Source organism: Grus americana, chromosome 4 (assembly GCF_028858705.1).
Source record: "Grus americana isolate bGruAme1 chromosome 4, bGruAme1.mat, whole genome shotgun sequence".
Taxonomy (NCBI): Eukaryota; Metazoa; Chordata; class Aves; order Gruiformes; family Gruidae; genus Grus; species Grus americana.
Window position 1 is genome coordinate 71,675,833 of NC_072855.1, and position 144,179 is coordinate 71,820,011.

At 37.8% G+C, this 144,179-nt stretch overlaps 4 long non-coding RNA genes across 5 annotated transcripts; all 4 read right to left on the reverse strand.

The window, feature by feature from the left end:
• Nucleotides 1-61,876: 61,876 nt before the first annotated feature.
• On the reverse strand, nucleotides 61,877-81,436 carry LOC129205914 (uncharacterized). 2 transcript variants are annotated; one of them, XR_008576911.1, is made up of 10 exons: nucleotides 80,573-81,436; nucleotides 80,137-80,180; nucleotides 78,758-78,864; nucleotides 75,785-75,861; nucleotides 75,187-75,333; nucleotides 72,448-72,530; nucleotides 69,639-69,823; nucleotides 67,793-67,851; nucleotides 63,331-63,487; nucleotides 61,877-63,000 (listed from the first exon to the last, which is right to left on the reverse strand). It is a non-coding gene; the product is annotated as an uncharacterized LOC129205914 (long non-coding RNA). The 2 variants fall into 2 exon arrangements; XR_008576910.1 differs by having other exon boundaries at nucleotides 80,137-81,436.
• On the reverse strand, nucleotides 81,437-84,056 carry LOC129205916 (uncharacterized). Its single transcript, XR_008576913.1, has 3 exons — nucleotides 83,948-84,056; nucleotides 83,233-83,342; nucleotides 81,437-82,286 (listed from the first exon to the last, which is right to left on the reverse strand). It is a non-coding gene; the product is annotated as an uncharacterized LOC129205916 (long non-coding RNA).
• A 108-nt stretch (nucleotides 84,057-84,164) lies between these two features.
• On the reverse strand, nucleotides 84,165-119,935 carry LOC129205915 (uncharacterized). Its single transcript, XR_008576912.1, has 7 exons — nucleotides 119,762-119,935; nucleotides 116,192-116,237; nucleotides 113,787-113,896; nucleotides 110,584-110,678; nucleotides 109,026-109,193; nucleotides 89,744-89,828; nucleotides 84,165-84,199 (listed from the first exon to the last, which is right to left on the reverse strand). It is a non-coding gene; the product is annotated as an uncharacterized LOC129205915 (long non-coding RNA).
• Nucleotides 119,936-127,652: 7,717 nt separating this feature from the next.
• LOC129205917 (uncharacterized) lies at nucleotides 127,653-129,534 on the reverse strand. The gene is made up of 3 exons (XR_008576914.1): nucleotides 129,481-129,534; nucleotides 128,792-128,879; nucleotides 127,653-127,762 (listed from the first exon to the last, which is right to left on the reverse strand). It is a non-coding gene; the product is annotated as an uncharacterized LOC129205917 (long non-coding RNA).
• Nucleotides 129,535-144,179: the final 14,645 nt, after the last annotated feature.

Genomic DNA, 144,179 nt, shown 5'->3' on the forward strand with positions numbered 1-144,179 from the left:
CAAGACTGGTTGGGGCTGTCATTTCATCAAAATGCATGTGACATTTACCTTTCTTCATTGTGCTTTTTCATCTGATGCATATGGTCAAGTTGACACATCTCCCAGCACTTGACTAGTTTGGAGATCGGGGAAGGCAGACTGGTTTAAATTCTACGTACACTACTTATTTATTTTAAAGAAAGCTATTAGTGAGTGTGGGAAAGCAGAAGGTGAGGCTGTGGAATCTGGTAAGTCACAGCTGTAGGTTTAAAGTTGAAAAGAATTATTCGGCTCAGTTATATAGAAAGGCTGCTCTCAAAAGAGCAAAAAAGCTGCTAATTATACTGTTTGAAATGAGGAGAAATTAAATTTCTTAGTCCGCAAGGAATACTTCAGTCCTGAAAATGTGAATTTAGCTATTTATCCTATTCCTAGACTTTTCATACAATTCTAAAATACATGTACTATATTAGGGTCAAAGCAGTAGTATATGTTGGCTTTTTTGTTAGTATCCACATATCTTGAGTTCATAAATCAGAAGTTTCATATGTGAAGCTGCTTATGAGGTATTAAATGAAGTATTAGATAGTGCTGGAAGAGCAAAACTGTCAGTGACTACTTGCCAATAAAAAAGATACTGAACGATTATGAGATGTTCAGGCAATTATTCGACTATTTTAAGTCAGGTTACCAATAGTTCATTGCTGAAGCAAAAAATACACCTGGTTGTTCACCAACCACTCTGTTCAAATAAAGCTATTACTGTTACCAATCCTTTAAACTTCCTTCACAGAAATTGGAAATACCTTTGCATCACCTCATAAAGCGCATGGGGGAAAGCTGCAGTATCTGAGTTGCATCACGTTTGTCAGTTATGGCTATCCAATGAAATTAGCCATTTCTTTCCACCTTAGGAGCTAAGCGGTGTTTAAACTTAACAGTCTTAACATTTACAGAAATTTCATATTGAAATTGGAGCACCCAGAAGCAGAGCTTTACATAAATACAATCTGTAGTGCAAAAACTACTTTTATAAAACACTGCAGATCACTAGATAGCATGCCCCCCAAAAAAACTATCACTATAAAAAGAATACATTTAATAGAAACAGATTTTAGACTGTGCACAAGTCCCAACATTTGCCTGTTTGGTGTTTTACCCATGCACTAGGTCACATGCATTAATTGATACATTATTCTATTTGACCCAATGCTCTCATTTTTCCCCCAAAGCCTTGTCTGCCCTGTTTGTCCTTGCAGAAGGCCTAAGTTATCAGTGGCTGTGAAGTGCCAAAGGATCCTGGAGAAGGTAAGGGCAGAGACCTCAGGATGATGTGAGAGGAGGTAAAACACAACAAAGGGTTTCTGGGCCCTCACGACTGCAGGACCACGTAGAAACTGCCTAACCTCTCCTGACTGTCCATCTCCTTCACTGTGAGCTCCTGCTGCTAGGTTTTAATCTTCTCTAATTCAAATATTATGAGATCATTTGCCAGCAACAACTTCAAACCAAAAAAAATCTTACTTCCTCCTGTGAGATCTGGGGAATGGAAGTCAAGAAAATACTTTGAGGACTCAAATCTTCTACCTGCTCAGACAAAAGAGACAGAAGAGTGTGCTTCCCTGGTCTTCCCTAACCAACCAATTTTATATGAGGAAAACTGAAAGGGAAAGAGTATGAAGCTTCTAACATGAAAGCTCACAGTCTACAAGAGGAAGACATTTTTGGTGCTCCTTGAACAATACTGGAATTCAGATACAGAGGCCAGAGGAACACCATTAGGCTACTTCTGTTTCTTGGGAAATTACGCACTAACATCATCTGGGCAACATCATATCCTTCAAAATCCCCAAGCCACTTGAACATCAGCTCATATATTTGACTTCTTAACAGTGGAAGTATTCAAGTTTGGAAGCATGACTGCAGCACGAAGTAAGATTTAAGCACATATGTGAGTTCAGTCTATTGGACTTGTCAAAACCTGCTGTATAAGACAAAACCACTATTCTTCCTCTACTCAAGATTTTCATATCTGTTTGTGGTCATACTTACTTACAATACTTTAAATCCAATAGCAATCTATTTCTCCTGATGAAAGTAAAGCAAAATTATGCTCAACATATAAAACATATTCGATTTTCCTGCAAAAATTACACAAGTAGGTATCTTGTATACATAAGATATGTATCAGAGACTATATCTGTGTGTTGCACCACAATATAAAGGTATTTCAAATAATTTAAAAGGTAAGCTATTAAAACAACATGAAAATTTGGGCAAAACGAAGCAGTACATGAATATGAAAAACCAGTTAATGCTAATGTAAAAGATTCCCAAACATGTAGGAACAGACATGAGAGGCATCAGCCTGCTCCTGTTACTGATTCTATGAATTAATCATGAAGACATGATAAAAGCCTTTTAGCAACCAAGATGCCAGCTTGGAGAAAAGTGATTTTAGAAGATATTTACTTTTTCCTCCTGGTGTCACTACAGGGCTGAGTTAAGGTTGCGTGTCTCAAGTCTCTGCTTCTGTAATTTAAATCCGTTTCAAGACTTCTTTCTAAAACACACTGCAAACATAGAAAAAAGAATTGTATCCTTGCCTCTGAATTATTGATAAATACTGTCGCCTAAGTTCGCATTTTTGAAAGGTCTTTTTGTATTTATCTGTTGAGGAACAACAAATACACCTTCTCCTCTCCTTCCACCCCAAACTCCAATTTTTTCCACTTCATTTCTATTTATACTGGTCTGTCTTTACATGTAGGAAGAATAATTTACTCACTTGAAAGCTCATTAATTAAACCAATATATGTGTTTATTGCTCCTTTAAAGAATTCCATTGCCCTATGTATGCACAGAAGTCTTCTGTTTTCTATAGTACTTTTGACTGAAGAAATCTCCACTTACATTTTATCCTTGTGAGTTCTATTGGATATTTTACACTAGATAGTCAATGTACAAGCATAATATGTATCAACTGTAATTTTGAAAGCGGATAAGAGTTTGGGGTGAACCTTCAGTTCAAGATGTTCATAATGAAAAAACTTATAGTGCCACTTACTTGCTAGCATGCAGTTTTAAACATTTACAGTTACATTAAGCAACTAACTAATGAAACTTCAAAGCCTTCAGAAAGCAGATTTCTGTGTTACTGACTATATAAAAAATATGAGAAATACAGCAAATTAATAGTGATGGCTTGAATAATATTAGTTTTCTTAGTGTTTAGTTAGGCATACACTGTTTAAATTACCATTTCAGAGTTCTAATTAAAGACTACTAAGAATTAAAATACCTTTATTTTTCTCTAGAAAAGTTTAAGTCTTCATCCTACCATTAATATTCAAACTTTTATCATTCCCTCCTCAGAGAGGTGAATATTGCAGTGTGGAAATTCACTTTTCGTCAGAATAGATGGTCAACTGTTCCACTGCTGCAAACCTGAATTTCACAAGTCTCATCTACGACACAATTACATATTGAATTCATAAAATACAGATATTTCGCATAGATTTTCAATACCTAGAAACACAAAGTTAACTCAGTTATAGTATTTATTACAGAAGTTGATGTCTTTTTTTCTTTTTTAAGTACTGACATTCACTGCCAAATACAAAGGAAGTTCCATCCCTCTTTGAAGAGAGACATAAGGCCACACATTAGCCTCCTACTTGCACACAGGAGAGGTTGCTGTTACCTGAATGATAAAACTAATGGACTTGTACATAAACAGAATGCAAGAATAGGTGTGTTCCAAGGAAAAGCCAGGTGGAAAGGAGGCCTTTAACTATTATTCATCATTTATTCTATTACGTTGAACAATTCATTTATATATGCTTATACTGATAGTATTTAATTTTGAATTAACTGTACAATTAAAAATAGTTTATATTTTAATTAAGAATTACTTTTTTGTAACTGCAGTTTTAACTTTGGTTTTAGTTACCATTTTCTCCCAGAAATCTGTCTCCCTCCTCTAAGGGAAGTTTTCACCAGGGGCTGCATCCTAGAAAGTCGCCCTTTTCTCAGATAGGACTCACTGCTGGTTTAGCAAATATTTAACTTTTTTTTATCTTATCTGAGTTACAGAAAACTCAGACAAAGTGTAGAGGGGCAAAAAATTAAATTTTGGCGTGCTGATCCTATTTTCTGTAGCATGGATAAATAGCACATGCAGTAAGGTAGCAGTTCTGAGTATCAAGAAACTGAAGAGAGTTTACAATTTTCTATCCACGGGGTGTTTTGTGGTTTTCTGCCTCAAGCTTTGTAGTGTATAAACAACCAAACCAAACCAAACCAAACAAAACAACAAAACACCCACATCATAATTTCTTTTCATTTATTTTTGAAGTGTTTTTGTGGGGTTTTTTTCTTCTGATTAGTGCATAGAGGCGTAAGCATTGCTGCTCAATGAATTAATATGTCCAAGATTGTATGAATTAGGGAGTTACGTTAGTGAAATGTTTACCAATTTTAAAAACTGTTATTGCCTGAATGCCATATACTCCAATATGATACTCCACCACTTACATAAAAATCATTGGCAATTATATCATAGGTTATATTTATACGGAAAATACTTGTAAGTATGTACTTTCAACACATTAGCATTTTACATGATCAAAGAACAGCAAGAGTTTCAATTTTTAAGCCCAAGCGTCTTACCAATAACATTCTTTTTATCACTTCAGGAATTGATATTTGAAAGTGGTTTTAAAATGAAATTACTTCAGTAAGCGTAGTGTCATATCACTCAGCCAGAACCTCAGCCCTGGTATCACCCCAAAATGACTAGTTACCAACCATCATATCATGTCTCAAAAGACAGCCAGTAATGCTAGTCTTAATCCCGTTTATAGGGCTGTATTAGGCATGACTAGCAATGTCCATCTTACATATAATACAACTGTCAGAAATACACAGAAAGGTTTAACTCTCATATTGAACATTATCCAGGCCAATTAAAAACAACGTTTTGTGTCATACTGCCTTCACAAGACATTTTTGGCTTGCCCAGTTGTTAACCTACTTGGATAGGTGACCACTGCATCTACCAATGCCCAACGGATATTAATGCTTCTACTGCTAAAGTGCAAAGAACAGTTGAAAGTGATTTCTCATAGTATTAAAGACTAAGGCATTCTTAAAAGAGAACAGAGGAAGTAAATCTCCTTAAATGAAAGATATGCAAGGTATAAATTAAAAAGTGCGGATCCCCCAAACTGCAACTCCTTTCCATGAGGGAGACCTGATATCACAAGATTGCAAAAAAAAAAAAAAAAAGAAAAAAAAAATCAGATCATCAGTCTACAAAGCAACTTGTCAGCTATATGCATAGAAAGTGAGGAGAAAAAGTGGAGGTAATCTAAATATTTAGTAAATACAGTTTTGTTTTTCATTGTCTTCTATCTGTACCTGTATAAAGTTTTTTTCAGCTGTGTTTATTCTGCAATCTTGTAAAAGAAAAAAACAAAAACAACCCCCCAAAAAACCAAAAACCTTTTATTTTATGTTAACCAAGGCTGAGCTACAGCAAATACCTATCATAAGTATGTTCCTGACCTCAGTGACTCATGAAACCAAGTTCAGAACCGACTTCCAAAGAAACCAGAACCTTTATATACCGAGTATATAGAAAGAACAATAGAAAATACTGATAGCGGAGCTCTCCATCTGGCTGTAAGGGCTAGTTTGGTAAGTGAAACAAGCTCCAGTGACCAGAACTGCCACACTGCAACACTAGGGAGTCTCTGATTCCTGATCTGAATGAGTACTATATTTCTATACATATAAAAAAATCCTTGTGAGAATTTGAACTTTGGGGTGATAAAGTAAAGCACTGCTGTAAGACACATAATTTTGCCAAAACATCACTACTTGATCCTCATAAAAATCATTCTTACATTCTTTGGATCTTCTTTATGTGAACCTCTGAACAGCCCAGTGACTTAAACGTTTGACAAGACAGGTGTTTTGTTTGCCTCTTCAAATAATCTCAAGGTTTACAAGCTCTCATAGATCACACTGTCTTTGTGCCATTTGATATTAACAAAACATACAAGTTGCTCAGTACAAGCAGAAATTATAGCATCTAATGGGTACATCTGCCTTCCATTAAAAGAATAAAAAACCCAAATAGAACACTAAAGGTAAAATGGGTACAATGATTAATTCTGGAATCTTTCAAAAGATGGTAGCCTAGATATCTTTAATATTTTGACGCCAAAATGCAGTTGCCTGGGAACAGAGTCATCCTAAGTAATCTCATTTTATGAGTGCTATCATGTTATTCAAGCATAAGCATAAAAACAACTAGCTGCCATAAATCCAGACGAAACACAGCTGGTCAGTACAGTAAAATGGCTTGAAGAGACTTACGATTTCCTTTACTATATGCTGCCTTATAAACATTACCTTAAAATTCACATCCCCTTCTGAAAACTTTTTCCTGATCCACCATAATATTAATACTGCTATTATTCCACCTTAATATATTGTTCACCAACATGAGGCATTTCCACTTGTAACCTTTTCTTCATGAAGAATTACTATTACAAAGCAAGTTAGAGCTCATATCAAATATTTAAATTGGCAAGTTGGCTTAAGTTTTGCTTCTTTAGTAAAGAATTATTTTAAAACTCAAAGCTTATGTAACCAAAAACTAAGGTAAAAGAAGAGCTAAGAACAACCCTTCTGACTACTTCTTTTTTTTTTTTAAATAGTCTTTTTTTATTCCCAGAACTGTTCTTCATACTACCTATAGATCAAATTTGGAATAGCTGTAGTTAAGATTTACATTTCCAGATTATAAATTTATAAATCTCTACGAAATTTGGATCCTTTGTTTAATTCAAGATTTGAAGTTAGCGGTTGGGGAGTTCATGACATTTTCAGAGATAACCTGAAAGTGTTTGTCCAGTAACATCTCTAATACCGGCTCACTAAAGCTCTACCGTAAGAAAATATTTCTCTCTCAGTCTTGGCAGTGGTGGCATAAAAATGGATGATACAGTGTATTGGAAAGAACACTGAACTATTTTGCCTATAACCTTTCATTTGTCACCAGTAATATGTCATCTTCTAAGCAGAGGCAATGCCTAGCAGGCATTCTTCAAGTCAAGTCCCAATCCTCATACCAGTACGATACTCAAGAGTGGAAGGGCAGGAGGAAGAACAATCTCTCTGGCTTCCATGTCAGCCAAGAAATAAAAAAGTCAATGAATAAGCATCACCTTTACCGAATTGAACCTAACGACAAAATAGCCAGGCAATCCATTGTGGAAGTGCAATGTAACATACATACTTCACAGTATACACTTCCATATTTTCTGTGTAATACACACATGAGGAACATTCATATATCAGAAGCAGAAGAATATTCGCCTCTCATGTTACGCCTTTTCATACTTGTATCCCAGGAGAAGATGGCAACTGTAACAGTTAAAAAGGTGAAACTACTTTTAAAGCAATATTTGGATCTGCACTGAGTTTATCAATGACAGAAGCTAGAGAATATAGAACATAACAGCTCACATCTCTGATAAGGTATGCAGTTTATGTGGACAATAAATAAGTGTGAGTTTTTCTTTTCTTCTTTCAAAGTATCTGAGTACCGTTGAGGGGAAAAAAAAAAGCAAGCAGTCAAAAGACTTTAATTAGCTCTGAATTAGAAAAAGGCACAAATCAAGGTAGCGCTGTGAAACGTGTTTAGCAGACACGTGAAGCACATCCAGTATCATTGGCTCTGTTCTTGTCTATTGTACAAAATCACGAATTTGATACTCAGGACCACAATAATCTGAGATGAAAATATCTAGGGAGCTCTTAAGTATCTCACAGGTCTACTGTATCTCATGATACAGATTTCTTCCTCAGATACAATTTCTAGCACATAATATGGCGTGAAGCTATTATTTTAGATACATCGTTACACAACAGTGTACTCCAGATCCCACCGAAACAGATCAATAGGTCATTCAAGTGTAAATTACTGTAAACAGATGACGACAATACAATCACCCAAAAATATTCTTCAGATTTCCTGACAATGTTGTTTTTAAGACTGGCCGGGCATTAAACAAGCTGCTCTTGTATAAAGGTATAAATCCCTACAGTTCAGGAAAACTTGGCAGTTACAAGTGGCAATTATTTTGGCAGAAGAAGAAAAGAAAACCTGGAGGTGCAAGTGGTAAAAAATAGATATAATTCCCAGGGAAAAATAAAAGTTAACTGAGATATAGAAGACTTAAGCAGATACAATATTAAAAAACAGCATGCCATTTATCACTATTTTCCTGTGGTTATGTAAATTTAATCCGTAACACCCCAGTAAAAATATTTTTTTAAATGCACAACTTGCCAAAACAAATTAAAAATTCATTAATACTTGGAGGTTTTGCCAAAGAAATATTAATCAAACAGTTTTATGTTTGTGGCATGTGCGTGAGATATTTAGGCCAACAAGCTAGAGCACGACAGGGCAATAAACAGTATTTTAGCTAGTCACTTGTGTTGTACATCTCAGTTAAACCAGACATGGATAAAGAAATGCTGTTTTTGAGGAAAGGAAGAACATTTCTCCATGGTTTACGTACTCACTGGACAGGTACCTTCCTCCTGCACATCACTTCCACACTACCTCTTCATCTTAACTACACTGATAAGACTTTCCCAGCTCCATGTTGCTTTTTAAGTACCCTCTGAAGCTCTCTTTAAAATGTCAGAGGTTTCCTTTTCTCTCTCATTTCCTTCCTTTCTGCTTTTATCATAACTTTTAATCTTTATAGTATTTTAAGGGATTCTATTCTATGATATAATGTGATATGTGTGTTTTTGTGCTTGAACCTTTTGCCTCTTCTGTGGCTTCACTTGGTTATAACAGGGACAAGCCCCATTGAAAGGGAAGGCAGATAAGACACATTTTTGGTTTTGAATATACTGCTTTAGCCTTCATGATTTAAACAACTAATCAGACATTTTTGTTTTAAGCTCACACAAATGACATCAGATTTTGTTTCAAAGAACTGAATCACCTCCTCAAGCGCAACCAATCTGCTACCAGGAAAACCAGGTATTTATCTGCTGTGCTTTTGTGTATGCTCCATTTATCAATCACACATCTTCACATGGTTTCAGGTGTCAGCTTTGACTTAGCCTTTTAGCTGTAGACTTGCAAAATTTTTTCATCTATCAACTTCCAGCCAGTGAACTGAAATGATGCTACTTCTCCTCTGGATTTTCTGCAACCACTTTTAAAATAGAGCTGCAGGATTGATGCTTGCTACAGTTTTAAAGCCAGTTTCCTGAAACTTTTTTGGAATTGCATTCTGTGCTTATTTTCCTTAGTAAGCTATGATTTATTGGCCAATTTTAACCCAGTTTGAGAGAAGGATAGAGATATCAAAAAGACAAAGTTTCTACAAGCTCTGCGAAAAATCAGTAGGAGTCTGAAAGACTGATATAGGGAAAATACCCACGTTAAATATTCCCAACATGGAAAGGCAAAGTGGCATCACTAGTTAGCTGCATCTTCTGCATGGCCAACACGAATGCGTGCACTTGTTAACCAGGCAAAAGATGTACTCTCAAATAAGGGACACAAGGACAAGCTGAGCCTACTGGCTGAAAAGGGATAGTTGGGCAAGTGAGAGCATTACAGAATTAGAAACTTCAAAGACAATAAAGGAAGAGCTGGAATTACTGCAGTACAGGGATAAAGGAAAACAGGCTTTCATTTTTGCACTTCATGAAAAAACATGGTCTCTATCACCCAATGCAGTCTCATGTTGACTGAGATACTAGACTCACTGGTATTAAGTGGTAACTTCTGCAAACCTCTGCATTTTAAAGCTCCAGACCAGTAATTTAGGGGAGAGGCTACTTCTTACATCAACAGCATGCTAAGGCTACAAGAGCTTATAATATCAAGATCATTTCAAATACCTGCTGGGCTACTGAGGTGTGACCTCAGCTATCCTATGTATTCTAAGATAATTGTGCAGTGAAAGCAAAAATGGGTTCACTACAACTCTCAGGCCTCCACTAGAGGACTCAGATTTTCTGCCTACTGAAATTTAAATATGGATAAACAAGTTGAAACTAGAATGGGGGCGGGGGGAGTCTGAACAAGTTTCTCACTTTTTACTGGCATGTAATCCTATCGTTCTTTGCATTTTGGAATGCTCTCCACCTGAGAAAACCAAATTAAATTTAATAAAGCAGATTCCTCTACTGTCCTACATTACAGATAAAGAAACTCAAAGGAAGAGTTTTATGTCATTTTGCCAAAAGCACTACAGAAAACCTACGTATTCTTACATTAGAAAAGAATTTCCCAGTTACGGATGGAAATGGTGTTCTATGTTGGCAATATCTCCAAGGGTAAATGTTATTTTCAGTTGCAGAAGGTCTGAAATACTGCTTTAACTAAAGCGGTGGCAAAAATATTAATAATTAAGAAGTCTAGCTAGGAAGTTTTGTTTCCTAAAAGAACTTTCCTTTTGACTAAGAGCTAACAATCTGTGACTGTTTCCAACTCCCTGCTTCTGATCTAGGATAATAATACTAGGTGTGCCACTCTCATAGGGTCCACCGAAAGTCCTCTCTCCATATTATCATGTTATCTTCTGTTTGATTCCTTCTTCCAATTGCGACAGTTACTTAAGGAGTCCATCCCTCCCAGGAATGGATACCTGGCTTTGTTAACATCAAAATGACTGGGGTTTGTCACCTCCTTTTTTTCCTGAAACATAGGTGGGGTGCCTACACTCCCTTGGCAGGGAACAGGGGAGCAGAGAGAGTGTTCACTCCCTATGATCACAGTCCATAAAGCTTCTGTCCTAAATTGCACAAGTGTGACTTGGAGTCCCCAGGTTCTCTGACACTAACAAGAACCACGAAAGTACCAGGGCTCAGTTTTTACTAGAATATTTCCCCCATTCTGTCATCAAATCAGTAACAGAAGTAAAAAAATAATACTTGATACGCTCCACTTCTGTTTGCCTATTTATACTGTAGGAGCTACTCTAGGAATACACCATTGTGCATTTAATTTTAATACAGATACTATTTCCCCTTCTTGCTGATAAGAATGTTATAGTCTAATCACAGTAATTCATAACTTTTTCTCCCTAATAAGCCCATTAGAACTAATATTCTGTCAAGACAGAAATTAGAATGCTTTTGGTAGAACAGCTCAGGTTGTTTCTTCTCACCTTTGGAGGCTTTTAAACTGCTTAATAAGTTATTTCAAAGTTTTCCTTCTTATCAGCATTAGCCTGACTCATTCAGAATTTTAGACATTCCTTCCCCTCTTCCGTAAGTATGCCAGATGACTTCCATTTATGTAGAGTCCTATGGACCCTATGATCATTTTCAAATACTAGGTATTCAGAGAGTTTTTCAGATAACTCCACAGCTAGCCTACTATAAATTTCATCACATTATCCTGATTTAGATGTGTAGTTTATTTAAATATTCCAGACCTATTATTTTCATTGCCCTAATAGTTAATAGAAATTGCTTTGTGATCATGCTGGTGACCACGCGATCACCGATAATTTAAAAATTAGAAAGCAAAGGCATTAAACATTTCAGCCTCATTTATTTCACCCATTATTTCCTTATTCACTTGGTTAAGCACTGGAGCCATACTTTCCTTTAGCTTTCCCTGTTTTCAAATGTGATTTCAAAGTATTTCTAGAATCCTTAACTTCCTTAACTTGTCCAAACATTCTTACGTTATCATTTTATATCCATTCCTAACAATATCTTCTTCCATGTTCTTGTACAATTCTGTTTTGATTTTCAGGTCACTGAAAGGCCCTATTAAATACATTTGGTATCTTGCTCTCCTTTTCAACACCAAACAGACGATTATTGTGCCTTTAGAATGTTCCCTTTTGAAAACTGTCATCTGTCTAGCCTGTGTTCTTTTATACCCGGTGAGATGTTTTCCTCAGGGAATTCTTCATATACTAACTAATAGATACTAACTTCAACTAATAATACTAACTTCATAGATTTTTTTTTTAATGCAAATTTTTGTTGTTATAGAGATATGTGATCTTGGTTCTCACAATCACTTTCATCCTAACTACTAACCTGTTCAATTGCAACTAGTTCCTCAGATAAGTCTAAAATAGCTTCATCCTCAGTGCTATTCCTAAAAGCAGAACCACTCACATTCTTCATGGGCACTTTGCTTAACTCTGTGATACTGAAGTCCTTTATGTGTATTCATAGAGCTTGCAACAGCAACGAAGTTTACCCACGACCAAGCCACACCGCTGAACACATCACAAAATTCTTCATGTACCTTTATCAACGCCTGTTAGCTGCCCAAGCCCCTTTTTTAAAAAAGAGCTATTCAAATCAAAATACAAGATGTGAAATGAAAACAAAGACCAAAAGTATTTCCAATAATAAAGATGATTATTTCTCATGACGTAAAGTGAGAAAAGAAAACAGAAATTTCAGCACTGACATAAGATAGCATCTGTAGTTTTCTTAGTACAGTCTGTCCCTAAGCAGTCCTTTAGCAATATGGAACTATAACAAGGTCTAGGTGAACAAAAAAAAGGTGATAATTAAGTAATTAAGCACCATCTTGTTCTTCAGCCTGTGATCTGCCTGATGTATGCTGTAAGACTAACACATTACCTCCTATGACATACAGGATCTCACTACAACTTCCAACAGTGTTGACAGTGGAGCACTTGGGTAGCTCTGTATGCAGAAAGCTCGACTGGGACATAACCACAGAGCCAATGACCTGTACTTGATGTAAACCAAGAAACAGTGAACAACTTCTTTCATCCTTTCTTCATTATCTCCTTCAGGCAGTTCAAATAAGCCCATCATTTTCAATTTTTTCCCCCCACTAACAGTGGAAAAAACCCCACACTGTTTTCAACAAAAGCAGGACACTGACGCTTAAATTCTGAATTAAGAGTTTACTACTTTGATGACCTCATTCTCAAGTTTTCTTCATATAATCCACTCCTGAGAGAGTGTTCTGGGACTGACCGTGTAATTTACACCCAGGCAAAGTGTAAATGATAAAATGCTAGCACTGTTTCACACAAGGAGATAATTACAATCTAACACTGTTTTGCATCCACTTTGAATAGGTGTAAATAACTGAAGAAGATATGAGGTCATGGGAAACATAGTGAATAACTTTTTTTTTTTTCCGCGAGTCCTTAGTCCTTTTAGTATTAAGAGGTAAAATAGACTGTATATCATCATGCCAAAAAAATCACACATAACATCAAGATCTACTGTAAAAATGCTAAAGATTTTTTGTATAGTTATCATCACCTTTGTATATTTACCCATGGGGATTTTATTGATTTCATTAATAATGTTCTAAGAAGAATGAAGACAGTAATACCTCTCAATCAAACCCTTGTGTTCTCATTTTTTTGAATTTTTTACTTCATGACTCATTCCTTCTGTACCACAGAAAGGCATGAGTGTGCTGTCCATTTCTTTGCTTCAAGGCACAGAAAGTCACATAAGTTTATTGCTTTGAACAGAGCTAGTCAAGCTTTTGTTAGCTCTCTTCACCCTACTGCAGACACCCCTTGGTAAAGGACTTTGAAGATCATCTTCAAGATCTTCTGGCAGTCACAGGGAGGTGCTTTCAGGGAGTGCTGCAATCCACGCACTACTGCTTACTACCTCATACCAGCTGAGCAATTAATGAACTAAACCGGTTCATTGCATCAGTACAGTACCATTCGAGAGCAGCATCCTCCTAATCTGGACAAGGTCTTTGAGAATAACTCCCTGTAAAACAGAGGGTCATGCAGAGCTAGGCCTCAACAAATGGATTTGTCTACTGAAGCATTTTATTTGCATTTTAACCAAGCTAATTTACTCTTTTGGGAAGGATACATTTGCAAAGCCTATCCAGATAGCTCAGTTACCACCAGAAGGTACCATACTGTACAAAATCGCTATGCATTTGCGGGAGCTTTAGACTGCCAGGTCTACGCACCCCGTTTCCAGCATGGGCAGGAGTGAGGGTTCTGACACACCATTAGCTCCCAGGTGCAATCAAGATGCCGACCTGGACAATTAAATTAAATGCTGTCAGTTAAAAGAATATGATTACTCTTCTCAGCGTGCAGCAACAGGATGAAAATTAAGTACATCAAATACTAAGACAAGTAATGTGCTGTTCTACAACTGGAAATAAAAGGCTGTTAATCACTGCAGTTCAACCAAGTGGTTTCCACAAAGCCTAACCCAGCTCCACTGCCTCTAGGAGTCCCACCAGCAGAACAGCTGAGCAGGAGTATTAATTTCCAAGTTGAGTTAATAGGACAGCAACTGAGGAAAAAAGGCAGATTCAGAAGAATGAGACGGATTCACTGATACGATTTTGCTTTATGGAGGTGGGAGCTGGTCATGACAAAAATCAGAGAATAATCTAGTTTGGAAAGGACTTCTGGATGGCCCCTGGTTCAGCCTCCTGCTCAAAGCACCATCACTTCAAGCCAAGGAGGGGATATCAATCACAGGCCCATGCCATAACTTTTCTCCAGGTTCCAAGTGAAAATCTGGCACCACCTCTGAGAAAGCAGGTTAAGGAACTGTTCCCCTTTTCCCCATCTTGTATTGTCCAAATGTGTGGTGGCAGTTTCAGCTAGCATACTTGAGTAATACTTATCGCATCATCTAAACTAGTATCCAGAGATCTTTAATTATGTCTTTAATTAGGACTGGACACACACTACGTGATCCATAGTATGACTGGTCCAAGCAACTTTTTATAATGATATTTCTTGAGCAATTACTGTCTTTTGAGATTGATAACTTTAAAAACAATTACCGAAAAGTCTTAGAGAAAGCAGCTTTTTCTGCACACATTTTTCATATTAAGCTATTCATTAAAACAGCTGGGGCAGGCAGGGAGAAAGTATAAGCACAGGCAAGGGCAATTTAGCATATTGTTTTATTCAGTGTAAACACAAGAGGGTTGTTTTTTTTTTTTGAGGCATTTACTCAGCTGTTTATTCTGATCTTGTATTGAGAAAGCATGTGTAGGAAATGTTTTTTCAATCAAATTATCAAGAAAGATAATCCAAAGTGCTCTACATCCAATGTTGCAATTAATTCTCTTAAGCTTTAGCTTTATTCTTGTGAAAAACACTGTGAAATTCTGTGAACTATACCTCATCCTACTGTAGGTATTACTTTGTATATCACCACTGGAGCATAATAAAGCATTGATTCAGTTACGTGTAATGCTGAGAATGATATTAAGCACAGCTAATGCTTTCTTTGCATTTAAATAAATTGAATTGACCAAGATGCTGGTTTTCAGTAGGCACTACACCTACAAAAATCTGTTGTGATTACTAAGCTATGAAATAAAGAATGATACGACACGACAGACCAGCATTTGGAACATACTTTTTAAAACAGGCAGTAAAAGTCAAAATATGCCTAGAGCAAAATTTTGCCACAATGTTTATTAATTAGAAAAGCGAGATCTGATATATGATTTGGGTATACACACCATGTGTCTTTCAATATGTCACAGCAGACAGAACATTTTATGACCAGCCTGCCTTTCAGAAAGCAAAACTTTAATAAGATAATGCACATGCCACTGTGTATATTATTAGAGAATGATAAATGCATTTAATCAAACTGATCAACTTTTATGACACTGTAACACCATGAGATGTGCATGTAAATGGATACATATGTAGACATGTTCCTTCTAAAGAGGTCAATTTATGTTTTCAGATGCTGCACATATAGCTGAACACTAAACTCCTTTTCAAACATTAAATTTCATTTGGAACAAGTCGACCACTCTGGTTTAAATTGTTGACCTTAAATAGCTGATCATTAAAGTGTCAGCCATTTGTCAGAAAATACTAAAATGGATTTTGGATGGTTTCCAGAATCTCAAAGAATTATGTGTCAATGTAAAATGGATTATATATTTTTTTCAATGATGAGTCCAGCCTGTCAATTTCATTATTTCTCTTTTGCTGTGTACCCAAGACATGTATTATGCTTCGGAAACCTAAAGGTCAGCTTAAGGTGGTGCCAATTACACAGATAACTCAGTGCTGTACCTTCCCATTTGTTCTGTTATTTCTGCTGGCAATGTTAAAAATGAGTAACACTTACTGCTCTGTCCAGTATTGAGTTTCTGATTCACTCTGACAGGATACCATTAGCAGTTATTCAGACTTTGGCTGGATACTAAATTTCATTATATTATCTTTTAAGGTAATACTGAATAATACTGAACAATTTTGTGGGAGTATTGCATGCAACTCCATTTCCTCTGATGGGAATGGAAGTCAACAACGTGCAAAAAGCCTCAACAAGACAAAGCTCTTGTTCTGGAGTAAGACTGTTTAAACAGGAAAAATCAGTTTTAAAATAATAATTAACAGCTGCCTGTGTTATTTAAGCAACCAAGAGAATCTACGCTTACAAAGACATCTGTAAAGATTTTGTTGACTTTGCGGGGCAATGAGGGTTCCAGCTCTCTTGAACAGTGTATCCAACTGAAAACATTTGACAATCAGAAAAAAACTTTAATCATGTAATCAACAATGCAAAAGCATCCTACCAGACACAGTACTGTGTGTCATATGCATTGCATGTGCAAATTAATTGTTACGATAGCCTAAATATTGTATCACGTCATAAAGGAAATATTTCACATAGTAAAATTACAAAGGAAGAATCTTAATCTCTATGCTGTCAGAAGGCTTTCCAGTTAAATGAGAAAAAGGGTGGGGGACTTTGGAAAAAAAAAAAACCAAACCAAAACTATAAAAACATAGAATGGTCTGTTTAACTTTTGGCATCCTCCTAGGGTTAGGCTGTAACAGTAGCAATGCATTTAAATATGTTGGTAGGTATTTACATTCTAATGACTCGCAAAAGGCCCAATCTGCCTCTAAGTATTGACGTATTTGTGAAAAACTTAAAATTACTATCATTTAGAAGCAAGATTTAAGATCGAAAAACAGCCAGGCAAGTGCTTTAGGCACTGAGGTACACAGTATAAAAAGTTTTAGAAACCTTTCTCAATTCTAATCCTCTAACACCCAAAATAATTTTCTTGAAAGCTTGTTTAAAATTCTGAAAAAGAAGAAAAAAAAAATGTTTTTCTGTTACCTGAAATTGCTTTTGCTTACCAGTCGTAGATAAATATTCTGGTTTTACACAAATTAACACAAATTAGATTGTGGTCTGAAAGTCAGGAATATTCCATACACATTAAAAGACAATTTTTGAAGAGTAACTAAACCTGTTCATATAATCAATAAAAAATTCTATCATTCATAGGTGCAGTTCTGAATACATTATGCCAAAGCAATTGTTTTCCCTTTTGTTGTTGTTTTAAAGAAAGGAAACAAACATCTCTTCTTCAGAAATGGGTTTCATGAAAGAACTAGCACAATTCACAAATCTTTTTAGACTTCATGAAAAGCAACTGATGGTCTGTTTCCATATGCATTATTTTTGTAAAACACATTAAATTGGGGGCATATGTAATAATATATACATATGCATAAATGTTTCCATCCTCCCAAATATACAGACTGTTGACGCACCTCTTGACAACTATAACAAGACTCCAGCAAGGCACTATCAGGTTATTAGCTATTAAAGTTTGTAAGAATCGAAAACTCTAGGCTACTACCCACCTATTTTTCAGCTCTTTTAATTCTAATAAATCTACAAAGGCAGGTTTACAGCTAACTACTCCTTTAATCTCCCAACTTCTGTGCCAATAGCTACACACCAACATAATTTTGACATCAAAATGAGTAATTTCAAAGTATGGTTAAAAACAATCAAGTGTTGCTGAAGCTTCTTAACAAAAGCACTTCCATCAGGATGTTTATTTCACTACACAGGTTATCAGGAAGGATTTGTGAACAACAGTTGGCAAGACACTTCTGGAAGCAAGGGTTAACTTTAGAGCCTTGTGATTAGAGAAGATGTGTGAACCAGGTGCAGAAAGGTCAGTTAGAGGCCCAAAAGCTTGCAGTCATATTGATGAAATAAAAGCAATTTTCCAAGAAGTGCTTACTTATGCTGATGGCAGAAAGATTTGACAAGTGATGCGCCGTGAGAAAGCACATATTTCATAAGCACTGCATGTGTGCACCTGTACTGCCTGCACATGCGGAGTGCTTTTCAGTATATCTTTTTTTTTCCAGGACCTACAACTCAGCTTGTAAAAAGCGCACCAGATGCTATTAACTCAAAAGGAAGTATGCAACCACCACACGAGCTTTTATGTATTAAGTAATAACTGCATTACACAAAGCCACAGCAAAACATTAATTCACTGACACCACCTTCTCTGCATTGTTCCAATCAAATGCAGACTCATTCCGAACTTGCTATATATTATTATGAAATTGTAAAGGTAAGATGTGGCTTCCAGAAAGGCGACAGAAAAACAATGTTATTTAAAAGTGTGCAAGATCTTCATTGATTTTCATCAGTTTTGCATTGCTGGAAACAAGTTATTGAGACTGTAGGGGTACCTAATCATCAGGGAAAGAAATCTCAGTCATTTTTTAACAGCACAGTTCCCAGGATACTTGGAGAAGCAAATGGAGTCAGAATAAAACTGCAGGAAGTGGAGGGCAAGAAAAAAGTGGAATCAATTGAACTGTGCATTAAAAGCCATGGCTTAGAAACCCTGATGGAAGAGACAATATTACTGCCTCTGGTTTTGGGAAGATGAAGCCAAGCAGCACATCAAGAGAACCCTGTTAGAAGCAAACCAGGGTTCCTGAAGGAGACCAAGGCCAAAGCACAAACATAAGGCCCCCACGCAGATCACATCATCTAGATATGCTGACCTCTCAGGATCCAACAAGATCTGAAGAAGGTCCTTACTACTTGTAACAAAAGGCAAGCTTGTCTAGGTTTTTAATTCAGCAAAAAAAAGATTGTGCTAGAATCCCCATGGAAGCACAATAAAACTGTGTTTCTCCTAGCCCAACTTCTTTGGCTAGGAAAAAAGCAATGCAAATGTCTTTCTGAATTGAGAAAAAAATATTTTATTACATGGCATGAAGACTTCTTCCTCAAGACTATTTTAAGAAGTGGTTTAATTTCTAGCTTGCTATCAAATCAGAATAATGTTTTGAATATGAAAATATGAAATTACTGTAAGACAAGCACCAGTGACATCTGTACTCCCCTCAATCTTGAAAGCGTATTTCCTCAACACTTCTGTAAAAAAATGTGCACATATGTACTGATCTTTTTCTCCTAAACTATATTTATATTTGCTACTTCAAAGCCTTTTAAGTTGCACAAAAGGAGGGGAGGTGGAAGACCTTTCCTGAAGGGCCCCCCAACAGTCTACGCCATAAGAAAGATTATTTTAGTTACACTGATCAGATTAGAAATAGACATGGATTTCTCCAAAGATATTAATTTGACATGTAGAGCCTTGTCCAGAAAACAGGTAAGAGAGACTTCATACATTTAATCATTTCTCTGATCTTTTAATCTACATTCATGCCAACAGTCCCACTATAGAAAATGGGATCAGGGTGCTTAGGTGGGTAAAAAAAAAAATAATTAAAAAATGGTTTACTTGCTTGTATTAGGATTACTCACACAAGAAATGAATTCCATGATTATAATCATAGCTAGTAATGTTCCTTGCATGCCTGAGAATTTCTATGATCCAGTCTTGGACAACTGGATAAACTGGGGATTTCCATAATCTTGTCATAAGACTCTATGCATAAGAGATTAGAAGGTGGTTAAGCTTTGTTCAGTGAGAAGCTATAGTCCACTACTCCTGCCCCATCATTATTCTGGAGAACAAAAAAAAAAAAAAAAACAATCCAAAAAACCCCCAAAATCACAATACCATAAGACAGCTTTATCTCTTTCTCTTGTCAGATTGGCATTAAGATGGCTATCTTCATAATGCTGTGGAATAATTGTGGAATTAAAGATTAACTTTCTCTTTCCCTTTACAGAATCTTACTTTTCCATCAGAAGGATAGCAATAGTAGATCCAATTTTACATTTTAACTGTGCTATTAGCAATAAAAAAAGTTTTCCAAATTCCTAAATATTAAAGTAGGTTCCCTTTGTTCAGCTTTCTCATTGTATTTCCAGAAAGTTACTTGGCTTCTTTGTTTAGCAAACGTTTCTAAAAAATGTTTTCTCAAGTATTTTTGTTTCCCACATTAAAAAAAATGCACCCAAATGTAATGGAAATTGCAAACAGATCACCCTGCTAAAGCACCATCTCTATATATCAATGAAGGGAAAACTTTATGGTCTACATGGCAAATTGATTATATCGGGCCATTCAAACCTTTTGTGGCATATCAATACATCCTCACAGGAGTGGAAGTAGTCTCCAGCTAGCTTATGGCAACTAAGTGCCAAAAGGCACTGGATGAAATACAGTACAAGGCCTATCATCTTGGTTCTCAAGTCTACCTACTCCTGATAGCATCCAAAGTGATAATGGCTCATACTTCTCATGCAAGGAAGTGCAAGAATGGGCAAAGCAGGAAGAAATTCAATGGGTATTTCATACCCCCTGCTATCCTCAATCAAATGGGATGGTAGAAAGAGCTAATGAAAGAGAGCCTTAAACTATACGAGGCCCAGTGGGATACTCAACTTTCCAAAGTACTTCATCAATTGAATAATCAGCATGGGCCCACTGGGAGCCCTGGGAGCCAAGCATTCTTTGCTAAAATTGAGCTTAGCACTCCACTTACTGGGAAAAGAGAATAGCCAACAACATTACAGCCAGGACAGCCTGTGATGGTCAACCTTGCATCCATCGGTACTGTGCTGCTGACTCTAACTAAACCTCGTGGCCCGCTTGCCTGGGAAGCTACTGACAGCAGTAGTGGAAAACATAGAATTGGTGCACAGTGGATTTTTCCTTCTTTCTAACAGGGCAACCTGTCCAAACCCCCCCCCTCCCAAGATCAGTCTGTTTTTCCTCTTTGTCTTGCAGCCTCCTCTAAGATGAAAATCAGACATATTATGCTACAGCTGTTGAAGATTTCAACAATACCTACTTCTCTGTGAAAGCCCACCTGTCTCAACTTAATCATCAATCAAGAAATCAGCCACAACTGTGTCAATACAGATAAGCCACCCATCTTGTCATTAAGAGACAATAACATAAATGTGACTTGTGAAACCTGACCACCTGTTAAAAAGAGATATATATGTTATGATTATTCACAATAACTCTTATACACCATATAGAAAATGCTGTAACATAAGTCACTGTACGATACAGGACATAGTGAAGGGACACTATGATGTTGAAATATCGTGCACATGGAACACTCTAAGAGGACACAGCATAACACTAGGAACAGTATCTCTCAGAAATACTAAATCTATCACAATAACATCAGTGCCTATTTTGAAGACTTCCCCAGTTTTACTAAGAAGTCTTACTGAAGAAACCCTAGAGCGGCCATGGTCTCAAACTCATGTTAAATACACCAGGACCATGGGAACATTCTCTGGTAAGGGAAATCTAAATTTTTCCACCATGGTCATGCACAGAACTAAAGTATACTTAGAAAATTAGTGGAGCTGGTACAAAGACGAAGCTTACAGCAAAGTCTCCCTACTTCAGGGAACAGCAGGGGAAGAAATTAAAATAGGATGCCAGATGATTAATGAGTCTATCCATGAGAAGGCATATGAGATTTCCATGTACAACATTACATCAAACCCAACAGCAGAATGGGATACAAGACTTTGCGCTTATGAAAAAAAAAATTGCACTGTTGGTACAATTTTTACCTTAGTACAATCTGGTTTTGTAGTTTGCCCCTGGGCTTGCCATAGCATGGGACTATCATTTAAATTTAAAATAGACATTACTGAGCCTAGCACAATGACATCCACCACTCCTCACTTAAAAGCCACCCTGATTGTGAAGACTAAAACAACTCTATCCCCACCTATTTTTAAAATTGGGCCCGATATCATCAAATATACAGGCCAGCAACAACTGCTATTTAATCCAGCATGGTCCCTCGAATGCATGGAACTATCAGTGCAGGTTAATATTTCTGCAGTTAAACCTACCTGCTCACCACTCCTGAATAATCTTACACAGGATGGTTAGCCTGGTTGCACGAGTGAACCTTCACCACTCCAAAACGAGGAGACAGAGATGTGACTAGCATCTTGGGAACAGGATTAGGAGTATTAAACAGCACAGACACTGAAGTTTTAGCAAACAAAATAAGCTCAGCAACAAGTAATTTACACAAATTAGAATGCCCATTACAATCTTCTCTATCGGCACTGGAAACTAACCAATGGCTCTTATCTGATATATTACCCCAATGGGAAAGAATTAATGAGAAAGACCACCAACTAATTGTAAACGTACGAGGTGCAACCCAAATTAATGTCTCTCTTGTTCTTCGCTGTATTCAGGCTCAACTGTGGGTACAATATACTGTGGCAGAGATTGTAAGAGGTGAAGGGGGCACCTCACCCACTGAAATTCAAAAGATAATCTGGGATAATAAAACTAAATTTGAAAGAAAATTCCCATCCCGGTGGTGCCTAGTTAGTTTCAGTTATGGTCCCAACAGTAAAGTCACAGCTTTTGTTTTGACAATACACAATGCTTCAGTATACACCACATCCAAATCATTGTGCTGGGATTAAATCACCATGGAATGTACTCTATCTGTTAAAACATGGAGTATGGGCCCAACAGAATGGGAACAAACAGCAAACTGTTGATGTTAATGCATGTGGTATACGGGAACAACAGGAATTTATTTGTTAAAGTAATACTATTAAGGCCCAAGACATTTGTCTTGACACTGACCAAGATGTATGCCATTTTGAAATACATCCCAATGAAACCCCTGAAACTGTACTAGTGTATATTGGAAACGGATATGTTTGTGTGAGAACCCTTTGTGATTCTGTATTTATAGACGATATCTCTGTAGATATATACAATCTCTCAAATATCTGCATTTGTAATCTTACCAAAATTATAGGACGCAACTTTACTCAGCTCCTGTCATGATGCATCAACTACTACAATGTAACTCTACATTGTATCAAGATTTATTGCTAGAATAGAATCTCACATTGGTGAGAAAACTTACCTGACTCAATTGCTCAAATGAATTTGAAACAATGGACAAAACCCCCTGATTGCTGTCCATCACGATACAGAGGAGATACACCATGTCCTAGAAAGAGTGAAGAAAGATGGGGATCACCACCAGTGGGCAACTCTGTTTGGATGGTCTCCAACAGCAAATAGAACACTGAACCTGATGCTACACCCCATCATTAACATCAATATAGAAAAAAGAAAAAAACCAAGGTAGCCTTTTGTTGGCTTCATAAGCTTTAGCAACTTTTGGTGACATCTCAAATTTGGATTCCCTAGAGTTAGCACAACTCTTGGTATAAACTGGTAAGCTTTTAGATTATAACATAAATAGTAGCTCTACTAATTTTATTTTTTTTTGCCTGTATGCCTCCATAACCCATTAAGCCCAATAGCCACGCTTCTGTCTAAAACTCAGTTATTTTCTTTTGATAGTTTATTTACAAAAGTCCCAAAGAATAAAAGCACATTCTGTGCACCTGAGGAGATGAAAGAGGCAATTCTGAAGGACCCCTTAAACTGATTTTATATCAGCAACCCAAATTATTGTTAACATCTACTGTCTAATGCAAAAAAGTGGGCAAGATAAGGCCACTAAACACTAAAGCATCAGATAGACCCTCCAAATTATCTGTGCACATATGTATTTTTTCCTTACTAAAGCGTATTTTTGTAGCTTGCACATTTACTTATTTTGGAAGCTTTCAGAAAGATGATTTTCAAGCAGGTTAAATCTGAGCCAAATAAAAGCCAATACTTCCTTTCAATCACCGGTTCCACAGGAAAAACACTTCACCAGATACCACAAGAGTCAGTGAAACACTGACTTTGTAAGCATTTTATGGTTTTCCTTTTACATATAGGTACGACGGCCAACATCCCCAGTAGCTCTCATTTTACTTTAACAGAGCAGCTGAAAGTTTAGAAGCAGTAGATTTAATACTGGCATTGCTCCTCAAAACGAGAGCAGAGCCAGCCCGGCAGAAAGCCGAGCGGGGTTTCCCACCTCCACCGACCCGCCGGGAGCGCTCTGAGGGAGAGGAGAGGCAGCTCCACCCACACCACACTATCACAACCCCCCAAACAGATGTGGCCTCTAACGACATAAAACGGGTCCAAAGTGAGGAAAAAAAAAATCCCACCTTAAAAAACCCACCGCCTTTTCCCTGCACAAAGGGAAGATCCCGGCGTCGGGATGAGGTTCTGCCTGCACATCCAGAGACGGTGACCTTTCCGCCTCCTCCGACATGCTCTGAACCGCCGAGCCGTAACTTACTTCGCCCCTCACCGGCCCCGCCCGGCGTGCACGCGGCCCCTTCGCCCCTGGCGGCTCCGCTGAGGGGACGGAAGGGGAGCCGCAGGCGGCCGGGCAGGTACTCGCCACGCCTTTCCACGGCCACAGCCCAGCTGAGGAAAGCAGAACGACACGAAGCCCGTTTACCGTCTGATGGGAAAGGACAGTGCCGTTGCTAAAGTGACCGCCTCAGGTTTGTCGCTGCCGCCCTTCGCAAAGTTAAAGGGTGGGCCCCTGCCCCCCGCCCGTCCTCGGGCCTGCCCGGGACTGGGCCCGGCCCACCGGGAGAAGGCCCCGGCGTCGCTCGGCCCTCACCCTGATCCACACAGAGCAAAAGCAGTGCTCACCTGGGACTACACTAAGACAAAAAAGACTCCCCAGGAAACAGGTGCCATATACGTTTCCTTTGTGTTTGAATATGAGCTTTCAAATGGAAGGAAAACAGGATACCTAGTTTCTCATCACTGGAAAAACCATTCTCTTTTTTTCTTTCCAGTGGCTTGCATATTGAGTACAGTAGCTGCCTGATCCATGCTGAGGTTGCACAGCTGCTTAGGTCTGAGAAGCACTTAAATGCTGCATGAGTGTCTTTTCACCGGAAATGGGAAGAGAAGAAAAAAACAAAAGGTCTGTAACATCAACCATAGGGCAATGGTGCAAAAATTTTAGCCCTTAGATGCTGTTTTAGGTATTTTCTGTTCCTGTAAGAGATGTAGCTTCTGTGTGTTGTCTGACTTGACAGTTATGGGAATTTATTAATCGCAAGCCAAATAACCCATTTCATTTTCCCTTCTTTGGTTACCAAATCCACAGCCAGACAAGAGACAGCCATAAGTTTCTCTGGCCATGTTTAATGGCGATCAGTCTCCGCTGTTACTGTAGCTTGCCTGGTTGTAATGCTCAGCAGGGAGCATGTGTTCCTACATGCTTTCTGAAATATTAATACACAAAATTGTACTGAGGTTTCTGATAGCAGCAGATTGGCTTCTCTGTGGTTTTCTGATTAGAGGTGTATTGGTGATTCCGAGAAGCCAGTGGCGCCGAAATGGGTTAAACCTAATAAGGTTTTGAAAGCTGATAGCATAATTTAAGAGGGCTCAGAGTCACAAAGCTACAGACCTGGCTGACCCCAGCAAATTACAGTGTTTGTTAATGTTCTGTTATAGACATCTTCTAGTCAACCAAAAGCAGATATATTAAGTGAAAAATTGACTTGTGGTTCACAAAGATAGGCTAGCCTTTCTGCCTTGTTTTTGACAGTTGTTCGACTTAGATGTAAAGGAGGGGCATCATGGCTTCTGTTTTTACCAGGGCTCTTGGGAGTGCAACCTTCAAAAACATTAACTTCAGCTTCCAACTAAAGAAACATAATTGCCTTAAAAATCTTTATCATCATAATCTTACACAATAGGTGCCCCTTGGGAAATCTAAAAACAATTTAAGGAATGCAAGGCATAGGAAAAATCCTTTTACTTTGAGCATGATGATTATAATCATATAAGCTTTAGAATCAGTGCAACTGGAATGTAAAGAAAGAGTGATTAAAAAAAAGCACTAAAATTTATATTGTGCTTTCAGAATCGATGTTAATTAAATGAAGTGGTGGCCAACTCATGATGTTTTAAACTGAATCTTCTTACTAAATGTTTAATGACAATAAGTTGGCTTAGGAACATTTCTTGCAGTCTTTCTAGGAGGGTTTTACTGAAATACTGTTTCTAACCAGGACAAGCTGACAGCTTTAAGAATCCAGTAACTGAACAGGGAAAAGGGATTTTCATCGTTACTAAGTCTAAATTAATGCAAACAGTGAACAGAGGTAACAGTCTCATGACTCCTCTTATAATCTTGTTATGCTCTGAAGAAGGCATCTGAATTCCCATGCCTCCCCTATTCAGTAATGAAAATGTTTTCCTAGGCGTAGGCCAACACGAACGGGAACAGCAGTCGGCAGATTGTAAGACTGGGCAAAATAGGAATAAAGGTGCAAGATGTCAGTGGTGCAGTGGTGCAGGTTATGTGTTAGCTGACGTTCTTGAGACAGAAACTATAAGGCCTCTTCTACTCAAAGACTATAGCATCAGCTGCACCATTTATTCACTAAGACTGTTTACTGAACTTCAGTTTATAACAAAACAATAGTCTGAGTCCATGCAAAGCCAAATGCTCCATTTTGGAAGCTTTTCAGGCCCTATAGGACTGCCCTAGGAAGCTAATCCCACACAGCAAAGGCAGTACTGTCAGGGAGAAGAGCAGGTACTGGCCAAAGTCACTTGCGTTCTCCAAGCATGCTGCCTCTGCCTGCCCGCCCTCCCTACAGCTGCATGGACTGACTGGACGGTCCCAGTGTTAGAGAGAAACCAGCGTTCACAGGGAAGGGGGGGGCAGTGTTCGACACTGTCTAGGGGAATGTGGGGAGCCAGGGGCCACTAGGCACTGCTTGGACTGCTAATGAGGTTAAAATGTGCACTGTTGCTGTGCGACATGCTAATCTCTCAATATGTCTACCCTCAATATGTTGCTCCAGAGGCAATTGATTGAGATGTGAAATTCTCTTCATTAAATAACCTTCTGACATGTCCCTTTTAGGAAATGAGAATTTAAGTACAGTAAGCAATGTGAGTAGTCTGTGATGATCACAGACAGAATTTAAGTGTAAACTGGGATCAAAATCTGGTAGTTTCTGATTGTCAGTGCCATCTGTGCAGAAAGCCCACCTGCTTTAAGAAAATGAAAAATACTCTGTTAGGTCTGCATTCTACAAAAATAGCATACTTGGTGAAATTTTTACACCCATTCGCTTTAAAGTTTAAGCACTTGCCTGAGTTCACTGCATTCATCTTCTATGCCAGTGACTACAGCGTCACTGCTGTCAGTGGCTGCCTGAAGGCCCAGTTCCTTCAATGATCAAAATATTTTTTCTCTGACAGTGCTTCTGCGGACATCATAAAGGTGCCACAATTAGTCTCAGCAGGGAAGCTTTCAGCTTAGCTCTTAAAGTGGCCTCTCATTCTTTTTCCAAGGTAAATTTTAGGGGAGGGGCCTTTGGCCCATTGGGGGCAGTATAAACATTCTCATAGACACATCTGGGAAGTCAGTTCTTTTTAATTTTGTTACTACTCTGTATAAAAGTTAAAAAACAAACAACAGTTTCTAAATAAGCCATAATTTATCGTGTCAATATGTGGGAAGGGATCTGCCTCTGTTATCCGTGTCTAGAGAGCCCTCCAATTCCAAAAGCTAAGGTATAAGTTTTGAGAACATACTATTTTCAGAAAAAATAAAGGCATTCAAAACCACGGTATAAGTGAAAACTGAGCACTGGCAATTTGGCATTGCATAAAGATTTACAGAAAAAATAACCAATTACATGGAAAACCTTGGAATCAAACTACTGTTATTAAATCATCCTAATTTTCATATAATGATAAGTTTCAGTGGCAGGTCCACTTCTGAGAATGTAAAAACAGCAGGATAATGCCACAATAAAAGATGAGATACATGTGTAGACACACTATTCAATGACTGACTTGTCACACCTCCAGGTTGCAAATTGTTGACTGAGCGGTGAGAGTAAAAAAACTAATTGCCTTTGTCTTCATGAAGCCTTAACTCTGCAAAGTATTCTTCCTCCATTTTTTTAAATGTTTTTCTCTCTTCTCATACTAGTGATGGATAAAATTAAGACTGCCTTGTTGGTGATGGTAGCTCAGAATTTAGTGCCACTTTAAGACAACTCAATACATTTCAGTGACTATCAAATGAAATATAAAACCTTAAATCAAATTAAAGAGAAGTCATGTGGTTAAAGCTGTGAAAGCTTATTTTGTGTGAAATAAATTGAGGTTTATATATAAACCAGTTGTTTTTATCTATTCCTGCCTAAAAATATGCACTGTGTATGACTGTACATTTTTACTCCCAATTCATAACCACAAAGGACTCTCTACAGTTCGAGTACTGTGAGCTAGAATAACAACAGCTCCAGTGATGAAACCACCACCAAAAAATGGCTAGGCTGTTTCTCAAGAACTTTAACACAGTATCATAAGACAAGTCCTGTTCTGTTCCTCATAAGGCTTAGTATAGGATTACATCAGGATTTTTTTTTCTTTTTATCTTCATAAAAAATCACTGCCTAACAGGGAAATTATGAATCAATGGTACCTAGAAGGAGAATGTAATTGAATTAACACTTCAAGGAGAGGATAACCTGGTGGTGTAATTCTGACTTCCTGAATGCCACCTGTGTAATCTGCACAAATTAGATGGTGCTGCTTTCAGATGTAACTCCTTCTTGATGGTAAAGTTTTCACTTGAGAGACCTAAGTTCAATAACTTCATGTATTTTTATGTGAAGTAGATGTTATGTGAATAGGTAAGTTATCATTCAAACAAGTACTAGGTATCAAGACAACTCTTACTGGTTACACAGCCAAGCTAACACTGGTAATCTTTGCCTGACAAGTCTTGAATTCTTTTAAGTAAAATGGAATAACTACTGCAAAAATAGAGGCAGGATGCTTCCCTCTGCTATAGCTCAGCATAATTAGGACTCTCTGGACAGATGGGATGAACCAGATTGAGAGGTGTCAGGCAAAGAGAATGATGTGAATCCAGCTCTCTTATTTGGAGATGGTTTCAGCATTAAGATAATATATAAAAAGTACCTCCACTCGGTGATCAGTTAACAGAAGGATAGCTGTTGTAGTTATGGTCCGACAACCTGTGGTAAACTCAGGTTTTCAGATTACCTCATTTATTTCTGCTAAAAAATATAATATAATATGGCAAGGTCTGGCAGCAATGTTGAAGAGTTTCCAGCAAGCAGAATCTTGCAGCTACCTGCACACATCCCCACAATGGCTGAATATGTCGCTTTTAAAATAGCATTTTAAGGCACTTTCTCATAAGTTTTGAAGGTGCCTATCTGCCATGGAAAAAAAGGGAAAAATTAGAACTGAAGATTTCCTTAGGCATCTTTCTGAGAGAATAAGACATGTCTTCTTTGAGGTGAACAGATAATGTATTTCATTTTCATGGGAGAAAGAAGAAAAACAAAATAGATCTGTTGAGTGAAGTTTACTGTTTTCTTCACAAATATAAAGACAGGAATGAATATATTGACATTTCTTTGGTTTTCAAGAAGTGAAAAGTTTTCATAAAGATAGAAATTATTAGAAAATATTTAGCAAAGCCTTTTTTATCATTCCTTTCCTCTTCATGCTTCTATGGCTGAACTTTACAAAGAGCATGGCTGTTTCTTCTGCTGCAGTAGGAGCTCCTATTGACACACGATTAGTTTAGCCAAAGAAAAAAAGAAATGCAAATGCATATAGTTCAATAAAAAGCATAAAGACTTGCACATGCAGCAGATACTCCCTAAATGGGCTGCAAAGGAAAGTAGACTGTGAATCTTAATCTGTAAGTATAAGCAGCTTTAGAAGGGTTCACTAAAGGGTATGCTTGTATTGCAAGTGACAGTACAGATCAAAATAGTGGGATCTCTCCTGTTCCCAGAAAGAGCTGCTATGAACTGATTGGAATTTCACTTTGAGGTCCCCTCTGGTCTCAGTTGTCTTCCTTAATATGCACATTGTTCAATAACCACTGTGATTCTAGTGACAATATCCCATCAGTATTGCAAAATTCCCAGTGCAATCTCTGCATGAGGTCTGAAAATATGTGTGCATTCATTGACAGGGAAAAATATTTTAAAGCATACTAGATTTATATAGCACCCTTTAACCTGAAGGATTTCAATAAGTTTCAGAAACTACATGCCTTTAGCAGACTTAAAATGTAAATCAACACTGGGATGGTTTTCAACAGCTCAGGAGCTAGCCAACAGCTTGCTTGGTCGCAGACAGGGATGGCGGTAGCCATTTATTTAGATGAAATATTTTTTACAAAATTTTTACAATTTTTTTACTGCACCTTTACAAAAAGTGATGTAAAAGTTTTCCTATCCATACTAAAGAAACAAGTTTATTATTTCTTCCCGTAAGAACTCCAAGTTATTTTTATGGTATTCAATTAATTTACCTTGGAAGGATGAAAGTGACAGTCAGGTTTGTCTGAATGAGGATCCAGAGTTCCAGAAAGTCTGGAGATAAGATGTAGTGTTCAGTTGTATGGATGCAATTCTAGTGTATTAAATTAACTTCTCTCAATATTCATACTAATGTAAGAACAATGTCAGTATCATTCTTAAAATCTTATCAATCCCAGTTCTTTTAAGCTAGCTATTTAGTTCTCTGATGACTCTTGTTCCTGCTCTTTTTATTGTCAGCTACAAAGATGTCACCATCTTCAGTTCTGTGGAGCAGTACCAACATTGTAAATGATCTGGTTAAGGATGCAGTATCCTAACTCAAAAAGCAGCTGTACATAATAGAATTGTCCAGTATTGATCAACTTCTAAGTCAGCGTTGTATTACTGATATTTCTACTGCAAATATTAAGTGAATGCCGAACAGTAAGATCTGTGAGTTAAAAGGTCAGAAATTCAAAGTTAACACTAAATCAGCACTTTTAAATAGACATCAAGTTCTGAAAAAAAAAAAAAAGTAGTACGCTGGATCAAAAGGCTAAATTTAAGTATCCTTTAGATATTGCTATGAATTAAATTAATCATTAGAATTAAGGTCACATTTAACTGTTTTGCCACATTAGACTCAAATCTTTTGGTGTTTAAGTGTGTCTTTGCTTGTCCCTCAGTCAAAGCCGGAAAATAACCCCATTTCTTTATAAAGAGTGTTTTAAGCAATCTTTGTCCTAGCATTTAGGCACAATAATGCACAGCCTTAAAAGCATATAATTATACTACTTTTGTGGAATTACCTGGTTAGCAATGAATTTCACTTTTTTTTTTAAACCCTCACCATAGAATTGTATATTACAAGTGAAAAAAATGAAAACATTTAGAGGCATAAAAAAGATCACTCATCCTCTACTGATCTGCAAAATGTATGGTTTGAAGTACTCATTGTAGAATCCATCACTGCTCTTCTCCTTCACTGCAAACCAAAGCCAGCATTATAACCGGACATGGTTCAACGAATTACCTTTGATGTTGTTGTTCAAATTTGCTGAGTCCAGATTACCAAAATGGATATACTAAAATTTGTGTATAGGCTTGATCAGAAGCTAGCGAAACCACCTACCATGAAAAAAAGTCTGCAGAGAGCATGGATTTGCCCCAAATATTTAACTCGTAGAAACTGCAGATGATAAAGACAAATATTTCCTAGTAGTGGCAGATGGCAAAATAAGGGACAATGGCTACAAATTTGGGCTTGTACCGTTTAGGCTGGATATTAGGAAAACCTTCTTTACTAAGAGAGTGGTACTGCCCCTCTCAAAAAAGCTGTGGAGACCACATTGCCCCAAACAGTTGTGTGCTTCCTGTCCCTGGAGTTTTCCAAGACTGAGCTAGATGATGCTACAGCTGTCCCTTCCTACACCTCTATTCTTCTCTGAAATCTACATCGACTAAACATCCTAAGATTTCTGCTTTAGTGGACCACATCCTTCCTGTGATCCTAACACACATGGCTCAGCTTATCAAATGGCCAACCCTTTCTGATGGCCAGGATTGTAGAAGGAACTCGTTGCCAAGCAATTCCTCAGATGACTGGTTCCAGCAGAGGACAGAGAAGAGGAAAAGAAGCAGGTCAAGCTACTGCTGTGGTGAGTGGAGGTCTAAAAGGCATTCACTTCTCTGTGCCTCCTTGCTGAGAGTTATTTCACAGAGCTGAAGCCAAGCAACGAGCCAGCCTGCTTCCTCCTCTGGATGATGACAGGATGACATCGAGTAGCACTAAGAGGTCTAGCCACTTTCAAAATGGCACCTTACCGATTTCAGCAGGTGATCCAGTGCATCCTCTTGAGGAACATTTACATTCTACTTGTAGGTAACAGAAGTTTTCACAAATCTGAAGAGCAGCAAAATTAATTCTTGTTAAAGTTCAGATAAACAAAAGCGCAATTGACAGGCTGCTACTGATAGGTAATGGTGACTGCATGGTACGGTGGGCTCTTTGGTAATTAATACTCTATGTTTTCCTTTCACCGTGATACACTTTTAAAGCAAATGAATGTGAGTGGATGAATTTAGTATTTTCAATGGACTGTGTTGTTAGAGAGAAGTGAGAGTCACTGACGAGTGAGACTATGAAGTTATGGAGCAGTTGTATGCTAATACGTACAGCACAATGTAATTGCTAAATCACCAACTTCGTTGTGAGTGTCAGATTGAATAGGTAGAACAGGCATAGCAAGAACCACCTTAATCCTTAAACTTTCTCTCTGCAGTGTTGCCCAACACTAAGGCTCTGGGCCACCTTCTTGCAGAAGATGAATTCTAAAGTAAAGAAATTTCTTTTGTTGCCAAGAAAACTGAAAATAATATTGCCAAATCAGTAAGGCTGGATTAAGGAAATAAAAAAGAGTAGAATAGATTTGTTCACTAGTTACCAGGAAGAAAATAGTTTTTCTCACCCAGTTTATGTTAAGACACTAAAAGTCTGCGAAAACCTTCAGATGAAACACAGAAATCCTGGATACACAATTCTATAAATTTGCCCACACTATTGATTTTGTTGCCAGCTGTTCACATCTCTGCATTTTACGTCTCCCAGCTTCTGTCAATCCACAGAACTTTTTAAAAAGTGCTGGATTGCAAACTATTTGAATAGTGTTCTAGATTTAACCTCAGTAGTTTAGATAGATGAAAAGTCTGACTCTCACAGCCAAAACAAAGCAGGGGAATATTTTAGCCCGTTACAGAAAGCACTAAACCATTGTACTAAAATCAATACTAGAGGATACACTACTGAGTTTTTGGTTTTATATTTCTTCCCTCCCCCATTCCCTTGAGAGTACTATACTGAACAGTTTACTATCCTGCTGGAGTATAATACTGTAATACTAAGTAATATGTCAAAGCGATGTTTTCAAGCACAGTATTGCTGGGATTTTATATCAGACCACAGGTTTCGGAATAATCAATGTATATTTATAATGACTTAATTACAGTGATGAGGTATGTCTCTGCTGCCATGAGGAAAACTGAAAGGAAGAATATAGTTTCAATTATATATAGCATAACCCAGCTGAGTGCAGTTTTGCAAAGTTTGCTATTAGCAGAACCCATTTTACCTCAGTGAAAACAGCTTTTTCAATAAGAGACTCTGGAGACGTACAGTGCATTACAACAGGCTTAGGAACTGAATTTGTTGAAGGAATCATCTCACCTGAAGCAATGATCAAGGCTTTAACTAACTGTGGTTGAAACACTCACTTGGAGTATCAGAAAAACCTAGTTCAAATCTTTCTGATACGCTAGAACAACTTGAACCTCATGCTTTGCTTTTAAGTTATGGCAGACTAAAAAAAAAAAAGATAGCAAATTTCTAGTCTTAGACTGTAATATTGATATTCCTTCTGAAATTCTTTAGGGATGCTTTCTGAAGTTGAAAAACAAAGTCACACTTGAAAAATAGCCTTGTTTGTTTCTTTTCTTAATTTATTAACAACACACCACAGCAAGAGAGACAACAAAGTTAAATGAATTTCTGTGTTTACTCAGGTGATTGTAACTCTGAGGTCCGCAACTTTTATCTGTGACAACATGAAGTTTAGTAGCAAAGAAAGCGTTCAGAAAAGATGTTTTGTGTGGATGCAGTCATCTGTATCACTTAGCTGCCTTAACCTATTTATAAGTGAATGGAATGGATGAGGGGAAAAAAACAACAACGTGTATTGTAGTATTCTTGATGGTAGTCCTGTAAGAAAGGAGCTCCAAAGATTTCTTACTATTCCAACGTGTGACTTTTGGTTGCTATCCAGTTCTGTGTTAGTAAGTTTAGCTTGTACACAATACAAATTAGAAGTCTGTAGAAAGAATCCTTTAAGACAGAAAAGAAAAAAGAAAGGATCATGATGCTGTCCATGGCACCTGAGCAATTAGTCCACAGTTAGTCTGTGTAACGGGCAGTAGGTCTGGACAGCAAGCTGTCTGCTGCACAAGGCTGTCAACTATGCATCTCCTCCTAGATACCACTTCCCTTGTGCAGACAGAAGAAGAGCACTCAAGTAACACTGTAATCAAGTAACAGTGGCAAAACCACTTCCCTGCAATGTGGGTGTTTTGGGCTTGCGTGGCAAGGTCTTGGTAGTGGGGGGGGGGCTACAGGGGTGGCTTCTGAGAGAAGCTGCCAGAAGCTTCCCCCATGTCCGACAGAGCCAATGCCAGCCGGCTCCAAGATAGACCTGCCACTGGCCAAGGCTGAGCCCATCAGTGACAGTGGTAGCGCCTCAGGGATAACATATTTAAGAAGGGAAAAAAAACAGCAGGAGAAGTTGCAGCCAGAGAGAGGAGTGAGAATATGTGAGAGGAACAACTCTGCTGACACCAAGGTCAGTGAAGAAGGAGGGGGAGGAGGTGCTCCAGGCGCCAGAACAGAGATTCCCCTGCAGCCTATGGAGAAGACCATGGTGAGGCAGGCTGTCCCCCTGTAGCCCATGGAGGTTGATGGTAGGGCAGATATCCACCTGCAGCCCATAGAGGACCCCATTCTGGAGCAGGTGGAGGCACCTGAAGGAGGCCGTGACCCTGTAGAAAGCCCACGCTGGAGTGGGTTTGCTGGCAGGACTTGTGACCCTGAGGGGGACCCACGCTGGAGCAGTCTGATCCTGAAGGACTGCAGCCTGTGGAAGGGACCCACATTGGAGCAGTTTGTGAAGAACTGCAGCCTGTGGGAAGGACTCATGTTGGAGAAGTTGGTGGAGGACTGTCTCTCATGGGAGGGACCCCACATTGGAGCAGGGGAACAGTGTGGAGGGGTCCTTCCCCTGAGGAGGAAGGAGCAGCAGAGACAATGTGTGATGAACTGACCTGCAACCCCCATTCCCTGTCCCCCTGTGCCAGAGTAGGTAATCAGGAGTGAGGTTAAGCCCAGGAAGAAAGAAGGGGTGGAGGGGAAGGTGTTTTAACATTTAGTTTTTATTTCTCATTATCCTGCTCTGATTTGATTGGTTTCCTACTCTGATTAAATTAATTTCCCCAAGTCAAGTCTGTTTTGCCTATGACAGTAATTGGTGAGTGAACTCCCTGTCCTTGACCTAGGAGCCTTTTGTTACATCTTCTCTCCCCTGTCCAGCTGAGGAGGCGAGTGACAGAGCAGCTTTGGTGGGCACCTGGTCTCCAGCCAGGGTCAACGCACCACAGTGGGAGATACTGTTTCAAAGCAATCTACCTGACTGACGTGTAGGAGGGACTTGAACATCATTTTCCAATATCCCTAAGGAGTTCTCCGCAGTACAGTGGCTGTCCTAGAGGGGTTCTCTGTCATTTTTAAAATCAAGTTTAATTAATTTATTATAAAGCCAGACAAGGCTATGTTGACTATGGAGACTGACTTCCTATGTAATGTTCTTTAGGGAAGTTCCCTGATAGATAATTTCAGCAGAAGACAGTAAAGCAAAACTCATTCTGATGTAAATAATTCTATATTCATTGAGCAAGTGTGCAGGGAGGGCCACGCTAGAGAGCAGCCAGTAGGGCAGTTAGTTTGGTAGTCAAATACCACTGCCAAATTACCCATTTTTTAAGTCAATATTTTTCTTTTCTAAGAATACCAAGGTGGTTTTGTATTGTTCCTTTTGCCAGAAACAGCCAGTATAAATATCCTAGAAAACTACCCTACTCACATATCCCTTCACTTCTTTCTTCGAAAGGATAGACTCTTATATAGATCTACATTAACATAATGGTAAGAATTTCACTAAAACATGAACATCAATAAAATGTAGTAGTGAACTAAATGTGTAAAGCAAACATTTTACCTTGATGTGCAAATGTGACTGTCACATTAAAAAATGTGACTGTCAAAGATCTGAGAAAGAAGGAGGCCCAAAACTAGACTGTCTCTGGAATTGGTCTGTAAACATAATGATTTCCCTATTTTTTTATTTCATCTTTTTCTGCCACTTACATTACAGCCATCCTAGAGTTTGAAAGAGAACTGTGCATTTTATCCACCCTCTTGTTCTTGTTTCCAGCTTACCAGTCTTTCATTATTTCAATAATGCCACTCCTGCTAAAAAGAAGGACCCAAGTTCTCCCACTAAATCGAAGAAGAAATAAAACTGGTCTGTTACAGGGTGTGTTACATGACTTTTGCAAATGGTACCCAACCTGCTTTAAAACACATCTTGCCTCTTGCTTGTTCTGTTCCCTTTCCATTTATAAAACTGTTGGAAAAAAGTTTTTTATTCCCTATATTTTAGATTGATGGAAAGAGATTTCAACCACATTTTTAAGAAGCAGTCTGCTTTGACAAACTGAAATACTCCCAAAGTTAAAAAAACAAAAACAACAACCCCCCCCCCCCCGCAAAACCCCCAAAAGGCAAATGTATTAATTTAATGGGATTATAATTTAATAACTTACCACCTTTATGTAGTAACAATAACCTGAAGTTCTGTCTTTTTCGTCTTTAAACAGAGATGAACAAAACAGAGAATTAATAAACATTATGTAAGATTGTTTCCCCTTCTTCTTTCTGATTTTCCTACCTGAATATCACCTACCTGGAACTCTGATCAACCACTGTTTAAAGTATATGAAAATTTCATGCTTTAATATTTCTACTTACTGTGCACTGAAGTAATCAAACAACAGTCCTACTTGCTTTCAAATTTGCAGTAGCTTATTATCACTTCTCTGTTCAGGATGCTGAAGGTTCTTGAAAACGAGATGAATGTTTAGTCCAATAGCTGTAATGCTAGCCTGAAGCTTTGAAAACTCAGGTAATTCTCTACTTTGCTGGAGACTTGCTGTGTGGGGTTTTTATTTGGGAGAGTTAAAAAAAAAAAGACTAGCACTTGAATCTAAGCTGGTCTGATATTTGATACACTTAAAGCTTCAGAAATGTACTGGGAAAAATTGTATGGTAGGCATAATGTTATATACAGATTTGGAATGTGTGCCTTAAGATTAATTTTCTTTCCTCTAAGGATTTCTGTCATTTCTCTATTTAGGATACAGTATGTTCTTGAAAAGACGACAAATGTTTGGTCCAATAGTTACAGTGCTGGCCTGAAGCTTTGAAATCTCAGATAATTCCACGCTTTGCTGTAGACTCACTGTATAACCTTGGAGAAGTCATTTTGGCTGTCTATTGCAATTCTGCATCTGTAAAATGAAAATAATAGTAGTATTTCTCTATAAGTGGGGTGTTTTAAGGGGTGCAGTTTTCACAGGGATGAAAACTACATCAGTGTCTTCAGATGCTAGTACCTTTGGAATGATAGATCATTTTTAATTAGCAAAGACATTTTGGATATATACTGAAAAAGGAGGGTGACTTTATCATTGCTGAATTTGTCAGCCTTGAATGGAGGCAGCACAAGTCCAGCTAACATTGTCGCACCTGAAAAATGAAAGGAGCAATGTGATTCATGGAGGTCCCAGAATGATGCGTGCATATTGATATATAATGCAAATCAGTAAGGCAGTAAATACTGATGTCACACAAAGAGCATTGGAACAAACAAATGTAGCTTCAGTATTATGGAACCTTATCACAACCCTCTTTTCTCATGTTAATGCATTTTGCACGCAGCAGAAATTGTACTTCTGAGAAGAGCCACTTTTCTGTGTTCTCTAAAGATCATTCCTTTACTCAGTGTTGAATCATGCATATCCCTTCCTGAAATCATTTTAATCTTCCCTCTCAAGTTCAGCTGCACTGAAATGTGTTTTCTGTATGAATGCTGCTTTGGTGCAGCAATTACTCCATTTTGATTAGAGATGTGCTTATGAGATCTCCACAAACTAAAGTCCATTTTGAATAGAATTCGCTTTTGATACAGACCTGTCTTCTTCCTGTGAGACAAAAGGCTCCTGAGATTTCTGACACCTTTTACCACTGGTGAGCTAGATACAGAGAACGGCTTTTTTGATTCTAGATCTAACTGAAGAGGAAAAAGAGAAAAAAAAAATTCCAAAACTTTATCATCTACTAAAAAATAAAGGTCAGAGAGCAAAGATTTCTTCTGAGACTATTTCTCCTAATGAACATGATCAGGAATGATGAATATGAATTCTGTGCTGTGAGAAATACAACGTAAAGATAGTATACAAGTATTTAAGGACCCTGTTGCACAAAACGTCCTACAGTAAGTAAGGAAAAGAACTAGTTCAAGCAACATGCAGAAAATAGAGGGGAATCTCTCCTCCCTGCCAAAATTTTCCAGATGATCAAGTTCATTTTCCTGGCACTGCAGCAAGGTTCCTTTTGTGTATATAATCATCTAAACAGCATAGAACAACACGATTTGGTTCAGTCTTTCTTTCCTTCTCATTTTTTGGTCAGAAATGAGAAGTATGAGATTTAGAATATAAAAATCAAATGTGAGGGAATCCTGCTCCTCAGAAAAAGAGCCAAGAGGAGACAGGGAGTGAATAATAAGCAAGTTATAAAAGGATAATGTGAAGATTTTTACTGCTTATGTGCTTCTTTAGATGATCTCTATCTGTTGGAAAAAAAAAAAGAGGAAAGACAAATACTTCACATCAGGAAGGAATGATATAAACAAGAAACAGGTGTGCTATTTTGTTTTTACATATCCTTTAATTTCTCTCTTTTGCTGATACTGTCAGGTAGTGTCTAGCGAGCTGATAAATCTGAAAAAAGCTGATAAAACAAAAGAGATCACTGAATTAGAATTACACAAGTTAAGCATAATGTTATTTTTATGTTCTTGCAAAGAAAATGTGCTTCTACTGCCATGCTTGCTGTGATCAGTGACCTTTCTCTACTGTCCAATCATAAAGCATTTGATAGACAGGTTTCATTTGCAGGAATGTTCTCACAGAGGCAGAGCTGAGTATACTTGCTCATAAAGACTTGTTGAATGGTTCATACTGCAGATCTCTCTGTCATAATTTAAATTTTTCACAAAACAAATTTAAAAAAATGTTAGTGAATAAATGCTAAGTAGAAAATAAGCTTTTTTGTTTAGAATGAAAATAGTAAGATGAGTTATCTAAAAATTACTACAAAGCACATGGAGGGATAAACAAGTTTCCCACATGATTAACATTTCTCCCCACAAACAGTATCTCAAACAAAAATCAATTACAAACAAATGCATGTGAAAAATCAAAACCAATTCACAAATAATTTGCAAGCAGTCAAAAAGACTAAATTCATGGAATAAACGGATCACCAGTAATAGCCTATCTCTAATTTGGAATGACACCAGCTGTCAGCAATTCGCTGAGAATTTAGATTTTGGTGTGGAAACTCTTTTCACTTCATCCATCACAGTCTGACATGAGAGGGTTGGAAGATAAAGGGACAAAAAGTAAATAAATTCTGCTTGTTGCCCAAGGCAAGATTTAGTTTGTTACTCAGCTTGTTGCAGTATGCTTCACTTTTAATGAACTTTTTAATGAAATCCACTTATTTGATTGACTATTTTTTTATTCTGTGAAAGAACAAAAAACATGTTTGTATGCCTCTTGAGTTCAAGAAGTCCCAGTATGAACAAAATGTGAAGAATGAGACTGCCATGTTTGTTGAACTCTTGCAATACACTGTTAATTCAGAGGGTAAGGTGGCTCTCGACATGCTTCTCTCTGATCTCCATCAAGACTAAATGAAGGAACCATTAGTATTCTCTTGATTATCAATAAATGAACCCAAAGAAACCATTGTCCAAAGACTAAACAAAAAGAAAAAAGACCAGGATTGATTTAACTGCTATTGTGTGAAAGAGTCAACAGACAACACAGACTACAGGACAACACAGACCACATGCAGGAAAATGTGAAATTTCAAAAAAAACACGTGCTGTGACATGTAGCAAATAACAAAAAGAGTGCGAGGTTTCAGAGAAATCTCCACCTCCTCTAAATAACCCAATCAATCAACCCAACCTGATTGCTTAGGTAAGAGTAGATAAGAATTTTGGAGACGGTTTTCACAAGTAAACCTTGAAGTTGGGAAAGGAGGGAGTAACCAACCTTCGCAGAAATTGCTTCCATTTGGCCGTTTGTCCTGATGGTGGCACTCTTCACTCTTGGATCCACTCACTCACACCTGCCACATAAAGAACAATAAATAGGATTGATTTAACGTTCAGAAATAGGTAATTTAAAGAATAGCTTCCCCCATTTTTTACATGCTTGGCTCAAAAAACAGCTGTATAAATGTGCTATTTTAAAAAACAATGAATTTTAATAATGACAGAGCAAAATCATGTCATTCCAATCTGAAATGTTCTCTAGTCTAAAAGGACCTCTCTTCACTTTCTCTATATTTTTCTCCTCCCACTGCGAATGGCTTAGAGAACTATTTTTCCTACTCAGTGCTTTTATTTGATCTTTTCACTTGCCTTTTCATCAAGCTAAAATGTTTCTGCAATATTCATGAATTCAGCAGCAGCCCAGGAGTGGGTGTAGGGTGTTGTTTTGCTACTGTTTCTCCTGCTGGGCCCCCTGCTCCACTAGGGAGTATAATCACGTTTTAGAATTTAGCAGGCTTTAAGTGTCGGGGGGGAGTGTTTGTTGTTGGAGGGGGTTTTGTGTGGATTTTTTTTTTTTTTTTTGTGGGTGGAACATGCTGGTTGTGGTGGGATACTTTATACCTTCACCTGAAGAAAGAAATGTTCTTAACATGATAGGGTTTTACTGATTCTTGCATTGGTACATTAATACCTTTCCGTATTAGGTCAAAACTACATCTTATATATATGGATCTGTAAGTTAGTGTCAAAAATCTGTGAACAGTTTGAAGGATAGCCCCAAATTGCTGTCAGAAGATTGGAAACTGCATGTTTCTATGTACATGTTTCCATTTACATGGTGGAAATGGGTATGTTGAAATTTACATATATATTGGAATTTCTCAGAGAAATTAATCCCATTCTCAGACAGCAGTTCAGTTCATTCCTCTACAAACCCCTTGTGCAGATCAGCCAAACAATTTGTCTTGTCAAATGATGCAGATATTAAACAGGTACAACCAGCCCAACTATGACTAGACATGCATTTTAGCCTGAAATAAAACTGATAGGTTCTTCCCCTTCCCTTCTCTTCCCTCTTCTCTTCCTCTGTCATAACATTAAAAAAAGGGGGAAAGTAGAGTAGATTTTAGCCTAATTGACAGCAGTGAGCTAGTGAAAAGATGTTGCCTTTTTTTGATAGCAGTACTCACCAGCCTCACCTCATAGAGAATGGTTGTGCTAGCTGTAGACACAAGTAAGGAGAAAGCAAAACTTGGTCTCCAGCAGGCTTATAGTCTTAAAAGGTGCAATGGATGGATAGGTAAGAAATACAGATACAATGTTGAAGTAAATAAAGGGAAGAACTAATATAACTATTAATTATATGTTGTTGGGATTTTTTTCACTTAGAGAGAGGGTAATGGAGAGTTTAATTAGAAAAAAGAAATAAGAAAAGGCAGGCAATTACTGTTACAGCCCATCACTTCCCTCAACATGATTAACAGCTAGAATTTTGTAGGCCTTAGGGCAGAGTTGAGTCTTGAGGAAGTATTTGAAAGAGATACCATTTTTATAGATCACATCAGAAAAAAAATTCACACTTTTGAGACATATCCTGCACAGATAATACAGTCAAAGAAAAATGACAGTATTAGAGATATTTATCAGTTGGAACAGCATTACATCTGTGAATACTGTTGCCAGTAAATTTTGGTATCTGCAACCTTAGGGAATTTATGATAAAAACTGGTGAAAGGTAAAGGCAGCTGAATTTTAGCAAGTACAAGTAAAGATTATGTTGCAGCGTTTTCTAAGATGAACGACTAGCATGAGAACAAAGAAAGCCAATCAAGCAAGGTGATTTGAAAAAAAAATACTTTAATAGGATTAAAAATTACGGAGAAGTTAATTTTAAGTATACTAAAGGAGGAGAGAACATATAACTGTATCAGAAAGCAGCCACTGAAATGAGAAAGGTAAAATCCAGTTTGGAGAAAGGAAAGCATGAAGGACAAATTTAAGACAAGGTGGGGTAGATGTCACAGCTGAGAAGGTAAAAAGGAGAAAAGAGACTGAATTGCCATCTATGTTTTCTTTAGCATCAGAAAAGGTTCTTAAGTCTCAAGTTAGAGACAGAAAGAACTCATGAAGTCTGAACAGAAGCATGAAAACATGAGGTTTAAAGCTGAAGGAAGGCTATGAAACAGTGAAGTATGTTAATCACCGTTAAGCATTGTGTGCTCCCTGTGTGGTAGGACACTGCAGAATAGGTGAAAATCCAGCAAGGATTATTCAAAATCTGTGAAAGATAAGAGTGTGTTTGGTTAGCTTGTTTCATTTTTCCCTTCAATTTTATTTTTTTTTTTTTTACTTTTTTTTTTACTCTTTTTTTTTACTTTTTTTTTTTTACTTTTTTTTTTTTTACTTTTTTTTTTTTTGAGACTGAGGCAGATTATTCACTACCTGTCCTGATGTCATGAAGGTACTTTTGGGGAAGGCATTCACTGTACATCCTCTTAGAAGGGCTACGTGCTGTGTTATTGGAAATAAGTTACCTCTGCTTTCAGAGACACAAAATGAGCTGCTAGACTGATTTCTGATGATGCATGATGGGTCATACCTGGCTTCCTAATGGAAGGCAAGGTTCCTTCTTCCACTCACTGGTAGATGGCAAAAGGACAAAGGTAAACTATATCCCAGTTGTTGTAGGCTTGGTCTAATGTGTCAAATATATTTTTTAAAGTTTTCTTTGCAATGTTTTGCATTGCTTTACATGTGCTGAAGTAATGTGTGTTAATAACAGTATACATTGTTAATAGTTCTTCATCTAAATGTTATTTGAACAAATGATTATTTTAGCTGTCCTTGATGTCCCTAAGAAAAACAGTGACCTTCTTTAAAATAATTCCTATGCAGTATTCTAAATACAGTTTTAAATAGATGTACAGAGAACAGCCATTTCCTCATATCCAGAAACTAATAACACTGCTGCCATCCTCTGCTTTTCATTTATGTACACTCATCTTACACTCCTGCACATCTCTCCCTGCGTCTGTCTGGGCATGTTTTTGAAGAATAAAAGTGGAGAAGTCTGTAATCAGTATCGAATATTATTTAATTGCCTAGAAGCAGGCAACAATGGGTGTTTGTGGCCAGTTGCAGAAATGATGTAATTGTCTAGGAGGCTGATAACATGCAAGGCAGCTAGAGATTGCTTTCATATTCCCTTGATGGTATCCAGCTGTACTATTTGCAAAACTCCTATTGTGTTTGCATTTGTGGGTGTGTGTATGCACAGCTGGTTAGCGAAGAATGCAGACTGTTACGTGTATATAAAAAAAGAGTAATCTAATGTCACTTCAGAAGATGTTTCTTCATCTTGCTAAACAAGAATACAATTCACCAGCCTTGGCAGAGCTGTTTCAAGATATTCTGGAATGGCATAACAGAATTGTGAGTAAACATAACCAAGATCTGGAGTCCAGGAGCATATAAAATAGCACGCACAGTACCTGTCTCTGCTCTGCTCTATTGAATTTTCTGACTCCCTTATTTGCCTGAGAACTGTAATTGTACGTACAAACACACACACTCTGTTTATCTCAGACGCTGAAAGAGAACTTTTGATGTGCAATACTTTATCATAAGAAAATGATAAAGAATATCTCACTTTTGGCTGAAATATATCCTCATGAAAACTATCCAGCCTTAGTTCAACCTGATCTCTGCAAAAGATTACCAATGAGAGATTTCTAGTGTCAGTAGAATTTAAAGTGCACACGAAGATGCAATTTTTGTGGGAGAAATGTAAGGTTCATCTTTTTTTTATTATTATTTTTAGTCTGGGTTCAGTAGCAGATGGAAACAGTGATTGCTGATACATAGTTACTCACCTTTCCAGTAGATGGTAGTACAGATGTGCTTAAAAGAATACTACATTTGGGACTGAAACAAACAGTATGTAGACATTTTCAAATACTCAATAAAGAGGAATTTTTAGCTGTATCAGTTCTTAAAACTAAGTCATGTGAAACTTCTGTTGGGAAAAAAAGAACATTGGGATGTTTTTTATTCTAGCCACTGACCTCTAGCAAGCTACTGCAAGTTTTATTTCGATAGAAAATTTGGTTGAAATGCAAATACTCATAACTGAAAGACAGGGATCTCTATAAACCATTGACACTCCTATTTATGTAGTGTTATATAATCTGAGTAGTGGTGTACGATAGTCCCACTGAATGCAAAAATCTATGGCTTTTTTAGTCTGTATTATAAGCTGCATGTATTCATTTTTTTAACCAGGCTTGACTTAGCTATATTGGTAGACAGAGATAAAAATCCTTTGTGTGACCAGCTTTGCAGATTTTTCCCTCACAGATTTGTTATGCCTGTATGTGCTGATTTTATCAGCAATAACTAAACGTGCATATAATAACAAACACAGTTCATTAATATTCTAAATATAATAAAAAATATAAGCCATATAAGTTGGAGATATTTCTTAGAATAACAATTTAATTTGTAAGTTTTCTAAGTTTTTTATTTTTTTGCAGTATTATAACTCTTTAACAAAATATAACAGAAGAATGACTGAAGGAAAGGAAGAGGAATAGATTACAATTTATCCGATAACCAAAAATCAGAATTTATTTAAGCCATTTTAATTATGACATAAATGTAAAAAAACAGATATCAAAAAATTGCCAGTTATTTAGTGCATAAATTTCTAAATTTTTCCTGATGAGGAATATTAACATATGGTCTATTAATACCTATTAATAAACCATATCTATACATCAGTTCCTTGGAATGTTTTTTGCCATTATGGTTGCTACTAGTTCATTTCAGAGTTACATACATGTTACTAGATATGCTAAAACTTGCTTGGAATGAATCTTCATGAACTTTCTGAACACTGATTACCAGCTACAGCTGATGTTAGTCAATATTGCAGTCATATTACCTTTGAAGCCCTACAGCATTAACATAAAACCCTAATTAAGTATATATATCAATATAAGACTTGCAAGAGAGATTGGAAATAAAAACATTAATTATCTATTTTATTAGTGTTGTCTGATATATTGTAATGATTACCACTGAGGAGACTCCTATGCGGGATTTACACCTGAGGGAAAAGCTGGTGGTTCATTTTAAATGACACACTCAAAAAATCAAGCTTGGTAACAAGGCAGAAGGGGAGTAATTATGTGGAATACCATGGATGCTGCTCCAATAATCTGTTTCCAGCAAAAATAGTAGAGATATGGGAATAAGAGCAAGTACCTTCTGGATGATGTCAAAAGAGAAATTGTCTTGACAAATGAGGGAGATTTTAAATGGGAGTTTTCTCTGACCTACAATACAAGGAAAGGTTATGCTAATATGTTAAGGCACAGGCCTTTACTAATGGCTGAGCTGTAGACAAGGCAGTATAGCTCAAGACGAGAGTCAGGATTTTGTACTTCTTTCTCCCTCAGTGACTGAGAAACACTCATTATCCTGTCCTAGGTTATCCTATTATAAATGCTCTTAGCTTATTATAAACATTCTCTGATATAAATGTTGCAAACAGTGATTTTGGAGAAGAAAGTGTGAAGTTAGCATCTGGCACAAAGAGGACAAACTACTTCTGTTTTAAAATTAAGGACAGCAGTCATCTTGTTTGAGCCACATTCTGTTCTCATCAACAGTCATCTGTCAATCTATGCAACCAGCTATAAATCTTTCTATTTTTTTCCCCAAAATACATACTTTTCTGATTAAAGCCAAATTTGGCCCTGAATTATTCTACATGCACTTTTCCCCATGAACAGTGAACTGAAAAAAATATTAATCTTTTTAAAGCACCTTGAAGCCCATTTCTCTTTTCAACTAATGAACTATGCAAAGGAGCCTCAGTTGCCTCAGGGAAGCTTGTCAAACCCATCACAAGGAGCCTTCATAAAGCCTAAAGGACATGTATCATAATGTATAAAATTTGTCATAGTATATCATTATTACCTTTTGGGAGGCTTGTTACAACAATTATGGATGATTAAGCCATATTATAAAAAAAAAAAAAAAGCAGATCCATGACCAATAGAACTAAGGAAACTAAGTTTCCCACATTTTGGGATTTTTTTTGTTGTCTAGTTTAGTGTGACAGAAAATTAAATCTCCATTATTTTCCTGCCATAAAGGTGCTTATAAGAGGCCTCTCCAGGGAGGATTCTTTGGTGTCCAATATTGCGTTTATGCAGTGCTGTGTGCAGTTTCCCTCTGTAGGTTCTCTGTGGCTACAAAACTCAAACCCATGTTATTATTTCTGAGCCCTCTGCCTTCCACCAAATCTGGTTGCAATGAACCGTGCAGAAATTATCAAAAGTTATTGGGGGATGTGAGGCACACAGACACATTTGGAAAGGTACATAATTGCGGTCTGATGACAACTGTGGGGAACGAGGCTGAAAAAGGTACTGACATTCAACCTTCCCTATTTTGTTTACTGTCCTGAGAGCCTCCTCTCTCACTTATTTTCATTTCAGACTGAAAACCAGTGTGACCATGATTACATAAAGGAATGCATGCAACTCTCACCTGGCAGAAGGATGGGAAGGACAATTTGGCCTGAGGGACAAACCCAGACTCACCACATTTCCGCAATGTCAAATACAGGTGCGCCCTTTTCTCTGGTCTCCACAAATCTCATACAGTACGCAGTCCCAGTCTCAACAGGAACAGGTAGACAGGCCTTAGGCAGATTCTGCAAAGATGAGATTTGAAATCTTTGTCATGAGGAGGGACCACCACTCTGGTCCTTAACTGCTCAGCTAACGTGTAAAAAGCGTATTAGTGTTATATCCTGCAGCCAACCTTACTCAGTATGCTGACTGTTTTGAATCTCAAACAAAAATGCTTAACCGTCCCTCTGCACTGTAGGTTTCCTTTTGTGTTTTTTGTTATTGTTTTTTAATTGTATCTAAGCCTAAGATAAATTTGATGCCTGTCTACAGTGTGTTTTCGAGCACGAAGCAGCGATCTCTAAACCCATCGTGACCAAACCAATGGCAATAAAGCTCATCAGGTCAGCCACAATAAGCTGAGACAAAGTACTGCACTGATAGAGCTCTGATGCTTTCAAGACAAACCAGTAGCTATTGCGCAGGAATTCACCATGTGGAAGATAATTCATACTATTTTGCATAACCTTGCATTTCTAGGAGGATTTCATAAACTTACCTTGCTTGGCATCAAGATTGCCAACAATAGGTATCGCTCTCACTAGCAGAGGAAGGTACAAATACCACCATTTCCAGGGGAGACCTTTGCGTCAGCTTGCAGGTTCTTACATGATCTGGCTAAACTTCAGCTAACCATCCAAACTGAAACAGATTTCAACTTGCATTTTAAATATTACTTGGACTTTTTTTTTAAGAAAATAGAATTTCCTTAAAAATTCTGATCACCGTCAGTAACCTGATAGTGTACATAAATTCTATTATATAAACTTTCAGAGTGAAACTTTGAAGAAGACCAGGTTGTCTAGAAATTGTCAGTGTAAGTTAGTTCTACCTAATAGACACTGCAATTATCTTCTGATATAATTATAGGACACCTTTTTAACTCTGCCAGTTTTTTTGATCTTCAGGAATAACCACACTGGCTAGCAATCACTAATACAATGGAATAGCAAGTATACAAGCTATCACAAAGACAATATTTTTTAAAGTGTTTATGCAAAACAAATTGCTGCTCTGCTCCATTTTTTGTACCTTTTTGTAATGAAAACCACTGCCTTAAGTTATTTTCTTAAATCACATCCTTCATTATCCATGTTTTATGCCAAATTTCCTTTTTTGTGATAGCTATTTATCATAGCAAAAGCAAAACAGAAACATACTTCAGTGTGGGAGTTTTATTTTTATAGTAGGAGGCTTTAGTGGAGATGGGATTGATATATCAAAGCCTTATCCCAAGATAACAAATGTATTTAAATATTTACCTTCATTTTTGTCCTCTACAGTTAATACAATATTTCCCTAACATAAGCTGCTAAATGTATTTTCCCCTTTTTTTATTCTTATTAAAATTGTGATTTGAAGATATTTTCCTAAAGCTGTGAATAGTTATTAACATTTCTTTAAAGGCTTCAATATTTGAATGGCCAAATTCCAGCTTGAGTAATTACATTCTGCCTACTTAAATTCCCCACACAGTTTCAATTAGATAAGTTATTCTTCTACTCTTTATGTCCTAAAACTGTTCTGCAGCATTGCTGCCACTATTAAACAGCTGCTGAATTTTGCCCCAGAGGTGACTGAACTGATCCCCGTATACAAAACACAGTATATAAAACAAACTGAATTTTTGCTGGATGAAAGTTGGTAAATACAAGTTTTATGATGGCTAAGTATTACTTTTGAATGCCCATGCTTATGCTTATTTTAAGGGCAATGATAATGAAACCTTTCCCGCAGCATCCTATTAACAGGGCTCTAGAAAGAACAGGAAGATTCATCTTCCATACACGTTCAGAGCATTTCCAGGGACTATCATCTAGAAAACTGCCCTTAAATTGTAAGCGCATTGCCATATGGGTACAGGAGTGACCCCACCAGAGAGATAAAAGAACTGTAGGCTAGATTTTATAGATACTTAGGTACTTAAAGCCTCAGAAAGGAAGCCAATATCTATGTCAGGCATACTGTGGAGGATTCTTCCCCATATGCTTTTGGAAATCCTGCTAGAGCCTTTAAAAGGAAATAGAACCACAAATACCTTTAAAAGACTTTCCCCCATATACTATGACCTCAGCCTGTAACTATCCAGTTGCACGTAATTTTACTTTACCAAGCAAATCCATTTCTTTCCACTGTAGTTAAACCTCTCAGATTCTCTTCCTTGAAGAAATAGGTAGGAAAGAATCTGAAGCAGCAAAGGGCACTACCTGCATCATTTAAGAACAGTTTTAGTGTGGTCCCAGGCTGGCAGTGTGGAGTGCATTAAAGATTTTTTTTCATATCCAGACCTATGTTTCTGCTCTCTACAAGGGACCTGTTCAGATTACAGTGGGTACTGTAACTTCAAGGTAATCTGATGCTGCTGGGAGGTTGTGTGGGAAATCCCTGTGTAACTGCACATCAATAATTAAGCCAAATTCCAGAACAGGCTTTTGGATTTAGGCCTTTGTAAATGAAATCCTCTCTTCTTCCTTCGTAAAAGATTTCTGTAGATAAATCTTCAAATAGGCCTAGGACAGGTAGGCCCCAGGCTTATAAAAAGTATATATACACTGAAATTATTTCTGGGGTCAATTAAAAATGCATGTTTAAATATAGAACCTGTGAAAGTTGAAGGAATATTTAAACATTTATAAATTTGAATGCTGCTGTGGCTGAATGGGGCCTCTTCTTGTCTTCCTTCCTCATTTTTCCTGGAGTATGTGACATATACTTGGCGAGTATATACCTCAGAACAGGCATTTCTGTTTCTCTTTTTTTGCTAGTCTGTCTTGCAGAAGACAACCTGCTCTCCAGGAGAAAGATAAATACTTTTCTTGTCTGCAGTATTTGTTATTCTTGGGGTGGTATAAGGCTTTTCTCTTTTCTTGATGAACTGATGAGGTTTAGGGCGTCACCTAAAAGAGATTCTGCACTTTGAGATTTCTGCTTTTCTTTTTTTGCCTATTTCTTTTGAATTTGGTTTTTTTTTCCTAATCTTCAATCTTCATCCGCATACTTTTCATATCTGTGAATTCTCCTTCCATACAATCCAATCTTTTTCTATATATTCTGGTTTAGATAGTGAATCTCCTCTCTTGCTTATCCATCCCCATTCTGTGTCCATTTTGGTTCTTTCTCAGCCCCAGGCTTTTCCTTGACACAGCATTAGGGGGAAAATGCTGCCTAGCAATCTCCCTGATTATACTGAGCTGCACTTCAGGGTACAGACCTGAGCTTGAACATTACTTGCTGTCTTCTGCTTGTGCTGAAGAGCTGAGACAAATGAGTCCTCCACCCTGGGTAGCTGCTAAACTGTTCTTTGCAACACCATCTAAAAACACAGATGTTGAGAATGGTATTGCAGAAAATGTCTGGGCTAGAGAATTTTAGTGCAGCGTAAGAACTTGGAGCAAATCAAGCTAAGGACAGCGCAGTTTATGAATCAGCACAATATTCAACTTGTAGTGCAAATCCACACCAAAACTAGTAGTTTACTAGGACTATGTCAAGTATCAAAGATCAACATTTTAAATAAAACTCTAACCAAAAGCATACCAGGAGAAAACACATCTTAAAAATCAAGGCTGCCAGAATTTCTGTAGAGTCTCTATCTTCACTAGTAAAACTACTCATGGCTTCTCGGCATTTGCACTCACCAGAGGAAGAGCACAGTGTTAAATGTCCCGTGGTGCTGCTGCTGCTGCTGCAAAGACTGACAGCATCAGTCCCGTGTGCCTCATGTTCTGTGTTCCAAGAAAAGCTCTGCCATGGATGTGGGCTTTACTTAAAACAGCAGCTCTTTTCAACATTTATTAACTATTTTTTTTAATTTCAAAGAAAACATGCTCAAATTTTATAAATTTCCCTGACAAAAAGAGACCCAACACCTCAATTCTACAGTGCAGCCGCTGTTCTTAAAAAAAGAACATTTTCTTTGTCCATAAGGAAGAAAACACACTGAGTAAATATCAGTGCTAAAGAATGCTCATCATTTGCATTAACTGTCCCACTGTGTATCACATTTCTTAAAATATTACCAAACTAACAGCTGTACAGCTTAGCCAGCTGATAAAAACCAATGCTGTCATAGAAAGATCTTATTTTTTAGACAGACTTCCTTATAGGTCCTATCTGCTCAAGATTAATTTGGAATGGAAATTTTCACAAAGCAGGGTATGGAAACTATTCAGACATTTTTCTTGTCCTCCAAATTTTCATGGTACTTGAGTTAGTTATATATAAACAGTTTCACTGTACTTTCTAATTAGTACAATAACTGCAATAATTGTAAGGCCAGGTTTTCATAGAAAATACCCTCAACATTACAGAAGACTCAAACTGAAAACCCTGTATTAAGATAGACACTCAAATGCATTAGTTATTATTGAACACTGAATAATTATATTTGCATTTTATATTCAATTTGATTTTCAAAAATGATAATACTTCAGCACATTTACCATATGTTACTTAAGAAGCCATTATCTACAGTTTGAAATAATAGAGAAGACTAGATCTCTATGTATAATTTGCCAATGTATTCTGCATTTTTCTAAAAGCCTACAAAAGAAAGCCTGTCCAATTAGAGATTAAAGGGAGAATAGTACTCTCCCCATGACTGCAAGAAAAAGAAAGGAAGTTTTAATTTTTAAAGAAACTGCTCCAGAATTTGATATCGTTTATATATTTACTTATATTTTAATTATATGATTCTCCAAAAGTGTCAGATCTGTAAGAATATGTGCATTGTTACTATTAATGTATTTCCACCATATATGCCTTGATAAGAGAAGTACAGTATTGCACATAAGCACATCACTGAATGTTAAAAGTAAACAAAACTACAAAGTTTAATATTCTGAGTTTTGGTCATGGTATTGAAGGTTACACTGACTCAATGCTTGTCACTATTTCCTACAGTTAAAATATAATTTGATTTTTAAACTCTTTTTTTTTATGCATACAAATGTTATCACATTGATAATGAGAAATATTCAATTACTGCTGAAGCATTGTGTCACAAAACAAATATAATTTGCATTTGTTTAATTTATTGGTTCTAACATTTTGAGGAATGTTAAGGATGACCGTGGTTGAAAGGACCCTGAACATTTCTTCAGCAGAGCCCTACCAGCATTACTCAGGGTGAGGCTGAAAGTGTAGTTGCAGTTGTTCACTGCTGTGTTCCCAGTAGTTTTCTACTGTGGCATATTCTTTCTATCATAAAATATTTGTTCTTTGACAGATCACTGTAACATAGGATTGATTCAACCTTCTCATTGCCTAGTCAAACACGAACTCATTGCACTTTATGACATGCAATAGGGAAGCGCATACAGTGGAACATAATAATGGACAAAATGAAATGCTTTACTTAGACATTTGGGATTACCATTTTCTAATTAAGATTTATATGTTGGTGTATATATACATGTACACACACACAGAGACACACATATATATATTTTTATATATGCCACAGGTAGGTCTGGGAGTGAATAAAGTACAAGGACCTAAGTCTGAAATGCTTCAGAGTTTGAACAAACCTCAGACTTTGATCTTGGTTGTGACTGTTACTGTTAGCACAGAATCAGCGATGGTGAATCTATCGCTGGCAGTTTGCACCTTCACAAGAACCCTTGCTTGCTTATTTTCATCAAGCCTCATCCTAGTCTCACTCCCCAAACATAAGGCAACTGTTTATTTACCATAAAGGAAAATACTGTAAAAGATGATTACTGACCCATATGCTTAGTTATCTATTTTTGCATTCATATTATTAACTAATAAGCATAAGTATTTTTGGCTTACAAAAGGTTGGTCATTATTTAGGTGGCCAGTATGTAGCATGATGATAAGCTTGGTTTCACTGTTTCATCGTGATCCTTTACGTTACTTATAGACACAGACCTAGATAATCTCTTCTGAATTTAGTCCGTCTGGTGGGGCCCTCAAAGCCATATGGGAAGACTCGAAAGTGATGGGATAGGATAAACAGGAAAATGTCATTACAGCAAAAGTCAAGCCAAGCTATAAATTGGAAACTTAAGCTGCTTTTAAGTATGGGGTTTCTGGTTGGCACTTCTCCAGTACTGGACAGTTATGTCCATGTTTAGCATTTTGCTTACAGTCATCTGGTAATTAAGTTATATCAATGCCATCTCATGCAAATTGTCTATATAAGAAAGAAGCCATTCAAATGTGTTGTGTATCCATATATGAATTTCAAAATCAGTTAGGATAATCATGTCACATTAAGTAGCATAAGGTGACAGAAGGTTCAAGTGGGAGGCTTTGGCAGTTTTTGCAGACATCCTTAAATCAACAACATAAATTTTAATATAGTAATTGTATTACACACAAAATGGATGTGTTAACAGGATACTACTTCCAGACTATTTACAGAGAATGCAAGAGAGAAGTAAAATAATATAAATACATTCATATTTTTTCTAACATCTTTGTTTTTTAAATCTTCTGCAAACAATCCAGCCCAAACAAATCTTTGTTTTTATAATATACTCCATTTGTAAAACCCCTATTGGGTTAGACTTTCCAATTAAAATATGATTCTTTATGCATGTTTCATAGAAAATGTTTACTCAGACATTCTGTGGTGTTTTCTGCAATGTATGGCGCTGGCATTGCAAGAAAGTGAAAATTTCCAGAATCTTGTTTAAAGCTCATTTCTATTAACGATTCAGACAAGTATCTGTTAACTTACCGGATGAAGACAGGGGGACCGGCACATTTTGTTGACACTGTTTGGTGATGTAAGCAGACTAAAAATTGTCAAGATTTTCCCAGATTCCCTTTTTTTTAGGATTGTGACAAGGTGAAGGGAATTAGGGAATTCCCTAATTTTTACACAGCAATAGAAGAAATCCCAAGACCACTAGTTCACCTAGTCTTGGTGCTGGTACCATTCCACCAGCCAAAAGCAATGGCTACCAGGGCACATTCTATAGTACAGTGGAAGCACACAAATAAAACAGTTGGCGCCAAGAATTCAATATTGACACCGTACGTGCTTTGCAGCGGCTACTTAATAATCACCCTGTGGACTGAGCATTCTTTGATGGTTGAAGTGCAGAAGGTAAGCTCTTGGAGTGCGCATCTTCCAGGTTTGTTTCACCCAAAAGGAAGTGCTTCTCCAGCTCTGAGGCTGTTCCACAATGTGAACCAACATACTCTGAGTAGAGATGGGTCAGGAGAATAATTTTGTGTAGCTGCATCTCAAAGCAACTACCCAATGCCTGCATGGCCCACCAGTGCTGTTCAGAGATGGCAGAGAGCCCACTGGAGTTTTCACCACGTTGGTGGTTTGGTTTTGATGGAGATGAGTATCTGGGAAAATGTATTAGGGAACACAGGAGAATAACTTGTTCCAGGCAGGGTATCTGCTAAACAACACATCACCAGTCTTGGTCTTCAGTGGGGTTGTGAACAGTCAGTGAGAACCGCTCAATGCACATTGATTGTCAAACACCTTCTGGTCATTGGCGGCATTTCCTCCAGGCCTGCAGCAGCAGTTCATCGCAAAAGGTTTCCTTTGCCTGCCTCTCTCTCTCCTGAATCACTAAAATCAGATAAAGAAGAGATTCTGTGTTCTCTTCTAGGGGGGCAATTCTGTGACTTTTTACATATAAAATTTACCATCCCAAAGTCAAAAAGCCACAATGATATCAAAATTGTTCTGAATTTAATAAGCAACTAAAGAGATTTTTTTTATTATGCTAAATCCTCAGATTGGGTGACTACTGCTACTATATATACAAACACTGATAAATGTTCAAAATCAATTGTTTACATTAATGTTAAACCAGATAATCTAGAAGGTAACTACTGTTTAATTCTAGCATCTTTGCAAGTGTCCATTTTAACTATTGTCCTAGGCTACTCAGCTTTATACTTAGTTTTTTAAGTATATATATTCTGTGTTATACTGAGTTAGTATAGAGTGAGACTAATTGAGATCACTATGGAAATTAAGATTACATATTGATAAATGCCAGGATGATACTGTGCTTCGCTAATCCTCATCAGTGCAGCCATGAAAATTGCTATTTCTGCGTTGCACTGTTTTCTTCTAACAATTTAAATGGAAAACATCTGATCTAGAATTGTTTGCAATGGATAAAAGGAGCCTGCATGGTAAAGGATCTGACATATTTGTAAACCAGCAATTATGGCATATACCCAGCAATTTGAAATATTTCTGAATTGTTCAGCACATCCCCAAATTGCTCATGTAATGAAAGCACATGAAAATGTTATTATCATTGTTTCTAGTTGTCTTCTATTTCCCACTGGAGACTTTTTTGTCAGCTTAATACATTTTTGTTTGTTTTCAGCTCTGGCTTTATTTGTTTTTGGTCCTGGAATGAAAATCAGCTAATGACACCTTTTCTCAGTCTACAGAGGCTTCCGCTGTCTAGCAAGAATAGATTAGTCACTCAGTGCATGATCTCAGAGCGAGATTGGGGTTTGCTGCTTTATTTGTTTATTTAGATTTATTTTAGGGGAGGGAGCTCCTTGATGCAGCTGTATAGGACAGTGTCATTTACACTGTCTGGAGGCTACTAACAAATAGTCACTTCGCATCTTAAGAATAAACACAATGGATTTTTCACTGATAGGTTAATTATTTTTTTTCCAAATTAAATGAAGAAATGCAATAGAAAGCTGAAGAACCTCTTGCCAAAGGCCAAACATACCAACCTGTAGTAATTTCAAGAGTTGAGAGCAGAAGTGACTCAGGGATTAGGAATGATAGCTGTATCATTTTATCTCCTGATTTTCAGCATGAAGCTGGTCAGGTCAGTGACAAATATTAACAGAAGCATTACTTAACAGCTTAGAATAGGGTACAGAAGGACAGTCACAATCTCCCCGCCCCATGCCCCAAATGTTGTTTTATAGACGCTCTGTGCCATGCGGGAAGCGTAGAACAGCTGTAACCCAACTCAAATAGCTCTCAGATGACTTTCCTGCCTAATCCGTAAGTGGCGCAGAGTTGCTTTATTCTCTGCAGCGCAGGCACCACACCCAGGGACAAGCGGGGATGGCTGCAGCATCTCCACCATCAGCTGCTGCCAAAACGATGCCTAGGGAACACAGGCAGTCTCTTAGAAAATGGAGTGGTTCTCGGGATGCTCTGATTCACAGGGGACCAGGCTGGCGTATACTCAAAAGAACTGGGAAATAAGGGAGGTTTACCTCAAAAGCAAATTAGCTAGTACCAAGAATTTTGATGATAGTGCCCAAATGGAAACTCATGAAGAATTCAAATATGACAACTGTCATAACAACAGAAAGCATTGTTATAATAAGAGATCGTCTTACTAATTTGTCATGGCATCCCTGAGGATAAGCAGGCATTTTGGTTCTCAGTTTTTCATTTTGTTTGACTGATATCAACCTGAACATCTAGACGGCAGTGCTTAAAATACAAACCTTGTAGAAGAATATCAAGCTGTGTGCATACAAATTGGAGATGGATTTGCCAATGCAACATATTGTCTCTAGTATAATTACTCAGTCACCAGTAAAACCTCTGCAAACAAATGTGCCTTGCAGTTTAGAAAAGAATATAATAATATATATACTTTGAAATTGCAGAGTCTACGTAAGCTAAATAAATCATCAGGCCACAGGAAAGAAAAGGATTATTCTAATTCCAAACCTAATGATGAAAAGCAGTTTTTAAAGATACTCTAATTAAAGGACAGAAGAAATTGTGGACAAAATCAGATTATTTGGATCACCAGTGATTTGTTCTGGGTTTGTACACCCTTCAGAGCCCAAAGAGACCTTGTCCATGATTGAGTCTCCTGAGCAGTATTGCAGTACAAGCACATGAGGAAAATGCAGAGTTATGAGCATAGACTTAAAACTAATCTGAACAATTCATATCACTTTTTACAGTTTTTATTATATAGATTTGATAGCTGTGCAAATTTCTCTGTTTTCCTTTGACAAGAATCTCTTGACATTCGCGTTTTTCCATTTAATAGTCTGAAACTCCAGCAACTGAAAAGTTTATAACATACAAAGGTGAAAACTCTGAGCATAATCGATTTTTAGAATTACTAGTGCTTGGTATGATCATGGTTTTGAAAAACAAAATTATTTAGTTTTTCTTCTCAGCTTTTGATGAGAAGAAACTGTTTTCATATTATTTCCCAGATACATGGGAGTAAGAGTAACTACGGAATAATACTGAATACCGTATTAACTGTGCAAAGTGTATAGAAGAACTGAAAACACACCTAGAAATACAACTAACACTTCAGACATGCAGGTGTACTTACTTATACCTGGCACTTTCTTCTTCTTTCTTTCCTCTCTTCTCTCTCAGCTTTCTTCTGGATTTCAGTTATTTTCTTGAGATTACCACTAAGAGTTTCTTCTTTCTTCTCCTCTTTGTCCAAAATTCTTTTCCTGAGTAAAAATTAAGCTACTTGTGGTACTCTATCAGTCTTGAAACAGTTTGAGTCTTTTCCATTTACTTCTTTTTAACTATTTCTCCTCCTATTTCATGTCATAACACTTAAAACAAGTTGAAAGTGGAAAAAAAAAGGTTCATAATTTTCCAGTCGAAGCTGAAGGGAAACAGAGGGAAAGTACTGCAGATGAGATGTCAATTGCTAAAATTACCTTGTCTCCGTGATCAGACGGGCCTTGGATTTATTGAACTACAGGGCACTCTACAAGGTCTATTTAGTTTCTCACATTTGTTTCACCGCGCTGAACTGAAGGAGCCAAATGATTTGAGCATGGTTATTGATTAATATTGTTTATTGCATATATCGTTCCAGGCACTTAGGGGAAAATAAAGGTATGTTTAAAAGAAAATAAATACATAAATAAGATGGCAAGCTGGACTCCCTTTTTCTCTCCCACCACATGTGTATGCATTAGCACAGCTCTGAAAAGCCACCTGGACAATTCATAACAATAGTGGGCACTTAGGAAAAAGTATTGGTATATTTAAAACTAAAATATATACATAAATAAGATAGTAAGGCAAGCTGTACGCGTATGTCAGCAGAGCTATGAAAGCTGTTTGAAGAATTCCATCAGTAGTAGGTGTGCCACAGGGCACCTGCCTGAACACACAAATGACGTGGACCAACATAATTCCTTCCCTGAGCATTACCCTGAGTGAGTGTGACGCAGCAAAACAAAGGACATACACAGGACAACTGGGAATGTGAAAGCTCTGTCTGGACGAGCACTGGCTGCTATTTTGATAAGATACTTTTTTCTTGCAGTACTAAATCATATGTGAAATTTTAAGAAAAACTCAAAAATTCAGAATTTCAAACTCACACTTAAAAGTACATAACTCTGTCGTGTTTTCATGTTTTTGTCAGTTTAATTCATGGCAAGAGAAAAATTTTCTACTTAAACCCTGTTTTCTGAAATGTCCTGGATCATTAATGTATTCTAGTCCCTGGTGTGGCTTTCCTTCTTATTAAACGCATTTTCTCAATGGTTTTAGCTAAATAGCAGAAAGGCCGTAAGCACCTACTAAGACTTCCCAAACAGAAAGTTAGCCTGCAACAGCTACTATTTCTCAATTCACGCGCTTCCCAATTTCTCACCAGGATCTTCATGTAGACAAACCCTTCCTAGTGACTGAAACAGATTTTCTGCATCAAAAATGTCTCTTATTTGTGTTGTAATGAAGAGGTTTCATACTTCAAAGTGTCAAACCGTGTCACTATGAGACAAACAGAAAATGCTTTGATCTCAAAGTATGCCTACACAACATACTGAAGGTGCAATGACAGTACAGACATCCATTCTAGTTTGAATTTAGCTAGCATGGGTAATGTTAAGAGCCAGCGTGTCTAAGTATGAACTAGTAGAAACTTGATGGGGATGCTCCCTCGGGCTGCTAAGGAATACAAAGCACGCATTGCTAACAGAACCATCTCGGTTTCTAGTCTGCAGTTCAAAGAGTGCACCTGTAATGTTAGTACAGGGCAACAGGTTTTCATTTCATATTATGTCAGTTTTTATTGGTAATATATTGGGGTTTAATTTTAATATGTTCCAGTCAGAAGCCTTGCCCTATCAAATTCTGTTATGCTGGCAAAATCATAAATGTAGACTAAAACATATGTTTTTGTAAAGTATTACGATTTCCTTTGTTTCTCTTGTTTATTCACCATATTTCTGGCACTAGTATACAGACAGTGAGATTTTCAGCCAATTGATCCACCTCCTTCCTCTTCTTTGACCTTCCAGTGAATAACCCAGTCTTTTTCCAGTTTTTATATCCTTGTCCAGATTTTATGTATGCTTACAGTTACTTGGGACCTTTTGTTTCTAAGTCTCTGCAAGTTTGATGCTAGAAAGATTTCCATTTTATTCCAGAATGCTTTTTTTGGATCAAAAAAACTTCTCTTTAGCTTAGAAAAGAGAAAATACTCCAGCCAACAAGTAGCAAACATTGTGACAGATGTTAAAAATGAAGTATGCATTAGAATACTTCAAATGTTATCTTGTGTCAAAGTTTCAGAGGTCTGTAACAGTTGTACATTTGTACATGGCCACTGCTCTGTGACATAAATATAAAAATAGCAATATGACGATAGATTACAAATAATTCTCAAATAAAATGTCAAAATTCTTAAGCAAAACTTGAACATTTGTAGAAAATTTTAAAATAAAATGCTACACTGATTTGGAGGAAACCGTTTCCTGATTGTGGAGAGGATGAGATTTACTGTTGTTAGGAATCAGAAAGATTTTGAAACGCCATCTTTTCTGGTAAAATGGAAAATCAGATTTTTGAGCAGAACTATTAATCCTTACTCTAAGTGGGGTCTGTATGACATGAAAAAGAGTCAGATTCAGCTGCCACAGGAGCTGGAAGCTCCACTTGTTTGATGATGAAGAAACAAGTAGACGTTCTCTTTTGTTACAGTTCTAATTCACAGACTCTGTTAAATCTAACAGAATACTAATTACCTTAAGTGGATTTCACAGTTGACAGAGACCTTTGTCGGGGAGATGAGCTTGACAAAGGCAATTCAAACTTAGCTAATGAAGAATACTAGATCCACCTTTGAGGAATGTTAAGTAAGTGCTTTGCTTTTTATGAAAGGTACCTCTTTTATATGTAAAGTAACCGTAGAAATGTCAACATTTCATTCCGAGACACCTTGCTAAATTCTGCAGAGGGTTATCAAATTACCTGCAGGTTTTCCTTTTCTGTAATTATATTTATTCATACAGCATTTCCTTGCAGTGAAGCTCTGCGGACCAATCCTGAAAAAGGCACACTCAACGTTTGCTTAACACAGCTTAATCAAACCCGTCTTCATATTGACAATCACAGTATGGCAGAAGTTTCTTCCTTGCAAATGAGGGCTATGCAGGTGTGTCTAATTATTGCAGAATCGCTCGAAGCACACAAAAGTGCAGGTGAGAGCTGGGACCGTAAAAATATTCTTTTGTGACCATGTTACCTCAGGTAGCTCAAAATATGCAAATAACAACTGCCTTTTGCGGTACCCAAAAGCTAATACCAGCTCAGCGTTGGGGTGCCTTAAAACCTACTGAGAAATACGGGCAAAGCCTTGCTCATATGGGTAGCTGGGTGTTCTTGTTTCCTAGCTCGTAAGCTAACTATGTATTCCCTGTGCTATCTAACAGCACTACATCGTGCTGCTCCTGAACGAACACAGGATAGGAGCTGATAGGAGTGTAACAGATTACTGGGAGACCGTGTTCACATACTCTGAAGAAGTTCTAGTTAGTTGGAAATCCTACAGTCGGGATCAAAGACACACAAACTAAAAGCTTTAAGATTAACTCTCCTTTTCATACTACAAGTTGCTGCTGCTGCTTCATTTTAGAAGACCTTGTGATACTGCCACGTTCTTACTACAGCGTACACCGCTGGGCTCCTCGTGCCACTATGAAGCATTTTATGGCTTACCTGCATTTTTCATGGAATGAAATGTTTGGGTTTCAGCACCAGTAAGATGTTCTATATGCACGTAAATTAAAGTTGTTCAGGTACAAGTGAGTTTCAAAGAGTTTTTAAAGCCAGAAAACAGTTTATTTTCTAATTATTCAGGGTTTTACTGAAGAAGCCAATCAGAGAAAGATTTCTTTGAAAATGATCTAGTTTAAAGTTTTTGCTCTCTCTTTTCTGAATCATGTCCTACATGATAGTTTCAATTATTTATTATAAGGCAATGGTAAAAAAGTGTTAATTAGCAAAGATGAAAAAGACTGACTCAATGGGAGCTCCTGTAAAGGAGCTCCTATTTTTAATGCCTGAGGTGACCACTAATTTACAGCTTTTGATAGCTTGCATGCATGGTTCACAGAATAAATTGGTCTTGGGGAAAAAATACTGTACACCTCACTGTGGCTAATGAAGAAGGTCTAGGTTTTGCTGTTGTTTTGTTTCTATTTTTTTAGTTCAGGCAATTTAATTTTGATAAAATGGTTTAACTCGACAGCCTTAGAAATTAAAATATGCAAAGAGAGAAAGTATGACACTGAAACTGCACAATTTTCTCCATTCAGCTGAAATGCCCATACCCAGCCCAAGAGGCCAGCTCTAAAAATAATTATACTGTTTATTTTTCATCTTTCTGTGCTGATTTCAGCTAGTCTTTTCCATGTTATAAAAGTCTTTAACATTAAAAAACAACTTTAAAAACACTAGTATCCCAAGATCTTTACACTTTTTTTGGTAGTCTTAGTGAAAATAAGAAAGAAGAAAAATGACACGCAATACTAGATGATTATGCTGATAATGGGAATTATACAGAAGACAAACTAAAATTTCTTTTAAACATAATACATCAAAATTACCTTCCTATTTTGTTCATAATTTTCTTTAATCATAGCTAGACTTACATAACAGTGTGAAACACATTCCTCAACAAAATTAATTATTTTAATTAATTAGAATACTCAACAAGGGTCAGTAATGCAGTGGTCAGAGGTCTAGGTTGACTGCTTTTGTTGCCTGTAATCTCCATTGGACATATCAACTTGTTTCTTGAAAGTTAGCACACAGGAATTAATTTTATCACTGCTTGTTCTAACTGGATTTTAAATGGATGCGACTCGCATGTGAAGGATTCTGTCTCTCCCTTTTTATCCCCCTCCCTTTTTTCCAATTTTTTTTCCTAGTCATTCTCAAAAAAACCTCCCCAAAACCCCCACATTAGTCTTCAAATGTCATTCATCCATTTTAGCATTTAACATAGCTAGGTCAAGAGAACAATGTCAAATTTTTAGAGTGGCCAATATGGGAGACGGGGTTCCAAGGACCTGAGAGGTGGTGCACATCCCTCACACCAAGCCCTTCAAGGAAAGCAGGAGTCTTATTTTCTTCTTCACTTCTGGTCACTGGCTTGGTGTTCAGCTAGTAGAAATGATTGGATTTTTTTTTCCAGTGATACCTGAAAATGAAACATTTTCAACCAAGTGTCTGTTCCATCTGCACTAACCCAGAATCCTGACTGTCTGTCTACTCTCATTCCCAGTTCCGTTGATTTTGCTTATGTCTGTATTCTTCATGTTGTTTCACAACATCACAGCTGTGCAGGACCAAGTCTTCATCTCCAAGCAGATGAATTCACGTGAAAAACTCACTCTTTTCTTAATTCTTTATGTTTAGATCTTTCAAGCCTTTCAGATCTTCCTCAATTAACACCTTTCCACTTAGCCTATTTTCCTTGTTTATTTGTTCATTTTGTTGTTGTTTTCTTTATTAATGAGATATTAATTGACAGCCTCTGTGATGTTTCTTACGCTTCAAGCTTTTTTTCAACTCCTGATGAGCCTTCCTGAACATAAAACGAGAACAATGAACAAAGTCATTGTGAGAGTTAAACTAAAAAGAACTATAAAATGGTAAAGTCCAGAATCAACAGCAACAGATAAAAGATTAACATGATGCTGCTGTTGTGAGGACTTCATTATCACCATGTTCCTAGTCAGAACAAAGGTGTGAAAGGACAGGAAGGTTTAACAAATTTAGAGTGTGATGTGAAAATAAATGAGATACGGCCCACCCTAAGTTGCTGTGGGCTTCAGGACATTTTAAATCCAGATTATTCAAATACTTCAAAACTAACTGAAATAATTCTACTATATGGATGGAAAGGTAAACTCACTGGTGTTAGTATCTGAGGTGCATCTCCTCGCCTGGAAGCTCAGGGTTTTGAAAAGATGTTGTGCTGTATACTTGATTTTACTATTTTAAGGACAGAAATTAATGATCTTCGTTTAATTATCAATCTCTTCTTCAGAAATATATAGATTTTTACCATCCTGGAAAATATTTTTGATACTTAGCATTACTGCAGGTAGGCAGAGTTTTACAAAGGATGATTCTCCCCATTATCTTATAGAGGCTTCCAGCCTTAATTTGTTACCCTTTCTGACCCTCTATGCATTGATTAGAGGGCCTAGGAGACCCACTAAGAGTAGCTCTCTGGTTCTTACATAGCTGAGGCTTGATGGCATGAATTTCAGACATGTTACCTTGTGCCAGTATCTGTGAAAACTCCTGCCTCAAATTCACATCCTCTGTTTAAAACAAAAAAAGCATATGCTTTTTTTTGCATATTTGCATGTCTTCCCATGCAAGGTCTTTATTTTACCAAACAGGGAAAAGACCTGTAGGAGATTTTCAAAGAATGTGCTCTGATACTTCTTTCAGCCAGGACCAATGCCAACCTTAAACAGTAAAAAAAGAACTTGAAAGGACAGAGAGCAGAGAATATCATCTGCTAGTGTGAGGAGGGAACATTCTCTTACATTGATTCTTTTCTCTTTGACTCTCTGGTAGCGTATAAAATGTGGTCATTCAGGTTTAGAGATTTGTTCTGGAAGCAGGCTTAGCCAATCAGGAAATTAGAGTCCCTATCATGAAACTTCTTTAGTGAATCACAGAAGGGGGTGAAACAAAGCAAAAGGGGATTTATTAAAGATAAAATTTAATTAAAAGTACAGAATATGAAATATAATAAATATTAAAATAAAGAAATGCCTTCTGGGGCAGGTAGTGACATGAACTTGGGATTAATTTTAATAAGGTGAGTAACCCTTCACTAATACGAGTATTGGGGTCAGAGTCTAGCCTAAGCATTTGAATATTTTCCTTGGTTCAGATTATTCTTTTCACAGATATGAAACAGCTTTTTCTGTTCTAGCTGCACATAACTTTGAAAATTGTTTGGTGAACAGAAAAGAAAAAAGAATGGAAAATTACAAGTTTGCATTTCATAAGGAGGGTGGAGAAAAGCCTCTTCAGTTTTAATTAAGTTCTTTAAGTTTCACTTCAGAAGACATTGGTGTTCCAGAAGACACAAAAAAAGTAAGTTAACTCATGTTCACTTACAAAAGTGGATGACAAGTAAAACTAAAATGCAAGGCATATTATGCAGATTTTTTTTTTTGGTGAATGGCAGTTACAGATTTACATAAAATTAAAATAACCTTTAAAATTAGGACAGCCGGGTCACTCTAATGTGCTCTGAATTACTGAGCTAATGATATTCTTATCCCTCCACGTCCTCTAGGCACTACCATTGAAAATCTAAACCTGTGCAAGGAAACTTAAGTGGGAAGAGTGACCCTGGGAAAACCACTCCATACTGCTCTATTGGTGCCACATCTGAAGACAAAATATACCTCTTCAGTAGGTATTTAAAGCCAGAAATGTCTAGAGCCAAAAATGAACAAACCAGCCATTATTTCACATTACTCTTCCATCTGCATTTTGGACCAGTGCTTTTTTTATGCAGAGAGAGATTTGATTTTGGTGCATATTCCTAATATACTATAAAGAACAAGTCTGCAAAGTCATCAGTTAGACAGCAGTAATTAAATTAGCAAATAATACTTAATTGATTTTCTGAAAAGTATAGTCAAGATCCAGCTGTATAAAAGGTACTTTTATGCTGTACTACTGGTAAAAACAAACCCAAAACTGGATTAAGCGGCCAACTGGGGATACTGACCGCATAATTGAAGACCTGAGTTATAAACAAGTATTTTAATTATCTCAAAGAAAAGAGCGTCCAGGGGAAAGAGGGGAGGAGTGACCAGAGTATATGGTATTCTGGCAGTCTTCTAAGGACCAAGTCGTTGCTCAAGACTATAAATTGGAGCAAACCTAAAGAATATATATTCACTCATGTTTGCCATTTCAGATTTTCACATGGGTGCCTGAATCCGGGCTGCTAGTTTTAAATAACCAGGTATGCAGACTTCCTTGCTGTCAGGACAGGAATTTTAACTATGTAGTATGAGTGTGTCTCTTTGTCCTTTGTGACTCCTGTGGGTGGCAAGCTGTTTTCACAGCCTTTTAATGATAAAAGTTGTGAGGTTTGTATATGGTTAGATGTGTCTAAATTTATCATGAGGCAAATTATAAGTAGTTGTCTAGGATCATCTCCTGCTATTAGAGAACACTTCCAACCATATACACATATATATGCTTCCAACCCGTATACATCTATAGGGGCATATTTCTTAAGTAATGTGAGTCAAACACTTTAAGCATACGGCACTGATGGAGTAATACAGGCCTCCACTACAGGACTCTAGTATAAGCGCTTCTCAATATTTTGAGCAATGATTTGGAAGTAAGCACAAAATCACTGCTGATAAAATTTATGGCTGATGCAAGGATTGGTTGAGTGGTAAATAATTTTAATCAGGCCTCACATTCATCTGGAATGATCTGGATTACAATAGTTATATTTATTTGACTTCTGTTGGTTTTGGCTCTGCTCTGAGGCAGCCAGACGCATGCTAACTCTGATTCAAAAGGCACGCAGATGCAGTCAGCCTAACAAGTGTGTTTGAACTCTCAGCAGTGTTCATTAGCTTATTGAGCACACCGTCCTGCTACTCGCGACTGCACAGCTTCCGTTTTGCTGCTGTCTGGGTTTGGAGTATTAATAGAAAGCATTTGTGTCTTCCGTAAAAATCCCTTCAAACCTCGATACTTTGGGCTCACTCCAGCAAAATGAGTTTTAAAAGAAGAAAATGCAATGTTTTTCATCTAATTAAAAGAAATCTGAGTTCTACCTGCAGCACAGGGGACTGAGCCATGGTTTCCTAGGACAGAAGTCTGCTGTGGGGATTGTATTGGATAAACAAACTTTGGTATGGAAAAATGAAATTAAAATCAAGCTACCTTACTGTCTTCTAAACTTGGAAATAATGGACAGGAGCAGTTAGGTGGTGGTAATCCTTCTAGGTAGCACTGAAAATACCAATGCTCAAATTTTTTATCCTGTTCTCATGTCCACATTAAAAAGCTGAAAAATGATGAAAATGAGAATTCACAATTACTAGACAAAATTTTTATAGTTAGTAAAAAAATCTCAGTCTCTTTGTCTTTCCAGAAAAAGTACTGGGGAAAACCTGATTGTAGAATTATATGTGAAGGGCAAGAAAATACTGAATTCTGAAAGGTTCTTTTTTATCTCTTGGAGAAAGGTATATGAAACACCTGAGTACCATACAAACAGAAGTATGATTGCCTCATACAGCTGGACTAGCTGAGATGATTTTAACCAAATGACTTCAGACTGGGCTGTTGGAGACTACAAGGATATACTCATGTATATATACATTTGTAAGCAGTGAAGATGGTTAACTATGAGACAAATGAAAATAGAATCATAGAATCATAGAATGGTTTGGGTTGGAAGGGACCTTAAAGATCAAAATAGAAATTCTCTGTTTCTTTGGGCAGGATACCTGGGAGTAGGTGAAAAGTGACACCTTTGGTACAGAAGAGTTCAAACTAAATTATCTAATGCTCCCTTCCAACTTTAATGTCCATGAATCTACATATTGTTATGTTTTAAGAGCATATTAATGCATCAATACAGCTAGCAGCATTTTTATGTTTCAATGACACATTTATCCTGACTATGTTCTGTGTATGTCCATATGCGTTAGTATGATATATTAGAAGTACTGCAGGAGTATTATGTCTCACAGATGTAACATTGCAACATGAGCACTTTAACTGTAGAACATAGTACATTTCCTTCTCTTATCAGTGTAGATTTGCAGCATTTATTAATATATGAGCCTATAGAGAATAACAGAGTACTTCAGGTTCCATAAAAGTTACGCTTAATGACAATTATGATTGCTGTGGTTTTTACCTTAAATTTTAGGTTTAAGTGTTCAATGCCTTTCTGTCACTGGAGGATTTTGTTTAAAGTTATTCAGTATCCAGTAATCAAATTGGCAGGATTTCACTTCTCATTTTTTCATCATAAAAGTAACTATCTTATTATTAGCCTGTTATTACTGTTGCTTGTTAGTTACTGTTTGTTAATTGGCTTTAAACTGGATTACCGGTAAACTTTCCAATATTCCTGTATAAAAAAGGATCTAAATAGGAGACTTTTCAGTTGCTTTTAAAATCGAATCTAAAAAAAGAACAGACTTTCCCATAGGTCTATGTAGAAATAGAACTATGTTGATAAATATATATACTTGACTAAATACAAAGTTAGATTTTTAGTAAAAACAAATTGTTTGCTCAGCCTAAGGGGGAGTGTCAAAAGGTCTGATACTCAGAAAAAAACCCCTGCAACTCACCCACTGAAAATTAGCTCTTTTGAAGTTGCTGCAGTTCAGGCATTCTTAAACTCAGGCATCTAAAAGAAAAAAAAGTAGCTACATTTTAAAATATTTTCTATTGTATAAAAGTTATTAGTGGCATCTGTACTGATATTGACACACATGGGAGTGTATTAATAAGCTACTATGAGAATAAATAAGAAGGTAGTAAATACACAGTTTCTAAGCGACTCAGCCATGATGTCCCTCCCCAGGTTTCCATTCTAGATCTGTGTTCTGTATTCCTTTCACTTTGCTGTCACATTTTGTCATTGACTGTTCCGCAATTGCATTTGAATGGAGTCTTTGCCTCAGGGCCACTATATAGCTTTTAGAGTCATAGGATCATAGAATGGTTTGGGTTGGAAGGGACCTTAAAGATCACCTGGTTCCAGTCCCCCTGCCATGGGCAGGGACACCCTCCACTAAACCAGGTTCCCAAAGCCCCATCCAACCTGGCCTTGAACACTTCCAGGGATGGGGCATCCACAACTTCTCTGGACAACTGGTTCCAGTGCCTCACCACCCTCACAGTAAAGAATTTCTTCCTCATATCCAATCTCTGCCTTCTTTCAGCTTAACACCATCACCCCTTGTGCTATCACTCCATGCCCTGTAAACAGTCCCTCTCCAGCTTTCCTGTAGGCCCCTTTAGGTACTGGAAGGCTGCTATAAGGTCTCCCCGGAGCCTTCTCTTCTCCAGGCTGAACAACCCCAGCTCTCTCAGCCTGGCTTCACAGGAGAGGTGCTTCAGCCCTCTGACCATCTTTGTGGCCCTCCTCTGGACTTGCTCCAACAGGTCCATGTCCTTCTTAATGTTGGGGCCCCCAGAGCTGGACGCAGTACTCCAGGGAGGCTCTCACAAGAGCAAAATAGAGGGGCAGAATCACCTCCCTTGACCTGCTGGTCACACTGCTTTTGAAGCAGCCCAGGATACGGTTGGCTTTCTGGGCTGCAAGCGCACACTGCAGGCTCATGTTGTTTCTCAGCAACCAACACCCCCAAGTCCTTCTCCTCAGGGCTACTCTCAATCCATTCTCCACCCAGCCTGTAGTTGTGCTTGGAATTGCCCCAACCCATGTGCAGGACTTTGCCCTTGGCCTTGTTGAACTTCATGTGGTTTGCACAGGCCCATCTTGCAAGCCTATCAAGGTCCCTCTGGATCCCTTCCCTCCAGCGTGTTGAGCACACCACACAGCTTAGCATCCTTAGCAAACTTGCTGAGGGTGCACTCAATCCCACTGTCCGTGTTGCCAACAAAGATGTTAAACAGTGTCGGTCCCAATACTCGCCCCTGAGGAACACCACTCATCACTGGTCTCCACTTGGACATCGAACCATTGACAGCAACGGCTTTGAGTGCAACCATCCAACCAATTCCTTATCCACCGAGTAATCCTCCCTTTAATCCTGACCCATAAGCTCTCGGTTGGCTCCTCATCCATCCCCAGGTGGAGCTCCATGTGCTCCAGCTGGTCAGTGACATGGAGGGTGACACCCCCAATCTCTGACCAGAAAAAACATAAAAAACCGTTGTTCATTTCCATTTTGACTGCATAGTACAATTAACCAAAACTCAGTCACCTTGGACATCTCATGCTACATCTCTGTGCTAGTTTCCTTATTTCCTGAATGCTTTTTATGGTACCCTTCTTAATAAAATATTGTATTAAGACTGTAAATGAAAATTTAAAGCAGGAGAAAGGCTGAAAGCTGCAGGGTAAAGCTGCCATTCAAAGGGAACTTGACAAGCTGGAAAAACCTCATGAAGCTCAATAAAGGAAAACACAGAGCCTTGCTCCTGGGACACAGTATCCCCATGCACCTGTGCAGTCTGGTTGCTGATCAAGTAGAAAGCCATTAGGTTGTCTAGAGAGACTGGAACATGCATCTGAGATTCCAACTGGGCCAGGCCCTCAGCAACCTCATTCACGTCTGGAGTGGAATCTGACTTCAGGGTTGAAGTTGCTTTGAGTTGGGTGCCGGATTAGACATCTCCAGAAGTCCCTTCTGAAAAAAAGTATTCTTTGTCTCTATCTCAGCACAGTTTCTTTCAGCATGGTATGTGAAAGCTACAGCGGTGCTAAAAATTTGAAAGTGCGTGAAGGAGTCACACATTCTCCCCCTCAAAAAAACCCCAAACGGTAATTTAGAGCGTAAAGGAAGTTATTATCTGTGCATTTTATTGGTTTCTGATCTCTTAAAAATACAACTGAAAAGAATGTCTGTCTTCTATGATTAGATCTAAAATGCCACGAGACTACACAGCAGGTTGCTGTTTCTCAACTATAAATTTTATCACTACTACTTCCCGAGTTCTCTGCTAAAAATGGACAGCTTGTGAAATACTTCAACCTGTCTGGCTTCTGACAGGTCTTCCTACAAAAATCTGAGTTATCCAAGAACACTCTGTAGCTGTCATGGTTAACTATCACTCCACAAACCTGACTTCTGAAGAAAAATCCTTTGGGAATCACAGAATAACAGCAATGTTAGCCAAAAAGTCCACCTTTCTGTGGAAGAGCACATAAGTAGAATTTATTTTTGTGTCATAACTCTGAATTTGGAAAGAATGTTACTTCCAGTTTTATGTGAATGACCAGATGGCTGCAACCATTAGAATACATCCATACTTTTTTTTTTTTCAGGAAAACACAGGTAAAGATCAGACACTGTTTAAAAAAATAAAACACAGCAGAACCTGACTGCTAAGTTATTTAGTAGCTATCGATAATGATATAAATTGGGCATATGGGGTTTTTAATCTACTGCTAATAGTAATAATAATATTGACGATCATGAGTACTTGAATACTGTTATATTCTACCATTGCACTAGATATGCTCTATGGTTTGGACACCTTCACTGTGGAAAATCCAGGTTACACATGGAAATATTGAATTTGTGTCAAGAAAATTGCTTACATAGTAATACATTTATCGACTTAATAAAAAAATGCAAAATGACTGTGCTTTATAACACTTAGAAGATCTTTAGACTTAGTATCTCTCTTCTGACATATTAACCTTTCTACAACCATGGTAATATATAAATGTCGGGGTTGGTTTTCTTTGTTTTTTGTTTTTTTAGTAAATATAAGGTTAAACAACTGAAATTGGGTTTCAACAAGCAATTATATTGGGATTGTTGGTTCTAATTTTAAGACTATGAAGATTTCAATGTGTGTTCTAATATTTCTAAATTGCTGGAACCTTAGAAATTAAATGTACTTTTCTTCATTGTTTCCCTTCAGTTTTCTCCATCTGTTCTTTTTTTTTTTTTTTTTTAAGTGCTCCAACTTCCATTAGGCTAAAGATTTTAAACTACAGACTGCTTTTCTAGAGTTTCTGATGTCAAGTTTCTCCAGAGTCACATTAACAAATTACATATATATAATGCGCTTTCAAAATACATAAATCTGGCATTCCTTGAGAGAGTTTTCCTGCCAGTACATTAATTAGGAAAATGTTCCTTATGACTGTCTATTTAAATTACCAATGTTTAATTAGGTATTATTGCTGAATTAAGGATTGATTTCTCATATCAGTATGCATTGGTCCAGGCTCTCACCCGTCGTAACCAAGTTTGCTCAGATGAAGAGCACGGTGAGAAGATGACCTTGGATTCTGGCGATGCTTGATGCTGGCTGATCCAATGGTTAAAGGCCAGAGAAACACAAAAGTTGTTCCTACTCACTTCACTTGCCAACAGCAGATTGAGATTGTCCAGGCAGACCTATCGGCTTTATGGAGAAAGGTTTTTCTTTTTTTAAGAGTTATTATGAAAGTTCTGTGCCATCAAACTTTCTCCAAAGATACTTTTGTGCTGAAAATGCCTTTGTTGTGAGGGGGGTTAAGCGATGCTGATGTAGTCCACTATTGGATCCACTGACTCCTGCACTGATGAGTGTTCCCTGTTAAGAGTTGCCTCCAAGTCTACTGAAGTAACTACACTTCTACAAATGCTTGGATGCATACATTTTGTTTATTTGGAATTAAAAGTGAATGGATCTATAGGCAAGATAATTATATCTCTAAGGTTATGAATTAACAAAACTGCACACACGTATTTCTGAAAACAATTACAAAAGACGCAGTAAAGAAATAGAGATACTGGAAAGTTCAGCAGCCTTCTGGTTCTCATGTTCAAAACACAATTTATGGGGAAAACTAGCTGGAGTAAAGAGCCAATTCTACAGAACAAAGACAAAAGGTGTCACTTTCTAAACCATGCTAAAGAACATATACTGAGATTATATTATTCTCTTGAGCTTCCAAATTCCCAGGCTAAGATTTTACTGCTCATAACATTAAGCAGTCATTGACGGGATTCCTGACTTCTGTCCAATCCTACAGTGCAGCAGACCATAGATCTAAATTCTGAATTCACCGTTGTCTATTTAACATATCTGCTTTCATCAAATTTGTGGTTTAGACATGATTAAGAAATAAAGATACAAAACCAATGGAAAATGGGCTGGCATTCTAACATTTCTTGCCAAGATTAAACCAAATACTGCAAAATCATACTCAAAGTGTGTCAGGTGTTTGAGTCTGTGCTTTGAACTTCTATGAATTTAAAGACTAAAGATGCTTAAGTTTAAAAAAAAAAAAAATTAATTTGTGCATACTTACCCAAGGGGATTGATATGCAGGTAATGAATGCATCATGGAATGATTTTTTGTCTTAGCACCATCAGGAAAAAGCCTTTCATTTCCTGGTAGGAAAATAAAATTAGACCTAATAGTGGCCTTTCACTAGTTTAACTTTCCCTGAACCTGTCGGTATAATTATGTAAAGAAGGTGATAAATAAGGACAGTATCTAATACAATGAGGTCTATACACATCATCTTCCATACCAACAAAATGATAATCATATCAAGAACTTGCTTGCGGTGCTCTGTATTCCCATGGTGGGAATATACCAACTGCATAAATTGAACATTGGGTTTAAGTTGCAGCTTCTTCAGAAAGCAAAAGGGATGAGCATCTTTAAAGTACTTGGAGAACTGAAAGAGCTGCGTAATCAATGGCTCCCCTCTTTGGTTGCACGTGATGAATGGAAAATAATAAAACAATAGATGTATCTGATGTTAGAATTTGGAATACATCACTTCATAGGTTCACAGTTACTATTTGATCTACATAATTATACTGAACATTTCAATTAAACTGAGAATAATAAGAAAATTATCTGAACCTCATTTCAAAAGAAGACTTGGCTACAGTTAGAAAATATTTTTGCACGTCTATCTTAAAGTGTGTGACCGTGGAAATACAATTACATCTAAAAATTACATAATTTGTCCTAAAAATAGGAATCTAATATATGCATCTATTATTTTAAAATATTTTATTTTTAGATAATATGGCAGAGAATAAAGTAATACTTAGTTAAAAAGTGGTAAATGATCCCCCTGAAAAAAAAAGACCCAAAAACATTGGGAATTGTTGCCCTGTCCAGTTCACTACTAAGCTGTGGATTCAGTGGTTCCAGCACAGCAGGGAGAGGGGCAGGGAGCAGCGGTTTGAGATAAGGACATTTAAGCCAGCATTGCCTCCAAAGAAACGCACGTGGGGAGAATTCAGTCCTTGGGAAGAGTCCATGCTCCTCACCTAAATGAGACCGCCACTAAAAACCTCCTGTGCGTAGGCTGCACCGTGACCCCAATGCCTGTGAAAGCTCTCTGGCTATGACCACTTTCACCCCTAATCTGATCCCTGAAAACCAAGCCTTAGAAGATGTGTAAAGTACTTATTCACTTCTGAACATGCTTTAAAGCTATCCGTTGGAGCAGATGGAGTTTATTTTGTAATCTCTTTACAGCAGCCGAGCGACAAAAAAAAAAAAATATACTGCAGTGCAGTCCAGAGTCAGTGTCTCCCTTTAAATTATTTGAAATATTATCAAAATTACTTTGTGTCTAATAGAGGCACCCTTTCCTGTCAAAAGGGAAAGGTTAAGTTATTGTCAATGACATTTGATTAAATATTTGCTAATCAAATTTATTTTTCATTAATGGATGGATTTGTTAGTCTCTGTGTCTCAGTTACAGCCTCAAGAACTCAGCACTAGAAAATCTTTGATTATCCTTTTACAGATTTATAAATATTTTAGTGATCTAATCAAAGTAAAGGAACAATGGAATATGATTTAGGTAAGTATTATAAAAAGAGCTAGTGAACAGCTAGTCTATCTTTGCACAATCTATTTTTGAGTCATTTTGAATAAGAATGAATTCCTTAATTTCAGTCTGTTTGGAAATAATTTATGAACAGAATAAGGCCAGACAATCTTGAATATGTTAATTTTTGTAAGTTGTTTCCCCAGTTCTAATAAATGTTAAAATTTCTCTCCAAGAATCTGACACAATCTGGAAGCCCAGTTTTTTCTTCTTTTTACAGAAATTGGGGCAACTGAAAGGGAAAAGTGAGGCTCTATACAAAGAACATAGTATTGTAATATTATGTATCTTATAATAATAGCTTTATACTACCATTCTATACTGACTTTTTTTTTTTTAAATGTGTACTTGAAAAGATGAACAGAAGACTTGATGGTATACTTCAGTTACCACTTGTTTCAACATAATATATTCTTTAGTTGATTTTACTTGCACTTCAGTTTTTTATGGTAATTGCGTACTTATGCTGTTCTCGTCAGCTAATCGGGAGTAATTATTACATCTCTAATTGACCAACAATAACTACTGTATCTTGTTTTGTTAATTAAATGCTTGTTTAGGAGAATATTTAATTTGCTGTAGTAATTTTTTTTTGTTGGCGAGCAAGTCAACGTAACTTTATTATCATTCTGCTGTACAAGGCAGTGCATGCAAAGCTCCTAAGAAGATTATGTATAACACCTTCTATCTACCATAAAAGGGCTCAGCTGAAGCTTATGTTATTGTTAAACGTCTTGTAAAAGGAATCTGTGACAACGTTTCAGTTATGATACGGAAAGCATTCCAGCACAGGAAAAATTCAAGAAAATAAGGTGATTTTCCCCATAGATAATATGTTAGGGATCTTATTTGGGCTAACTCATGGCTTACAGAGTCTTTAATGAGATCCCAAAGAAAATGTCGTATCATCGAAGTCACGGGCTCTTTGTAATGCAGAGGTGACAATTGCCATGAGCCAGCAGTGTCCTCGGGCCCTCGGAACAGAAAGGGATTCCCGTTGTCTGCGAAGCTGGACTGAAGCAGAGGAGGGAACCAGGAGACCCCCGCGGCCACTCTTCCAGCACACGAGCTCTGCAACAGCCCTGGTGCCACTGCCGCGCAGGGGAGAAGTAAGAGCGGCAATAACATACAATAACCTCTGGGAAGGTGGTCTGAAGTTGCTCGTGGAGGGGAGCCTTCATGCCTACCTCAAAGCAGCGTGTGGAAGGTCAGGTAGCAGCCTCAGGTGTGGAACAACCAACTGACATGATTTCACATCCGGTTCCAACAGTTACCAATTCTTGCCACAGACACGACACTGATTTGGCATTGCTTAGTCCTCAGATTTACCAAATCTGTGTGTAGGGATGAACAAATTACTTCTAACCACATCTTAGTGTAATTTAGTTTCATAAGCTATGCACATAACTCATAAGTAAGCTAAAGACTTGTGTCAGAAAAAAGAAACTAGAATTCACATAGTGCTGACTCAGTAAACTGAAGACTGCATAGCTTCTTTAAGTGCTTGCTCTACGACTAAAGGTCCACATTTGCTTCTGTCATTTCAGAGATCCTAAAAAAGCACACGCTTGTGTCATTCCACAATGCAGTGCAATTTATGTAAGCTCATGAACCAATACAACGTAGGCAAACTCAGTCTGTTGATAAAAAAGAAGAGGTCAATAGGCATTCAGGACTCAACAAAGCATAATCTGAGAGCAACAGAACTTCAAAATAAAATTCTTCATTTTTTCCACCTAATCATTTATTGTTAATGATGTAAAAGAGGAGAAGTGGAATGTTTACCTTAGTCTTACAATTTTTGAGGGGGGAAAAAAAATCTTTAATACATCCAAGAGCTTTTTTCAGTGAAGATGATATTTCTGTGAAAAAGACAAGGACTTTTATTTCTTACAGAAATTTCTACAAATAAATGTATTACAATAGAAAATACGGCCTAAGAAACATGCTTGGCACAAGGTTGAAAAGATTTAAATTGTGTGATATGTACCGTAATAAAATCTTTTTTTTTTTCCCCAGAAAAAAATGAGCTGTTCTGCATGACCTTGGTCAAATCAGAACGTTTTTCACTGGTAATAAACCAGTGGTATTGTCTCTGAGAGGCCGCACCTTGCATAAGCAGTGACCTTCATTTCCCTTTCATCAGCCTGGGAAGCACAGGGGTCCCTTGGAATATACAAATACTTTTTTCTGCTATTCTGAAACGACTCCTTGTTTTCTCAAGCAAGATTGGAAGGTAATATTCTGTAGTTCTTGGTAATTGCACATCCGGTGAAATTCTTTGGCCCTTGTGCTTTGAATGTCACATTTTAATCTGTACCTTATTTAAAAGAGCATTTTGGAATAAAACAATAAAGCAGTACCATTTCACCTCATGTGCGATGCTTCCACAGTTCAAGTTTGGCACTGAGGTTATTTTTGTCTCTTGGTGTGGCAGTTTTGCTGCCTAAGGGCAGCTGGTTATTTTAAGTAATAGGTGATCCTTGGAATCTGTCCAGGCTGTAGTAGTTGTAGCTGCTCACGTGCTTACAGGAGAGGGGACTGTTGTATTTTATGTATGTCCTTGGTCTTGAACATTCACTACCAGATCTGAACAACTTGGCCTATTCTTATCTGTAAAGGCAGAAGAGCGTGAAGTCTGTTTCTGAAGGAAGACTTAAAATGAAGATAAATCCAGGATCCTTCTAGTAGCTAGCGTGGAATTAAATTGGAATATTTCATAAAGCCTGTATTGCTAAATATCATATTGAGTTGGAAACAGCTGGTTTGAATATGCAGAAGCTTTAAAAAAATCTATGGGAAATTATATGTGATTGGGAGAGTGCTTCAAAGTGCTTTTTGGCATAACACACAATTATTTCATACTAAGTAGGATCCGAACTACAAACAATTAAAAAGAAAGCTGGAGAATTAAGCGTGAGCTAAAGGGCTAGCAAATCCTGATAACTAAAGCCAAGGTTCACAACGCGGTGACCTGCAGCTCAAACCAGACTTGCTAGAACATCTAAGGTGGCTGGTTTAGAAGTTTTTCATTGAAATTGGAAAATGTTTCTAGCATTCCCGAGCTGATTTTAAGATGTTGCAGAATCCGCTAGTGAATTCACCACCAAATTAAAGGTGACTGTACTGAATCTAAGTGGCAGGCTTTATTCAAATTACTTCATTTTTCAAATAAATAGTCAGATTGGGTTAACTGGTTAATTAATTAATAGTGGCTCAAGCATCTCTAGTATTTACACACCTACTTCTTAGGTGTCGTAAACGTGTAAGTTATGAGCTAAATCTACAAAATTCTCCCTCCTCCTACCGCTCAGCCGATATCATCTTATTCATTGTAAGGTTTCATGCTAATAAATGTATGTTTAAGCAGGCAGTGTAGCTGAATAAAAGCAATATTGATAGATCTAATATGAATGAACACCAGTTTCCCCACTTGTTCACTTGAGAGTGGCTGACTTGAACACAAAGCTGGGAAAAGGTTGGTGTGTAAACAGATAACTTCAAAAGAGCATTCGTAAAAATTTGGACTCAAAATATCCAGAAGAGCTTGTTTTCATGCTCGGGATATCAGTACGTTTGAAGCTGCGCAACATGCAGTGGCAGAATTGAAAAGCTGAAGGGAAAAATTGCTGTGATAGGTGAAAAGCAGCTATTTCTCATTTTATATTGAAATTAAACCATTTGGGGCCTGAGTCCTTAGGCAATTTTCTACATAGGAATTTATTTAATGCTGTTATTATTTTTCCCTCAAATTGATCAAATAAGACCATTGAAGACATTATACTTCTAAATACTCCTTTCATATGTGGAAAAGATCAGAGAACACTGAACTCCTCCAGATCTGATTTTCTGCTGGAGCAGAACGGAATTTCTGGCCAGATCACTGCTGTACGAAGCATAACCATCCATCCACAAAGTGTAACGGTAACTCTAACAGTCTGTCTTGCAATAGACAGGTAAGATGGCGTAGCAAAACCATCACATTACGTAAGGGTCACCGTAAGTACAAAGCACGATGTCCCTTTAGAAATTATCCCATGCAATCAAAACATGTTGGCAAAGCAAAAAAAAAAAAAAAACCTGTGAACTGAATGAGATATACACTGAACAAAATCTTCATTATGGCAAAAAAAAATTACTGACATGGACTTAGAGAGAGACTTAATTTTAAGAGCAATCACTGCCAAAACAAGCTCAGCGTATCCTAGGCTAGTTTCTACCACACCTACTTCAGAGATTCCCCAAACCAAGCATGATGAAAATCAAAGCAGTACTGTGCATTTCTGAACCAGCACCATTTCAACCAGTCCTGAAAATAAACCATGGCCCTTCAAAATCACGTTTCTTTGGCTGGAAATAGAGTACTCTGACTGTAACCCTGAGAGCAACCATAAACCCATGTATTTCCAAGGCTTGCACACATTTTCCACAAAATATAACAGGTGGTATTAGTAATCTGGTGAAAAAAAAGATGATAAAAGACACTTAAAAACTGAGATAAAGTAAAAAAATATTTTTGTAATTTAGTCTCATCTTCAATTTGTCCTAGATTAAACTGTAATAAAAGAACAGAATGGTTTGAAAATGCCAGAAAGAAAGGAATTAAATAGGAAATAAATGGATGTGACAGTGAGGTATAGTTCATTTGTAAACTGGATCACAGTAGAGGTAGTAAATGTAACTATTATATATAATTGACTTAGCGAGATGCAAGACTTGAGGCCCGAAGGGGTGCTAAGCTATTTACTCACGACTTACGGATTCATATGAATTCCTCTGTTACTCAGTCCAGTGCCCAGTTGTTTATCATCTCACTAGAACTTGGAGAACATCCAGTAACTGCAGTAGAAGCTCTGTGAGTGTATCTAAGGATGATGTTTGTGCAAATAAAAAGATTATTTTCCCTCATGAAAAGAAACAGAATGTTTCAACAGTATAGTATGCAGGTATAGACATTTTGTAAGTACAGTGATACTGGCATAAACTAAAAAGCAAGCTAGTTTAGCGTGGTCTAGAAATTAGTGTGGCTTTGACTAGTCAATTATAGATATCCCCAGAAGAGCATAGGAGTGCAGGCACTTTATCACTTACATACTTTATTCCCATCTCCTTTGCCCCACTTTTCATGGCTGAATTTTCCCAAATACTTGCCCAAAATCTGTCCCAACGCCTCCTTATCCTGGTCACCTTTGTATCTTGTCAGGTTTTACTGTGCTACCCCTATAGTAACACGTTACTGCAGTGTTTTAGAGGGCAGAGTGGATCTGCACCCAGGGTTCAAACCGAGGTGATGTGGCAGCTGTACGCGTAATGGCGCACAGTGCTCTCTGCTTTATTCTCTTTTCTCTAAAAATATTTGGGGTTTTGGACCACAGAGGAAATTTACACTGAATTGCATAGAACTCTTTCGTTGGGGTTTTGGACCACAGAGGAAATTTACACTGAATTGCATAGAACTCTTTCGTGCAATACTCCGTAACGAGATTCTCAGTCTAAGAGTTAATTCACTACCTACCGTTCCGTATGTTAAATTGCCATTCTTTTTCTTCCCACATTTACCACGCTACGTATATTAACATGGATCTTGATCTGCTATTTTATCACCCAGTCCCTGAGAGCACCTTCTGCATCTCTTTTGTCATTACTCTTGCCTTCATTACCCTGAATAACTTAGCAAACTGTGTCACTTCACTGCTCATTCTCTTTTTCGGATCACTGATGAGTATGTCCCCATGGGACTCCCTGGTGATTTTCTTCCAGCAAGAAAACTGACCATTAACTCCTACTCTCCATACTAGAAGCTGTTTCTGTGCGTGGTAAATGTGCAGAGTGGGAGGCTTCTTTATATACTTGCACCTTTTAAAAAATTATTCCATCTAACTTGTAATTACGTCTAATACATAAATGATATTTTAATGATATAAATATATTCCTAGAAAGAGACGCAGCTATTATTCTTTCAAAAAGGAACAATTTTTTTTCTTATTGGAAGTAATTTAGGTTTGCCCTCTGTCGCACCTTGACATTTTTGCTCAGCTTCTATTTTTTACGTATGTGAATCACCAGCTTTTCAATACCAAACTGTCATAGATTGTATATTTTGAAAAGAAGCCAAGTTTCAGTATCATTATACTTACACATTCACCCCGAGGCATAATTGTTCTAATACACAATTTTCATCCTGCAATTTAAAGGAGAGTTAGCGTGTCTTTTTGCCTTCCAGTAACTGTCATAGGATTTTCAGTATGCATTGGATAACGTGAACCCTTTCCTGTTCCCGTGAAAATCAATAGTAACACTTCATACCCATTAAACTCTATCAGAGAAAAAACCGGGATCGAGGTAATTAGGACCCGCTTTTGTTTGGTCACTGGTTCATTGGAAATCAGGAGAACTGTTAGGCAGCAAAGCGCAGGGTTGTTTGCAACAAGCTGAAATTTTCAGCCAACGGCAATAAAGGTGAAATGCTCCACATCCCCCCCGTGTTGGGACCCAGGCTGCTCCCTGCCCTTGCCACGAAGCCACCTCACGCCGTGCCAGCGGCAGTGCCCAGCTGAAGGAAAACTGACTCACCCGGGCCCAGACGTGCCCTCCAGAGCGGCGATGCCCCAGGCGCAGCCGGGGGAGTAGGCAAACCCTGTGTTCACCGCTGTGTGGAGTGAGAACTTCACCTAGTCCAGGAGTGGGAGACCCAGGCAAAGGTAAACCGCCAGTTGGTTTTTCCAGTCTCCTATTTGACACCAGCATTGCTCAGCATCACCACATCTGATTCAGAGCGCAATGCTTCGCTGTGTACCAAAGGACCAGTCTAGGATATGGAGTACAAGTAATGGAAATTTGCCATCCACGTTCCTTTTCTTCAGGTTTCTGCATCAGGTTTGTGTGCCCATGGAGGTCCTTCTCTCGGGTGAGATATAAGGCAGTTTTAACCCAGTTCACTGAAACAATGAAGCTGAGGATCTGACCTGTTAAATGGGCTGTCATTATCTCTTGGTTGGCAAAATAAAATATATTTAGTTGAAATAAAAACAGAGAAAAAGATTTTTTTTTTCCCCATAAAAATCCCCCAGTTTTGAAAGACTTACGAAAGCCAAACATCACATACGGGATTAATCATAGATTGCTGTAACTATAAGTTTTTATTTAATAAGAGGAAGAAGAATTTGCCAGATTTACCGGTACTTGAAAGATACCAAAAGTTTGGAATCAACCCAGTAGCAATCGTGTGCGCTAGGAGGGTGGAAAGTAACATAAAAATGCAATGAGACTCAGTAAAACGAAATTATTGAGTTCTCAAAGGAATACAATTCAAATATTGATCACATACAGTGTATTCAGGCACTTAAGAGACAACTCTTGCACTAAGTGTCTTAGGATCACTGCAAGTTTTCTGGATCACTCTAAGTTTTTTGAATCCAAATATTATTGTTACCAGGAGCGAGAAGGTAGTTCAAAGCTTTGTACAAACACAGAACTACCCTGTCTTTTTGCTGTGAGGGAAAGATACAGCTCTGGTAGTGAATTGTTATTGCACCCCAGATAACTGCATGTGTTTAGAACCCGGTCAGTTCTTGCAGTCTTCAATCTGTCTCTCAATTGTATTTAAATGAACTCATGCAGTATCATTTTCTAAAAATATGAATATCCAGTTATTTCTTTAACAACATATTCCTTTATTTTGTATCTTCTTCTAGAACCTGCAAAAACATAATCTAAGACATACTATGTGAAAATGAAATACGATATTATACACATGCTTTGCTGAAGTAAAAGAAAATTAATTATTGTTTACTGTATACCTAGTGCAGTTCATCTTTGACTTACCAGGTACCTCACAAGAATAGAAGCAAGCAGGAAGGCACTTTCTTGCCACTCTACCTGACCCCAAATGTACGTTTTAAATACCAGTCTCAACTCTTGCAGACCTTGTTTATTCTCGACTCTAACCACATATTCAGTTTTAATATTACTTATGCTTACAGTGTTCTTCACAAAAAGTAGTGCAAAGTACAGTTTTGTTCCGAATCTCTGAAGCAGAATAAACCAGCTTGTGCTAAAGGTTCCTAAAGATTGGTGTATAAATCAATTTAATTCTTGATAAAGTGCACTGTGGTTTGAAGAATTTCAGTTTTTTGGTTCTCCTTACGTTCGAGCTCTGCTTAGGATCCACGGAACACTCAAATTTAGACACTAGTACTTACATAGAAGATGTTCTGGGAAACTTTACCGCAAATGTTTACAAAAGATTAATAGAAGTCCGTAAGTATAAAATAGCGACCCAGATATCCTGAAAGAAACATTACATGGACATTGTATGGTCACTACAAATTGTGCAAAACTTACAAAGCTAATTAAAAATCCTGTTCAATAGAAAAAGCAGCATAACAGAAATAAGTAACTGTGAATAACCACTTTATTTTTACACCCTGTTGGTGCTCTGTGTACTAGCAGACACTCAGTAATTACAATATTCCAAGAGCACATCTCTACCTGATGATCTCGCTTTTGCTTTCACCAGTCTTGCCCTACAATTTTTCATCTCTCTTCTTTTTCTTCACAGCAATGCATTGATCCTGCAAGCTGTAACTTCTGTATTATTGAGTTAAAAAAAAAAAAAAATCTATATTTTACAAGTCTGATTTTCTACTGAACAGGTCTAAAAGAGCAGTGCCTGTTATTAAAATAAGCATAACTGTATCAACAAAATATTCTGCCTGTTCTTTAAAATGTAATATTACACCTGTCAAAGAAAAGAGCACATCCTTAGTACAACTTCTACATTGTCTAGGTATCATATTGTTACAGTTGTAGGAGACAACCCACTACCTAGCAAGATAATTTAAATAGCAATTACTACACTGATACATTTCACAGATCTTTGCTATCCTTTCAGTTGTCAAGCCCATGGACCTAATTTGGTGCCCTGAGTTCACTGTTAGTTTTGCTTTCTTTTTAACAAAATAGCTGTGAAAATTCACCTATTTAGAATGCTTGCAATACCATATGGAAAGGTATTTTCAAAACACTCGCTTTTTTAAAAAGGGGAGCCGAAACATCAGAAAGGCTGCCTCTATTTGACTGTAATGAAAAGTGAGTCTTGATAAAGCAATTGAGATTGAATAAATTTATATGAATGTATGTATGTATATAGTATATGTGCACGGTAGGTCTGATAACTAAAGAGAGTATGTCCACACACGTAGGTTTTCATTTTTCTGAACCCATTAACATACCTCAAACAAAGTCTGCCACAAGGATCGAAGATACGCTAATGAACTTTAAGACGTTTATAGAAGAGAGGACATGTTCCAGCGGGTTGAATACAATCTTTACTGTTAGGTGCCTATGTAATAACATGGAGGGATTTGAATAATGTTATGCAGAAACAGAACAGAATGAGTTAGAAGATGGAAGCATATTAAGCAAGTCTGCAGGCTATATGCATCTATTCCCAACACATTCGTAGTTATTCCGCTGAAGCTAACAAATATTTCCATATGATTCCTGTTGAGTTCCAGAAGTAAAATAAGTTCAGCTCTTTCTGAACTTTCTATAAAGTGTGGTTCAAACCAAGCCTAGGTACTATCGCATGAGAAGATTCCGATTGTCAAGAGCTTTATATCAGAAGATGAGGCAGATATGATCTACTTGACATTTCATCAGCATCTCAGCCTAAGTGCAGAGAAGGAAATTCAGTCCCAGAGTGCTTCACAGGAAAGCTTTGTATTTTCTTTATCTTATTTTTATTATTTTTACTTTAAACTAAGGTAAAGCTTGTATGCATCTAACTTTGAAAAGACACGCAAAGTTTTTGTATGGCAAACATAAAAGAAGTGTCTTTCAGTTTTGTTTTCTTTCTAGGTACAGGTAGGTAAATGTCAAGAAATCTCTTTAATTTTATATTCTAAAAAAGAATGATTTATGGAGAAGAGAAATCAAATTACTTACCTATAATAGAAGATTTTTGAAGGTAGTTCCCTGTTTCCCTAAAGGTAACACTGAAAGATCTGTGATGATTCACCAGTTTGTACTACAAAGTTAGGAGGCAGAAACTCCATTAATTATTCAACTCTATTAAGGAAAAGAAAGATGACGAAGAAAATTAAACAGGAAACATGGAAATGAAAAATACCCACCTTTTCCCCACCTGCCAAAAATCCCCAGAAGCTTCAAATGAGAAAAACAGGTGGGCTGAGCCTTCTGGAAGAAAAACTGCTAAATTCAGTGAAGGAGAGTTTTTGAAAGCACGATGCCATCGCTGTGGATTCTTGGTCTCTCGTATGTGAGAACGCTGGTGACCAACAGAACCAGCCAGGCATCTGCATCCTTTAGCATGCAAATACAGGTATAAATCTGGCCATTCGTATAACTGAGCTTGAAGGAGCACAGAAACTTTCCTGGGGTTTAGCGTCATGAACAGCCCCATGCCGCAGGCTGAGCCTTCATGCTTTCAGTGTACGCGACAGCTGCAGCTCACAATTTATCAGCCTTCTCTTCACCTCAGTAGGGCAAAACTTCTTTACCAAGAACTATCCCTTAGATTTTAGTGACCACCTATGTATTGCAGAAAGATGTGGGCACACAGCAAATGGCGTAGGATGTAAATGTACACACATGAACCTAGAGGTAAGGATCACAAATCCATTGCGTAGAAATCTAAACACCTATTCAGAAGCACACAGCTGGGAAAGTTTAAAAGCAGAGGGAAGAGAGAAAAAGCAGGTACACATCAACCCTGAAAGAAAACTCTCACTGCTTCTAATTTATTGAGCACTGAATTAGGATTTAAATATAAAAGAAGGGACTTTTAAACATTGACTAAGACAGTTTCAACCAAATTTAAAAGCACGTTATTTTATGGAAGGTCTGACAGTGTTCCTGCCCCGAAGAACCTGGTCGAGTTCCTTAATTCCTAAGCATATATTGAAACTGAAACAGGGAAACAAAATCCTTATGATTTGTAGTCCAAAACTCTAGATATAAGCTTCAAGGGATCACTTCTCAGATAAAATGGCTCTGTGCAAACCTATCTCATAGACACACTCTTTCTTAACGTACATCTTTCTACCTTTAATGCATCCAACATAATGGATCTGAACATCTGCTCGAATGCTCTGTAATTTTAATTGATTATCATAGATGATTAAAAGGAAGGTATAACGATTGCACATCTCAAGAGAACATGATCTATATTTGTTTAGATCTGTAGAATTAGCTTGTCCAAAAGGAACTGTTAAAACCAGTCTAATAAAACCATAAGATCAGTTCCTAGAAGTGATAGTTAAATCAATAACATGTGCAACCTATTATTCTGGTTGACATAAGCCTTGAGTAGTCTGTCAGCAGAAGGTTATGCTATGAAACATAATTAAAGAAAGATAAAATTGATTACATATCTACATCTTGAAACTGGAAAGGTATTTCTGATGATTATTGAAATATTGAAGTGTTTAATTTATCTTCTGTTTGCACTAAATCAGTAGAAGAATCTCTTTTGCAATTTTAATGTATTACTCCTAAATTTGCTTTTATTATAAAGAACGTAATTTTCCACTCTAAGAAGTGGTTATGAATAGATAACTGATATTCTTTGAAAATACCAGTTTGAAATGTATAGTAATGAAATCAGATGAATACTTCCTAACATATTTCTGTGCTTGTTTTAATGTATCTCTATAAGAGCTTTACATGTAAATTAAAACTGTAGAATAATCATAATTGCTATTTTTATTTTTATTTAAGTTAGTTTTCCTCTAAAGTTTACAGGACATCAAGAACAAGGCAGGTATCTTGCTTTCATTTAAGTCTCTGGGATGATTTGGATTATAATGGGTCCTGAATAAGAGAGAATCCCTACAGTGTTAGATCTGACAAAGCCTTTATATGGATCTGTGTAAGATGTCATTGTTCAAAGGCTATTTATTTTTCTTTTTGTAGAAAAGAAAGTCATTTTATTGGTCTTTATGCAGACAGCAGGGTTAGATGATCTGAGATCTAGTTTCAGATGTACCTCTGAAGATCCTGTGCAACTTTAAATAGGTCAGTTAACAATTGTACAGTTCAGCTTGCCTTTTTGTGAAAGGACAATAATAAGGGAGATAAAGACCTAATCATACAGTATAATAATATTTACATTTTCAGTGGCATTGCAAGGCTTGCTTATATAATAGGCCTCAGTTACATTGATGCTATCTGGCCACCGTTACAAATCTATGATTAATCTATGTCTATAATGAAAAAAACTACTGTATCTCATTCTCTCTTTATTATGCATTTTTTATAATAGTGTAACTTCAAAGATTTCAGTGCAAAGACGTAGTACTCAGCTGCCCTGACAGGAGAATAGAGCTCATTGCGTATCATTCCCACCTGGTGCTGCTTCTCTGTATAATTGTGTTTGTTGGGAGAAGCATTAAAATGATCAGAACGTAATCATTATTCGGCATCATAATCAAGAATCAACTTTGCATAGGAAGCTTGTCTAATTTAATCTTTTCAAAATCTATTTTAAACTGCTTTTCTGCACTAACTGAAAAGAGTGGTATTTCAGTGAGCCGCATTAATTCTATCATTTCAACTACACCAGAGTGGTTAACAGTACATACACATCGTGCAAGGCTCGGGGAGGGAAGTAGAGCTAACAAATGTTCCCCAGTTTGTTGTTGTTCTTCACCCATTTATACCATACTGATAGGCAAACCTGGCGGTTGAGGAAAATAAAGCATCATGCACAAATTCTGGCAGGCAGGCAGGCAGCCTATGAATTTCAGAGCTGTCAAGGCTGCATGTTTCAATCAGTTTTGACATCTCTTGGCATTTCTCTTCAGATTCTACTTTCTATAAATAATTCCCTTACTTGGGCGTTATTTCTAGTTCATTTCTGAACATATAGCAAGAATGCTCCTCACCTCTTACTATGGCTTTTCTTTGTTTTCACTTTAAAACCTATATGAACAAGAATTAAAACTTACTTGGCACTAAAACAGTCTAGTACATTTGGATGATGGAACGTATGTCGCATTTTAAATTAAATTTGGAATTCTCACACTGAGATCTTGGGGAAATTACCAGCATTCCCTTTTCTTATTTGAGATAGTCTGAGTTTCCTCTCAGCATTTTAAGCGAGTTGGCAAATTAACCCTCTCCGTCACAGCAGAGCCTAGGGAATGGGTTACATCCCCCTTCCACACCTAACTCACAGAGCAAAGTGAGTTACGGTATGATTTCCTTGCACACCCACTCACCTCTGCTGGTGTGGTTGTAGGGGGTGCAGAGAGAGCAGCCAGTGCTTTTCCCACACAGGTCCTTTAAGAGACCATGTATTTCCTGAAAGAGGGGAGGCAGCTCAGCAAGGCCACTTTGTGCCCCCATGCCTGGGATTCCATTTGACCTGAGCTCTGTAAGGCTCTGGGGGCCTCTGGAGAAAAAGTCCACCGAGTGACCTCCTAGGACACAGTGGCTGTTCAAACATCTTTTTTTCCCCTCAGATATTTGTACCTTCCTGATTTCTTTCGCTTTCTGAACTACAGAGAGACAACGGGAATCACTGATTCTCTAGGAAGCGTTCCTTCGCATAGCTGCTTCCATCACAAGGCACGAGGCAGGTGATCACCAGGCTCTTCCGCTTCCTTTCAGGGAATCGTCCTGGCCAGGAGAGCATTTCTGTCTCTCAGAGAGGGTGGAAACAGTCTATGGCTTGAAGTATTTCTGAGATGTTTCACCTTCCAGCGTGATTCTGCAGCGAGTGGGACTAATAGCCATCCCTTTTGGTAACGAAAAAGAATGGGATAATTGCCCTGGGGAACCAGTAAGTGATGGTCCTGATGAATCTTGAACAGCACTATCTATTAAGTAGGACTACCCTATTTAAATGGGACTATCTATTTAAGATTCTAAGAGGAGTAAACTTAAAGATAATTAAAGGCTTTTCACACAGTTCTCTGAGCTCAAATTTTTTCTAGCAAACTTGGGAGTTTTTGTTGGTTTTTGTGGGGTTTCTTGAAGATTGCACCTCTGTTATTTTCCACTCTCCAGGTCATTTTACTTAACTAAAGAAAACTTGTAAATGGAATGAACAGATCGTGCAATAAAATGGATTTCAAGTTAAAGTTTCATGATAGAGAACCATCAAAAGACCCTTATGAGGTCCGTATTTTGACAAACGCTCTTCTGTATTTTCATCAGTAACTCGGACTACAATATAATTAACAGCCACATCCACAAAAGTTTTTAAGGATAATAAGCAATTAAAAGAACCATTAAAGAATGATCAGCTTGCCTGGATGCCAATAAGTAAGTTTTAAATCAGAAACATTCAGTGCAAGATATACATGAAGAAAACATCCAAGCTATGACAAAAGACCCTTTCTAAGAAAATAGGATTTAAGAGTCATCAACTACAAGCACATTGGTATATAAGCTTGCCATGACTAAAGGTCTAATGAAGGTTTTGGATATACAAAAAAGGAGAATTTAACATGAAGAATGTACACAGTGCTAATAAGATCTGTATTAAACACCTAGCATCTGTGTCTTGTTTTGAACAATACAAATAGTTCAAAATGAGTGTGGAAAAACAAAAGGAATCCAGCAAAGAAAAAAAAAATTAAAAATTCAGACCTCATTCTTATTCTAGTGCAAGAGGTAAAGCAACTCAGCTTTTTCGTCTTGCAGAAAAGGAGGCGATCATCTTGCATTACACAGTCATAGAAAAATGTTTGAGATCAGAACAGGGACAATGTATGGAGAAAGCTTCACAACTTTGCTGAGAAAAGCACAGAAAGCTCTGAATGTTAGAAACTGACTTCCTGTGAGCCTCGCACAGAACCTAGCATTTCTGGGTTAGCTGAGACACGTCCCTAAAAGTTCATTTGAAGGCCTCAACTGAAACATCCCTGAGACAGTTGTTTCAGTAATGAATTATATCCTATATTATAGACATATCTTATTTTTCATCTGAAACTAGATTCAACTTTCCGTCCCTAGAAGTTCTTGTGAGTTAGCATGCTAACTGAAAAATCATCAAACACCTTCTTCTTGAGTGGTACTAGATGAGTATGCTTCCAAGTATTTCTTACTACTGAAAAGCAGATATCTTTAACTTCAAATCACTCCTGAGTTCTTTCTTGAACTCATCTTAAAAATACTAAGAAACTTGACCCAACAATTGATAATGCTCTCATGAATGTTACATACTGTAGAATAGTAAATACCTACTTTTACTCCATATTCTCTTGAGTTTCCATCCAGGAATCCTATCTTACAATGTTAAATAAGGAGCCTGGTTTAAACCTGTGATGCTACAAGTCTCCTCAGTAAGTGGAGTAAGTTCTTGTTTCAAGAGAAATATTGATCCTTATACATAAAACAACACAATGGAAGTATGGAAAATTTGATGACCCAGGCAATTCTGTATAAACTACCTGTCTCATCAGTTTACCTCTGTGACGCTATAGTTCTCTGTAAAATTTAGTACTTTGTTTTAACGCTGTGGTCCAGAGTGAGCCTCCCAGCCCAGTGCAGCCAAATGCTGTTTTCATTTAGAACAAGATCTATTTGGCCTATGACTTCAGTTAATAGATGTAGATATAGGCTAGTACCAGGCCAAGAACAGATAACTGCAGAAACTTAGAAATTCTCCCAGCAGATGATTTCCTACGTACAATTACTTTTTAAGATCTATCGCTCTGTATCACAGGTATCTGCTATTTAGCATGATCAGGAGGGAAAAAGAAATGCACTTACGTGAAGTTGTAAAACACAGACCCTTGCTGATCCACACCAACGGGGACTGTATGCCTTTCTCCTCAAGCTATACTGTGGTTCAGAGCTGAAAAAAAAGCAGCAAATACATAATCTTTAACATGAATCTAGAAGTTGTAGTTACACGTTTATTTTCAACTATTGATTTTAGCCTATTTATGGAGCTGGGACTATGAGACTCTGCAAAAATACTTCCCAAAGTGCCAAATCATCGTCAATAAAATTAGTAGGAAAAGATCTTTTCCTTATTGTAACACACAAAACTAAACAAAACAAAGAGAAAGAAAATAAAATGCCAAAAGCTTTTTGCTTTTCTTTTTGCCACGCACACACCCAATGGCTGGAATTCTTTTAGCCGCTTTGGTTTGGAAACCTTTTCTTCCTCATCAATTTGCCTCTGTAGATTTTTCACTGCTGGCAATTAGCAAGCAGAAGAAATCCTGCTGAGGAGAGCAAGTTAAAAGGGGACTTAAGAATGACTGTGCCTGGGAAACAAGCAGCCAATCTGGAGCAGCAGACTTCCAAATTTCAAATACACACATTACAGAGATGAACAGCCAGAGCAACCTCTCTTCTTAATTCCTTTTATCTGGGTCTCCAATCTGCTCACAACAGTGTTTAGTCCAAAACTTAGTCCACTTCAATGGGCTTGGAAAGGAAATTACTAAGATTCCAGCATTCATTGTAACCCCAAAAAAGAACAATTTAGATAATGGCTCGCTACGTCTGGATAATAACCAAATGGCACTTTTCACATCCAAACCATTTCAGTCTGGCATCTTCCAGGAAGCCCTGATGTCTGCAGATGAAAACTAGAACATTTGCACAGGAGGAAAGCTCTTCCTGCTGCCCAGCTTTCATCTGCAACATAAAGAAACTGAAGATGTTGTCTGTGATTTCAGTAAATCAGGGTAGTCAGACTTATGTGCCATATTTATGAGGAGGAAAATAATCTTACAACTATGGATCAGCTTGAGATCTTTCCTTAAGGTGATGAAAGCTGTATAAACACAAGGTATCGGAGGAAAAATGTTCCCCAAGAGCAACTCTATTACAGCTGCTCCTGCAGACAATGCATTTTTGAACTTTCAAAGATCATCTTAGCGTCCCTGTTCATGAAACGTGCATAATATTTTAACAGTGTGAATAAATGACAATGACTTTAGGTAAATTATCTTAAAAACATTGTCAGAACACTGCTAAATAAATGATGGCTTTTCAAACAGAATGTAAAATGTCACATAATATAGTATCATTACATAACTAGTTTTTGAGGGAAAGCAAAAGCAAAGATGCAAAACTCTCTCTAGGAATATTCACTGCTCACAAACAAAACCTGAAAATACAGAAAACATTTCAAAACCCAATTAATTTCACAGCTTCCAGCATCAAAAAACTGAACATACTTCTTCAAGTTGCCTGCTTCTTTTCGCTTTGGCTCTAAATTATCAAACGTAACAAGACCTATGAAGAATTATGCATACAGAAAAGTCAGATAAGAGAGTTTACTGGGTTTTTTTAAATAAACTAAACAAAAAGAAAACTATCCAAATGACACAGGAATTCACTTTGTAGCTGCTCCAGCAGGCTGGCGTCTATCACTGCAATTGTGTTTTTGCACTCGCGCTCCCGCCTGCTCTCCTGTTTTGAACAGTTTCTTGCCTCCCGCCCCACTGCAATCTTCTACCCCAGCCAAATCGAGAGACAATCAGAGTGAGACCATTCAGTCATCGTGCTTAACTGTCATGCAGTTGGCAATGATTTCTCAACAGAAATTTTCTAGTAACTCAAACATTTTATAAAGGACTGAAGATGGTACTAAAGTCTAATAGATATGTAGGATTGATCCTGAGTGACTACATTTAATTTCTGATCTGAATTTTCATCATGTTTTGAGGTACTTCCATCCAGGGCTTTGATTTTGAGATATTCTTCACAATTTAAGCAAGAGTAACTTACAGAACAAGATTTCCCAGTGTATAATTCTGTTATCGTTCAGCGTTGACATCTTGGTTGAAATCCTGCCCTTACCAAGTCAGTGGGAGTTTTTCTGATTGACTTCAACATAGCCAGGATTATTCCTCTTCAGATCTAATTAGCTTTGCTCATTTTATTTGTCCCATTTACGTACTTCATTTTCATATTAATACCATTTTCAACAGATGAGATCGCATATACATACCGGTGTACCTATGAACCTACAAACCTCCATCCAGTCATCTAATCTTCTCCTGTCTTTGAAGCAAAATCACTAACATAAATCAGGGCAACTCTGTCTTATTATCTGGTCCACTGAAAAGGTGGTGCTGAAGAAACAAAAAAAGGTGCTTTTCACTAAAGGAAAAGATTAGCTGTAGCGACCTGGATGTAAAACACAATGTCCATTGCTCCAGGATACAACACGGTTGCTATGAGCAATGTAGGGTTGATTATTCAGCCTTATTTCACGCATAGTTTCTATTTTCTGCTTTAACAAGGATGGAAGTGTAAGATGGGACCACCTAGGAAGGTTTAACTGTACACAGCAGATAGGAAAAGCTCTTCTTTTAATGAACTGGCACGTTTGGGGTAGAAGACATGATAGTCTTCCCAGGAACAGACTTGAGCACTGCCAGGTGACAGAAGTGCTTCTGCTTCTCACCACCACATTTACAGCAGGCGCACCAAAGAGCAAGGAAGGAAGAGCTGTTCTCTTCCTCTGGTCTTTTCTTCTTCCCTATGAATTCACTAGGCCCTTGGAGAGAGTCAGTATAGATGAAAACTTACCAGCAGACCTTTCCATCACCTACCCATTTGATTTTCTGCATTTGCAAAAGGCTTTCCTGGATGGGTCGGGCCTGACTACAAAGTCTCCCTCTTGGTCTGATGGACTGAACCTCGTGGTTCTAACTTCACTGGTCTCTGTGCAGTTCTGCGTTTCAGGAGCGTAACCAGACCAACTGAAATTAATCCTGTCTATTAAAAGTCGGATCCTTCAAGCACATCTTTGGCTGAACATCTTTCCCACATTTCATTCTGAGTCACATCTTTTACTACTTTGCCACAGTTCCATATGATCTCTCGTGTTGTCTGACCACATTGATTAAAGACAGGCAAATACGTATCAGCAGAGCGGAACTGCCTCGCTCCTGCAGTCATCATCCGTCGCAGGAAGAGTGAAGCCGTGTGGCTGCGAGACACTCTGGTTTTGGCTTAGCTGTCCTGAAATGTTCAGAGGAAAATTCCTGGTAGCGGGCAGACAGTTCAATCTGCCTGCTTGCACAAAGCTCACCAGCACCAGGAGCTGCAGATGTGCCGTTTGAAAGCCACTTTCAATACAGATAGGCAAATCCAGCTATAATTTAATGGAATGCTTCAAAGTGTATGTGTGTAGTTTGAGGGAGGAATACTATATTCTAACTAGTCAACCTATTTTAGAGTTTCTACCTCTTGAATACATGGAAGGAGGTGTCCATGTATAGTGTAACCTGGGCACCCTCCCCCCCATTACATACTCTTTTTTATATATATATATATCTATCTCAGTGGGATTTGCAGCCTTTGCCACGTCGGTAATTGAGCACAAAATTCTTACTTGAGGTGATGTAATCTTGGGACATCAGGTGAGCCAGTCTTTCAGTTGCAAGCAATGAAACTGAGAACACATGTAAAAGATTGAGATAATTTGTTCCCAGCCTACTTTCTGAGCATTTTTTATGGCTTTATATAGCATTTTGTCTGTGTTTCCATCATTCCTTTTGGGGAATCAACAATGCAACTTGGCCATTTATGAATGACAGATGTATGAAGATACACACTCTTAGATCACTGTATTTTAAGGTTCGAAATAACTAGTATAGTATAGTTAATTTTATAATTAAAGCATGGCTAGATGTTTAAATTATAAAATAAACCACACTGCTTTAAGCCTGCAGTAAGGAGACAATGTGCTTTCATTCCCTTTCAAAATAAAATTTGGCAGCAATTCTCTTTAATATCTAATTGCTTTGGAAAGTTTTGAGTGGTCAGAGGCATCTTTTCTTATTTTTTTCAATACAGGAAATATTAACTACTTCAATTAAATCAAACCAGCTAAGCTCACACAACATTCTCCGTAATCATTTGCATGACATGTAGGTTTTTTTGCTTGTATCAGAGAGAATCTAATTTTGCAGAATAGCAGTTCCAAAGGAGTATTTGCTGCGCATGGGGTAAATAATGTGCATTTTTCTATTTGTCCATTCATCTGAAATTGCCAGCAAACGCCACTGGAGGGGGAATGCTATGTTGAACAGGAAGATACTCCTGTTAAATGGCACATATTTCATCCTATTTTTTATTGTTTCTCCTGAAAGTGTTGGAGATAATAAAAAATCAGCTTATATTTGCTTTTGCTTTATGCACACCAAATACAGAGAGGCTGAAGCAGTTGGGGGATATGATATTAAAAGTCAAATTACAATAGAAAATCACAACCAATGGTTCTTTCTAGCAGCCAAAAATTAAAAGCAAATAACAAAAGCATGCCTTTGGGGTCTTCGATTCGGTAAGGTACTAAAATACGTTCATAGATCTATGCAAAATCATAGATCCAGTGAAATTGAAGATAAAGTAAAATTAGGCCCATACTTAATAGTATTAAACTGAATTCTAGCTTAAAACATACATATATTTCCTCAGATAGATGCATGTCTAACTTCAATTGTATGCTAATATATAGATATCAGTGTTCCTGTACAACTAAATATGCTGCTAGAGAGTGGTGCTGGTTTTGTGCATACCTTACTAAAGAAAATCCAAATCACTCTATTTTAATGGATTACAGTAGGACAAGTAAGATATCCCATGTTTCCCTCCTGTCAGCACTTCCCAAGGATTTTTCCTTCTATCGTCCTTTCCTTCCTTCTGAGGGAAAGTTCCTTTGCATGAAAAGCAACTTCTCACTGGAAATCTAAAATAGAATCCTATGAAGCCCCACAGAAAACATACTTCCTTTAATTAAAGCTGAACCCCACTGCTGATTTTTTTGTTAAGTGACAAAAATGTAGATTTATTTATTTAATAGGACATTGAGAGACAAATTTTCTTCTTTTCTTCCTCTGGGAAGTGTTTTATTGTTCGCTTCCTTTCTCCTGCCTGCTTGCTGTGTAATTTAAGACTGATGCCTCCCTGTGGGAAACAAAACTTGATCAGAGAACAGCCTGCACTGCCACCTAAACAAATTATGTTTTAGTCACTGCTGATGTTGGCTCTGTCATAATGGAAATGTATAATTAATGCCTTTGCTTTTACTGCTTTGGAAAGAGAACTTCCTGAAACCGGTTCAAGAGGGGGAATTTTAGGACTGCACCCTTTCCCTTTCTAACCGTTACCACAACGCATCGCTACAGCTGCCTCTAAAAATGAATGACCGGGTCCCTGATCTCTACAGTTATTTATTCAATCTACAGTCAAGGCATTAAATAATAAAAATCTGCTGTGCAGTAAGAATTTGGCAAGGACTAAGAGAGGAGGGAAAACTCAGTAACACAGGTGAAATCCTATATTTCTCCTTTTAGAGGAGCTTGAAAAGATTAAGCTATTTCCATTAGTTTCCTGCAGAGTCGCAAGCGGTGATAATAGACATGTGCTAATTTCACTATTGCATTGTGCTATGGAGCAGCATTTTAGATCATCTCTCACCTGTGACATGACTCCAAATATCCCCAATTAACAGCTCGCTTTTTATTTTCAGTTTTTGTTGTTGAATTTATAGCAATGGCTAAACATCTGGTATTATGACTGCAAATAGTCTCCATCTTCTCACCTCTGGGATGCACTGTAGCTTTAGACTATTTATACTTTGATCTAAAATTCTAAATGACTGAATTATTCTGCTGTAATAGGTCCTAAGTGACATTAAATGGATGGTCTCAGCTTTTTCTTTCCAAAATGGACAGCGCTCTCACCTCTTAGCTACTGCACTGCATGAAAAGCGCAGCACAATGGAATAACAGCAACGCCATTTTCAGGACTGAAATAATCTTTGATTTCTACAAAGACACGTATCGGCCAAGAAATGGCAAAGATAATGAATGCACTAATTGCTTTAGGCACATTCTCGTGTCATCAGTAACTCAGCATTTTTAGTTCAGTTTATTATCAGTGTGTCCGGAGCTGTACAGAAACCAGAGTCAGGAGGGGAAGGTAGCCATCCCTCCAAGAGTGGTGATCTAGATTGAGTGAAAACATGGACAAAACAGGCTTGGCTTCTAAAATCAAACTGTTCCTGTATGCCATTTCCTTGTAAGATATTCCTAGATATCATTCCCATACAGTTTCTTATTTCCACAGACATTTCATTCTGAAAATTTCAAATTCCACTGCTCGGAATCACTATCTAAGTAACATATGTAATTATCATCATCCTCATCCTATTTTACAAAAGAGAAAACTGGGGTACAGGGGTTAAGTCATTCTCTGGACTTCTTACATCAGTATTTTTTTGGTCAGAGTTGGAAATAGATGGGAAGAGGTTGCAAAGCGCAGGTCCTGAGCTGATGTAAATTAGGTTACTTACTCTGAAGCCATAAATAGCTAAAATGAATTTAGACAAGTTGTAAATCTGTCCCCAAATCTTCTGACTTCTGGACTTGTAAGTGAATCACTGAAGTATTCTAACTCTGTTTCAAATCCAAAGAGGCAGATAGATATAGCTGCTAAGTGTGACACTGTTCATTGATATGCCCGAAATTATGAAACTTGCATCAAAAAAATGTCTGATAAAAGTCCAAGCTAACAATAATTCTCCCTAAAGACAACTAAATCTAAAGTCCCACCTCTTTTTTAAATGCAAAAAAAAAATCATTTCCAGACATTAGTTTAGGGAAAGTAAGTCATTTTTAAAAGAATCAAAAGTCACCCAGAACTTTTCTCATCTTTTGAATCTGAATTAATTTTTTTTTTCCCTGTGAAAATTTTCCTTCATTTCCCTCTGGCTTTTTAATATTCTACTTTTTGTTTATGGACTAGGATCTCCTGAGAAGGCAGCTGGGACAGAAGAAGAACAGGGTAGAAAAAGACACATCTTGTTACCAGCCTTATTCAGAGAAGCCTAGATCATTTAAAGATTATAGGCCAACACCAAATTAACTTTCAGATCTCAAATTAGGCTGGATTCCAGTCACTGTGTGGGACATCATCTTCTGTTCAGGTAATGAGAGACTGGGAACAGGCTGGGCTGTTGCTCTGGCACAGCTACTGACATCCTTTGGGGTGGGGGGAACGGGACCTCCTTTGCAGACCACCGCAAACCCCTATGCCCTGGTCCCTCCAGTTTTTCCCCCTTTCAGTTGGCGATATGTAAGTCCATTTAATACGTCAGCTGCCAGACTGGTTTTTAGGGTATACACGCAGCTGCAAATGGGTCAAGCCTTTTAGGGGTGACAAAAGCCCTTGTTGTTCTTGCCCAGCAAGACAGTGTAGCCCTGCCTAACGCCTCTCTTCTCTTCTGCAAGAGTAGCAGATTGGTGAAAACGAAGCTATTTATAGTCAGATGTGTTTGGAGACAAGAAGACCACAAGGCATATTAAAGTACAGAGAAGGCTACTTGGCCCATGCTGCTTTCCTTATTAAAATTCTCTCCTTGCTTCTACTCATACATCACCTCAGCTGGCTCCTTCCTCTGAAATGATGAGCGCCAATAAACAGATATCGGAACACACGGAAAAGACTAAAGAGGATGCCCTGCCCCAAGCTGAGAGTTTTGGGTTGTTAATGATGATTTCCTCGCAGTAGAAACTTCATTAGCTGTTCAGCATGGCAGAGGGGCCTGCATCTCAGAGCCTTCAGCATTAATAATATTCGAGACCTAAAGTTTCCAGAACACGAAACTTTCCACTGAGCATTGAAAAAATTAACAGAGGAAGAAAACTAAAAGGAGCTGTGAGGTGAAACGACAACAGCTGCGAGAGTCACTCATCACCATCAGAAAAACTGGCATGTATCTGTGCCGGCACCTATAGAAAGTGACTGGCAGCTGTCTTAAAGGTCACGGAATCTCTCACTACACCGAGCACATAAGCAGAAAACCACAGAAAACAAGCAAACCCAACAATTATACGCATATACACACACGCATACATGAGCGGAGAAGAAAAAGGCCAAAGTCTCTCTGAATGTTCGAGTAATTGGGAAGTACACAATACCCCTGGGTAACCATAGTTTTCTGAAAATCTATTACTGGAAATCCTGTTTGCTAAACTTAACTGTCTGACATGGGATTCCTCACACATATCACTACAGGCAGGCAAACGTATGAATCCCTTTGAGGTCTTCATAACGCTGTCAACAGATATCCCTGTGTTAACCTCCCTCCCTCCCACACAGCTATTTTTGTTCGCCTCCTTAGTTTGTAGACGCTAAGGGTATAATTTATTTTAATTATTTGTTTTCAAGCTGAATGGCTACAGACTCTGAACAAGAAATATCATTAGGCTTCAGCATATCAAATAGCATTGTAAAGATGCTATTCATTTTGCAGGCATGCTAAGAGAATGTTAGCATTTTCATTTAATATATCAATACACTGAACATATTTATTTATAAAGATAGCACACCAACTTATATAGCAATAAAATGTATTCTACAATATTGTGCCAGAGATCTTGATATAACAGCATCAAAGGAGAAAAAATACAGAGATATAGAAAATATTATAGCACATTTATCATTTATATACCTTGTGAGGTTAGGACCCTTATCTTTCTCACGGTTGTTTCACTTGAGTGGTATAAGGATAAATGCATTATACCGTACCTTTGTCTTCACAGTTATGCATTGTGCAATCTTTCACTCACTATGGGGAAAGGTAGAAACAGAATTATGTTACAACAATCTGTCTTTTTTCCACGTTAGGTTCCATCTTTCTCCTTGAATGTACTGCAGCACTTGCAATAAATTGCTAAATATATATCTAGCTGAATTTGCATCTATACGCTATCCATAAAGATAGTTCACAAAGTCATGTTTCAATGTAACTAGAGAGTAATATCACTGGAGAGAAGGAAATTAAGCTGAAATAAAAATATTGCGAGTTGAGAATTGGGACTAAAACCTCGAGATGATTGCACAGAACCACTGTGAGGTTCCTTTATTATTTTATAATTAGAAGGAAAGCACAGACTTGAAAGTTAAGACGGGGGGGGCGGGGGGGAAGCAGCTAAGAGCAGCAGCAGCAGCGGTCTCAGAAGACCAGTACCAATGAGAGTACCTTCTGCTGTGCCGCCCTGCCTTCCGTAGGGCTGGCTGCATTTTCCGCAGCGGGCGCAGGAGCGTTTGCGAAAGGCAGTGTGACTAACAGCCACCGAGCCAGGAGGCCCGCGAGGGAGTTAGAGGAGTTTCCACTCTTTCACTCTCCTAAGCTTACGCGTGGGAGTCCCTAATATAGACTACTGGGTTGGTTTAGTATGATATGTAAACCCTTATTTTCCTCCCTCTTTACGTATGGAACAGGGTTTTCTGTGTCATGGGGTGGAAATTATGTGTTCAGTGCCCATTACTGCCTGAAAGGCTAGTGGATTTATTTTTCCTTGTAACACTACTGTCTATCAGTGTAACATTTTCCACCTGAATCACTAATGATACTTGCACAATTAAATGAACAAAACTTTACAACATTTTTCTAAAATATTAACAAACCTTAATTTTGCAAACACATTCCATGATTTAGTTGAGCTCAGCTTCAGCCCTACATCCTTTCTGCCTCCAAACACTGACCAAAAATTGAGATGGCTACCTCTTGGGAAATACCTCTTATGGCAGAGCCTATTTTCATCCTTAATTTGTATCTAATGCCACCACAGTCTTGTTTTCATTCACAGAAGCCAAAGTGCTTCATTGCACACTGACAAAAAGCCTCTCCAGTGGTTTTTGCCTCTCTTGTCCTGCATTCTGTCAATGAGCAGCACAGCTCTAAGGAATACATTATTACTGCTGCAGGCCACTCCAAATGATTCAGAGAGACCCTTTATATCATAGCCAAAAACAGATGAAGAAGAATTGGGTCCCCTGGGTTCCAGATATTACCCAGTTCAGCTGAAGCCATTGTCACTTGGTTTGTCTGAGAGTGATTTTGCATTTTAATTTTTAATAATTCTTTAATCTATCTGAAATGGGGGAGGGAGAGCAAACGAAACAGAATCCCTCCGCAGCTTCTCTCCTCCCTGCCTTATTCATATTCCCATTTTTTTCCTAAATTCTGTATTCTCTAGTTTTAGAAGCCATTGCTTGAATAAATTAGTATTTCTTTGCTGTACTTTGAAGTGCTAGGAACTTACAGACTATTTTTTTCTATTATTGTTCTACTTATTTTACTAAGAAAATCTTTCGTGAAGGTACCCTTTTATTATTGCACTGAAAGTCAGAGGCAGGTAGGAATGGCCAAACTAGAATCAAGGTTCCCCTGTATTCTTTACAAATTCTCTCCTTTTCTATTTCATCTCCTCCTTGTAATCTAACTTTTCGGTGCCATTTCTTCCTACTGTAAGTTCTTTCATTTCAGGCAGATTTCTTTATCACACTCTGTCTTACCATGGTCGAGTTTCTGTATATTCCTTGTAGGGATGTGTGTTTATTACTGAAACTCCCTCAGAACCCTGAAATATTTTCTTTATTTTAAAAGCAGTCTTATCTCGGTTTCATAAAGAAAAAGATTAACCTTAGCTCAAAGCTGCTCTTTGACAAAAAGTCCCACTTCTAAATGCATGAACCAGAGAGAATACACCCAAACCTCGGCAGGTAGCCATTTTTGCCAGCAATTTAAAAACAAAAGCAGCAATGAAATACAAATACAGAGGGGGAAGCTGAGCAGCAAGTTTAGGACAAATGAGATCTACTTCAATATTCACAACTTCAGAGCCTGAAAAACCTGTGTGGACTGAGCCTGCATCTTACATGCAATTACATGTAATCTTAAGAGTTGAAATCGAGAGAATGAGTTTACCGCTAGTTCCAGTGACTACCAGCAGCCTGACTGTGTTTTCAGGGCACTGGTGGGCAGCAGCAGATGGTGGTCATTTCCCTGGCAGGCCATATCGGGGATAATTACCAGACACAGTTCCAAGGTTTATGATATTATAAACCTCTCTTTTATTTCTCATTCACTGCATGTGGAAGGTATGGCCCTTTTAACTCTCTTCTTATTGATTTTATACTAGTGTAACACCTTTGCCTTCAGTGATTTTGAAATGATTTAGTGGTGAAGTAAAACAAGAAATAGACCTTTTAAGTCAATAAAAAATATTTAAAAAAATACAGATCTTAATGCTGTTCTTATTTTTTGCATTTGAAAATGAGGAATAGCTTTATGTTGATTAATGAAATAAAATGCAATAATTACTAGCCGAATTTGCTGCATCGGGTCCTGGCAGAATTTAGTACCGTAGCCTTTTAAAAACTGCTGATGCTTAAGATGATTCTGAAATACATTAGCCTATGAACTAACTATACCTACAAGACTAGTAATACTTGAAATTGGCTGGTCAGAATCCAGAATGCCTGTTTTGAACTGGACCAGCTGAAACTTTTTGGTTTAGTGTGATCTGGATTGATTGCAGTACAACAAACGAGGAAGATAAAACTCAGGCTTTTGGGAGTTCACACAATAGATAACGCATGTTAGAGCAGGGGTTAAGATGAGGCGCAGCCCTCTTGTTTCAGTGGAACACTCTTGTTCACAATGTTTTATAGCAAGGGGAAAGAAATTAACTGCCTGATGTGTCTCTAATAACAATGAAGAGACTCGCTCTTGTAATAAACTTAATTCAATGTGGCTAAATTGGCTAAGTCTGAACTTTTAACACGTTTCAGAGGTTCAGTCTCTGAGCAGGGAGATTTACCCGCTCAGCCCAGAAGGACTTTGAAAAGCTTCAGAATTGGGCCAACTCAAGTTCAGCAAGGAAAACAAAAAGTTCTGCACCTATGGCAGAATAGCCTTGTGTGTCCATACAGGCTGGAAGCCAACCTGCAGGGTACCAGCTATGCTGGAAAAGGTCCAGGTTACTGTGGATGCCTAGTTGAAAAGGAGCTAAAAAGTGCGCTCTCGTAGCAACAAGGGAAACTACACATGCATGTGAGGAGGAGAACAGCCAGTAGATCAATTATTATACCCTTCTAACTCAGCACTCATTGAGGCTCAGCTGAAATACCATAATCAGTTTTTGGACTCTCCAGTTCAAGAGAGATGTTGAGAATTTGGAAAAAATCCAGCAGAAGACTACCAAGACAGTAATGGCCCTACAGCTCGTGACTGTGAGGAGAGACTGCGGAAGCTGGATTGGTTTAGTTCAGGGAGTAGGTGGCTTTGCAGCCTGCAGCTGCTTGCAGGGCACTTGCAAATATAACGCAGCCCAGCTCTTAGTATTGGTGGAGATGACAATGTCCTGGAGGAAAGAGTTCCTCATGGGGAGGGTAGGGCTGGAAGGGGTTACCCGAGAGGCAGTGCAAACTCCACCCTTGGAAGTTCTCCAGACTCCAGCAGACAAAGCCCTGGCTGGCCTGATCTAGGGTTGGCGACAGTCCCAGTTTGAAAGGAATGCTCCACAGGGTGACCTTCTTTTCAACCAACATTTCTATCATTCCCTTCTATGTTTTCTTTCACTTTTTTGTGCATTACTTTGATGATGAACCTGTCTCTTAAGAAAGGGCTCTTTGCCCTTTCCTTGAAGTGGAAATGTAGTAGGTGACACACTTTCCTATGGATTTTTTTTGAAACCAACACTGGCAACAGTGTTACAAAACAAAGCACATAAAAACCATGGAATGGCAGTGGTAAGTATTTACCCATCATGAGTTCATTTATTCTCTCAGTTTCTAGCCAGGTATTAGCAGGCCAGGGCCAACTAGAACAGCACGAAAGTCACTGAAAGATAGCCCGAGAGGAAAGAGATGTGCTCAGAGTTTCCACCTTCTACACCTCGAAGGTATTTGGTACTTAATAGAAAGCATAAGAGTGCTTCTTTTGTCTCAGAGAGAGAGGCTGGAGAACTGCCGTTTCACCTGTAGTTGATGGCAAGAAAGTAATACACGATGGGGTGAAAATTAATTATGCCAGCTTAACAGAGTAGGAAAGACACAGGGAGGATATGGAAAAGGGAGATATTAAACAAAGAAAAAGGAAAAAAAGACTAACTACCAAATTAGCTGATTAGAGTAATTCAGGCACCTTTTTTGCATCTAGTTAGAAAACAACAAACAGTTAACATACTTCATCTAGACCAAGTAGTTTCCAAGGTATATGATATATTGCCATGGAGATAATCCATGCTGTGAACCCGTTACTGTATCGTCTCTAATTTTGTTTCAGGTATGGAAAAACTATAACATCTCACACAAGTATGTGGGTTATTATTGGGGGGGAGCAGGTGGCGGTGTGTGAAGAAGAGTTTGTTGGTGTTTGCAGAAGCTATTAGAGAAAGTAAAAAACGTCCCCCTATCTCCTGTCGGAGGCCCTCTGAGACCTTCTTAGGGAGTCCTGTCACAGTGACCTCCCGTGGTGATTCCCTTCAGATCTCACCAGAATTCCTCCTAGGCAAGCTCAAAAACAAGGAGAAAATGAGAACTGACAGAAGATACCCTTCCTAGAAGTAAATATATTGCCTCAGTGAAGCTCCTATCCTTTACTGTCCCTGAGTAATAAGTGACTTGTCCTGAAGCGTTCAGTTGGCTTGTGAAGTGCTGTAAGAAAATTAAAATGGGGTCTGTGAGATACTAATATTGCTTGAAACAAGGAGGGGGGATCATCCCTGCCCTCTGATTAATCCCTCATGCACTGCTCTAGTCCATTACAGACATAAAGGTGCCTTTAACAGGCCTCTGAGCAAAGTGCTTTATGCAACGTATTCCCTGTCCTTGACACAGAGACAGAGAGTGTCTTAAGCAGCATCTCTGACTAACGCAAAGTATTCGGAAACAGAGGAATGCCTCCAGGGAGCTCTTTCTGCCAAGAGAAATTAGAGCAGCTCGTGGTTATTCTAACTTACAGGGGAAGCCAAGCCGTGCCCGGGGCTGCAGGGTCGGAAAGGTGCCGACCAGGACCTGCACTCTGCTGCTGCTGGGGTGGGCTGCGTGGAGTAGGGGAGCCCCGGCAGGAGCTGCCCACTTCTGTCCTCCTGTGACCGTCAGAGCATCCTGCCGGCCCCAGCGATCACTGCAACCCGGAGGGGCTAGCCCCTACCAAAATGATGAAGGTAGCAAAACTTCAGAAAATTATTCTACTAATATTGGGGGGTTTATGGTTTTGGTGCAATTTGCACCTCATTGTGTAAGGCTGTATTAAAAGTTACTGAGAACTACTCTGCAAACGGAGAATATTACTTATTTAGTGCGACTTAGACCGTACCAAACAATTTAAAGACGGGGACAGATGGTTCAAATACACTTTAATTTCTAAGTTAGACTGATACAGATAGCAGCATGCACTGATGCCATTGCTGGGCTACTACTCAATACTGAGCTGCAATGTATTGGCTAACTTTTTACGAAAGGGTTTCAAACATGGGTGGTACAAGCACCTTTGTGGGCCCTGCCTGATAACATTTTAAAGTACACACACTCTAGGGCATGGCCTCCATATGATCTTCTCTGTCATTTTATTACTGTCGTCTTAGAAGTGTTAGAAACTGTAATTCTAGTACGAAAGATCAGCCCATCCACTCAAATGTTACAAAAACTGCACCCACAGTGGCGTGGCTGCAGAAGAAAGCAGGAAGATCTAAAATACAAAGATGACTGGTTATGGAAAAAACAATTCAAGAACTTTAACAGATAATCAGAAATCTTGGGAAAAGGGGAAGGAATAAAGGAAGAAGGAAAAGAAGATTTCTCTCTAGTACTTTTACTAGAGTACTGTCAAATAATACCTTGATAACAGCACCAGTTCCTCATGACAACCAACACAAGAACTAATAAAAGCTCATAATAAGAGTTACAGACCTGGCACGTTTTGCTTCGGGAGTAGCCTATCTGTTGGCATTATTCCAGTCTGTCACTTCACGTCTTTATGATAAGCATCATGTTAAAGCAGAATATTTGAGTAATAAGATTATTGTCTCCCAAAACCCCACCAAATATTCCACCAATATTATATTTCTCTCAAGGGTATTTCCCTTCAAAGAAGTATTTTACACCGAAACACTGAAAATAGTATTATAAACAGTAAAATTTTAAACTAGTAGGAATCTGCTCATCTCTGACATCCACAATTTTCTTGAATTTAGGATACATTTATTTCTGCCACACTGTATGGTGGAAACTGGTTACAGAGAAGCTCTTTCAGAAACAATTTTACTATTGAAGCTGGAAGCCAATGTCAGGAACTCGGTAAGCGTTACTGTTTATGCAACTGAAATGCCTGTTGAATAAATGGTCCTCTGCAGTGCTGTTATACTTGTCTATTTCTGTATGCCAACTATGATATTTTCTAAAGTATATACCCTCGTGGTATCTAATCACTGACAGTCAAACACTCCACTTAGGTATGGTTCCAGCAGTGCATAGGAGCCATAAAGAAAACTTAATGAGCTTCCTGGGGTTTGGCGATAATAGAGAAACGTGCATGTGGCATATAGCTGCTTGGTGCTAATTCTGAAAGAAAAAAAAAAAAAAGGAGGTGTAAAATCTAGTACAGGAAAGTCTTGTACCAATGGGAGGAAACTATCAAGTGCTGAATTTATAGCAAACCTTTTTAAAGTGCTAACCTGGAGATTAATGAAAAGATCTGAGACTTCAGAAAATTTCTGCATTTAAATTACTTCTTTCGTAAGAAGTATGGCTAACAAAGTTCTTCCTATAGATTTGTGACTTACATCCTTTTATCCCTTGTCCCTCTCTACAGTAACTCTAGTTCTTTCCTACGCATTCCAATCTCTTTCTTTCTCGCTTTTGCAGTATTAAGTCCTTCCTCCAGGATCCTCTAAACTCCCCCTGCTGCTCTCCCACCCTCGGCCCATCTCCCCCCAAAACCTATTATGAAAGAAGAAGAAACAGCCATGACTGATTCTGAGTGACAAATATTTTAACTCATCTAGCACATCAACGAAACAGATCAACTCAAACTTCCCATATTTTTCCCCCTAATTCTTATTGCTGACATAATGTTCTCCCTCAAGACAGCCACTGAAAGTTGTAGGCAGGTCAAACCTCTGAGAGGTTAGAAAAAGCTTTTTCTCTTAAAATCAAACTGCTCAATAGGTTGAAAAATTACTTGGGGGGAACAAAAGTTGTTTGTAGAACAAACCAGATGACCAGGATAAATAGGCTTAAATAAAAGTAGAAATCTGGTTATTAGAATAACTTTGAAGCATATATGGAGGCCCTTCTTAAACAAAAATTATACTGTATTCCCATCATTCCTGAATTTGTTACTCAGGTTCACATCATTGCAGGCGTCTTTCTTCCAAACCTCCACAATTTTCAGAGATAGGTCTGTATTACGCCACAGCACCACAGCCGCTGCAGCGTGATGGTGTAAGGAGCCAGCGCACCAAGGGAGAGGCACTGGCGAGGTTGCGACCTCAGATGAAATAGGACTTGATTCCATAACCAGATCTCAAAGAGGATGTGTTAGACCCAGCAACTACTGGTAGTGAGCCACAGCATGCCAGGTCCTACAACGGGAGAAAAGATGGCTACAAACATGCAGCATCTTGAGGGCCAGCAAGCGGCCACAGGCAGAGCAAACAGCGAAGCCAAGAACCCTGTCCCAAAGCAGCCATTCCCTGCTACGCTCAGATTAGCCGAACATGTCCCTGTGGTTTGCTGTGCCTGCAGACTGACGCAAATGGTTCTTTTTCACCTCTTAGTGCTGCTAGACGTGGGTGCTGCCCCTTTCCAGACAGACCGCTCCTATTTCTTCCCTCCTGTTTTCACCGCCCTCCCTTCAGCAGCAGGCACAGAGCTGCACTGCCAGCTTTACCAAGGGTGACACATGTAGAGTTCAGTATTTTTAACACAGATATTTCACTTCACACTGTTTCCATCCTCTCTTTGCTGTGGATATCCCTGTCAAAGTAGCATTGCATCCAGTTTAGGACACACATGTTGGATGGTAGCAGTAGCCAGGCTGCCTAATTAACAGGGAGCAGTGCTGCACAGCAGCCCTGTGGGCTGACCTACCTTGCAGAGAAGGAGCATAAATTAACAGGCGCTGGATACATCTGAAGCCGGGGCACCTCACCATTTCTAGGCCTGAATACATGCTGGGCTTCCTCCACCCCGCACGCAGTGGGTCAAGACATGGCTGTGCACCATCTTCACAATCCTCAATTTCCATGGGAAGGAAACCCAGGTGCGATGCAAGGAAACCGCAGTCTGTTCAATAAATCTTCTGAATTGGGCTCCTATTCACACCTAGCTATAAAATACCTAGTTTGAGGTGTACTGTAGGTACAAACATTCCTATAGAAGCATTTAAGGCTCCTCTATACTGGTTTGGATTTTTTTGGGGTAGCATTGATTTTCATTTTATAAACAAAAATTCGCTTTCTCTCTTTACAAGGCCCTTTTATTATCTTTCCTCTCTACCCAAAAATGCAATAAAGAGAGCAAAACCACATAAACATGAGACACTTCATAATAATTTCTTTAAAGCTTAAATGTTTTAAGATCAGACAGGGAAGGATATGTATATTTTATGAAGTTTGCAAACATCACATTAGATACTCTCTGATCAAAATATGTTGTGCTTTATGCTGAAAATATTTGGGGTGGAGCATTTGCTATTATTTCAGATGTACACTTGAACTTTCCTACTTAAACTGAGATTTAAAATTAATCTGGTGCTCCAGTCCCATAGGCTTTCTTCTTTCAGTGATGAATGGTATTAGCTACCTTAAATCAGCTTACCAACCACCCAAGAATTATAACCTCAAATAGCAGTTTCTCCACCTAAGATGTATTTTGATCAATTGGTGGGAAAAGCTTTGAGATTTGAGACCACTCGGTCACTGTGCAACATTTTCCTGCTAACTAAAGCAAGTAGAAAAAATAAATAATCATAAAAAAGTAACTTTAGATAGAGGCAATCATCTGAAGAAAAACAAGTGGAATGTATCCTGCAAATTCAAAGTGACACAAATAGAAACTTAATATTTTTACAAGCGCAGAAATATTTATGAAACTGCTGTAGGTTGGAGTAATCAATAACAATTAGAGTAAGTTTCTGCTGTTCCAGCAAAATATAAGCATACCATTGCTCAGCTCCATATCAATGTAGAATTACTACTGACACTATACCAAGAATACCAGAATACCAAGTTAATTCATTTTAAAAATTTTGAAAATAATTATTTTAAATTGCTTTTTTTCCCCCTCCCAAGTAAGTAGCTATAAATTAAGAAATTTGTAGTAACTCCACGAAGTGATACTAAGATTTATTTGTCGTGGCTCGCTTATTTTCTGCAGCTACTTCTTAAAAGTCCTGGAAGTTTAGGAAGCTGCTTGTATGGTTGTGTGCAAAGCAATGGCAAATCATCATGTGACATTGTTAAGGTACAACTGGGGAGGGGTTGCTCCCTATTGTAGTAGATAATTTGTCTTTTGTTCTTGATGTTTATTTCATTATCAAATCAAATTTAATTGCTGAGTCATATTTGCCCTCAAAAAGCACATTTAGCCAAAGTCTTCCCTACTTTTTAAAGCTATCTCTTTTCTCTCCTGTAACAAATGTGGCATTCTATACTTTTCCTACCTTTGTAAGAAAAAAGAAAACAGGGAAGAGCAGGACTGTATATGGCGTTTTCCAGATCTGAATCTAAAAATTACTAACAGTAGCCAAGAAGAAACTGGAAAGACTGCAGAAACACTGATTCTTAAAGACAGATGATGTTCGAATTAGAGTAGACAGACTAAGCATGAAGTCAAAAGATTACCAAACAATCTGACTCACCTTTTCACATGAGCAGTCCTACTGTAGACAATGGGATAAGTCATATCAGAAAAATCTATGTAACATTTTAAAATGTTGCAATCTTCTTAAAAATTATAATGAGAAATGTTACCATTTTCACACAGACTCATATGTGAGGAATATAAGTAAAATCTGAACCTAATCATTCTTAATAGAGACTCTGGAGATGCATCATTCCCCCCCATCCATTTCTTGACCTTGATTTGCCCTGAAAAACATTCCAGGTATGCATAATAATTTAGCTGGTTATGGTAGACTTTAGCGATACACTTCAGCTCCTTTCACTGCCAAATGTTAAAGACTTACAGTACGCTGTAAAGACTAAAGTACAGGCATTATTACCTTATTTCTTCTTTGTGTAGATGATTTCTGAATTCTCAGCACCTCTACACTTATGACTCACTCCGCAAGCCAGTCTCCTGAAGGAACAACCCAAGACACGTCAAGCAGAAACTGCGCGCAGCCAAAGGAGCAGGCATGTTGCTTCTGGTTCCCCTCCAGGTACTGAGCCTGGGAAGAGCAGAGAACTGCGTGACATTTCTTTTCTGAAATAAGTGGTGTTACCAGTTTGGCCAAGAGCAAATCTTTACACTGTCTCTACTGGGACCCTGTCCCATGTGGACTGCAGAGCCTTTCCATACCACACCTTAAGGATTCCACTTTGAACACTGTTTTAGGATCATATGATAACCTGATCTTAAAGATACACATGCAGTGGTAATTAATGTTTTTGGCCAGTGAATTATTGAATTGATATCCAATACATGTGAGATTATTCAATCTGATATATCTTTCAAAGTTGCTCTGGACTAATTTTTTTATTTTCACCTAATAGGCCGCTCAGACAAGAACTTCCCACACCTGTACATCAATATCTAAAATTATACTCAATCACCCATACTCGTAACTCCCTTCAGCTTTCAGAAAGGACTTCTTTCAACATGCTAACGAGCTCCATAGGTTACAGGGATTGTCCTCTCTTTGTACAGACTGGAGGTAGTAAGGTCAGTCCTCAGCTGGACTCTGCACTCTTGTGACACTGAGGCAGACTGCCCTCTCTGACTCGTCCACGCACCATGGAGGGGATGCTGACAAGGGGGTTCTTTTCTCTGTCTCTCATTTTCTGCCACATTCTCACTCACGGCTCCTGCGTTAATGGCCTTGTTCAGTTCAACAGGATTTTTATGCACGCGTTTCATTGTTGCTAAGTATTACACTACAATGAGGTGACAAATCCTTTTTTTCAGGAGAACCGTTGAACAAATATCCTTCAGAGGATAAAAGAAGGTCAGCTATGTCAGTAGGCAACATCTCCAGATGTAATTCCTCTGTGAATTATATACACAGATATAAACTCACAGACACTCTTAAGTGAACTGGCATTTGTAAAAGAAGAGGCAGCAAACTGAAGAAGCTAATTTTCTATCGCAACAATCCGACAACACGAGTTGTAGCTGTCTCATACAGACCGACTTCAGTTAACTCCTGAGAAAAGGTTTACTTTGGTTTCAGTTGATTTGGTTACTCTGGTTTTGTAAGTCATATCATATATGCTGTATTTAAAGAGTTCTTTTCAGAGAATGGCACAAAGAATAATTGGCAGGATGGTATAATTGAACTGAGAAATTGTTCTATATGATGTGAACTACAAAAAGTGCCGCATTACTCTAAATTAATGGTCTCCTGTAATACAGGAAATAGTAAAAGTAGAATCTCAAATAAATTAAACATATGCCTTATTAATCCTTTAGCAGATAAAATAAGCTTATTTCAGTTGCCAGAGAGATAAATATAGTGTAGAATATCTGTATAAACAGAAATATAATCCATAAAATTTACTAATAGTTTAAATAGTCATTTTGTCAAAGAATAGAGGCAAGGAACTATGTCATCTGCATACCTTTGTCAGTGTCAAACTGCAGCGCCCACGGATGACAATTGGCATTTTGTGAACGTAGCTGTTTATCTTGGCTGAAGAGATAACTATCTAGTCCTCTGAAAGTAATCAGAAAGTTTTCATCAGGCTTGAACAGTGATGTATAAGGAGTAATTCCAGAGGATATTATGTCCTGTGGGCACACTTCTCCCTTACACTTTTTGCAAATAGTTTATTTTCAGTCTAAGATTATTTGCTACTACTTTATACCAGCAACATTACATTTTCTAGTTGGACTGTTTGTTGAAGCAACAGAAGGGTAGAATTGCAGACTTCTATTGCTCCAGCTACCTCCCACCCATATATTCAGGTATCAAAAGCAATGAAAAAGCATTAATGCAATTTACAATTTTTGACTCCTCCTAAAGCTAGCAAGTCTTTGACCTATGTATGAAAAGGTCTGCCACAAAATTAAGACCAAATCTGGAGAGGAGACACTGGAACTTGAGGGAGATGCAAACCCTCAGCCTACTGTTATCCACATTTAGTCCGAGTGGTGAATGGCAGCTTAACTCAGCTGTGTCCTTCTAGATTTAAGGTAATATTTTTAAACATAAATGTTATTTTGCCATCCATGGATGCTACGTCCAGCTTGAAGGGATGGAGACAAGACTAGGGTGGGGACAAGATTAGAAAAGAGTTGAAGGGGAGAATTGGAGGAAGAAGGGAATTAAGCAACCAAAGGTTGTATATAGTATTTACTGTGAAGGTAAACACATTTTGTAAAGAGTACCACTGTGTCTATTAACTAGAGGTCAGACAGACAGTAGGCCAGATTTAGGAATGTATTTGTGAGATAGTAACTAGAACATCCTTATGACATTCTTTTTTAGTTTGACTGTGATTAGTAAAGCTTCTTTTATTTGTTTCTGTCAGTTTGTGTTAAGTCATTGCTGAAGAAAAAGCAAACAATCTGCTTTATTTGCTTCATAAATATAATTATAAACTTGCCAGAACCAGGTTAGCCACAAATTAACATGACAGCTACATTCACTTTCACATGGATTATTTATGAAGAAACTTCAACAGGGTAAAGCTACCGATAGGACCAGGTGTTGCTGTAGAAGCCAATAGAGTTGCTATAGTGACAGGCCACAAGAGTGGTCTAAAAGGTATGATAAATGACGAACATCTTGCATTTTGCAAGCCAGCAAAGTTTGGCATTTAAGAAATATTGGTTACATCTGCAAATATATCTTCTCATATGGGAAAAGGCGGGTATATTGTATCAGGGTCTACATTAAGCTAATATACTCCCTTGGCGCTCTCATGCCTATAAACACTGCGTTGCTCTCAATGCCCATGTAGTAACTGAATTACTCCCTTCCTCCTTGCAGATACAGATAGCATCTCTTCCTTTCCTCTGAGAATTAGACTTAACAAACGTCCACAAGATGGACTTTGGAGTTTCCAATATATTTGGTGGCACTGGATGTTAAATATTTAAAAATCATTCACCTTTTTAGATCTCTGAGCTGCCATGGAAACTGGCAGCACATTTTCCAAATAAATAATACAACATAAACCTATTTTATCCATCCGTTAGCACTTCCATACTGAAACAAAACAAAAAAAAACTCCAAACCCTCCATAACTATAGATAAGAAAAGGGCCTGGAAGTTTTGTTCAATCTGTTAGTAAAAGCTGTACAGAGCTGTCTACAATGCCAGAACTTTCTCCATGGATAAATGTTGCATCCATTGATATTTACACACATTCTAAGGTTCCTTTTTTTTTTTTTGTTCTTGAATTTCAGGAGGTCAGAAACAGCTTATGAATGCATCTGGCAAGGCTTAAGCCAAGAGGCAGGGATCATATGGCTAAGAAATGAGAAGAAAAATAAAATAAAAAGCCCTGCACTTTTGCAATAGTGTAATATTGAAAGAACTGGCTACTTTTTAGGTGGTGGCAGTGACAAATTGGTACTAGCTTTCGGATCAACACAGGCAACACTACACCCCCATACAGAAAGCATGAAGTCACAGTAAACTAGTCAAACAACAAATTAACACTAGGAAAGCCACATTTCCAAAATGGTGTTAGCTGCAATGGGGACACTTGAAGAGTCCATTGCAGTTCTGAGATGTATAATATATTTAAAGATCAAATTAATCTTTTAAATTGCCTTCTGCATTTCCGTTGCAAGTCACTTGTGTTACTTCCCCACTCGCTTTTCTTCCTTTTTACATCTTGTGGTAGAAATACTAAACTTAAGTGGAAATGGTCACAATTTTCTTCTTTCTCCAAGGGGAGGAACTTCTGAACTTGTAGACCCCCGTTCATTGTTAGAAAGGGAAAATGAACAAGCACCAAACATTGCAAATTTCAGAAATTACCCTTCTTGATAAAAATAAATTATAGTTTGTTACTTTGGCACATGGTGCGGCCTGGCTATATGAAACAAAGCAATCATCAAAATGACTGCATTTTACTGACTGGAAAAACAGCACACATGACATGAGTTTGCCGCAGGCTGCTAGAAGTAAACCTTTCCAAATGGTGAGCTGCATCTTCCGTAGTACACATGGTTATGCAACAAGCATCAAATGCAGCTCCTAACTCATCATGTGTGCAATCTGACCCAGTGACAAGGGAAGAAAAGCATAACTGTATTCAACCTCTACTCCACAAAAAAGTACAGTTTCATTCAACCAAAGTCATCTTCGCAGCACTGATAGCTGTACTGTATTAACATAACTGCCTCGCAAGCAGAGGGAGGAGGAAAAAGTCCCACTGGCTGAACAGTGAGCAAGAAAAAGATTGGGGTTGTGCCCCCCATAATGCTGCATGTTACACAATTAGCCTTTTAATGATTGCTTCACTGCAGCCTAATTGTGTGCCTTGCAGCATGTAATGGATGGAGTGATGCACACAAGTCTCTTCTTAGGGGCCGTCTTTACCAGGTGGCCGCCTCCTAGCACCACCATCACCACAACAGCTACTATCAAACCACTTGCATCTCCACTGCTGTCCCCTACTTGATCCCCATCTCCTCTGTGGTCAGAGCACGCATGCTTTCCTTGGCCTCTGATGATGCTCTCAACCACCAAACATCCTTGCAAAATCCCATGGCCCTGAACAAGGCACAACAATCCACATCCTTCAACAACATGAGCCTTACCACCTATTTCTTGCTGTGTGGCCCAGGTTGCTTTTGTGCCTTTTACCTGCCAGTTGGTTTCTTCTCCATGCAGTGGTATCCATCACCTTGCTATACAATTCACTGTCATCAATGGCAAGAGGCCTTCTCCTGGAGAGCCGGCAGTATCAAACTGTGCTGTTCACCAAAGACAAATCAACAGAAATCTCAAGATTACATCTCTGCTGACACATCAGTTGTGAAAGAGAAGTTTGCTAACTGGCGTGGGCTATTGACTGATGTCATCTTGCAGTATGCCAGTCTGATCCGGGTCTTGACTTTTACTAATAAATTGGCCATCACGACTCAAAAGAAAAAAAAATACAGGGATATCCCCACCCCAATCATTGGCCATACACTGGGGGATGTGCTATGATGTACTATACTGTATTACACAGTGCCAAGACTCAGTATATTTTAAAGGCTCATTAAAAAATTAAAAATGGACTGCTTTCTATCTCAGTATCTCTCTTCCAACCACTGGAATATTCATGTTCTCTACTTTCCTCTCTAAATTCTGTTAATTTTATATGAGGTCTCACATAAAGCACTCAATGATCACATGAACAGAAAACTGCTAATTCTCAGTTTTTCATTTCTCTATATCAATACAAAAAGAAAAGAAAAAACAACAAGAGACTTAACTGAAACAAGAGAAAATGCTACAAAAAGGCTGGAACAGTCTTATAACTCCAGAATCTTGCGGACTTGGAGTGCACTTTGCAAAGGCAAAGCACGTCAGAGATCTGAATTCAAATGAGCCAACCAAAAAATTATTAAGACCTAAGAAATCTTCTAGACTTCAGCAGAGTCTTGAAGTCTTGAAAGACCCAGCATGTACAAGTCTTATGTGGCTGTAGTACTTTAGTTGTGCTTTTTTTAAGACCAAATACAGACATGAAAAATATTTATCATCATAGAGGAAAGGAAATGGATTGTTAATGCTATATGAAAATGTTATTTACAGAGGCAAAACAAAATGCATTATAGGCAGAAAGCCAATGTTTTTTGACTTGCTTTGCAAAAGTGAATATCTCCAAAAGTATTTTAAGTAGGCTTACTTTGATTTGTGGTTTGTTTGTTTTTTTAAAAAAGCCCTTCTTCAATTAAAACATATTTTTTTTTAGTTCCTCATAAGATCTTGTGGCTGGTAAAAATTCTGAGGAAGGGGAGACTGGATAACAGCAAAAGGTTAATTAATAACAAACATCTCCTCTTGCATTACATGAGAAGTTTAGCACATGACAGGCTTTAGTCTTAAATTCTCTACAATTTAAGGAGAGAACAGCATTTAAAAAAATACATTATCATTCATCTCTAGGTGGATTTTAGAATCAAATTTTTTATATAAAGATGCTAAAATGCTCCTCTCCTTAAGAAATATTCAGCGGCTTTATTTCTGTATTTATTAACAAAAAAGGTGGAACAAAATGTTTTGCTCTGCTTGGTACTGAATAATTTCGCTTTTTATTGATCTTTACAGGCTTATTTTCAATATTTGATTTTAAAATACAACTACTGAAATTACTTCTGTAGCTACAGAAGACAAGAAGAAATAGACACAGATGAGTCTTCAAAGACTATAAAGGTAAAATACATTGTTTGGATAACTTTTGGTAAATGTTCTTTGCCAGACTCCTCTAGTACTCTTACTATTTTTCTTCTAATGTGTAATAAATATTTCATATGATGGTTTGCAAAAAACACCAGACTACATATAATTTCTATTCTTTTCAGATTCAGAAAAACATATCCATTGTAAAATCATAGTCCATTTACAGTATCACCACATCATAATTCAGCTTATTTTTTTATCATTTCCCTGTGTGCCCTATGTGGCAAAATTATAATACTCTATATTGAATAGAACAGCTTGAAGACTTGCAGAGGTATTTGCTATTATGTCAAATGACTTCTCTTCCATTCAGAAATGTCCTAAAACCAGCTTATTTTATCATGCCCATGCAAAGCACATACATTAGAATTTTAAAAGGAAGGCAGAAAAAAGCCCACAAACTAATCCTTATTTCTAGACTTCCTTATGTGTCTCAGAGTAATTCTATCATTTAGCCTTTCAATTGTAAAGATTGTGTTTTAGCATACAATAAATTGTCATTGTAATGACAATTTATTCTTGTTCTGCTTACAGAACAAGAAAGTAGATATAGTAGATAAATTAATCACTGTAAAACATTCACTGAATTCTGCAATTAGAGCTTTATCATTGCACAAGGACATTCCCACAAATACTTTTATAAATCTTTATTTTTAGGTCAAGTAGCATTACCCACCTTGCATACTGCATTCTTTACACACCAGGAGCTAAAAAGTAGCAAAATTAAGTACATAAGTAATAATTTTGGAATATTATAGATGATCATTCATAGGGACAGAGCCTAAATCTTTTGTACTAGGTACCATAAATGTACGTACACAGACTCCGTATGCCACCCTTTCTCCTGCTCTGCGAATTAGGTGCCTGGAAAAAAAAAGAGAATCTTTCTCTGAACATGAAAAAGCAAAGACATAACAAATACTTAATGAGGTTTGTCCTATTTCTGTGAAGATGATTCATACATGACCTGGACCAATAAAGTGGTTACAGACTCCTTTATGACTATCACTTCTAAACGTGTCCAGTTCCAAGGCAGGGGAAAGTTTGCAGACACGGGCTGAATTCAAAGCAGCATTAGTTTTGGATTCATATGAATTTTGAACTGATTCCTTAACGAGATTTCTTTCAAGTGCTTTTGTCCTTGGATCTTAGATGAAGTTTAGAAGCGTACAGTGTCTTAATCCTAGACAGTCAAGCCTTGGGAAATCCAGTAACTGATCCATGATCATCCTTCTTCAGAACAAACAAAATAAAGTCACTGCAAATATTCTTTGGATAAGCATTTTTTTTAAAGTGCAGCAATACTTCAGCAAAGAAATATGATAATTATTCAAATTATTTTTATTCAGTCAAGGAAAAAACAGTTATTTAAAAAAATGTCACCAATCAGAATGTGAAGATCAAGGACAAAAAACCTCTGTAAAAGCAAATTTTTTTCTGACAAACAGCAGGAAAACACCAAAGCATTTCCATATATATTTGAAATACTTTTTGTATTGTCAAGAATCAGCTTACACCAAAGACGTTCAAGAGTAAATCTCACAGAATATCTGGCTGAAAAACACTGAAGTAAACTTGGACTATTCAAAGAAAATTCTAAAAAAAAAAGCCAAATATGAGGTTCAAAAGTGAACAGAAGCCTGATGAAAAGTACAATTAAGATCTCGTAAAATGAGAGCTCCATAAAAATTATACAAAACAGTTCAACTAAGCAAACTCAAATGGTTCCTCACATAGTTACCTTCAAAACACCGGATCATAATTCAAAACCAAATGATTATAATCACTTGTTCAGATTACTCTTCATCATCCCTATTTTGTCTCTCATGTGAGATATTAGGTCAATTTACTAATTAATTTTTAAAGTTAAAGAAGATACACTTTGCAAGAATGCACTTATTCTACTAAAATGAAATGACAAGAGAATCTCGATGTTTCATTCAGATCTCCCCTAACCTGGCTATGAAGTTATGCCAAGTTTGACAAACTTTTTGGCTCCAGAAGCATTGCAAGTCTCTGATTCTCTGGCTTAAAAGAGAAAAACCCATTTCTTAACAGGTTCACTTACAGAAATCATTAAATTGCTCATAATAGCATTTGTTAAATTATTGGGAGTTTGTTGATGCCTACTTATATGGTTCATAATGGGTGCCCATTGTAGTTCAATAAGTATAGAAATTATACTGAAGTGTTCAGAATAAATCTCCAGATAGCTCTATGAACGACATGAAGGACTTTAATCAGTAAGGAGGCAGTCATTGTTTCACAAGTAGGAGCAGGAGCAGTACTCAGGGGAGCACGCTGCTCCTGATACTAGTCAAACCTTAGCAGTGTACGTGAATAGAGGTAAGGCAAGTATTATATCAGTTCCTTACCCAATATAACTCTCTGAGTGATGAAGAGGAACCCAGACATACAACCAGATCAGGAGGCTGGGACGTAGTGGAGGCAGCTATAAAATGATGTATCTGTGCTTATGTGCATTTAGGAATAGGTTTACAGAAAGGTAAACAGAATCTGAACAATGAAAAAGTTGTTTTATACTTATTAAATATAACTTCCCAGCCATAACTGCACAAGTTCATAACTTATTCCACTGTATTCTTTATCCTGACTTAACAAACAACACACATGTACACATTTTCAGATTGCAATCAACCACAAAAAAAGACCTGAGTTCGAAAGACTAAACATTTAGACTTTTCCAATTTTTTTTCAAATTTTCCAATAGTTTTGAGCCCTTATTATACCACTGTAGATCCAATATGCTAATCTAGTTTACAAGTGGATGCAACATACTTCAGGATTTTGATCTTTGAGATTTGTGCTTATGTTTACTCATTCCATCATGAGCAGTTTTGGTGCATTAGGTATAAACTGAGTTCAGTTTCCTGACTTTTGTGGAACCTGGCCGATTAACGTCACCCACAAAACATGGACTTCAATTAAAACTTGCATAGTATACAAAGGTAAACAATAAGCAGTTGGGGCTTAGGGTTTTTTCTTTCCCCTAAGACCAGGACACTACTTTCAAAAGTAGTGGCTCAAACTGTACAACCTCATTCATTATCTTTTTAGCCAATGACCTTTGTGTCAGTTTATGATTTCAGAACTCCAATGATCAGCATCTGATGAGGTCGTGCTTAAAGAAATCAAGTTGCCAAAATTCAGCAGAAGAGGATCTCAGGCTTTCTTGAGACATGAATTAATCGACTGATTACTTAAGACAGTAAACACCTGCCTGAGTAATTATATATAGTGCAGCAATAAATGTAACCATATTCTGTAGAATATCATCACAATTCACGTGTGGAGCCTTCCTGAGCATTATCGTATAGTATATACTTTGGTTAACACACTTAGACATTCATCTGAAGCCTGACAAGCTGGTGCTGTATTTTAATTTATGGGACTTATGGTTAAAGGTGATCTGAACAAACAGTTGAGAATTGAAGCAGTAATTAGTAGAATCAAAGAAGTGTGGAACGATTAGGGATAAATAAAATAAAGTCATTTTCTGGTAGAGGGTGTCAGAAAGGTTCTTAGGGATAATTTTAAATGGATTGAAATTGCTTTATGAAAATGCGGTATTATTATATGGATTAATGATCCATTAATGTCTATCATTTAGAATCATAATAAAGTTTACTACTTGAAGTTATGTAAAATAACATTGTATTTGATATATCACCATGAAGATGTAGGACCAAACTATTTCAGTTAACTCTTCATATACGCTGGGGCACTAAGCTTCTTCATTACATTGTAAAGTAAGAGTGTTCAGGACTCATAGTTCTGCCTCTTCAATTCCCTCGTATACACGAATAATGCAGGAAACATACTATCCTTAGGGTTTAAACCTCCTCTCATGGTCTTTTCATTTTGAAAATAGTATCTGAGGAGGATGCGTCTTCATTTCTCCACTTCTAAAGCTTCACCAGCATAGTAGCCGCAGCAATTGTCTATATGAAGCTGAAGTGTCATTCAGGTGGGTCATACAGGTATTGGGACCTACGTTCTCTGCATTTCCTAAGTCCCAGAAAAGACTTTGAAAAACACGCTGGACACAAATGTCCCTTTCTCTCATGAAGCAACAAAGCAGTGAAGAAGTTGCTAAGCATAAGGAAAATAAATACCAGCGCCACAGTGCCAATGCACCACCTACATTCTCCAGGAAATGTTGCAAAGCTTCATGGAGCCTTGGCAACAGCTGGGAAAGCAGTGCATGGATCAGGGGTGGCCTCTCCCAAAACCTCGTCTATCTCTTTTTTTAAGTGCACTTACTTGTGATGATCACTTAATGCCCAGTCCTGAATGATCCTGGATTTTTCCTGAATCAGCCAGATGTGCTAGACCGGGATTAGAGAGATACTGCAATAGTAGCTCACCTTGTCAGGTGCAGAAAAAATGGAGGTATCCAGAAATACGAATCACAAGTTCTTCATCTGGGCGCTTCTCAAAGGGGAGAAAATCCTATCATTAGTTCTGTTGGGGTGATGATGGCTCCAACTGCAGCCTTTTCAAACAAAGCAGGTGTTCCCATCCATCAAGGAAAGCAGCAGCAATACCTTAGGGACAAATGAAATATTCTGTAGCAGTACTGTTGCCAGATTGCACTCTTTTTTTCCTATAGAAGTAGAAAATAAAAATTAAGCAATAGTCTACACACCTCCAAAACAGGATGTGGGATTTGAGAATGTACTGTGAGAAGTATGATTTTCTATGGGACAAGTGGCAACCCCATTTCAGATACAGGTGTCACAACCTAACCCTTGAGTGGGTTCACGTTTCCAGTGCCGATGGTAATATGGTCTACGCTGTGTTCAGGTGATATTTTACAGCAGTAATTGATACTTTCTTTTATATGAATGCATCCTGTAGTCTTCAAAGAAACTAAAGCCAATGAAACAGTTTAATTCAGTGAACTGGATTTAACCTGATCCCATCCTAGCGACATTGATTGCAGATGATTTGCAACTACTCTGGGAAAAAAATAGACATAATTTGCATATGAAAAGAAAATCTGAGATACTTCCAAAGTTCAGAAACTGGATTTGGTTCATAGAATTTGTGAAGCAAGAAAAGATCATCTAATCTGACCTGTTGTGTAACTAACACAAGGCATGATCTGCATGCAGATTCTTGTTCTGATTCAATCAGCTTGTGTCCAGACATTTCAGACTTTAGAAACATAAACGTTAACTATTTTGAATCTGTAAGTCTGAAAAACATGTCTAAAATTTTCAAAGGAAATATTATTTTTAGGAGATACTGGCATTAGTATTTCTCATCTTGGATAGAAATCCTGCAAAATCAACTTCTGGTAATTTTGTCTGCTTTTCAGTCACAGGCTACAGAGATATCAGTTGTGCAGACAAAAATAAAGTCTACTACAAATTCTTTCAAACATTTCTAGACATCATAATTCCTGCAAATTCTTTCATACTGCAACTGACAGTGAAACTACTTTCTAAAATGAAACTCTACTACTTGAGTGCTCCTAGAATAATTTAGTTCATAACATATTTACGGATCTCATCCAGGCCCCTCAGTCTGACAATGTCACATCTTGATGTCCAATGTTAAATAATAACTTCATATTATTTAGCTTTCTACCATTGCACAATGTAACCATTTGCAGACTGCTTCCTCGAACAAATAGTCTTTTTCAAATCTGATATAATTTCACTGTCATCATATTTTAGACATTAGCCTTACACATTCTCCAGGAATGGGATGCCTAACCACTAGAAAAGGAAGATACATGTGAATCAATACTTGTAGGACAGATGTTTTTGTTTGCAGCTGCATCTAGTTTTGTCTTGTCATTGCCACAAGTCTCACCACTTTTCTCCTACTACCTTCATTCACCTGTATCTTTTCCTCTAAACTGGCAGTCTCTGCTCGCTAGCGCACAGCTTTGTTTCCCCTCAGGAGAATAGCAACAAAAAGGCAAAACCAAAACGCTGTAAAATATCCTTGCTCTTGCTTCTGTTGTAATAAGTTACAGCCCACCTGGTACAAGGCAACGATTATGTCTCTTCCGATATCTCATCTTTCACATATTTATAAAGGAACATATTTCAGATCTTAGAAACTTTCTGGACACAACCGGTAGCACTGCTATGCAATAATCCACTAAATACCAGAGCCATAGCACCATTTTAGCAGCTTTGAAGCCAATCAATGGATATGCCTATTGGCACAGTTTCCCTAGGGACAGGATTGTCACTAATGAGCAGGAATATTGGTGTGATGCCATGTCCCTTTTTTCTGGGCCTCCACTGCAGAGAACATAATCGGGAATAAAAGGACAGATCTGTGATGCCCCTAAGTTCCAGCATCTCCTATTTGCCAATAAGCACCACTAGGGCAATAAGCTTTAATTTTCTCTAATTCATGAAGCAAATCAGACTGGCCAATGGCCAATTTTAGAACAAGAGGAGTGTGACAGTCGCTCAAAGCTAGCTGACTCCACCACAGTACGTTGCGCTTTGCTAAACCTGCACCGTGCTAAATCAGAAGACTTGGTCTGAAGTTATGAAAGTGAATCAATTCTCTTAACATTTCCTACTAAGACATAGTACATAGGAAAAAAAAATGCCCTCAATACAAACAAAACAGAAAGTCCCCCAACTATATTAGAAGACTAAATGCAACCAATAGAGTTTAATAGTTTTATTTTTGTACAGTGCTTCTGCCTTTTAGGCAATATTTGTCTATGGTTTCACAAGGTTAGGTGTAAAAAGATGCTGAACTTAATTCTAATTCACTGTGGGAAGTTTTGCTGCAAGATGAGTGGAGTGAGAAACAATTGACTTATTACAGAGCTTGAAAGAGGGAAAATGAAGGAAAGGAAACAGAGTTGTTATTAGGTTGCCAAAGTTTGTGGACTCAACAGTGTCTATGGGCAATCTATCATAATCCAATTTAAACTCAATTCATATCAATTTGAAGTGATTTCTTTCTCATATAAAACTAAATCAATGGAATCTTGAACTAAATTAATAAAAGTGTCCATACAGGAAGTTGCATAGTTTTAACCAAATAAATTCTAAAAATGGTATTACCAAAAGCAATGTAGCTCATGTGAAGGCAAGTGATAAGATCATATGCTGATGAACAGCAATAACAGACACTGTAAAGACAGAGTCTTATTTCATCAATTTGCATTCAACCTGTTCTATTTTCAGCTACGTGGTAGAGGACCTAAATGCTATCCCTGTTCTTTGAAGTGATTTTCCAGAATTCATTGAAATTGATAAGGACAGCAGTAGGCCCTTGCTATTGATTGCTTCTGCCTATACACGTTCACAGGCAGGCTCCCAGTGACCTAATGCAAACCCGGTTTCTAAGAATAACTGGCTAAATAATAGATGAACTGTGACACACACACACATTATGTTTATCCACAGTGAAACCTCTGAAATTTCATCTGTAACCCAATTAGGCTGTTAAAATCTAATTGCATTAGGGCAAGTGAGTATTGCTCATTGGGCTTAATTCTTATAAAGGCTGTCAATCCAGTTCTCACTTTCCTATTCTACAGTTCTGGACTTCCTCATGTATCAAGGCTTGCAATTTCCAGGAAATCTTCATGGATGATGGAACGGTGCAGTAGTGTCCTCTCATTACTAAATTTCCATCCCAGATGGCTTGGCAGTAACGCTCCTCCAGGTCCTGCTGTCAGATAGGAGCTTCATCTGAATTACCTCCATTCCAGGCTCCTGGACACCTTCCTGCCCTTCTTTCCTACACATAATGTCTTCTCCAGACTTTTGTTCTCACTATACTTCACCCCACTGAAGCATAATGGGGACAGCTGTCTTCACCATTAATGAGACAGGATTAACAGATGTGGGCGAAAGAGCCACTTGCTGTATGACTAGTAGTCTAAGTTCAGAACATAGACACAGAAATTACAGTATGCTCCAATATGTGGTAGATGCTCACAGCAGTTACTTCACATGCCCTTAGGTCTTTGCGAGTAAATCTACATTAAAGTGCATCAAGCCAATTGTTCTCATTGCTGAGCATGAATTTCTTGGTGCTTTAATTAATTCACCCACAGCATGAGTACCACTGTGTTTGATGCACACTCATTCTTGAAGAGCTTGGGCATATAATTACTACCATGAAACAAAGACTAATGGACTGATAGAAACAGTGGACTAGAAACATGCAGGAAAACAGAAAAGTAGAATTTTAGTGAGACAGGCAAATCTAACTTGAACTCTTTCAGGCAGAAGCTGTCATCACACAAAAAAACCCCCCAAACATACATATATATATTTTTTTTATCTTCACTCATTTTCCTGAGTCTCCCAAAAGCTTTGTGGGTTGAAAAATGAATCTTTTTAGTTTTAAGTTTTACCTGGAGTTGTATTTAAAAATTATGTCTAGTCATATTTTTATTTGTTAGCTTAAGAACACTTGGGGCAGATGAAAAAAAGGAAAATTGTAGCTTTCGTTTGCTTTTGTTCTTGAAAAGCTGGTTTATGTACCCTATGCAGCGAGATGGAAGCTAAAAAAAAAGGAAAAATTAAATCACAGCAATAAAATATGTAGGCATTTCTCTGACTTGCCAGATAAATGGGAAGTGTGTATATTCTGTTAGCATACTTCTTAAATATGAATGGCTTTTTCCCTCTTCTCTTTGAATTCTTCTATAGCAGAGCATAGCCTTCCAGCTAGTTCTTGTGACGTGGCTGTGAGCCTTTTGCTTCTGGGAATTTCAGGGTTTCCTGAAATCAGACAGCAGGAATGCAAGTTTTCTTGCAGTACTGTTTTTCTTACTTTATTAATCTGATCACATTTCTAATTTATGCAACTAGTATGTTCTGGTGTGCACGTTTCTAGCAGAAAGAGAAGGTTAATATAGCACTGGCTTTGCAACAAAAAGGTCTGTTCCTACAGTTACCAGGAAAGCAATTGGTATAAGCCAAATATATCCATTTAAAGACTTTGGTCAAATCTTTAATGCAGAACGAAGCTATTCCAAGAAGTTGAAAAAGTCAAATTAAACCCGAATTAGATAGAAATTACAGAGAGCATTATCAAGAAACACAACCATGTGACGACACGTTAACAGTTTAAATTATAGCATTTCTTCAGTCAAATCTCTGTATTTAGACTCAAAAATGCAAAGCTGTGTAAAAAAAAAAAAGGGGGGGATTGACACCTTTGATCTCAGATTTGGATTAAAGACTTGCATGCTGTACATCTTAAGCAAGTGGGTAACAACTAACAGGATAGTCAAAGATATCATCTACTTATCCCATGACTACCTGAGGTTTTCCCCTTTGCACAGCAAATATTTACTGAATCTATGACAAGCTGATTTCAGGCCAGCTACTGGGACCTCATCTGGAATGTGCTAATTGGAAAGGAACGTGTATACAAGTGTCCCAAAACCCAGATGATTGCCTTGATCAGCAGGCTATGTAATTAGGGCTCTATTTCTGGGTTTTCACAATAATTTAGAACTTAGTGTTGCAGTGTTCTCTCCAATAAAGAAAAAAATAAATATGGAAAAATATTGTATTACATGTGGAATTCTTCTTTCCCAGCCAAATCTATCCTACATTTGCTTTGCTGTTGCTAGCAAAATCTTTACTGTTCTTAAGAAATACTCTCGCTTCACTTTAATGAAATAAGGCAACATTTTCACACTCAGCAATACCCTACAGAAATCCAGGCATTTGTTGGAGAATGAAAAAAAAGAGAACAGGTGCAAACGAACAAAAGGGGTCAAGCTATCATGAGGATTTTTAGGTACATCTCAGAGAACAAAATCTGTACAAATGGGAATAAACAAAGCCTTCAGTGTGGCAGGTCCTTCAAAAGGTTTGCCACCTCTGATTCACGTTGATGAACCTGTATGGGTCTCTTTCCTGTGTACAGCGCTACAGTAAAATCTCAAATAAATATCCAATTTAAGAAAGAGCTAGTGTCAGCTGCCAATCAACACAAGTTCTGCTTTACTATCTATCCAATTTATTCTCTAAAAGCCCCAGCTGTAGTTTGCCTGCTCGCTTTATTTTGTATTTTTCTTACGCTGCTGCAGTTTGGTTTTACACACTTCCTTACAATCCTCGATAAAGTTGTTGCAGTACACATGGAATACAGTGGTTTCTGTTGGTGTTCCAGAGCTATTCGTTATTGTCATCATTTCAGCACACTGTTCTGTTACTGCAGGCTGCCAACTATTGTTTTTCATGTGCATAGATTTTATGCCTAAAGAAAGACACCTACTGTTGTTATTTAATAAAATGACTATAATAATACTACCTTACATTTATATAAATCCCCTTTCATCCAAGAGTCTTAAAATACTTTATGAAATTTTTTTTCCTTGGATATAATGCCATGGATTGTTCTGCCTGCCACTGAAGAAACAGCTCCTTTTAACATGCAACATATCTGCTTAACAACACAAAGCAGCGCTACACCATTTTGAACACATCTAAACAATGACATCAGTTACCGAAGACAGCATCACAAGCATCCCAGTGCAGAAGCATAGCAGGGAATATTAGAAGGTATCAGTATGGAACAATTTGCTGCTCATATGGTCACTGCTACCAAGAAAATAGGGCCACAGGTCTGCTGACCCACAAAAGTATAATTAAGGGGAAGTCTGAGGCACTGCTTGTAAAAATGGATGAAAGGAACTCAAGAATAGAGAGAGCAGTGTGTAAGATGCTAAGGTGCCTTTTTAGTCATGATTATATCCAAAAAGCCTAAATACTCAAACAAGAAATGCACCTCCTCTCCCTCCTTCTTCACTGACCTTGATGTCAGCAGAGTTGTTCCTCTCACATATTCTCACTCCTCTCTCTGGCTGCAATTGCTCCTGCTGTTTTTCTCCCCCTTCTTAACTCTGTTATCCCTGAGGTGCTGCCACTGTCACTGATGGGCTCAGCCTTGGCCAGTGGCAGGTCCATCTTGGACCCAGCTGGTGTTGGCTCTGTCGGACATGGGGGAAGCTTCCGGTAGCTTCTCACAGAAGCCACCCCTGTAGCCCCCCACTACCAACACCTTGCCACACAAACCCAATACATAGACTATGAAGCAAAGCCTACTTTGTCTATGCTCCTCATCACCTACAGTTGTAATACAAGCTGTTTCTTCAGAGGGTCTGTGAGGTTTGAAGAAAGAGTCTTCAAACCCCACAGTTCCACTTGCACTGAGCACTGTGCCACTCTGTGACTTTGAAAATGCTGCTCACCGATGAAATAAATGTAGGGCTTCATAACCTTAACTGTAAAGTTAATTAAATTTCGGATGCTTTCCACCCAAACTCCTTCTGTACCTAACAACTAGAAAAACAGTATTTTTCTAAATAAGTGTCCAACATGAACCCTTGAAGCTCTATATGCACATCAAGGACAACACATGACCCTAAGTTTGTCTGAGTCTGTTTCTGTTGAAAAAGGCTGTTATAGTATTGGCCCTGTTCTTATCTCTTGAAGACAGTAGCCCAAATTCTTCCCTGTTACACAAGTCCAATCTCGCATTGATTTCAATGGGTTTCAGTGGAATAACTGAAAAGAGAATTTGGCCCGTAATCTCTGACTTTATCATATAACTAGTAAGTGCTTGGCTAAGATTAGATTTAAAGATAGCCCAGGGGGATAATTCAAGGACTCAAGAACCTTTACTGACACCAAAGTCTCCTGCCTTTGGGGAAAACACAAAACAAAACAAAGTGCCTTTAAAGCACTATATTTGTTGGGGCGGGGGGACAACCCCTTAACTAATATGCTAACTGTTGTTTCTCTTCCTCCTTCAGTAAGACAAATAAGAGGGAATACTTATGTTCTAGAAGAGAATTCAGGTTTTCCTTTTCTAAAGTTTTCTTTCCAAAATTTATACGTGGGTATACTGGATTGTCTTAGCAAAGGGAATGCTTTCTGCTTTTTATTAATCCTACATTCAAGATAACTGGAAACAGCAAGTACCTCCATACACATTTATCTAGAAAGATTTTCTTTTGACTTCGAGTTAGTTGCCTAAATATGTGGGTCCAGTTTCTATTGAGGGTTGCTCTGTGTTACAAGTTAAGCAATCTGTGAGCTAAGGGATGAGGCTGTTTTTGAAGCTTGAGTTGTTGAGTACTAAAACACAAGGCAGGCTCCTACAGCCTCATGACCTTCAATAGTAGCAGTGGCAATAAGTGTAAATGCTTGTTCATGATTGAGGAGGTGGCTTATTAGCCTCTGTTCCACTCACCAGTCTTCCTCCCTTGAATTGGACTCTAACTTGCGAGTTAGCAAGAATCAGTCCCCAAAAGCAGAAGTCAGCGAGTAAAAAGGACTTGATTGTATTTCACAGCAATGTGGCTACTTCCTGCTGGCTTTGAGGAGACAAGAACACCACACTTCATGCTAAAAAAAAACACCAAAACAAAACCAAAATGAAACGAAAAGAAAAAGTCAAGCACTTCTTCACTCTGAATTCGTTAGTCACACACTACCACTTGTTTTATATTACAAAACATTATGAAGCAGGCAAAACAACTGTGATTTCTATCTAGCCTGGATGCAAAGACCAAGAAAGATCACAGCCACATTTCCAGATTTTAGAAAGATTGTCATCTTAGCAGTTGCAGCAGATTGTCTTATTCATGAAGTAAACGAACAATGCCTTGCCCAAACAACCTCAAACCCTTGATGTAAAGGTAACTGAGAAATTAAATGCAAATGGTAATTCTGCAATCATTTTTCTAACAAAATTACACTTGAAGGCCAAAAGGAATATGGAACATACTAAAAGCACAGAATCAGTGAATTAAAACAAGTCCCAAGAGTAATGGGTAACTCACGGCCACTTTTGCAAGCTTTTGGGTATTTAGATTTTTAGTCTACATTATAGCTCTGGAAAGAAAATCTACTCAAGGTTTAGGTGCCTGCAGAAACGTATCTTATGAAGAATGCTGTTGGAAGCCCTGCTCTCTCACTGCTCTCCAGAGAAGGCAGGGATCAGGGCCACGGGACTGACCGCCAGCTGAAGGTCCCCTGCTCCCTTTCTAATTCACCTTGGGCCATACTGACAGGCCTGATACACATTTAATTAGCAAACAGCTGTGGCTGTTAGAGATGCCACAGCCCGACTTGTTTGTTACTGCCCCTCTGCCAGAGGTTATGACCTTCTCAGGAGAACATTTCAGAGCTGCTTTATAGTTTACTTCAGTTTAAATCTACTGTCAGTGGCCACACGGTGAGTCTGCGGATTTGCCTTCAGGGTAGTGCCCTGACCCCGGTGGAACCAGCAGCATCCAAAGCAGCAACAACAGCTTTTAGTTCACCACAGATGCTACCTAGGCAAAAGTGTTCTCAGCAACCTACAGCTCTGGAAGGCTTTGTTACCATCCTGAAGTTATACCATCACGAATTGTAAATAATGAGATGTATTACCTGTCTGCAGCTCTCCCTGCTCTCTTCTCTTGACCTTTCCTTCCTTTCTTCTCCAAGCTTAGATCCATATGGTGACAATCAGTAATGGCTGTTAATATCATATAGAGAGAGAACATTTCTGTGTCTTCTTTGCTGACTGGCTGAGCAGCATAATAAATCTACTTATTTTACAATTGTGTGGTATGGACTCCGAAAACTATTCCTAAAAACAATTTCCACAAAAATAAAACAATTCCAACTTATCCCCGTATGCGACATCAGACTCACTGCACAATTACAGGGAAGCACACTCTGCCAACACCGTTAAATTGAGGACCTCTCTTTTCCTGGCTCTGCTACTGCTGGACAGCTTATGTTCCCACTGCTTTGCCTCCATCTGTGCTAACAACAGAATCCTTTTTGATTAAAATGTTGCTGAGTTATATTGTGAAAGTTCATTTGAACTGTGCACTTGCTTCACTTAGAAATACTTTTCCCCCATTTGAATGCAAGATACAAGCATTTGAGAGTTATGCCTCCAACCTGAGTTATTTCAATGAGAGGGAAAAAAATTAGATCTTTTAATTAACGTATAATTTTTCAAGCAAGGGGAAACTCCAGCTCTGGAATAGGCTTTTCCTATTGTGTGCGTATATATATCAGTTAGGGTTGGTTTTTTTAATAGAAAGACAGCATTTCTGAAAGAATACCTTGAGAAAAATGCAAGTGGGGAATATTCACTCGTGAGGATGTGCGGATTCAGATCTGAGAGCTTTCTGAAATAAAAAAAAAAAAATAGAGAATCTAACTAAAGATCTGCTTAAATGAGACACAGAAGGAACGATAACTAAGCAAGTAGGAACTGAGGTCCTAAACACTGGAATAACTATATTTCATGAAGAAATCTCAGGACACTTTGGTCTCCACACAAAACCTACCTTTTTGGTTTGGTTTTTTTTTTTAATTGTGGAAAATATATAGCATAAGTTTTCCTGCGTTCTCAGCGAGACTGATGGTTGCACGTTCATGCAAGTTTCTGATGACAACATGCCAACTGCAAAGTCACATTTAGCTATGTTTTACAGCAGGTAAGAAACATACCTTTTGTCATAGCAAAGACTTAAAGTCTGTTTCCCAATTAAAGGAGGAAGGATAAAAATGTAACATATTAAATTAGGGATTAATAAGGAAATTACCAGAGAAAATTAAGATAAATTAGTAATTAATTAGACTGTAATTAAGGAATTTAGGATGTAGATTATATGTTCTAGCTAAAACAATAGTTCTAGTTCAAAATGTACATGTCATTAAGCACTTTTGTAATTCTCAGTGACACATTTCAGGTTTTGAAGTACCAGAGTTTGCATTTTCAGGCAGGCCTTCAGCCTAAACAATATCTCTGTGTTTGAGAACAAAGGAATCAAAGAAGAGTGGATATGTTTCATGGGAACTGTTCAGAATTTTGGGAATGATGCAATTCCTGCACTGAAAAAAGATTGGGTCCAAGTCCAGAGTTGAAGTCCCTTTAGTAAGTGGAACAAGAATTTGATATTTTGCACCAATCTTGCTGAAAGCAGAGAATGCTAATGCAGGAGATGGAGACAAACAGAAAACATTAGGATTCCTGACATTTTCAAATATCAGAATGTGTTCATGCCTGAATTGTATTTCAGGGACAGACTTAGACTAGTTCTTACTTTATCTAAACTGCTCTTTGCACAGATACTTTCAGGAAGGGTTACTTAACAGGTTGACAGAAAGCATGTTAGGCCACTTTCACAGGTATTGCAGGAACAGAAGTACACTCTCTCACTAATGTCCAAACATTTACTAATAAAAGAAGTAAGATCCTGTTTGTTTTCACCGGTCTCCAGAGTTCCAGTGCCACTCAAATCTAACATTTACTTCAAATATGCATTATTTAGTACTTTACAGTTCAACCTAGGTACAGCTAGAACAGGCATTATGTACAGTTCAGAGCTTGTGTGTCTGAGTTAACCACACTTTTATATCAAGTTCTTACCCTTTTGCAAACTACAATACTCTGCCCATGGAGGGGAAAAAGGTCTGTTTGTAACAACTCCATGACATTGCACTTCAGCTATTACAAAGCAGTCCATTTTGCAACACACTGAACTAGGAGTAAATTCAGGATTCAAATTATTAGGCTTAAATTAGCCTCACTGACTGTTATTCCCATCTGATATGAATTCTTCTTAGACTGTGAAGCTAGAGCTAAAGCCTGATTAAAAATAAGAAATGAGCATACACTACTTTCTCTGTGTTAAAATACCTCTCTCCTCAATGAATTTAAACTTGCAATTATGTTTGAAGACTGATGTCAGATAACTGCTGAGCTTCTGTTCAGGCAGTGAGCAATACCTTTATATTCACTAGGTAATGCACGGAGCCATAGGCCAGCATCATGAAAACTGTCCCTGTTGCTGATAAAGGGGACTAAGGAGTTTATGGGATGTTTCTAGGAGGAATCCTTAGAACTAAGAGTCCCCAACAGTTTTCATGAAAAAACCAGAGGCAAGCGTTTTCCTTCTGTTCCATAATTTTTTTTCCTCTCTCTTTCATCAGAAGTACATCAGAATATATTTGATACATAAATAATCTTTTGTTTGCGTGGTATTAATTACCTGGATGGAAAATGCACATGCCAAAGAAATCTGTATAGGAGTCATGGGAATCAGCCACTGGAACATGATCATCCTCTAAATAAATATAACTACATAGCAATAAATAGCAGCAGCATGCAGTACAGTAGAATAGGAGGAGCAGAATAATATGTTCAATTGTAAATCACTGTGCATGGAAATTTAGGCAGGCATAATACAATTACCCAAATGGAGGTCAAATGCAATTTCACAGGGTGAATAGCAGACTATGACCATGTATCTGTTTAATTTTTTTTAATTTCAGAATGATCTAGCCATTATTTAATATTTGGAAATATCTTTCATTTCTCATATGCTATTCTGATGAATGCAATTAATTAATTTAGCAGACGATTGCAATTTGCATAATTTTCACAAGGAACACTTAATGTTTGGAGTTTTTTATTCTGGTCCCCACACTTAAACTAAAAGGGGAAGGACGCAAAGTGAACAGAGACTATTAATCATAACACTTAGCTGACATCACCTCAAAACACTACCTATCATTACGACCTGGAATAGATACGTTTGCTGGAGAGAAACAGTACTATAAAAGTAATGGAGATATGACATTACATTTATTTTTCTAATTAAAAAAATATATATATGAAGAAAACTTGAGAGACATCTGACTTACCTATAAATCTTCCATCAGATATAAGAAGCAAAACAAATTAAAACAGGAGAGTCCAGATTTTAGCTTTCAAATCCATACCAATGATCTCAGAAAGAATTCTGGTTTATGATCAGTCTCAAGTTGGGTCTCACTTAACCAAGGATCTTGCTCTTTAAGTCCCTCTTCATGCTTTGTAGCTATTATTTACTACCTGTATGCTTCATTGTTATTTACCAATACTCAAGAGTTTTATTTTTCTCCCTTTCCTTCAAGATCCTGATTCAGTAATACATACAAGAACAAACAAACAAAACGGCCAGGCTCTTTGAAAATGTGAAATTTCATCACTACGTTGATTCAGAGCCAGGAGAAGACTCTAATCAGAGGTGCTGGGGTCAGTTTTACCTCTCAGACACTGCTGCAAACATTCATGAAAATATTTCTATTGCTTCACTGGCCAGTTTCTACGTTAGCTTTCAAAACCAACTTTGAAAAAAAAAAAATCATTATTTTTGAAGATGAGACTGTTTAACCTGTCTTTTAGAGGCTTCACATACATACCTGAATCATGGTATCCAAAGGGCATAGTCAAGATGAGTAGTTATAACTTGCAAAATATAATGCTTATCACAGAAAATGACATAAATGGTTCACCACCTTAAAAACCTTTAGTACTATCCCCATAAATACATTACTTCATTAATAAGACACTGGGTTGGCTCCATGCTAGCTCTTCCTGACAGTTCTGCTACATACCTGTCTCATTTTGTTAGTTTAATGAACTTGTTCCCAGCTCAATCCCACAAGTACAGTGTGGTCTGTGCTTTAAAAAAAGAAATTAAAAATATGATTCAGCTGATACAGATTTTAGAGTCACTCATCTATGCAATACTGAGTGACTTCTTTTGGCCAGGGATCAGCAATGAGCAGCAGTGTGAAGCTACTTTTTCTGCTGCAATGCTTTTCCCTTGTGAAAACTGGAAACAATTTTAAAATACCGCTCAGTTTTGTTAGTTGAAAAAATTCTTTGAAAAATATTCACTATGCTGAGCAGCTGTTCCCTGGGTAGGACAGATATGCTGCACCCCTGAAAAACAATTAGGACAGGCAGATGATACACAGATGTGTCTGGCCACATTGTTTTCTGAGGCTGTCCCAGAATTAAAGATTTCTCTTCTTTCTATGTGCAGACTGATAACATCATTGGAGTCACAAGTCTACAAATAAGAGGTGAACTTGGCAGGATCAACACTGAAACCATAGGGTAAAATTTATGTTTACTGTACGCAGCCCAATGGTTCAAAGAAGGGAGCGCGTTGGCACCAATCCAGTGAAGCACTTAGAGGACGTCTGGGACTCCGGGCGTGCCGACAGCTCACCACGTGTCTTGGGGCTTTGCCGAACTGGGACCTGCGAACCGAGCACCTTGTAGGGCAGAACCTGTGCCAGGCTGCTGTTACCAGGGGCCTGGCTGTCATCCTTACTGTCAAAGGACAGGTATTTGCTAAGAGTAGTAACAGTGGCAATCGCCTCAGAGGAACCTGTGGTATACCAGGAAAACGTTACGGAAATCCTGTCAAGGAACTTCACTGACATTGATGAAGGTTTTACTGCTGGTCTCAACACAGAGGCCATTTCATTTGGTCACCCTGCCTTTTCTTTTTTCATTTTTTTTTTTTTCTTTATATAAAGCATTTTGCAAATTACATTGATCAATAATTGCATAGCAGGGCTTTGGCCACCGAAGGAGACAATGTTGGTCTCCAAAGCACGTATACCAACCATCTCTGCAATCTCATTAGTAGCTTCTCTGGTTGGTTTTGTTGGTACAATCACACGTAATGGGCTTGCACTATGTTGGTGAGAAGAAGAAAAAACAACGTTTGAATACCGAACTGCTCAAACTATTAACTTCTTTTTAGAGGCTTACTTATGAGATCCTCGGAGATGTTTTCTCCATGCTGATACTGCAGTGGTCAGAGTGAATGAAGCAAGCACCTGGATGCATTGCTTCCTTGTTTAAGGTTTTAATGAGTAACAACCTATCTCCAGGCTTGAATATGCTGAAAGATTTCAGAGCTTTAATCTCTTAAAAACAATTTGGAGCTATGCATTTACATGAGTAATTTTGAGCCTGAAAATATTTGGAAGAATACTTACTAATGGTGAAAACGATAATAGATAACGATAATAGACTTATCTACTAGTTTATCAAGATGTGCTTGGGCTTACGTGATATAGGAGAACAACTTGATGCTCTCAGAAACAGAGGCCGCATATTATCCATCCTGAAATTTCTAAAGCCCCAAGGTAAACTTCTCAATACACAGACAAGAAGAATCCACCCAGGAATTCCTTCCCACTCACCTTTCATGGTTTTGGTGTTTTGGGTTTTTTTTGTTTTGTTTTGGTTTGGTTTTTTGTTTTGTTTTGTTTTTTTTTTTTAATTTATAACATTCATCAAATCTTTGACATTTAGAACCAGGCTTTTCTACAAGACAAACAGGTAGAGATCCCAAGCTAAAAACCCTGTGCAACAGCAGCACACTTTCTCATCTGGATCCTAATAATTTGCTAGTAGTAAGCCACATGAGAAATGCAAAGGAATGGTAATCTGAAAATAAAGAATGATGGGAAACAGCAGATTTCCTAACAGCAGTGAAATAGCAAACATGATTGGTTTCTTAATTTCAGATAATGTTTCCCTAGGAACTCATACAATACAGCAGTTCCTTTAGTATACTTTTAAGCATAAAATTCTACCAAAAAATCACTGAGTACCGTCAATGTCTTCAACCTTCTGCTTTAGGGTCTCCCTCTGTTATTGTGTGCTTTTTTTTCCTGCTGTACTCAAATACATAAATCAAGGTTTTATTCTGATAGCCTGCTATTTTTGCAGTGATTTGCTCTCTTGATTTCCCTCCTACATATTAGTCTGCCTCTTTATCGTGAAATCATTGTTAATTTTCCTTCCACTTCGGTTTTTCAAAGGGTCTCCTCTAATTCCACTATTTTGGAATAGATGAGATCCCCGCCCCCATTCTTTATGCTGATTTAAAAACTAACTTGTCAGTCCTAACATAGCTCTATTCATTCATATGTCAGCCTGGCCCATTAAGATCTTTACATAGATATTAGCCATCAAAAAAAAAAAAAAAAAGAAAAACAAAAACCCCAACACACAAAAAACCCCAAAAACTGGCAGCAAAAGAAACCATAAATCGAGGTTGGGTATCAAATCCACAGCTGGTATACACTGACTCTGCTTATGCAAGTTTGCTATAATACCATTAGAGGATCTGCACCCTGTTCTCTACTTCAATAATTTCTCTTCATCCGTATCTCTAAAGGCATAAATAACCATGAAGTTTAAAGGGTTCTGCCTCTTTTTTCTTGGCTTAAGTGTAACTTTCAAATGGAACCAATATGTGGAGTGAACATGTATTTTTGATAAAGACAGAATGACTTTCCATTTTTTTTCCCCTCAGCCCCACATCCTCCTCCTCCTGTTATCCTCATACCTTTCTCCCCCACCCCTACACACATATGAACAAGAGTTGAGACAGACAGTCCCAAAATTTAATTCTAGAAATAATTCCTGCCTATCAATTTAAATACTAAGAAAAAACCCACTTCCATCCTTTAAACATAATGACGCTAGAAGGGAATTCTTCCTTTTTTCATTTTTCAGTAAGGCTGACCATTTGCATATGATTTGCAAAATTCCCCTCACCTTCCAAACACACGGTATAAAATCATATCTTTCTGTCTCCATGAGATGGCTTATTGTCAGATGCTCCACAAAGCCCACAGCCATATCTCTAAATGGTCTGTATATTAAAATGAAGTTTTAATTCCTTCACCTGATGACATCTCCTACTGCAACACAGTGATTTATTTATTTTCTTTAATCCTGGGCTAATAATAAACAGCTAATAGAAATTATTTGTGAAAATACAGTTGCTTAGTGGTTGTATAACACAAATATCGTAGGGGTGGGAATGGGAAGAGCACAGAAGGACCTATCTTATTCAGTGCAGCTGAGAAAAGGAACAGAGAAGTTCACCCTAGAGGAAAGGGAGCCTTGATGGTTTCCATTACTTTGTCAGTCCTTTCCCATGCTGTTGGCATAACAGTGAGCTACTAACTTACCCGCTTACAGAAGGGCAGGAGCTAATCTCCACACTTCTTTATCTATGAGGAGAAACAAACTGAAGGGAAGAAAGAGATGCACAAAGAAGAAAAAACCCACGTAAATTATATATACGGCAAGGCTGTACATCACCCTTCCCTTCTGTGTTTCCTACAGACTTACTTCCATCATATTATAGGTCACAGTTAGGCTAGTACTCCCTTGACTCAGAACCTGAGCTGTATGTCGTCTTAATTTAGTCATTTCAATTTGAAAAAAGAAAGCATGGTGTATAGTAAACTGTAACTTTCATTTCCTCCTATAAAAAATGCAAAAGCTTATTAAAAAATTCTCATTCTGCTCCAGAGCCCTGAAACTAAATCATTGATTTCATAATCTTTAAATTTTAATTAAAACTAAACTCTTGCAAAACAAATTAGAAATACATAAATATCATGTGTTAAGAATACGAAAGGATTGTTCTGACAAGGTACAATGTCAGTCCCCCGTCTCTGTGGATGTAGCACAGTACATAAATGTGTTTTGAGGTTTCCTCAGTCCTAGCTTCAGTTCATGATCAAAGGAGCTTGTCAAATAAATGTCACAAAATTGTCACTTCATGAAAAATAAACATAACCTTATTTATTTATTTATTTAAATTGGCTGACATTATTACCATTAAAAACTACTAAATGTCCCAGAATCCACCAGAGAACACACTTCAACAAAAAAGCCCTGTTACCCTGTGTGCTGTGTTTAGTGGGTTCCCTGTGGCTGGCTTTTGTGCCGAGGATAATGTCCTGCGGGGTGTTCCAACAGCCTCCACCATGATAAATGCCAGGAGAGTCTGCCACAGGAATAATGAAAACACTTTTTTCCCTTTACAGTCCATTCATCAAGTTTTCATTCTTATCTACCTGACAAAAGAAAAAAAAAAACACAACCAAAAAAACCCCGTGTAAAATGTTTTCACTGGCATGTGTATTTCACAACTCTTTGCACTCAAAGTGATTACAGATTTTGAACTATTTTACAGAATTACAAGGAAAAACATAAGAAAAGTTGTAAATGTTAACTTAAAAGATACTAGAAAACTTGCACAAGACCGAAGGGTCAGTGAGAACTGACACTGTAAACTGTTACACACCTGGAGTAGCTTTATGCAGATGAGAAGCCCAAATGATCTTAATGGACCTCTCCCTTGACAAGAAAATCAAGCACAAGCTAATACAATTTTTGCAGAGTCAGGGCTGCGGATTAGCAAAAGCTGGGCACGTAAAGAAACCCTTGCAAGTGTGAACCTGTGGAAATGTTTTCCATTTATTGTCTTAGTTTCCTTTGTTGCTAAAATCTGGATACAAACAAAACATACTTTGGGTGAAGATTTAGCTGTAAAGTCATAGAATAATTGTGAACAAAATAACTATATGTCCAAATGATACCAACAGAAAACATTCCAAGGGAATCTTCACCAGCCCCCTATACTATCAGAAGATCCTGATTTTTTGGACCTTCTTTTAGTTGCTTAAACATGTTCTAATTTCTATAGGGAGAGCTCATTCCACTCAGTCCCCAATTTTTACTTGGGAGAACTTACCTTGTGCTGATTACTTTTAAAATATTTTAGAATGCTTCAGCAAAAAAACCTCAAACTATTTCCAAGACTAAATTACAGTGAAATAGTTCTTTAAATACACACAGAATTCTGTAGCCAATTCCTTCAAAAGCTTTAGCGTTTCCAGTTTTGCAGCAGAGACCTGAAACTCACCTGGGATTGTCTCTTGCAACAAGGACTTGTCTTCTGATGGATACGGGAAAAAGCAAATGCTAAAGCCATCCTAAGACTTTCATCGCACTTTGCATACGCTCAGCATTTTGGCAGATGAATTCTCTAAAGAACCCATCTGCACTGACCTGCTCCAAAACAGGACTGCACGGACTGTGTAGAATTTCATCTGTAGTTGCGGCAGCTAGATGCCACTGTGGCACAAAGCACTGTAACTGAAAGCAAAGATCCTTTTTCCTTCCCTGCTCGCCATCTGCCAGGCACAGGCAGAAGATGGAAGCAGCCAAAGTTACACACAGAGAAGACCAGGAGCTCGACAGGTTCAGAAGGCTTAGCGCATGGAAAGGCTAGGATTCAAGAGAGGGCTAAGTCGGGATGGAATGAGAGAAGGAATTAGGCTGAAAAAATAAGATAGGACTATGGGGAAAAACTTAGAAAATAAAGTGAACAGGAGCCAGGGAGTGGCTCAAGATACCGTGATTTCATATTGCAAAGGATACAGGCAGAAAAGGCAGGATAAACTGGGTCTGAGTCCATCATTCTTGTTTCTCTACAGAAACTAAGAAATTAGAAACTAAGAAATTTGGTGTTAAAAATGTCTCTTGACAAACCACTGTCTTAATGGCTAAGAGATATATCCTGTGGATCTCAATGTTGATTAGACAGAATCATTCTGCTGAATATTTGAATTTTCAAAAACTGAGTGAAGACTGGGAGTCTGAACAGAAAAAACAAGCCAAACCTAAGGATCTTGGTCATTTCCATAGCATGTCTGGTAAAAAATAATTCCTTCACTTGCCTTGCTCTCTTTTTGTTGCAAAGGATCATTTATAGCATCAGGCTGTATATTGTTGTACATGATTACTTAAATGAACAATAAAAAAAAAAAGAAATCATACAACGCAGCTTCCATGAAGCACAAAGTTGTACCATGAAGATGGCTGAAAAGAATCTGAAAAGCTCCCTTTATACTATGCAAAATGTTAGCCTGTGACAAATGTGCCCCTGAAGAGAAATTAAACATCTTGTCTTAGAGCTGCTGTCATAGCCTGAACTTCTTGGAATTACTATTTGATTGAGGGAGAGAGCTCTAGTTGCTTTATAAAGCTAAGCCATTCAACAATAGTACTCTTCCATTTGTCCTTGACAGCTGTATTTTTTTAATAACACTTATTTGCTTGGATTTAAAAGTTTTGGTCCTTATTACTGCAGATCTGTAAAAACTACAAAAATACCACAATATAAATTTCCAGAAACTGAAGACATGGAGTCTAATGATTTCTGTTAAATTTAAATTTTCAACACTGCTCTGAAAATCTAGATCCATTTGGTGGGTCCTCCCTTCAACACAAGTAATTTCACAGAAGGGACCGTGGAAGTTATGCTGGGCAAGTTATGTTGATCATTGGTGGAGACTTTATCTGGAGGAAAAAAAAACCCCAAACAACAAAACTGCCCTATAACATATAAACAGAAAAGTCACACCCAGCCCTTCCTTTGCCTCCTTTCCCCTCTCCTCTTCCTGCTGTTTCACAGCATCTAAACTTTACCCTAGGGTGGCTTTTTTCATGCATTTCAAGAAAAGCAGCAGCAGCAGCGTTGGACCAGACAGGTATGCTGGCGCGTGGTTTGCTGTCCATCACCAGGAGAGACAGAGGCTCCTGCTCTCCATGGGGACAGTGGTGCTTCTGCCCCTTCACCAGCAGCTCCAGCCTTGCTGGTTCCCGTTTGCAGGCAGGGTGTTGCCCTGTTAGCAGCTCACCATCATGGAAGAAAGGGGTGGTTGACCCCTTGAAATTCATGGTTGGGAGGAGGCAGAGAGAACCACTATATACATAGATACTACAGACAGAGCACCACACCCTTGAGACACAGGAGAACCAGACTCACTTCCCGGCTGCAGCTGGGGCAAGAGAGAGATCATGCATTTCCCACATCTTGGACAAACCCAGGGAAGCTTGCTGACCGACGCTCTGCTCTCTGACCTGGTTACACTCCCTCAGAAACAAGGCTGACTAGCAGGAGTTTTCTGATGGAAAAACACTGTCAAAAAAAACCTTCGGTGAAAGGAACTGTATTTGGTTTTTCAGGTTTGTTCCAAGAATTTTTTGCTGCAGAACATGTTATGCCGCCCACATTAGACAGCCTCACAGTTATTAATGCATTGCAGAGACCTTGAAATCTCAATCTGATATACGGCTACTTCAGTCTGTGCTTCTTCCTACCCCATTATAAACTTGACCTTAATTAACCCTCTTAGTGAAATGGAGTTTGTTGACTCTCAAGGACAGTCTCACTGAGAAACAATGTTGCAATGTCATTCAAAAGCTAAAGTAATGCTGCTTTATAAAGGGATTTGTACTAATAACCCTTGAATATTAATAGCTTCTTATGCTATGTGGTTTATATAAACTTATCTATATAAGCTAGGATTGAGCTTCCTCAGACTTTAAAAAGTCTACATTTCCTTTAGCAAAACCTATTTCTCTTTGGCAATCACTACGTCGATTTTGTAAAAAAATAAAAATATTTAAATGTAGATTTAAAATCAAATACGGCAGATGAATTTCACCAGCTACAAATCAAAACACTCCCTGTCAAACTAGGATATCCAGTTAACGCAGTAATTTCTACTGTGACTTCCTAATGGAAATGTTTGTTCCCTCCCACTTTAAGTCGTTTTACAAAGAACAAATATATGGGGTAGATCCTTGGGCCGGATAATTTAGTTTAAAAATCTTCTATGGAAGAGCTGGGTGTGGCAATGTTAACAGCTGCCCTGCATCATTTGAAGGTCTTGGAACATGCTCAGGGCTGCTGGTGAGAAGGGTGTCTATTAGCATCCTACCCATATGCTGGGTAGGATAACAGCAGCTGATCTTTTAAAATTCATTTAAGGGAGCATATGGTTTCTTACGAAAATAATTGAGACTACTCAAAACTAAATTACTTTCTTTGTCCAGAGTTTAAAGGTATAGGCTTCAGAGCTGATGGTCACACATTTTTTGCCCTTACACACCTCTGTGCCAGTCTTCACTTTCAAGAGCTATAAAGAGCTGTAATTATTTCTCAGACTATTTAGGGACTGAACAAAGATTATGAGTTAGTTTAACAATGAAAATATTCATACAGAGCATGTAAGTAGCTGAAGTTATAATAAATCCAACTGATATTTTCTGAATGGTATTTGAACATTAATTTTTTCCCCATAAATTGCAAACTAACTATTTTATGGATGTACAGTACATTTATTACCTTGTCACAAAGTACATTTTATCCTCTTGATTCTGAATAACAGTATGCAAATATAGCGCTAATGCCAAACAAGGGAATTTAAGACATTTACATACCAGGGAACCAAAAATAAAAGCTATTATTTACCAGTGGGTTAGTGTGCAAGCACATCTCAGTAGTTGGCATTGTACCTCAAATTTGCAGAACCTTACGTTGTCACCCAGGTCTAGAGGATTTCTCAGTCAGTTTATTTTTCTACTACAGTGCTGAAGTATTTAAGTAAAAACCAAAATATTTCAATACTGTGTCCACTACAAAGCATGTGCTACCATGCAAAGAACACAACCTCAGTGGGGTGTGATGAGGGAAACACTCCTCAGCATCTAAGCAGATGGCTTGTGGGCAACGCGACGCATGAGAAGAGTTTTTAGTCTTCTACCAAAGCCCCATGCTGAGGGAGGCTGGTCGGTACTCCAGGTTAAGGGGGAGCTCAGAGCGCACAGCCTATGTGCATCCAGTCCTCCTCCACTACTAATTGCATGGACTAGCAAATGTGGTTCATAAGCATCCAAACCCCTCACCTGTCCTCTTGCAGAGACTCCTTTCCCTTACGGATACAGTAGAGAGAAGAAAATTCATGTCGTCTTTTTGTGTGAGACGCAGTAGTAAGAGCTTTTTGCTCTGCAGTGTACCTGGGGACCACCACTGGCAGTCAGTCCCTGTTTCCTTCACCTCTATTATTCTGTCATCAGAGTGTTCACGTGTTGAAAATTATTATCTTGGAGGTTTCTCTTATATGCCTACTAATATGAACTAATTTACTTGAAAATTATTAAAAAGAGATTAGATGATAACTTGCTGATGTTACTACATTAACAAAGACAAAATTATGTATTGCTGAAAGGGGAAGAACTCTAAAACATAAAGCCAAATGCTGAAATTAGTTTATAGTCAAATGCTAGAGAGGTTTACAAGCATCATTGTGTCTACCTGTCACTGTAAAATTAGTAATCTTTTGTCCAAGTCACACAGCCATGTTAGCACAAAATCTGAATTATTCCTCTCATATCAAAATTGCACGCTATGACCGCAACACACAATACTCACTTAGAGAAACCCAGCTGTTCCTTTTTTACCTCCCTTGAATGTCTTCCAGATTTTGTGTGTTCACAGCAGCCTGGCAAAATTATTTAGGATAAAGTAATTTACCTACAGCGTATGAAATTATCTGCTATCAGAATAACCCTTTCTAAAGTTTCTTTTGAATGAAATTGTTTTAATTGTATCAAGAAGTCACCTTGACTGCTCTTCTAACCAGGCCTGTCACATATTTCGTCATTTAAATACCATGGGACAGGATGGACTCGAGGGTTCTTTCACCTTAACTAGTGTGCCTTTGAAAACAAACAAAAAACCAAAAAAGCCCAACCAAACAAAAAAATCCCCAATGCCAAATCAACTCATTGTTAAAAGGATTCAGTACAGTCAGCATTCAAAATGTATCACATACTATTTGTTCCCTTCTCTACCATTTCCTGCATGAGGCTTCATCCTGGGACATGATCTACCGACCACCGCTTCCCTGTTGTATATAGTTATATGTCAGTAAAGGCCAAATTAAACTACAACAGTGTGTGATGAAGTTGGGGACTATGAATCTGAGTAGTTTATGTATCCAACTCAAGATTTATCATCTTTACAGTCTTTATTTGCCATTCTGGCATACACAGAGCATATTTTCTCTTTCTCCTATGACAAATAACCTTTAGGATCTAGGACTCAATTTTTCAAATATGTCAAAGTGTTTAGCAATGCTTAAAAAGGTAACATTTCTCTGTGTGGAATGTGAAACTTTTTGATTGATGACATTGTTCTGGAATATTTAACCAAAACAGGAAAGCCTAACACACTGCTGGAAATGAACTGCTGGTTAGCTTTTGTTTTTCCTTCCCTCTAACATCATATAAATTGTGCAAGCTAATTCTATTTACTTTCTCAGATAGCCTACTGTAAATATGTTCAAGAAAATATTTACTTTTTCTATTTACTTTGTATCAATCGTAAAAGGAAACACCTGGTTTAAAACCAAAAATTATGAAATATACCATAAATGTGGGCAAGTAGCAGAGTGCGTCTCCCCCATTTTTGCTATTCTAAGATAGAAGAACTTGATAATTTTCCTTAAGTAACAAAGTAATGGCATGATTTATTTTAACCTAACTCTATTTATTTTTGGGTGTTTGTAGCTAAGAAAAGATGTATTTTCAATTCTAGCATCTGTAGCAATTCCATCTAATCTATCCAGCATTAAATATATATTTAGTTACATCCAAAAGTGACACATTTCTCTTTTCAGAAAAGTCTGAATATGTAGAGGTTGGCAGGCTGAAAATAATGTTTTACAAATGAGAAGTCCATGTTATGCTTTAATTTTCCGGTACGGAAAAAAAAATTACCCCCAGAAAATTAACCAAATACAGAACAAGTAACTTGCTAAAGTGATAAGAATTTCAGCTGGTATTTCCTGAATAATACCTGACCATTAATTTTTTTTTTTTGTCCCAAAGATGATAAACTAAATATTTTACAGATGGACAGTACATTTATTATCCCACATGTGGTAAAGACTATCTCTTGACTAAATATGACCAGGGAAACTAATGGGGTAAATATTAATTCATTTAATGACATTAAAAGGACAGGCAGCATGTATAAGAACTTCTGTGGGAATGAGCGTGTCCTTCTGAAGCCACCTCATGAGGAAACAGAAAATAGAAGTGACTTCTATCAAAACAACTCAGCATCCCCTCATTTGCCTTCTCAAGCCCCATGCTGAACAAAGCACACTGAAATCTGAGCACTAGGACCTACACTATATATACTGTATAAGTGTGGGTGTACATATATACACACACACTAGAATGTTTCATTCTAAAGAAATCTAAATGTCTTCAAGCAAGCCTCTATAATCCCAATGT